At 43.4% G+C, this 103,079-nt stretch overlaps 1 protein-coding gene across 3 annotated transcripts; it reads left to right on the forward strand.

Annotated features, from left to right (window-relative positions):
- Window positions 1-707: 707 nt before the first annotated feature.
- LOC125467419 (transmembrane protein 150A) lies at window positions 708-94,354 on the forward strand. Of its 3 annotated transcripts, none has more exons than XM_048563221.2 (8): window positions 708-803; window positions 1,465-1,588; window positions 15,521-15,568; window positions 45,538-45,621; window positions 53,038-53,105; window positions 71,553-71,680; window positions 90,190-90,367; window positions 90,486-94,354. In XM_048563221.2, the coding sequence occupies exons 2-8, from the start codon at window positions 1,524-1,526 to the stop codon at window positions 90,731-90,733; spliced, it is 819 nt and encodes a 272-aa protein (XP_048419178.1). In that variant the 5' UTR covers window positions 708-803; window positions 1,465-1,523; the 3' UTR covers window positions 90,734-94,354. The 3 variants fall into 3 exon arrangements, with proteins under 3 accessions (XP_048419178.1, XP_048419177.1, XP_048419179.1); XM_048563220.2 differs by lacking the exon at window positions 708-803 and adding an exon at window positions 1,021-1,127; XM_048563222.2 differs by lacking the exons at window positions 708-803; window positions 15,521-15,568 and adding an exon at window positions 1,021-1,127.
- Window positions 94,355-103,079: the final 8,725 nt, after the last annotated feature.

Genomic DNA, 103,079 nt, shown 5'->3' on the forward strand with positions numbered 1-103,079 from the left:
ATCTCAGTTAGTTTATATCTCTCCCCCTGCCTGTCTCTCCCAGTGAGTCTATCTCAGTTAGTTTATATCTCTCCCCCTGCTCGTGTCTCTCCCAGTGAGTCTATCTCAGTTAGTTTATATCTCTCCCCCGCCTGTGTCTATCCCAGTGAGTCTATCTCAGTTAGTTTATATCTCTCCCCCTGCCTGTGTCTCTCCCAGTGAGTCTATCTCAGTTAGTTTATATCTCTCCCCCACCTGTGTCTCTCCCAGTGAGTCTATCTCAGTTAGTTTATATCTCTCCCGCGCCTGTGTCTCTCCCAGTGAGTCTATCTCAGTTAGTTTATATCTCTCCCCCTGCCTGTGTCTCTCCCAGTGAGTCTATCTCAGTTAGTTTATATCTCTCCCCCTGCCTGTGTCTCTCCCAGTGAGTCTATCTCAGTTAGTTTATATCTCTCCCCCTGCTCGTGTCTCTCCCAGTGAGTCTATCTCAGTTAGTTTATATCTCTCCCCCGCCTGTGTCTATCCCAGTGAGTCTATCTCAGTTAGTTTATATCTCTCCCCCTGCCTGTGTCTCTCCCAGTGAGTCTATCTCAGTTAGTTTATATCTCTCCCCCTGCCTGTGTCTCTCCCAGTGAGTCTATCTCAGTTAGTTTATATCTCTCCCGCGCCTGTGTCTCTCCCAGTGAGTCTATCTCAGTTAGTTTATATCTCTCCCCCTGCCTGTGTCTCTCCCAGTGAGTCTATCTCAGTTAGTTTATATCTCTCCCCCGCTCGTGTCTCTCCCAGCGAGTATATCTCAAACAGTTTATATCTCTCTCCCGCCGGTGAGTATTTCTCAGTTAATTTACATCTCACCCCTGCCCGTGTCTCTCCCAGTGATTTCTCGGTCTAGTTTCTATCTCTCCCCCTGCCCGTGTCTCTCGCAGTCACCGTGCCTCAGTTTCTCTCCCTCCCCCCGGCCCACAGTGATTGTATCTCTGTCTCAGGGGAGCCCTCTAGCGCTGCGCTGATCGCGGCGGATTGCAGTTGGAGCGCTCGGAAGGCAGCGGTGAGTCAGTCGCTGGACTTGCAGTTGCTGCCGGAGCTCTGAGACATCCCGCGGGCTGGGAGCATCCGCGGGTCCCCGGGGCCGTGCGAGGGCGACATCAGTAAGTGATGGAGGGGAGAGACGGGGCCGGAGGTTGTTTGCGGGGGTGGGGGCTGAGGTTGTAACTCTGCGGGATTTGGAGGACCCGGCGCTGCTCACTCCCAGACCCTGACCTCTGCTTGCAGAGTTAAATGGAGCGACCCCCACCTCAGTGTAAACAACAGGCTCAGCTTCAAAATGTGGAGTTTAGGAATATTTCAGGACTATTTTCAAGACAGGCAGAAGTATAAATGTGACTTTTTTTGAAGGAGGGGACGAGTCGGTGGGCTGTTACCGTTCCTGCATTGCCCTGGCTCCGGTGGTATTTTCTGATTCCCGCTCCCTGGTTGTGTTTGCAGTGACAGGATAAGCTCGTCCTCATGTCTCGGACCGTGCCAGACACCGCCTGCCTCCTGGAATGACAGCCTGGGTCATCCTGCCCGTTAGCCTGTCCGTCTCCACCATCACAGCGCTCTGGGTCGTGTGAGTATCCTGCACCGTCAGACACTCAGGCAGAGAGAGAGAGAGAGAGAAAGAAATATGCAAAAGAACAGGCATTCACACAGGTACACGCACAGACACAAACAGAAACACACACAGATATATTCACAGTCCCACACACATAGTGACACTCACTCAGCCAGATTTACCCAGATACATGTACATGTAGATACAGAAACATAGAAGGACACACACTTGCAGGCATGTGCACACACAGACGTAAGTGTGTCAGTGTGTATACATGCAGACACATACACAGACTGATACACAGAAGCATACATCTGCACACATATACAGACACTCAGACACATGTACAGGAGATACACATAGACAGCTGCGTGCAACTTCACACAGACACACACATGGTCACATTCTCACAATCACACACACATGCACACACAGACACACACACACCCTACTGCCTCCTAATAAACAGTACACTCTCTCCACCTCACTCCTGTCTCGATATTTTGCAGCTATCACCAGTCACTGTTGCAGCTTCTAGTTGCAGCCCTCAGCACTCTATAAATATCTACTTGCTCTCTTCATTGCCAGTGCTTATCTTGTTGAATGTATTGTTGACTCTCAATACTATCTGTACTGTTGTTTGTTCTCAGGACTGACTGTACTGCCATCTCCTCTTGATGCTGTTCAGTCACAAATTACAGCCTATGTGGCTGTAACCTCAGTAGACTATCCCTGCTTAATCTTTCGGGGCCTGGCTGCATCCTTTGATCTGGTTGCATTATCCTTCTCCAAAACCTCTGCCTGTCATCCAGCCTGATCCATTGAGTGCTGGCTGGAGAATCATTTACAATGGCTTCTCTACCTCCTCCTGCGTGGTCTCCTCTAGTGTTTCCTCCAAGGTTCACCCTCCCATTTTTCATCCACACTCAGCTCCTTTTGCAGATCTCTGAAAACCCGCCATCAGCTTCCACATTAAAAGAAACGCAAAAACCCACAGAGGCGGAAAGCTGAAATAAAACAGAAAGTGCTGAAGGACCTCAGCCGATCTGGCAGTGTCTTTGGGGAGATAAATAGAGTTCACATTGCAAGTCCAATGTGATGTTTCATCGGAACTGAAGAGAGGTGGGAAAGTGATGGTCTTGTGCTGTTGATAAAGGTAGCAGGGAGCGAGTGAAACAGAAGGGAAGGTCAGGAAAAGGTTGTAGGACAGGGGCAAATAGAGTTCACAGATGTCACAAAACAAATGGCAAAGGGAGTGGTAATTGTTACAGAGAAGAGGAAAAGTACAGTTGCAAAGTGGGTGTTAATAGCACGGTGGCTTAGTGATTAGCACTGCTGTCTCACAGCGCCAGGGACCTAGGTTTGATTCCAGCCTCGGGCGACTGTCTGTGTGGAGTTTGCACATTCTCCCTGTGTCTGTGTGGGTTTCCACCAGGTGCTCCAATTTCGTCCCAAAGTCCAAAGATGTGCAAGTCAAGTGGATTGGCCATGCTAAATTGCCTGTAGTTTTCAGGGATGTGTAGATACATTAGGCATAGAAGTACAAGGATAGAGTAGAGTCTTGGGTGGAATGCTGTTTGGAGGGTTGGTGTGGACTTGTTGGGCTGAATGGACTGCTTCCATACTGTGGGGATCCTATTTTTAAAAAAAAACTGGTCATCTCTGCTGCAAGTAAACCGTGCAAATGAGACACAGGATTTAGCAAGGGAGGAGTATTACCAAAATGAAGGAGGGTTTGTGTCTGAAGCACAGCCTGGGTGTACAATTTGAGGCTTCCCTCTCTTCAGTCTGCAAACGTGCCCATCACATCTTAGGGGTACTGTGTTATTTTAATATACACCATCTTGCTCTCGTGCTAACATTTCTGCCCTAGGCATGTTACATTGTTCCAGGGAAGTCCAGTGCAAGTTGCAGAATGACATCTTACTTCTGCTTAAACAGTTTACAGCCTTTGACCTGTAACCTTCCCTTCTATTCCACTTGTTCCTCTCCACCATTTTTTACTCTGATACAAAACCCATCAGTTCTGAAGAAGAGTCATGTAGGAATTGAAATGCTCACTCTGTTTCTCCCTCCGTAGATGCTGCCAGACCTGCTGAGTTTATCCAACACTTTCTGTTTTAATACCAGCTTCCACACATCTACAGATATCCCCATCGACTGTCTCAACCTTTCCACCATCCCTGATTGCCTGATAGCAGCTTTGGCTGACCTGAAGTTTCCACTAATCAAAATATTGGGAAGATTGGAGTCTTGTCTCTATTTCTGCCACGCATTCTGTTCTCTTGTTGCTAACTTTATCCCTCTCACTGGTAATAGTCTGAGCTGAACCAGATTGTTTGTAACTTTGGTGTTGGACTTGACCCTGAGAATGAGCTTCTGACCACCGACTCATGCTGCCTCTAAGATCCTTTATTTCCACCTCTATGACATTGTCTGACTTCACTTCAGTATCACCTTCTGAAACCCTCATTCATGCTCACTCTCAACTCAACTGTCCCCTGCAATCCTGGCACAGCCACCGACCTTGAAATCTAAATAAAGTGCAGCTTGTGCTAAGCTCAGCATCCCATATCCTGACTTACACTCTGTCCTATTACTCCTATCAACTTCTGTGCTCACTGACATGCATTGGTTTCTGGTCCTGTGACAGTTTAATTCTCAAATTCTCATCCTTGATTTCAAATCCTTCCATAGCCTCATCCTGCCTCATCACTGTAATCTGCTCCATCCTCACAAGCCCCTGAGGTATCGGTCACCTTCCAAACCTGGAGGATTGTGCATCCATAATTTTCCCTGCCATGCCATCTGTGTTTGGTGAAATAGGCCCCAAGTTCTGAAATTCCTCCTCAAAGCTTATACACTCCTCTACTTTTCTTTCTCATCCTTTAACACGCTTCTTAAAATCTAACTGTTTTGGCCAACCTTCTGGATGTCTGTCTGAATATCTCCTCATGTGGCTCAATTTATTTCTCAATTTCTTTATACTGTGTAAAGGTGCTATTTAAATGTAACTCATTCTTTGCGAAACAGGGAGTTTGGATGGTCATCTATTAATATAGTTTGTGTGGTAGTGGAGATCAGACCAACGAGAGGTGACTGGGGAGACTAGGTGACAATGCAGACAAGTGAGAGGAGCTCGCAGTACAGATTTCCTCAAGAGTTGGTGACGGCACAGATTGAGTTGAAACCCAGTGACTCTATAGACTGAATCTACAATATGTGACAGATAAGACCACAGTCTACAAATAACATGCACGTTGATTATAATGATGTGGAGTGGGACCCCACTAAAACAGGGACATTGACAGATCATAGCAATCTGTCATTCACTGTCGGTTTTATTTGTACTGCCACTTACTCCTGATGCTCATCACTGTCACCTTCTCTCATTACAAGCTTCACTGCGTCCTGTTGTCATTACTATATGTACTGTTATTGTGGCTTGACACAGGCCATGCTGTTACCAATGTTTGATACAATCTGTATTGGCGTGTCATGTAAACCTTCCCTTTCTGTGTCTTAAGTTAAAGCATTCCCCATTTGGGCAAATGTCCTCTCATTTAAGAAACAGACAAGGAAATTTCAAATGGACGTCTCCAAAGACACAAGTCAGGAATGTGATAGAATACTTCCCACTTGCCTGGAAAAGTCCAGATCCAGCAATGTTCAAGATGCTCGACTCCATCCAGGACAAAACAACTGACCTAAATGACACCATATGTATCATTTTCAGCATTCACTCCCTTCACTACCAGTGTACGTTAACAGCAGTGTATTTGGAGTGATGTGAAGATCGAGGGAGGAGAGCGATGTGGTTTAAGAGGGTGGGACAGTCATGTGATATCACCTCCAGGAATAGGTGCAACTGGAGATGGTCACCTTAACTGAGATTCCCAGATGGGGTAGCATTGCAACATTTTGGTTTGGCATCATGTCAAGTGTAACTCCCATTGGGGATTCAGACCTGGCTTGCAAATTGCTCATTTGGGGCTCCAAAACCCTTCCCAGCCACTGCCCAACACTTCTCAAATTTCCTGTTCTTAATTAAAATACTTACTGAGACCTGAAATAATTTCAGCAGAAAATTTAGACTCACGCAAATGATGTTGAATAGAGGGAGTTGTTAAGGCAAGAAATGGACCTGTCCCATGAGACAGACATTTGAATCAGCGTGGTCGTGCCTGCAACTCAAGGCAACCAACAAGAGTTGACTGGATACTCAACTGTAAACCTTGCCTTCAAGCAGATCAAATGATTCACTGAATTAAAATCTGTAGTTAGAAACACACCATAAAAGGTCCCCAAAATTCTTTCAGGTCAGCTGACTTTACTGGAACAGGTATGATCTTAAAGGGAGGTAGTAGGAACTGCCGATGCTGGAGAATCTGAAATAACACGGTGTGAAGCTGGATGAACACAGCAGGCCAACCAGCATCAGAGGAGCAGAAAAGCTTGATGTTTTGGGTCGGGACTGAAGGAGGGCCCCGACCCAAAACATCAAGCTTTCCTGCTCCTTTGATGTTGCTTGGCCTGCCGTGTTCATCCAACATCACACCGTGTTATCTCACGATCTTGAAGGGTCTGGACAGGGTCAATAGCTGGAAGATGGGTCCTCATGTGGGGAAGACTAAAATGAGGGAAGGTGATTAATAAGTAAGAGGTCTCCTTTTTAATATGGAAATTAGAATTATTTTCTCTCAGATGGTCATTTAAGTGTGGAATCCTCTTCCCCAGGGCACTATGGCATTTGAGTCTTTAAATTTATTCAAGGCTGAGCTAGATGGATTTTTGATGGACAAAGGAATCAAGGATTGAGTTTTTACAGGAAGTTACCAAAAGGGTTGGTGAGGGCAGAGCTGTCGATGTTGTTTACTTGGACTTTAATAAAGCCTTTGACAAGGCTCTGCATGATAGTAAAGTTAGATCACGTGGGATTCAAGGTGAGCTTGCCAGTTGGAGACAGGAGACAGAGAATGATGGTGGAGGGTTGCTGTTTGGACTGAAGGCCTGTCACCAGCAGTGTTCTGAGGGAGCTAGCTCTTCTTTTATTTGTCATTTATGTAAATGATTTTGATGAGAGTATAGAAAGCAAGGTTAGTAGGTTTGCAGACAACACCAAAATTGCTGGCATAGTAGACAGTGAAGAAGGTTTTCTAAGATTACAAAGGGATTGTGACCAAGTGAGTCAATGGACTGAAAAATGGCAGATCACATTCAATTTAGATAAACATGAGGTATTGAATTTTGGTATAACAAATAGGCAATGGACTTATACAATTAACGGTGGGACCTTGGGTTGTGTTGAAGAACAGAGGGGCCAAGGGGTTCAGGCACATAATTCTTTGAAGTTTGCATCATATATGCTTAAAAAGGCATTTGGCACACGTCTTTATTGCTCAGTCCTTTGAGTATAGAAGTTGGGAAGTCATGTTGAGGTTGTGCAGGATATTGATGAGGCCTCTTCTGGAATACTGTGTCCAGTTCTGGTCACTCTGTTACAGGAAGGATATTATTAAGCTGGAGAGTGTTCAGAGGGGATTTACCAGGATGTTGCTGGGGATGGAAGATTTGATTTATAAAACAAAAGGCTCGATAGGCTGAGACGTTTTTCACTGGAGTGTAGGAGGCTGAGAGGTGATCTTATAGAAGTTTATAAAATCTTGGGGGATATAGATAAGGTTAATGGTATGTGTCTTTTCCCTAGGATGGAGGTTTCAAGACTAGGGGGCATTTTTTTTAAGGTGAGAGGAGAGAGATTTAAAGAAAAAACATGACAGGGCAATTTTTTTTACACAGGGTGGTTTGCGTGTGGAATGAACTTCCTGAAGAAGTGTTGGATGCGGGCACCATAATGTCTAAAAGACATTTTGGTAAGAAGGTGAATGGAAAAGTTTAGGAGGGATATGGACCAGGAGCAGGCAGGTTGGGCTAGTTTAGTTTGGGATTATTTTTGGCATGGATCTGTAGAACCGAAGGGTCTGTTTCTGTGTTGTGTGACTCTATGAGGCTATGATTACAAAGGCCTGTCAGGAAAATGTGAGCTAAGAGCACAATCAGATCAACCTTGATCTTACTGAGTGTTGCAGCAGGCTTAAGGGGCTGGAAAGTATTCCCTGTTCCTAAGTCCTATGTTTAAATAGTTTTGAAGTGCAGTGATGAACTTTAATTTGCTGAACCCATATTGTTGGGAGTGGGTGGAGAAGAGGTATGTTCACGTGTACCAGTCTCTCTCGAGATAGAGAGAGGAGGGTTGCCGATTAGCCCACATTAATCACTCAACACAGTTACTTCAACACAGTTTTGTGCTTGGTGTTGGGTTGATATGTTTCCCAATCAGCTGATGCTGTTTAAAGGCAAACATTGACCGGACATTGGGAGGGAGGAATTCCCCTGTTTTTCTTTGAAGTGCTGGGAATGTGAACAGATAGGCGATAACATTTAGACTGGAGCTTGAGAACTGCATAATTTGTTTTGTGGTTGGTTTGATACAACCTTTTATTTCGACTGATCACTTACAGCTTGGACTGCTCAGGAGAGCTATCATTTACCTTAATTTTAGAGCTGGGTTGAATTAAATCAGTGGCTCCAGGTGCCCTTTATGCTACTCAACTCCAGATTTCGAGGTATACTCAAAGTAACATATGGAAAAAAAATTTAATGGAATTAGGTAGAATTACTAAAGATCTCCAAATCCCTTAATGATCATTTGCAATTATAACCACTTTTGCTGGTTTTAAATGTTTACAGACATTCCTGCCATGTTGTATTTGAGCATAGGCTGTTTGTGCAAAGTTGTTGTTTTAATGTTTGTTCATGGGATGTGCGTGTTACTGGTTGGTCAGCATTTATTGCTCTTGAGAACAGGTTCGAGGTTCCGATCAGGTGGGCTGCTTCATTCTGGATGGTGCTGAGCTTCTTGAGTGTTGTTGCATCCACGCTCCTCTAAACAATGAAGGAGTGTTCCAATCACCTGTGCCTTGTAGATGGTGGACAGTCTTTGGGAAGTCAGGAGGCGATTTACTCACTGCAGAATTCTGAGCCTTGGACTTGCTCTTGTGTGTTAGTATGTATATGGCTGGTCAAGTTCAGTTTCTGATGCATGCTAACCCCAGGATGTTGATAGTGGGGAAATTGAGTGACAGAAATGCCATTGAATGTCAAGGGGTGATGGTTAACTTCTCTCTGCTTAGAGCTGGTCATTGCCTGGGTCCTGTATGACCTGAATGTTACTTCCCATTTAGCAGCTTAAGCCTGGATATTGTCCAGAACTTGTTTCATTTGACTGCTTCTGTTTGTGAGGAGTTGCAAATGGTGCTGAACATTGTGCAGGCATCAGCCAACACCCCCACTTCTGACCTTATGATGACAGGAAGGTCATTGATGAAGCAGTTGAAAATGAAAGGGCCTGGGACACAACCCTGCAAGTTTAGGAGCTCTTGTGGCGCAGTGATGTTGCCCCTAACCCTGAGCACATCCGGGTTCGAGCCCCACCTGCTCCAGAGATGTACCATAACTTATCTGAACAGGCTGATCAACATCTGAAAACAAAGAAATGCTGACGCTGGAGTTCTGAAATGACCAAAATCAGCAATTGCTGGAGAGGCTGAGCAGGTCTGGCAGTGGGAAATCTCTGGGGTGAGAAGACGGTGTCAACATTTCTAGTCCAGTGATCCTTCTTCTGAACTGGTAGCAGATAGGAAAAGGCAGCATTTATGCTGATGATGGTGTGTGTGTGTGTGTGTGAGGGGGGGGGAAGCGGGGAGAGGTGGTTGCTGGGGGTGTGGTGGGGTACAAGTGAGCATATAGGTAGAGAGGAAGCTCAGTGAGAGAGAGAGAGAGAGAGAAAGAGAGAGAAGGATAGGTAGACAAAGGGATTGTTGATGGTAAGCTAGGGAAGAAGAGAAGCCACATAGGTGATAATGGAGACTATGAATAGTCAAAAATAGATCGGCTGTACTGAAAGCAGACCATATAGGATCTGGGTGTGGGCAGGTAATAGACCTAGAAGCAGGTGTTCGGGCTCGACATTGATTAAACTCTACAATGAGTCCTGAAGGTTGTGGGGTCCCCAAGCAGAAAAGGAGATGCTGTTCTCTCAGCTTGCGCTGAGCCTCACTGGAGCACTACTGCAAGCCCAAGATACAAATGTTGGCCAGCGAATATGGTGGCTGTTGAAGTGGCAGAGAAAAGGAAGTTCAGGGTCATCTTTATGGACAGAACATCAGTGCTCTGTAATGCGGTCACTCAGTCTGTGTTTCCTGCCCTTAACAATATCTACCCTTAAGGTTTATTGTGAGGAAGAGTAAAGGGAGACAATGTAAACTAAATAGTACAGTTTTAAAAAGGAGCTGGTGACTAACGTTTCAATGCAAATGAGTCTTTCTAGAGTAGTTGAAGTAAGCCTTCAGAATTATTCACAGATGCGAGGGAAGAATACCCATTTCAGCTGGTGCCTGAAGACCATTATTTGACGATGAGCATCATTATAAACAGCTTATTGACAGCTCGTAACGAATATATGTTAGCAGGCCATTGAGGTTTAGGATGCCACCTGGTGTGTGAAACTGCTGAGCATACAACCTGAAATCCCACTCAGATCAATAAATTCACTACTTGCTGGAAAGTGCACCATCAATGTCGATAAAAACCTGAGAAATAGGTAGAGGAGTAGGTCACATTGTGCGTCATTCGCTATCATGGAAAAACATGTACATGAACTCAAATTTCCTGCCCTGCTCCCATATCGCCTTACTGCTCAAAACTGAATGTTAATGTGCGGTGGTTCATGTGCAAGGACATTTAGGTTCCTCTGCATTCAAAATGAAGAAATGAAATTGGGATTTTTGTTTTGGTTTAATTTTTTGCGGATGGACATAGTAAAGGAATCTCTCTCTGCTGATACTTAATGTCTGTTGAAACTCAGTATTCTTCAGATGTATCTGAATTGATGTGGACGTTGAGAGTTACCGTAATCATGATTTGTAGGATAGGTGCAATCTTAAACTCTGATACTGTCCTAATGTAGTTCTTTAGGTGAAATTTAAAGTTCATTCTCAAAGGAAACTGTTCAAAATGATTATAAACCCAGTAAGTTCCTGTCCATCTCTCCATGGCAGCTAGAGAAGGGAAACAAACTTCTTTTTGTTGAAAATGAGAGCTGCTGGAGTGAAATCTCTTGCAGGTCTAGAGGAGAATCCTACTGCTCTCTGACTGTCTCATTGAAAAAGCTAGCTTACTCACTTACACCATTGCCTTGGCTTTTCCTCATAGGCCATGCAAATGTTTACTTTCCCCTTTAGCAAGATTCAGGACCAGCTTAGAAAGTTTGAACCTGGAATTCTATTGTTAGATGTCGAGTACCTTCTTCAGTTGATCTTTGTCCAACTCCCAATGGATCAGACCTCATCAACCTCAAGGAAACACAGCTTACCCAAAGGTAGACGCCTGCTTTCAAGTCCCCTCATTAAATTGTAGGCCTGTACCGAGAGATATAATTTCCTATGTACTAATACACACAGCGTGAGATTCAGTGTATCTGACACTCCTGATAGTGTCTGTTTTGAAGAAGTTTAAGATTTAGCCTGAAATGCTTTTCCTCAAAGCCTGATAAAGTAATCAAGGCTTGGGAATCTTGGAGTGAGGTTTGTGTCTCAAATAGAAATTGTTTAGAGCAAAAGAATTTCCTGTTGGATTACAAACTGCAGCACTTTGTTGAATTGTTTGAGGAAGCTGCAATAGCCAGTTGTTAGGCTGTGGGTTAAGTTTTCATCTTCAGGGAAAGATACCTAACCTGCTGTCAAGAAGCAGGTCAGTCAATCAAATATTTTGATTAGTCTGCATGCTTCAACGTTTAATAGATTTTTTGGTTTGTCGCCTGCTGGCTGGTTTTCCAGGACAGTGGGAATGCAGCAACTGTACCAAGGCGAGGCAAGTCTGTTCCAGTGGCTGAAGAATTTTCCAGCTCTCCTTGTGGGCCAGGAGGAGAGAAGTGTTCTCTAACTCAGCCTCTCTCACAAATCTCCCTGCTGCTCCATGATTGGCCTCCCTGTTGAACATGATAACATGATAAATTCAACTCCCCTCCTCCCCCTAGGTATCAATTCCAGGTGACTCTCCAACACCACGACACTCCCTCCACTCTCCCTCTCTGCTCAGAGCTGTGTCCTCCCCCTAGGTATCAATTCCAGGTGACTCTCCAACACCATGACACTCCCTCCACTCTCCCTCTCTGCTCAGAGCTGTGTCCTTCCAGAATCAGCCTGTTTGCCTGTCAATACATTTCTGCTTTGCCTTTTCTGGCTTTGTTTGCTGCTTTGCAGAGCTCACACCTCCTCAGCTATCTCACTAAATAGAGGGTTGGAAATATCCCTTAAATCAGTCAGCTCTGGATACAAGACCAGAGCTTTGAAACGTCTCCTGAGCGCCATCTGGAAATCATACACCCCAGCCTTGTGTCACACTTTCTCCCTTCCACTTTCTTTATTCAGTTATGGGTTGTGGATGTTGCTAAATAGGCCCTGGAATGAGTGGTGGTGATCTGCCTTCTTGAAACCACCAGGGAGTCCACATTTTGTAGATACTCCAGTGGCAGCAAAGGAACAGGGATAGATTTCCAAGTCAGGATAACGTGTGACATTGAGGGGAACTTGCAGACAGTGTTCTTTTGCGTTTTCTGCCCTTGCCCTTCGAGGTGGTAGAGATGGCAGGCTTGGAAGGTGCTGTTGAAGGAACCAGGACAAGCTGTTGCAGTGTATTTTCTAGACGGTATGCACTGCAACCTTTGTGCATCAGAGGGGCACGGAGTAAATGTTTAAAGTGGTGCATGGGGAACTGAACAAATAGGCTGCTTTGCTATGAATGTTGACAAGCTTTCTGAGTATTGTTGTCACATAGCCAAGTATTTCATCACACTCCTAACTTGTGCCTTGTAGGTGGTGGTTGTTCTCAAATAATGTCTGGATCTATGTCTGTATTTAAAATCTGCCACACTGCCTTTAATGTGGAACTGGTTAAACATTTGTAGACTGCAGTGAAAAGATGTTTAAGTTGAAAACTGAGTCATTATCACTGGGAGCCAACTCCAAGATAAATAGTCATTATTGCTCCCAAGCCTAAGGGGAACTGAAAGCACAAACTTGAGGGTTTCTCACAGGTTCCAGAAGTTGGTGTTACTTTCAGTAATTTGCAAAGACGTCTTAGAATAAATCAAGCTTGCATTTTCATCCAAAAAGCAAACTTCATTTTCTTTGGCGTCACCTGCTTCCTAAAGATTATCTTGATTGAAAAACAATTTTGTAATAATGTATCTTTACACTCGTTACTCTCTTTGGAGAAGGATATGGAACATTAGAAGAAATTTTCACTCTAATTAAGAATTTACTTTGAGCTGTGTGAATGCTTCTCTGTGGCCAACTCGACCCAGAATCAGTTTTGAACCCAGGGTCATCCAGCTCCCAGGCAGTAGTGCAACCAAGCGAGGTACTTGGACTCTGCCAGACCAGCAACTGAAGGGTTCTCTCTTACTAACCAGCCAGGAATCTTTTGACTACCCAGTTGGCAAGAACAGGATAAAACATAGTATTTACATTAACACTTTTCACCCATTGGAAATTCAAAAGTGCTTCAAAATCAAGTACTTTTGAAGTGCGGTTGATTATATTGAAGTCAAAGATGGCAGACATTTGCCATCAAAGTCTCACCAACTACAATGAGCTAAATGACCGAGTTCTCAGTTTTGCTTTCAGGTATTTTATAAATACACTGTTCAAAAGTATTGTTGCATGCCTCTGGTGTAGGTGGGACTTTGAGCTGGGAGGCCCAGGTTCGGAGGTTGGGACAGTACCACAGCACCACAAGAGCTCTCTGTTTTGCCTCTAGTCGTTACATACAAATTATAAGCAGAAGTCAACCATTCAGCCCATCGAACCTGTTCTGCCTGTTAATAGAATCACAGCTGATTTGATAATGGCTTCAACTCCACTTTCCTATCCACCTATACTGTTTGACTCTCTTGTTGGTCAAGAATCTAACTCAGCCTTAAAAAAATAATCAAAAGACTTGCCTCCACGGGTGTCGGGGGAAGTAAATCCTTTTGATTCATGACTATCTGAGAGAAAAGAAACTTCTCGTTTCCATGATAAATCGGAGGTCTCTTATTCCTAAAGAGTATCCTCTACTTCTTGTCTCTCCCATAAAGGGCAACATTCTTTCAACATCCATCCTGTCAACTCTGTTCAGGATTTTATATATTAATAAAGGTCTGCTATAGTTACACTAAATTCCACTGGAACCTTTAAGATCAGACATCATAAGATCATAATGATATAAGAATATAATATTATAAGATCATAACATCAAGCTTTTCCTTATGAAATAACTGCTTCATTCCAGGAATAAGTCATGTGATAGAAATTAAATCAGTTCCTCTGAACTACTTCTAATGCCTTTTGATCCTTTTTCAAGTAAAGAGACAAAACTCTACACAGTACTTGAGATGACAAAGTGTGGAGCTGGATGAACACAGCAGGCCAAGCAGCATCTTAGGAGCACAAAAGCTGACGTTTCGGTCCTAGACCCTTCATCAGACCCTAAGATGCTGCTTGGCCTGCTGTGTTCATCCAGCTCCACACTTTGTTATCTTGGATTCTCCAGCATCTTCAGTTCCCATTATCTCTGATCGCAGTACTTGAGATGTTGTCTAACCAACAGCATGCACAATTTTAGCAAAACCTTCCTGATTTACTGTCATCTGCCTTGCAAGAAAAGACAACAGGTGGTTGTGAACCTGTGGAATCATTTACCACAGAGGATCTTAGAGGCTAGCTTATTAATTATATTCCAGGCTGAGATAGACAGATTTTTAATCAGTAAGGGAACTAAGAGTTAATGGGAAAAGTGGAGTTGAGGATTAATGATTAGCCACGATCTCATTGAAAGTTGGAGCAAGCTCGGGTGGGTTGAATAGTCTCTAATTGACTTGTATGTCTTATTCCATTTGCCTTCCTAATCACTTTCTGCCCCCACATACTCACTTTTTGCCACACAGGTACTATGGTAAGTTGCTTTTCCTCATGTAATGTCATTCAATCTTTTACATCCTTTTGCCAGGTTGTGTACGATTTGGGTTCAACATTTGTACTGTTTGCATCTTTAATAATGCAGAGCTCCTTCAGTCTGTGCTAAAGTGTCAGCCTTGATTACAGGCCCCCCATCCGACAACAGAAGCTGAACCTATGGCCTAATGACATTGAGCTAAGCTGATATGATGGTATCTGTTGGATGCGAGGCTCTTTCCAGGACAGAACATTTTGTACATGAATTATTCTGATATAGCAGAAAATTGAAGTTATACAATATAGACACTGATTAGCTTTTGTTATTTGAGTGAATTCCCATCAACTCTCACTATACAGTGGGTTATCGTTACCACTTTGTTTAAAACTGCACAGGCACACTGGTGCCTGCGTCACTGTTCAGTTATCGTCAAATGTAAATTAAATGTGAAAGGTGCAAATTGTACACAGGAAAACCTTGGCCTGTGCTGGCAGGGTTCAGGATAATGGGACACAGCTTTAAAATTAGACCATCAGCAGTCAGGTTAATGTCAGTGGGGGAGCAGAAATTTCGAACTGTTGTCTCTCCATGCTGCCCAAATGCTGCAGAGTGGTCAAACTGAGATAGATACAGTTCTGTTAAGCTAAGGCATCAAGTGTTCAGGAAGCAAAGTGGGCAGGCAGAGTTAAGAAGCAGATCAGAAACTGAAAGCTGGATTGGGCTTGAAACGCTGAATGGCCTTCTCGGGTCTATGTGAGTTAACTTGAGATTTCTGTTTGCACCCTCCACTAGCCGTCGCTGGGACGTGCCGAGTTGCTGGTGGTGCTGAGGAAAGAAATGGAGGAATGGAATGACCAATTGACTGACTGCCTTCTGATTTGTTTTGAACAGGTATGCGGTGGCAGTACGGAATCACCATGTTTGCCCTGTGGATAACTGGTATGGTACCCTGGCATTTATCTCTTTGTTGTAGAGGGATGGGGAAAACAGCTGTTTTGGGCTTCCCAGCTGTGTGTGTGAGATTGCAAACTGGGTTGGGGGTTGAGGGGTTGTTAGTCTAGGGCCAGGATACACAAGAGTAAAGAGTACGCTATTTAGGGTGGAGCTGAGGATTAATGTTTTTCACTCAGAGGGAAGTGAATCTTTGGGACTCTGTACCCCAGAAGATTTGGGGAGCTTGGTCATTGAGTATTTTCAGGACAGAGATTGATAGACATTAATGGATATGAGGAAAGTACAGGAAAGTGACCTTGAGGTGGAAGATGAGCTATGATCCATTGAATGTTGGAGCAGATTTGATGAACCAAATGTGCTAGCCCTGTTCCCATTTCCTGTGTTTTTATATCTATCCTGTGGAGTTGCCCACATCAAACTGACAATATCTGCTCAGTCCCCATGTGCCTTCTGATAGATTATGTTGATATTGATAGATGTTGATTGGGACTGACTTTCGCCTGTTCTAATGTTGGTCACTTGGCTAGAAAACGGCAGCACAAGCTGTTCATCACAGGATCAGTCCACCTGTGTTTTACTATTGGAGAAGGAAATAGAAGCTGGGGAACTTGGGAAAATACATAGGCATGACTTGAAAAGAGTTCATATTACAGAAGAGGAGGTGATGGAGATCTTAAAATGCATAAAGGTAGATAAATCCCCAGGACCTTGAGGTGTTTCCCAGAACTCCGTGGTAAGCTAGGGAGGGGATTTGCGAGGCTCGTTACTGAGATATTTGTATCATTGACATCTATGGGTGAGGTGCTAGTAGGGCCCTGGCGACTGTTACTGAACAAAGAGACCTAGGGGTGCAGCTGCATTGTTCCTTGAAAGTGGAGTCACAGACAGAAAAGGTGGTGAAGAAGGCATTTGGCATGCTTGCCATCATTGACCAGAACATTGAGTATAGGAGTTGGAATGTCATGTTACTGCTACAGAGGACATTTGGTGAGACTACTTTTAGAATACTGCGTACAATTCTGGTCATCTTTCTATAGGAACAATGTTTAGATTTTAGATTCCCTACAGTGTGGAAACAGGCCCTTCAGCCCAACAAGTCCATACCGACCCTCGGAGCACCAGACCCATCCACTATAACCCACCTAAACTACACATCACTGAACACGATGGGCAGTTTAGCATGCCCAATCTATCTTTGGACTGTGGGAAGAAACTGGAGCACCAGAGGAAACCCACGCGGACATAGGGGGAATGTGCAAACTCCACACAGTCACTTAAGGCTGGAATCGAACCTGGGCCCCTGGTGCTGAGGCAGCAGTGCTAATCACCGAGCGAGCTTGTCTTTAGGCATGAAAATAGGAGTTTCTGACATATCTTACTGCCACTAGAACAGTAACCTGGTGGCTTGGACTAATGTTTTGAAGCATGAGTTCAAATCTCACCATCACTGCTGTGGAATTTGAATTAAATTAATAAATCTACAATGAGAACAACTAATCTCACTAATGGTGATCATGAAACTGTCATTGATTGTCAGAAAAACCCTGTAGCTCACATTAGAGAAGGAAACCTGCCATTCTTACCCAGTCTGGCCTACAAGTGACCCAAGGACCCACAGCACTGTGTTTGATTCTTAACTGCCCTCTGAAATGGCCCAGCAAGACACTCAGCTCAAGAATAATTAGGAATGGTGAACAAATACTGGCTTTATCATTGAACCAACATCCCCATGAAAGAATACATAAAAAATAAGATAAAGGAAATTCCTGATTGAGATTGTGCCCTTCCCTCATGATGCATGTGTCTAGTTCTTCAATTCTGTTTCCAATCTTTTGTGTGGTCACTTAAATCTTGATTGTACCTTCTTAAATACCTCCTTTTTCACTTGTCCTTTCTTCTGATCTGGTTTTTAATCATTTCCTGCATGTTTCATTTTTCTCTGTTGTACTTTTGCCTCTCCAACCTTACTCATTTTAGTTTTTGCTTCTTCCTCGTTGCTATCTCAGTCTAATCTGCCGCGATTGTTTCCTTTGTGAGGACTTTGAAGATTCCTCATTCAGGCACAAGCTGTACCTGTCTTAGTCCTGGAATCTGGTACCTTCCCTCCGATGTTATCCCTGCAGCCAGACAATTATTCCAGTCGTGTTGCTATTCTTATACTGATGAGCATGTGTGAGAAGGTCTTTATTGCTGCCTTTGAGATGCTGCTATTTCATCCATCTCCTAGTTTCTACCTCTCAGACCTATCTGATCCTCAGGGGAAGGTCAGTTAGCTCAGTTGGCTGGATAGCTGGTTTATAATGCAGAGTGACGTCAACAGCATGGGTTTAATTCCTACACCAGCTGAAGTTACCATGAACGACTTTCCTACTGAACCTCTTCCCTCACCTAATACATGGCGACCCTCAGATTAAACTATCACCAGTCATCTCTTTCTCTGATGAGGGAACAGCCCATTGCTCTGGTATTACGGTAATGAGTTTGCTTTTACTAATGCTTGGTTTTTGGCTCCAACATGAACCAAGACTTTGGACTTCTCATCATACTCCATAATTCTCAGCGTCAGTTTTGTTGTACCTGGCACATAGGAAGAAGGGCATCACCTTGACTCTCAGTCGGGGCTATGAAACCAGCTATTAGTCCTCTGACATTGGAATCCTGTGCTACCCCTGTCCATGTTTCTATTTCAGAGTGCTCCTTGTCAGTCTCCCACCTTCTAACTTCGGTCAACTTGAGGTCTTAAACTTGCAGCAAGTCCAAATACACTATTGCTGCTTGTGCTTGCTAATTCATTTCCAATCAGGAAACATCTTGATTTTAAAATTCTCAATCTTGTTTTCAAATCCACACATGACCTTCCCCTTTCTGTAAGAGAAGAGGTAGTGACGTAGTTATAACATCACTGGCATAGTAATCCAGAAACCCAGGTTAATGTTCTGGGGATGTGAGTTTGAATCTCATCATGGCAGACAATGAAAATTGACTTCAATTTAATAAAAGAAATCTGGAATATAAAGCTAGCTTACTGACAGTTGCTATAATACGTATTCATTGTCCATGTTTACTCGGCGTGAGCATCGTGTGATTTCAGACTGACAGCAATATGGCTGACTCTCAACTGACTGTCTGTCTGAAATGTCCTGGCAAGCTGGTTCCAGTCCAGATAATAATGGAAAAAAACAAAATTCTAGTCCAGCCAGCGACATCTACATCCTGTGAATGAATAAATAAAAATATCCTATTATCCCACTACTCTCTGAGATATCTGCTCCCTTCTAACTTTGGCCTCGTGCTTTCCCAATTATAATTGCTGTCCTTTTGGTGATGGATACTCAGTTTCCTCGGCATTCATCTTTGGAATTCGCTGCCTGTAGATCGCTGTCTCTCCACTTTCCCTGAACTTGCCTGTTTCATCTCCTGACTCTCCAAAGCCTGTCCACCATCTCCAAGGCACAAGTCAGGAGTGTGATAGAACACTCCCCACTTGCCTGGATGGTTGCAGCTCCAGCAACACTCAAACAGCTTGACATCATCCAGAACAAAGCAGCCTGATTGATTGGTACCATGTCTATAAGCATCCAGTCCCTCCTCCACTGACTGTCAGTAGCAGCAGTGTGTGCTGTCTACAAGGTGCACTGCAGGAATTCACACAAGATCCTTAGACATCACCTTCCAAACCCACAAACACTTCGATTTAGAAGGACAAGGGCAGCAGATACTGGGAACACCACCACTTGCAAGTTCCTCTCCAAGCCACTCACCATCCTGACTTGGAAATATATGGCTATTCATTTAGTGTTACTGGGTCAATATCCTGGAATTCACTCCCTAAGGGCATTATAGGTCAACCTACAGTACATGGACTGCACCAGTTTGAGAAGGCAGTTCACCACCACCTTGTCAAAGGGCAGCTAGGAACAGGCAATAAATACTGGCCCAATCCACATCACTGAGTGAATAAAAAGAATTGGTCAACTATCCTAATTTTTTTTGGCACAGTATCATATTTGGTTTTATGGTACTCCTGTGAAGTGCCTTGGAATGTTTTATTACATTGAAAATGCATGCACATATAAGCTTTTCTTATCTCCTTCTCTTTTTCTTTCCCTCCCTCCACCTCGTTCTTATCCAGTCCATGTTAAAACAGAACAGTGGCCACACTGCATTCCTGGCAGCTAATCGGTTGCTGGTAAATGTCTCCCATTGAATGACAGACCCCATAAATCCAAGCAGCTGCACAATTCTGATACACTAGGCTGGATGCTAATCTGAACTCTGGTTAGCTTCCATGTGCTTCGAAAGACATAACTGTCTTTGACCTGCAGCTTGTTTGAGGGCTCGTATTCATTGAACTGAATGGAAAAGCTTGGGTGGTTTCAGCCTCTACAGTAGAGTGTACAGCCAACGCCACACTAATGAGATTCTTCCTGAACTCTGATGTTTTCTTAATGGCTCAGGAATGTAGCAGAGAGGTCAAGCGTGCCTTAAAAATTAAACTTAAAACTATTTACCCCAGACTTGAGTTTGTTTGAAAACCAATAATTCTCTATAGGACCTGATTCAATCTGAAGGTGATTATTTTACTTGTTCATGTTGTTGTATTATGGCATAGATTCCAGACTTGACAGGCCTGTATCTTTAAGACAGTTCCATGGTATCAGAACATGTGACGCTCCAGTAATAAAGGTAACTGCCTCACCTTCAGCCCCTCTCTCTGTGTAATGAAACTAGTGTAGTCAATTGATTGGTTGTGTGTGAAATATATAGTCACACTAATAAGCATTGAACCCAGACTATGTATGTAAGCTTGTGATATTACAGACTTCTGACTAGTAGTGTAAATAAGTTTCAAGATATCTGACTCAACGTCTGTGGTATAGGTTGTGTGTGGCTAATAAATGGTAAGAAATGAACATCATCATGATGGCAGCAAGGGAACACTAAATTCTTATTGTGATTTAAAGATTTCAAGGGGATTTGTAGATTGGGATGTTACTTAGCAAGGTGACAAAACTTTTGCAACCAAACCGACTGGCTCGGCAAGCAAGCCTACAACCTCCTATTGTGACTGATAGTTAGTAGCAGTAAGTGAATGCTGAAGACTGAACAGGTGACAACAATGTTACAGTTGAGAAAAGTCTCTTTCCTAAAAATTACCGACCGATTTGCCCAAATTTAGAGCTGAAGTTCCAATACAATTAATACAGATGTGCAGCAGCCTTGATTTGATTTGATTTAAGCTTTATTGTCATGTAGTCAAGCACAGTTGTATAAGAATACAATGATTGGTACACAATGTTACTGCAACTGGATTTTCTACACATTCTAGACCAATGTCATCCAACAGAACATAACTGTTATTTGTCATGAAATGGTGGACACTGTCTTGGCTGGTGAGAGAAGTCACATCTCACATAATGTTCCACTCAGCCTGTTCATGGCTGGAATATTTATTCTAGAGTCAAGCAGTTCCAGATGTCATTGGCCTGGCACAATTTCTTCAAACTTCCATCGTTCTTGAAAGGTACCTGGGTACAAAACTTAGGTAAAAGTCGTCATATAGAGAAACAAAGTTAAAAGTGAAGCATTACCGTTATTCTTAGAATAAGTAGAAAAATAAATAAAGTTAAAAGTTAACATTACAGTCCTTTCTAGTTTCTAGTAGACCTTATTTTCAGGATCTATGATTGTAAGTAGCTGACCTTTGCTGAAGGTCATGCTTCTGCACTATCTTTGGTGGCCTAACCCTGCAAAATTCCTCTGGACCCCTCTGGATTTCCAGGACTCCTAAGATAGTGCAGAGAGACTCTTCTTCATCAGGGCATTTGAGGCACAGTTATAGTTGAATAAAAAGGCTGCTCTTCTGGTTGTCTGCTTCCTCTGCACGGATGTCCGTCCATTTCACAACATTGTTAAAAAGGAAATCTGCATGAAAACTCCAAAAGAGTTACATGTGACATTGCTGGGATCTCCATTTTGGTGTCACTGCCATTGGAAGACTTCAGTCTGTTACTTTTGAAGAGTAAAATGAGGGAAAAATTGAAAAGAAAAAGAGACAGAAAAGGTTAAAAAAGAGAAGAGAAGGACAAAGCTGGCAAAAGAAATAATCAAACACTGCACTCTACTTCTTAAAAAAATGAACAGACTGCAAAGAGAAATGGAAGGCAAGTACTTAACTGTGGATTGGCACACCTTTGACATTCTGTCAAAATTTCAGTTATTTGAAAAAAGTATTAATCTTTATGGATCATCAGGTAGCTGACAAAGAATGACTGGCGATTAAACTTCTTCTCATTTTGCGCACTAAAGGGAAAAGAAAAGTAAAATCCTCCAGTTTTTCAGATGATGACCACAAAACTCCTGACAAGTTTCCAGATCTTAAAACACCAACTCAGTTCAAATCACTTTCAGAATACATTGGCTTGAGTTCATGTTGTACCTCCAACGCTCAGGTGAAACCATTGAGCAATTTGTAGGTAGGGGTATTTACCCGAACATGTGGACAATGATTACATCAAAGTCGATTCTATGACTCTGTGACTGAGCCAAAAGGCTTATCAATCTGATCATTGCCCCCACATTGATCAAACTTTTCTGAAAGGCACAAACCCAAAGTAAATCCCATTGACACTGTGCTAGAAGAACAATGGAAGGTTGAAGTAATTGTGCCAGGCCAATGACATCTGGAACTGCTTGACTCTGGAATAAATATTCCAGCCATGAACAGGCTGATTGGAACGTTATGTGAGATGTGACTTCTCTCACCAGCCAAGAGAGTGCCCAGCATTTCGTGACAGGTGACAGTTACGTTCTGTTGGATGACATTGGGCTAGAATGTGTAGAAAGTCGAGTTGCTTCACAAAAATGAAAGCACAGTCTAATGCTCCACAGCAACATGTGAAGAAGGGCCAACCGAGGAATGATGCCAAAGAGCTTCCCTAGTTCTGTCTATGGCACCCATCATTTCCACAAAGTCCAAGTGCTAACCACAACATTACCACTTAGAGACCGTTACATTGTACACATGGTAAACCTGACCTACTGCATGGACACCTTTAGAAAAGCTGACACCTTTACCTTTGTCCATGTGATATATCCCAAAGGAGTGGAGAACGTGCCGGTTATGTCAGTTTGACACTGGTGCCAATGCAAATATTATCCCTTTACACATCTCACACTCAGGGAACTGGCACAATCAGTACAGTCCACATAAGTTAACTGCTTACAATGGATCCAACACCCCATGCACCCACACTGTCTATTTTAAACACTATTACAAATCCTTGAGACAAACACCTAGAAAGTTTTGACAGCTATGAGGCCCTTTTAAAATAATAAAATGTGAGGCTGGATGAACACAGCAGGCCAAGCAGCATCTCAGGAGCACAAAAGCTGACATTTCGGGCCTAGACCCTTCATCAGAGAGCTCCTGAGTTGTGCTCCTGAGATGCTGCTTGGCCTGCTGTGTTCATCCAGCCTCGCATTTTATTATCTTGGAATTCTCCAGCATCTGCAGTTCCCGTTATCTCTGAGGCCCTTTTAAAGTAGTTTTTCATCCCCTCAGTGGCCGTGATTTAGTCCCCAGTTCCCTGAGGCCTGATTGCTGTATTAATAATCACTGTTTGTGAAAATGGTTTTCTGCAGTTTTAAACACCCTTCCCACTTTCCCCTCCACCACACCCCATGTTAAAGGCTGGACAGTAAATGCCAGTTAGTCAGAATCTAGATAGATATATTTAGCTCCACTAACCACAAAATTCTGCTATCCTTCTGATAGGCTCTTTACATGCATATTTATACAATTATCTAGTAAATTCTTAGGAATTGTGTGCCTTATTATTTAATTCCTTTGTATTCAATATCCTCTTAACAAAATTTGATATTAACAGATTCCTTTTTTAGCTCCCTAATAAAAGAAGCTATTCATACACAATGATACAATGTACAATGTATTGTCATTTTGTACTATTATACAAACAAACTTTGTCAGTCTCTATATTCTAACCTCCTCTTAAAACAAAATGGTTTAATATGGCTTGAACAAATCTTTGTTCTCACCATTCATGATAGAAAAAAGGCACCTCTCTTTGAGGACATCCAACAAGTTTTTTTAACAAGTACTTGTTGTAAAGCAATACGCAAGCTGGTGACTTTTGTAGACCCATTTTATTTCAAAATCTCCTTTCTTTCCATCATCTTGTTCACACTCATTAGATCTATGCTGAATCTCTTTTCCATGACATTTCCAGTTGAGTGGGCATTGTCCCAAAGCAAACAGTCATCAATAAAACATTCTATAGGCACATTTTTGTTCCAAATACTCTTTGTAAAGGAGTCCCTCCCGAGTACTTGATAAATGCAGAGCCATATTTGTTGTCTCAACCAGTGTAAGTATCTCTGCAGCTGACGCACTTTTAATTGTTCTCTTTTACTTTTCAGCTCCTACACTAAGGGACAAAACTTGTTTCTCCCCCTTAAAAATACAATGAATCCTGCTGTACCTGAATAACCATCAGGAAGATTTACATGTGATGCTTCACTAAAACTGACTATTCTCATGCCTGTTGGGTCATCCAGGACCTTCAATGCCTTAATTGCCTTTAGTACTCTTATAGCTGTAGCATATTTCAACATGTTGTTTAATTCCAATACACATGCTATCCCCCTGATTGGTTAACTCTGCTGGCTACAGTGTGGTGCCAATAACACAGGTTCAATCCCCATGGTCACCAAGCTTGCTAGCTTCCTAATAAGAGATTAATGATCCGTACTTTAGGGTTCTTGTGCTGCAGTGGTAATGTTCGTACTCGTGGATCGAAAGAGACAGATTCAAATCCTACCTGCTGCAGAGGTTTGTTATAGTACCTCTGAATAGATCGACTAGAAAAGTAGGTAGAAAGATAAAATTTGAATTCCCATATATCACAACACTAATCCGGCTGGGTTTGAGTGCATATCTAGTGTAATTGCCCAATTAAACTTCTCCACTGATTCGCTGCCTCCTTAGCACACTTCTTATATTGAGTGTGGCACAATTTGATCAGGATCCCGTTAAGATTTTCTAGGTAAGATTCAGGGTTAGTCTCTATTTTGTCTGATATGTGCTCATGTATAGTTAAAAGCTGTGTAGAGTTTTGTCCCTTTACTTGAAGAAGGATGTACAGTGATTGGAATGATGTGAGCTTGGGGATTGCATAGAATATGAGTTCCCTGATTGGGGCTGTTAACCAGGTCCAATCAGGGAGCCCTGGCTGACACACATAAGGAGGGTCAGAGGTTCTGCTCAGCTTAGGACCTGGCTCTGAGCTAACTGGGTCAGTGTCTTGTACTATGCCCATTTAAAAAACGGGTGACTTGGTGACAGGACACTGGCTTTTATGGAGTTATTTCAGGATGTAATTGCATTGGAGGCAATTCAGAGAAGATTTACTAGACTGACTGCAGAGATGAGAAGTTTGTGTTATGAGGACAGATTGAGCAATTTAGACCAATATTCTCTAGAGTTTAGAGGAAATCTAATTGAGGTACATAACATACTAAGGGGGATTGACCAAGTGGATGTTTCACTTTGTGGGGCAATCTAGAAAGTCAGGTCATTGTTTTAGTCTGAGATGTGGCAGATTTAAAAACCGCGATGAGGAGGAATTACTTCTCAAAAAGGAATATCCCCAGGGTGGACACTAGGACACTGAATAAATTTAAGGAAGAAATAGTGTTTTAATGAGTATTGGGTCAAAAGGTTATGGAGAGTCAGCAGGAAAGGCTGAGATTAGATCAGCCAGGATCTTATTGGATTGTGGACTGGGCTTGAGGGGCAGAATGGCCTACTCCTGCTCCCAGTTCTTATGTTCGCGAAGTCTGATTTCCAGTTTTGAATTCTTTTAACATTTTACCCCTCACTAATTTTTCAAATGCCTCAGGTCCCCACCTCAGGAAATCATTGACATGCATTATGAAAATAAATTCTAATTTTTCTTCACTGTCCCAGTAAACCATTGCTGGATCTGCTTTCAGTTGAACATATTTTTTAGTAGGCCAAACCCACCAAAAAACCTAGCCCTGCATATATTATGTAACCCGTAGATACATTTATTCAACCTCTGTAATTTCCCTTCTGTATCTCCAGCATCTTTTGGAAGCTTTGAAAATATTTCTGTTTAAAGTCATTCCCTGTGCAAACGAATGTTGCTTTGATATCAATGGGTGTGTTGCTAAAATCCTTAAATTTGTTTTTTCTGCTGTCAGGGTGTCTACTCTCACTTCCTGCTCACCCAGTCATTTGTCGAATCCTTCAGCACCAATCTGGCCTTAGCTTTTTATGTATAATCAAAACAACTTCTTCCTGTCCATATCCATCTATGGGACGATGCTGATATTCTTTTAGCTGATACCCACATGTACACCCCAGATTTCCTCCAGCCATGTAATCTTGTTTCTTGGCACCTTCTATTGACTTCAAACTGGTTTCTTGTGACTAAGTCTTACTGATCGCAATGGCCTCCACTCCTGGTGGTTTCATTGGTTTGTACTCAGGCTCTGTAACAGAGATGGGTACCCATTCAGATTCTGTAACTGGGATGTGTACACATTCAGGTTCTGTAACAGAGATGGGTACTTATTCAGGCTCTGTAACTGGGATGTGTATACAATGTATTGGAGCTCTGTAACTGGGATGTGTAAAGAGTGAAAAGTGCAGTGCATGTATTGGAGGTCTGTCATTGGGACATGTACACAGTGTGTCAGAGCTCTGTACCTGGGACATGTACACTGTGTGTCAGAGCTCTGTAGCTGGATGTGTACGCAGTGTGTTGGAGCTCTGTAATTGAGACATGTACACAGTGTGTTGGAGCTCTGTAATTGAGACATGTACACAGTGTGTTGGAGCTCTGTAACTAGATGTGTATCCTCTGTTGGAGCTCTGTAACTGGGATGTTTGTCCTGTGTTGGAGGTCTGTAACTGGGATGTGTACACAGCATGTTGGAGCTCTGTAACTGGGATGTTTGTCCTGTGTTGGAGCTCTGTAACTGGGATGTGTACACAGCATGTTGGAGCTCTGTAACTGGGATGTGTACACAGCATGTTGGAGCTCTGTAACTGGAATGTTTGTCCTGTGTTGGAGCTCTGTAACTGGGATGTGTATACTGTGTTGGAGCTCTGTAACTGGGATGTGTATACTGTGTTGGAGCTCTGTAACTGGGATGTGTATCCTGTGTTGGAGCTCTGTAACTGGGATGTGTATACTGTGTTGGAGATCTGTAACTGGGATGTGTACACAGTGTGTTGGAGATCTGTAACTGGGATGTGTATCCTGTGTTGGAGCTCTGTAACTGGGATGTGTATCCTGTGTTGGAGATCTGTAACTGGGTTGTGTGTACTGTATTGGAGGTCTGTGACTGTGATGTGTATCCTGTGTTGGAGCTCTGTAACTGGGTTGTGTGTACTGTATTGGAGCTCTGTAACTGCGTTGTGTGTACTGTATTGGAGCTCTATAACTGGGTTGTGTGTACTGTATTGGAGGTCTGTGTGCCCAGATTAAATTAGTTGAGAAGCTTAGGCAATATGTTTACCATTTGTTGTCTGTCATGGGAATGAAATCATTGGGTTCCTACTGCAGCTCTTTTGAAAATGTAATGGCCTCAAACAGCTGGTGTTAGCTCTTGCTGCAGTGTTAAACTTTTCTCTGTTTACTGTAGCTCTAAAGGAAAAACAATGAGATTTTGATGTAAACCATTCCCAAATGTTTATCCTGAGAAACATATTATCAAAATTAGAACATAGAACATAGAACATAGAACAGTACAGCACAGAACAGGCCCTTCAGCCCACAATGTTGTGCCGACCATTGATCCTCATGGATGCACCCTCAAATTTCTGTGACCATATGCATGTCCAGCAGTCTCTTAAATGACCCCAATGACCTTGCTTCCACAACTGCTGCTGGCAACGCATTCCATGCTCTCACAACTCTCTGCGTAAAGAACCTGCCTCTGACATCCCCTCTATACTTTCCACCAACCAGCTTAAAACTATGACCCCTCGTGCTAGCCATTTCTGCCCTGGGAAATAGTCTCTGGCTATCGACTCTATCTATGCCTCTCATTATCTTGTATACCTCAATTAGGTCCCCTCTCCTCCTCCTTTTCTCCAATGAAAAGAGACCGAGCTCAGTCAACCTCTCTTCATAAGATAAGCCCTCCAGTCCAGGCAGCATCCTGGTAAACCTCCTCTGAACCCTCTCCAAAGCATCCACATCTTTCCTATAATAGGGCGCCCAGAACTGGACGCAGTATTCCAAGTGCGGTCTAACCAAAGTTTTATAGAGCTGCAACAAGATCTCACGACTCTTAAACTCAATCCCCCTGTTAATGAAAGCCAAAACACCATATGCTTTCTTAACAACCCTGTCCACTTGGGTGGCCATTTTAAGGGATCTATGTATCTGCACACCAAGATCCCTCTGTTCCTCCACGCTGCCAAGAATCCTATCCTTAATCCTGTACTCAGCTTTCAAATTCGACCTTCCAAAATGCATCACCTCGCATTTATCCAGGTTGAACTCCATCTGCCACCTCTCAGCCCATCTCTGCATCCTGTCAATGTCCCGCTGCAGCCTACAACAGCCCTCTACACTGTCAACGACACCTCCGACCTTTGTGTCGTCTGCAAACTTGCTGACCCATCCTTCAATTCCCTCGTCCAAGTCATTAATAAAAATTACAAACAGTAGAGGCCCAAGGACAGAGCCCTGTGGAACCCCACTCACCACTGACTTCCAGGCAGAATATTTTCCTTCTACTACCACTCGCTGTCTTCTGTTGGCCAGCCAATTCTGTATCCAAGCAGCTAAGTTCCCCTGTATCCCATTCCTCCTGACCTTCTGAATGAGCCTTCCATGGGGAACCTTATCAAATGCCTTACTGAAGTCCATATACACCACATCCACAGCTTGACCCTCATCAACCTTACTAGTCACATCCTCAAAAAACTCGATAAGGTTTGTAAGGCATGACCTACCCCTCACAAAGCCGTGTTGACTGTATTTGATCAAGCCATGCTCTTCCAGATGGTCATAAATCTTATCCCTCAGAATCCTTTCTAACACCTTGCAGACGACAGACGTGAGACTTACCGGTCTATAATTGCCGGGGATTTCCCTATTTCCTTTCTTGAAGAGAGGAATTACATTTGCCTCTCTCCAGTCCTCAGGTACGACTCCAGTGGAGAGCGAGGATGCAAAGATCTTCGCAAGTGGCGAAGCAATTGCATTTCTCGCTTCCCAAAGCAGCCGAGGACAAATCTGATCCGGGCCTGGCGACTTGTCAATCTTAATGTTTGACAAAATTTTCAGTACATCAGCTTCCTCTATCTCTATCCATTCCAGCATGCACACCTGCTCTTCAAAGGTTTCATTCACTACACAGGTCGTTTCTTTCGTAAAGACAGAAGCAAAAAACTCATTTAGGGCTTCCCCTACCTCCTCAGGCTCCACACACAAGTTCCCTATGCTATCCCTGATCGGCCCTACTCTTTCTTTGACCATTCTCTTATTCCTCACGTAAGTGTAAAATGCCTTTGTGTTTTCCCGGATTCCTTCTGCCAAGCCTTTCTCGTGCCCCCTCCTGGCTCTCCTCAGACCATTTTTGAGCTCCTTCCTTGCCTGCATGTAATCCTCTCTAGCTGAACTTGACCCTAGCTTCCTCCACCTTATGTAAGCTACCTTCTTACTTTGCACTAGAAGCTCCACCGCTCTCGTCATCCAAGGTTCCTTTATCTTACCCCGTCTTGCCTGTCTCAGAGGGACATATTTACTCATCACTCCCAACAACTGTTCCTTAAACCATCTCCACATGTCTATAGTTCCCTTACCATGGAACAACTGCTCCCAGTCCATGCTTCCTAACTCGTGTCTAATCGCATCATAGTTTCCTCTTCCCCAATTAAATATCCTCCCATTCTGCCTAATCCTCTCCTTCTCCATAGCTATGTAGAATGAGAGTGTGTTATGGTCACTATCACCAAAATGCTCTCCCACCACAAGATCTGATACCTGCCCCGGCTCGTTTCCGAGCACCAAGTCTAGAATGGCCTCTCCCCTCGTCGGCCTGTCAACGTACTGCGTTAGGAAACCCTCCTGAACACACCTTACAAAAACAGCTCCATTCAAATCTTCTGCTCGAAGGAGGTTCCAATCAATATTAGGAAAGTTAAAGTCACCCATTACAACAACCCTACTGCGTCCACACTTTTCCAAAATCTGTCGACCTATGCTTTCTACAATCTCCCTGCTGCTATTGGGGGGCCTGTAGTAAACCCCTAACGAGGTGACTACTCCCTTGCTGCTCCTAATTTCCACCCATACTGACTCAGTAGGCAGATCTTCCTCGACAATGGAAGCTTCTGTAGCTGTGATACCCTCTCTGATTAGTAGTGCTACACCCCCTCCTCTTTTTCCCCCCTCCCTATTCTTTTTAAATGTTCTAAACCCTGGAATATCCAGCAACCATTCCAGCCCATGAGAAACCCATGTCTCTGTTATGGCCACAACATCATAGCACCAGGTACTGATCCATGCTCTAAGTTCATCACTTTTATTCCTGATACTCCTTGCATTAAAGCAAACACACTTTAACCGATCCCTTGGTTCCTTCCCAGGAAAATCCTTCCCACTAGCTGGTCTACCTCTTGCTACTGCCTCACCTGCATCAACGCTCACCTCTGGTATACAGCTCAGGTTCCCACCCCCCTGCCATACTAGTTTAAACCCTCTCGAACTACTCGAGCAAACCTTCCACCCAGGACATTGGTCCCCTTCCAGTTCAGATGCAACCCGTCCTTCTTGTACAGGTCCCACCTTCCCCAGAAGGCATCCCAATTATCAACATATCTGAAACCCTCCCTCCTACACCAGCTGCGTAGCCACGTGTTCAGCTGCGCCCGCTCCCTGTTCCTCACCTCGCTATCTCGTGGCACCGGTAGTAAACCAGAGAACACTACTCTGTTCGTCCTGCTCTGCAGCTTCCATCCTAACTCCCTGAAATCACTTTTTATATCCTCAAACCTATTTCTGGCTATATCATTTGTGCCAATATGTAACACGATTTCTGGCTGTTCACCCTCCCCTTTCAGAACTTTATACACCCGATCGGAGACGTCCCGGACCCTGGCACCAGGGAGGCAACATACCTTCCGGGAATCCCGATCTTGCCCACAAAATCTCCTGTCGATTCCCCTAACTATCGAGTCCCCTACCACGAGTACTTTTCTATTCTGCCCCCTTCCCTTCTTTGCCACAGTGTCAGGCTCAGTGCCAGAGAACTGACTACTATGGCTTTCCTCTGGTAGGTCAACTCAAGTAAGTTGTACCCTGAAAAGATACTCAGGCTTACGATTCTTTTCTTCCTGGGTATTGGAATTTTCTTCCTGCTTAGGACAAACATATCCTTTGTAGCTCCTTTGCAGGAGAATATAGTATTTCTTCCTAGGGACCATACTATGCCTGTATTTCTCTTCGTTGTTTTTCCCAACTCATCATCAGTGTCTTAGATTTTCTCGAATTCTGGCAATCTTCCCCAATACTTGCAATTCCAAAGGTCTCCCTTTTCTTGTCAAAAGAGGTAAATGCTTTGGAGGCAGGAGAAATGGTGTTCCTGAGGAAAAATTCCACATGGAGCTCTGAAACATAAAGGGAGAAGCTGTCCTCATCATCTCTGAGGTGAAAATACCCTTCAGTAGACGATGTACTTTTCAAAAGATTAACATTTTTTGCAATCTGAAAGTCTGAGGTGATTAGGAATGGGATTGACGTAATGCAATTTTATAGGCGCGACCAGCTTTCTTGTGAACACTTTGCTGTTAAAGTCTGGAAATTTGGTGCCATTGCTCCCATTTTTCAGCGGGAGCAAAATGGCTGCCTAAGCTTCCAAAATGGTTGTGATCTGCCATTCTGTGTTGAATGTACACCACGCACCAGAAAAATACGTGCCATGGGCTAGTGCCTCAGAGTAAACTCTTTGGACATACAAACAAGGGGCCTTTTTCAAATTCACTTGTGGGATGTGGGCATCATTGGCTAGGCCAACAATTGTTGCCTGTCCCTAGTTGCCCTGGAGAAGGTGTTTGTGAGCCGCCATCTTGAACCATTGAAAACCGTGTGGTGTAGGTAGACCCATAATTCTGAGGATTTTGACTCAGCAACGGTGAATTCTGTTTGAGGGCTCTTTGTGAACCTGGTTTAGCCTGAAGGCAACAGCTAGAGAAAAGGTTCTTGGGAAAACAATGGGCCTAAAGTCCCCTATTTTTACTGAAGAAGGGTTCTGACCCGAAATGTCAGCTTTCCTGCTCCTCTGATGCTGCCTGGCTTGCTGTGTTCCTCCAGCCCTGCACCTTGTTATCTCAGACACTAGCATCAGCAGTTTCCTACTATCTCTGATCCCCTAAAATCAATGTGTTGCATCCTGGAATTTTATAAGAAGTATCTACAGAGATAGTGGTTGCACTGGTAATATTTTTCCAAGAATCCTTAGATTTTGGACAGTCCCAGAAGACTGGAAAACTACCAATGTTACAATATTATTCAAAAAGCGAAGGAGAGAAATCAGGTAACTCTAGCTTGTGTAACATCTTCATTAGGAAAATGATAGAGTATTCTAAAAGATGCAATAGCAGACCATTTAGAAATACATCATAAGATCAAACAGATTGAACATGTCTTCATGAAGGCAAAATCCTCCCTGGCAAATTATTACAATTCTTTAAAGAGGTTACATGGGGTGCGGGGGCGGGGGTGGTGGTGGGTGGTGGTTGGCAGAAGATGTCATATATTGGGATTTCAGAAAGTCATTGCATAAGGCTACTTAATAAGATAAGAGCCCATGGTGCTGGGGGTAGTAATTTAAAATAAAGCCACTAAGTCACAGAGGACCACTTTCTCATTAAAGAAAGATGGCTGTTTAACTTGAGGATTGCCACAGCTGAGGCAAGGGGTGAGATTGAGAAGGTGGGACATTCTTGATAACGTCAGCTGGTACAGGAGTTAAATCCACACTGTTGGCATCACTCTGCATCGCAAATGAGCTGTCTAGCCAATTGAGCTAACTCAATATTGGGCTAGTATATTAGGGTGGATAGAGGATTGGTTACTCAATAGTAGAAAGCGAGTTGGCATAATGGGGGGGCATTTTCAGGATAGTAACCTGCAGTAAAGTTAGTGTTCGAGGAATGCCCCAGGAATCAGTACAGGAGTTACAATTATTTGTACAAAATATGTTAATAACTTGGATGATGAAAGTGAATTCTTGTCAATGAGTTCGTAGATGACACCGAGTTAGGTGGCAAGGCAAGTGCTGAGAATGATGCCGAATCTGCAGACGGGTATAGAAGGCTATGAGTCAGTAAAAGCTTGGCAGAAAGAATATAATGTGAGGGAAATGTAAGGTTATACACTTTGGCAGGAAGAATAGAGGAGTTGAATATTATTGACCTGGGGAAAGGCTGCAGGATGCCGTGGCAGAGGGATTTTGTAGTTGTTGGTTTTTATTTCACAGGGAATGGAAGTAGGGAGGTTTTGCTAAAATGATACAAGGCACCAGTCAAACTGTGAACAGTTTTGTCCCTTGTCTAAGGAAAATATGTACTAGACTGGGGCAGTTGAGAGAATGTTCCATAGGATAATCCCAGGTATGAAGGAATCTATCTTATGAGGAGAGTTTGAGTGGGTTGGGTCTGTACTTGTTGGAATTAGGACCAGATGGTACAGTCTCAAAGTAAGGGGTCATCCATTTCATGGAATCATCAAATCGCTACAGTGTGGAAGCAGGCGATTCAACCCACCAAACCCATACTGATCTCTGAAGAGCATCCCATCCAGACCCACTCCGCCTGCTCTATCCCTGTAACTCTGTATTTCCCATTGCTAATCTACCTAACCTGCATATCTTTGGACTGTGGAAGGAAACCAGAGCACCCAGAGGAAACCCACGCAGACACAGGGAGAATGTGCAAATTCAACAAGGAATTGAACCTGGGTCCCTGGCACTGTGAGGCAGAATTTCTTCTCTTGGAAAGGAGTGAATCTATGGAATTCTTTATCACATTCAGTATATTCAAGGCTGAGATAGACAGATTTTCAATTAGGAAGAGAATCGAGGGTTATTGGGGAAAGGCAGGCAAGTGGATTTGAGGATTGTCAGACCGTGAGGTTGATGGGCTGAAAGGCCTCCCTCTGCACCTATGGTCTTCTGACTGGTCCTCTTGCTGACACACAGTCTTGAAGACCATTAACCAGCTCCGATGCAGCTCACTGTCCATGCCCCACCACCTGACCATTCCTCCCATCTCCTGACCCTCAGTATTGCTGCTGAGCAGAATTTTAAACTTTAAAAGAAATAAAACAAAACTTACACTTCCTTGGGAAGAATATCATTCAGCATTGCTGTAATACAGAAATTTAAAACTTACAAATAGTTCACGGTTGCTACAACACAAAATTTAATATACAAAACTTAAAATACAAATTTAAAAGTCTGAATAAATCTTAAGACAACAATTTAAATAATGTGTCGAGCTGGATGAACGCAGCAGGCCGGGCAGCGTCAGAGGAGCAGGAAAGCTGACATTTCGGGCCTGGACCCGTAACATCAGCTTTCCTGCTCCTCTGATGCTGCTTGGCCTGCTGTGTTCATTCAGCTCTACACCTTGTTATCTCAGACTCCAGCATCAGCAGTTTCTACTATCTCAGAATTTAAACAATGTTGTAAGCTTGGAGTTGGATTATAAAAAGCATTGAGCTTCTACACGTATAAAACAGCTTTACAGTAATAAGAGTAAATAAACATACACAGGATAAATCTAATACTTGAACAATTCACTGTCAAAGATGGCTTAATCAGATAGAGGATTGGAGATGAGAGAAAGTAATTCTTGTGAAACAGAATTGTCTCAAAATGAAACACTAAGCCTGAAGCTGAAAAAATTAATACACTATTGTATTCAGTGGTCGTATAATTGATAAGAGTAAATTGCTAAAGTATTAAAGGATTTGCAGATTATTTTGATAAAATTGGCAAAACTTTTGACCATAAAGTGTGGGGCTAGAGGATCACAACAGGCCAGGCAGCATCAGAGGAGCAGGAAAGCTGACGTTTCAGGTTGGGACGTCCCTCCTGTTCCCCTGGTGCTGCCTGGTTGCTGTGTTCCTCCAGCTCTACACTGTGTTATCTCAGCATCGGCAGTTCTTGCTGTCTCAAAGCTTTCGACAATCACTTTAATCTGTGAACAAATAAAACTCCTCAACAAGCAAGATTGAACCAAAGAGTTACACTTCCAGGAAATTCATGGATCATTTCATTAATAATCTCTGTAGATTAGTGGAGGACTGTGACTGTGGAGCTTTGAAATTAAATTCATAAGAGACAGAATTAAAGTTGGAATTATTGATGAGGCTTGTTAGATTTCTAGCAATCGAAGGAAGATTTAACTTTGGAGAAAGCTGGTCAAATTGATCTGAATGCAGAGACCAGAAAAACTCTCAGACAGATTGAAGCATCATCTGTTTTCAGATTAATACTCTCTAGTTTGTGGTTTATGGCTTCAGAACTTCTGCACTTTTCAAAATCTTTATCGAAAGTAAGTCTTTCCTCTCTTAGCAGATGTCTGCTCATGGTGTGATTTCTTGTTCCAAGATGATAGATCAGATTATTGTCTAGTGATCAATATTATACTGATCAATACTATCCCCCTCTGCTGAGCTCTGATGCTTGACCTCATACTGTTTATAAGGAATATTAGTGGAGGGTTCAACATGGATTTTCGTGCCCGCAGAATTTCTCCAATTTGGCTTTTCTACTCTTCAGTGAGCTTTGGGTTACAATACATGAGTGGCACTTTTCCCTTCGCACTGAAATTGGAGCTACTGCCTTTATTTGTTGTGGTTTCTTACTTAAGTTTGTAGTTATTTCATAGTTTTGTCACAGAGACTGGAAGAAATTCCAAGTCTGTCCCATATCACCTTTCATTTCCACAGCACTACAAGCTGAACAATTCACAGCCATCCTGACACAGTCGTTATTTCAAAATTGTAAACTGCTATTGTCATTCTTCCTTGCTGCTTCTTACGGTAGCTAGCTCTCTTACAATGCTGAAAACCCACAATCCAAATATTCTTACACTATGTTTCACAGAACATGTTTTAGTGGCTACTGTTTCTAAACTCATTATAGAAGAGGCAATGGTGAACAACAATTCTGCAATATCCAATGTGTTTCTCCAACAATCGTGGTGTCAGTCAACAATGGAATGCTGCATTGATACCAAGTGTCATCTTGGAGCTCAGTGCTTACCCTCAAAAAGCTAAATATATGTTCAGCAGCATCAAGGGTCCCACCATTGCTATTTAAAGTGGTCATCTACAACTGATAGGTTAGAGGCTGATTTCTGACGGCTATTGTGGTGAAATGTTTGCTTGTTTGTAGAAAACTTCAGGGTTGCTGAAATCTACAGGGATTTGCATTGCGCACACTGAAGGACTTTGTTCTGACTTCCAGGATTTTGCACAAGCCATTTGCTCCCAGGCATGAGTACAGCATGGTGTAAAATTCCCCTTGGAAATTCTCATGCTCAGTGTAAGGCAAACTGCACCATGTTCCCCAATTTTATGATTCAGTAGGTAGATTGACATCAACTTTATCGTCAGTAAATTTTTTGTTAAGTAGCCATAATTATTTCAAAACTTTCCAAGATCTTGATTTGCAGTGTCAGGGAGTGTGGGAGGTTAGGCTGTAGCTGGCATAAACTTCTATGTTTTTCCAAATATTTTGTTTCCTGCAATAGGCCTAATGCCAGTAGGAGGCCTGAGGAAGGAGCACACAGCATTAGGCAGCATATCCAAAATCCTCAAACCTATCCACAAACATGACAACTGAACGAAATGTTCTCATGTAAATTCCTCACATACGTAAAGTGTGCCTCTAAAACCTCCACTCTGACTTCATGGGTACTTGTGGCCCCACTGAAATTTTCTCCAGACTCCTTGTGATTGTGCTGTGAGGATTAAATTTCATCGGCTGCTTGCCTGCTCATTCCACCAACCTGTCTGTGCCCCTTTCAAGATTAAAATGATCATGTACAATACCTCAAACTTTCATATAGCCCACGGATTTTCAAACTGTGCCATGCATGCCCCAGTCTAGGTCATTGATGTAGGTCAAGGGAGGCTTGATCCTCGCACTGACTTTGGGCAATGCTATTGCATACCAAGACATAGTAAGAACTGCAGATGCTGGAGTCAGAGGTAACACAGTATTTTCTGAAGAAGTGTCCCGACCTGAAACATCAACTTTCCTGCACCTCTGATGCTGCCTGGCTGCTGTGTTCCTCCTGCTCTACACTGCGTTATATCTGCTACTGTATATCAATCTGGAGAAGAGGGAAGCCATGAAGGGGTTTAAAGAGCCAGTGTGAGAATTTTAGATTGACTCATGGCCTCATCTCCTATATCATCACTGTACTTTAGTGCCCATAGGTGATTTGGGTGCAAGGGACTTGATGCTAATTTCTTGTGTGTACTTCCCGAACGTTGTGAGAATTTCCCAAAAATTCATACCTTTCTGCCAGAAAGAATGCTGCCTTCTCAGATTTTCATTCTGATTCCTTTGTGAATGGCAGTTTTTTGACTTAAACATTGTAAAACATATTTTACACACAACATCAACCCAAGTATCTTTGATGCTGTGCAGCCTCCCTGCCTGCGTTCTGTATTATTAGTGAGTGTGTCATGAAAGCGCTCAAAATCCTCCCAGGTTTAACCTAGTGATACTGAACATGCCACAACTTGTTGTTTTTAAACCTGTGCCAATTTCTGAAACAGAAATCAAACCACCACTGCAAGAAATGGAAAGTAGACACAGAAAGTGTTGAAAACACACTGAAAACTGGTTACTGTGGAAGGAGCAAAGGATTTTGTAATCCACAGAAAAGCCCTGATCAGAACTGAAACGAAATAAGCGCAGTTAATAAGGAACATTGGAGGAAAGCACATACAGGCGCGGACTCAAAACAGAAACAAACAGGCAAGTACAGGCACACACAAACATAACTTACAAACAACCAGACATGTACACACACACACTCTCAAACCAATACACACACACAGGGATATGCACACATGCACAAACACGTGGGGCTGTGAATACACTCAGAAACACACAAGTACACTTGTTGGTGCACTAACGGACAGACACACACACACACACACACACACACACACACACACACACACTCAAGCAATTATTGACTTACACAAAAGTACTCTCAATCAAAGAGATGCACACAGACACAAATGTACTGCCTGACGATCAGATGCTTACAAGTAGTCAGAAACACGGGGCTGGGTTTTTCCTTCTTCACTGTTTCCAAGCCCTGAGTCTGTTTCCAGGGCAACCCGTCAGCCTCTGGGATGTTTATGCAGGTGAAGCACACCTTGAATGCCTCAGTTGAACCTGTCTCCACTACATTTCCAGGCAGTGCATTCCAGACCTTACCCACTCACTGTGTAAAGGAATTTTTTTCTCATGTCAGTCTTGCTTATTTTGCAATATTCCATTTACCATTTAATTACTTTTTGTGATTGTCCATTAGTTGTATGGGTGTACCCAAATCTCATTGTTCTTCAATACTCACATGTTTCTCACTGTTATGAAAGTATTCTTGTTTATCTTTCTTTGTTCCAATCTCACATCTTACCCACAATGAATTTCATTTTGTTACTGCTTTTGCTTATTCAATTAGACCTGTCCCTGTTATTTTGTAACTTCCTGCTGCTATCCACACAACTTCCTGTGCTACTTAACCAAGTGTAATTCAGAAGCTTCACATTATAACTCTCTAACCTTCTACCCAAACCATTATTATGTGTTGGAAAGCTGTGACCCCATAACAGATTCTTGGGGAGAATGCCTTATTGTATCTCACCAACCACTCCCATTGTCCTGCCTCGCAGTTTGTCCAACCAAAATCAAAGGGTTGCCGCTAATTTTGTGTGTTTGAAGTTTTGCTAACTCTGAGATGTTGGTACTATTTTCATTGAGCAGAGAAGGTTAAGAAGAGATTTAACTAAGCATTTTAAAAGTATGAATGGTTAGGATATAGGGTCTAGGAAGATCTATATCCTCTAGCTGGACAGTCTTTGATGGGAGAAATCATCAATTTGTCATTTGATGCTTTTCTTACTGAGAGAGTTGGTAGAACATGAATTGCTTAAGCACAGGGAATTGGTGAAGCAGAGATAATTTAATCTTTGGAGAGAAAATAGACAACTATTTGGAACCAAGGAAGACAGAGGCTTACAGAGTAATAGCCAGGCAATAGGATTAGTTTGGGTTAATTCTTTATAGGGACATCTCATGCTTCATTGATGTGCGCATCTTTGTTCTGTTGTGTAAAGCTAAGCCTATTGGCTTCACTGATCTTTCTTTCACATCTTCCTTAGCCATTGTAGACTTACTGCTGCTGTACAAAACCCATTTTAGCAACAGGAGGTGGCTAGTTAGCCCTGTTGAGTTGGTTATGCCACTCATCAAGATCGTGGCTGATCTAACATCTGACTCTATTTATCCGCTTCCGCCCCATATCAATTTGTAATGGACCTCTAACAGCAGATGGTGGTGTTGAGGGAGGGCAGTAAGCTGGGCACAGTACCTCCAGGAGGAAAAAGGAAGAGATAGAGAAAGTATTTCCTCAATAAGATACGAACAACAAGGCTTAACTTATGTATAACATTGTGTTCTTATATTAATCTTAACTTTATGTTTGTAAAGACCTGACACCTGTAAAAAAAAGAATCCGAAGGGTCTTGACCTGAAATGTCAGCTTTCCTGCTCCTCTGATGCTGCTTGGCCTGCTGTGTTCACCCAGCTGTACACCTTGTTATCTCATGATCTGTGTGCTTGCATCTCATACTTTTAGCTCATAAAGATGTACCAATCACACTTTTAAATTAACAATTTATTGAACTTCAGTTGTCACTTACAGAGGAGAGTTCCAAATGCGACTTTTGTTGTGTGGTGGGTGGCGTCCGCGCCTCTGGGCCATATACTCTGGGTTCAATTCACATCTCAGGACTAGATGATCATTGAAGTTGCATTGAAATGTTGCCACGCAGGTTGAATATCAATCTGGAAATCCTTCCAGTGTGTTGAGGGCACGTGGTAAGAGAAGAAGGGTTTGCTGTTGAACCAGAACAATGGAGTAGTTGCTCAAGCCTCCCCTCATTCAAAGACTCCACACACACTTTTAGCAAGCATTACCCGCATTCTGATGGGACTATGACACCCTTTTGCTGTTGATGGTTTATTTTAGACACGTTTAGGTCTAAGAGTTGAACTGGAGAATGATTGGAAACACAGCTTGATTGATAAAACGGGGGTTAAAAGTAGGAGAATTTTAAAAGAGGGTTGGATGGGGTACAAGCTAGGCACATACCCATGAGAAATAAATATGGGGCATCCAAAGCTAGATGACTAATGATATTGATGAGAAAATAAGGAAGAAAAAGGAGGCATACAATGCATACCAAACTAACAATACCAATAGAAATCAGGAAAAGTATCTCAAATGCAGAAGAGAGGCTCATAAGGAAGGCTAAGAAGCATAATGAAAGGATGGCAGGCTGTGCTAAAACAAACAGTAAAAATTTCTCCAGACATATTATTAGTAACATATTAGTGAAGGATAAAGTGGGGCCCATAAGGAACAAGCAGGGTAAGCTGCTCGCTGAAGCAAAGGATATGGCAGAGCTGCTGAATGAATATTTTGCTTTTGTCATTCCCAAATTGTGATGGTGACAGTCACCCCATTGAATTGTGGGGGCTCAGCAGTTGAACAGTATAGAGATAGATATAGAAGATTGCTTAAAAAAAAGGCTGGCACCGCTCCAGGTAGAGAAGTCACGAGGATTAGACGGGATGCATCACAGATTGTTGAGAGGTGGAAGGGAGAAAATTGCAGAATCATTGACAGAAACTTCCCAGGCCTCTCTGAACACAGGATTTACTCCTATGGGGCTGGAGGATTGCAAATATGACATTGTTGTTTATGAAAGGGGCAAGAGATAACCCAGGGAACTACATACCTGTCAGCTTGATATCAATAGTGAGGGAATCGATTGAGGCTATACTATGGGATAAGGTAAATTTACACTTAGAGAAACATAAGTTAATGTTAGACAGTCTACATTACTTTGTCAAGGGCAGGTCACATTTGACAAATTGAGTTCTTTGACAAGGTGATACAGGCAGTGGATGAGGGTAACACTGTGAATGTTGCATATTAGGCTTCTCAGAAAGTATTTGATATGGTGCCACATGGCAGGTCGGTTAGCAAATTAGAAATGTTTGGTATTGATTGATTCTTGGCTAAAGTTGGCTAAAAGGTAGGAAACAGAAGATAGGTATATTTTTCAGATTGGAGACGAGTTAAAATTGGTGTTCCCCATGGTGTTGGGACCGTTGCTTTTTCAGACTTACATAAACAATTTGGAGAACGGTGCTGAGCGCAAAATCTCTAACTTTGCAGATAATACTAAACTAGGGAGAATATTGAGTGATGAGGATGATGTTGAGAGACTTCAGAGGGATGTCGACAAGTTGGCCAGATAGGCAGACACGTGGCAGATGAATTTCAATTCAGAGAAATGTGAGGATAATGTATTTTGGTAGGAGAAACACAGAAATAATACTGGTTGCATGAAACAACTTTGGGGGGAGTACAGGAGTAGAGAGGCCTCAAGGTCCACATGCATGATCCTCTGAAGGTGGCCAGGTGAGTTGAAATTGTTGTGAAGAAGGCTTATAGGATCCTTGCGTTTACAAATAGGGGTGTAGAGTGTAAAAGTAAGGAAGTAATGTTGCACCTCTGTAAATCATTGGTCAGCCCATTTCTGGAGTATTGTGTGCAGTTCTGGTCATCTTATTTAAGGAGGGTGTTACCAAGACCTGGAGAGAGTGCAAAGGAAATTTATTAGAATGGTACCAGAATTGAGGGATTTTAGATGCAAGGAAAAATTACAGGAATTGGGCTCATTCTTTCTGGAGCAGAGAAGAATAAGAGGTGAGGGTTCATGGAGGGGTTCAAAATTATGACCAATTTTGACAGGGTAAAGAAGGATATTCTGTTTCCACAAGTTGGTATGTCAGTAACTAGGGGCCACAACTTCAAGATTGTCAGCAAGAGAGCTAGGAATGAGATGAGGAGAAACTTCTTTACTCAGAGAGTTGTTAAAATTTGGAATGTGCTGCCTGTGAAAATGGTAGAGGGGTTTCTACTGGACATTTCGAGAGACGGCTTGATATATGTTCATAAATGATGAATTTACAGGGCTGTGGAAATAGGGCTAGAGAGTGGGACTAGCCAGGTGTCTCTTTCAGGAGCAAATATAGACATGATGGATCAAATAACCTACGTCTGTACTGTAAAATTGTATAATTATATGTGTTTCCCAATTTCAAACCTGAGAGGCCTGGCTCTACATTTGAGACTCAGCTCCATAGTCTTAAACTTCTTGCTCAATGGAACTATTGCAGTTTATCCAAATTAGAACAGTTCCTACAAGCTACCTTCCCTGTCATTTTTGGTGCTACTCCAAAGCCCATCTACAGCGGTGACTTTGTAAGTTGAAGTCAGTGGGTTCATCTGCTAAAAAATTAGCAGGGAGCCTCTGTGTGGGAGAGGCACACTCAGCCTACAGTCCTACGTTATGGAAGGAAACTCACCTAAACATCCAGTGGGGACATTGATCACACACAACCTGCAAGCCCCCAAAACGACGATCCATCCTGATGAAGGAATCCATTTGGCCCATTGTGACCATGTCAGCCTTTTAAAAGAATTATCCAGTTAGCTGCATTGTTGATCACTTTCCCATGTCCCTGCAAGATTTTCAGCATATTCCTTTCTAATAGTTTCTATCAAATCTGTTACCACCTTTTTACAGGGTGTGCATTTTAAATCAAAACAACATACTATGTTAAAATAAAAAAACTCTTCATCTCCATTCTGGTACTTTTGGCAATTATCTTAAGGCTGTGCATGACGGAGCCAAAGCTGCAGGCCAAAATTGAGCTGATTGGCTGATTCCCCTGGTCTGGACCAAACAATATGCCAATTCACCTCTGCCAGTGAGGATAATAACCCAAACGCTTTGGCAGCCTTCCCCATTTCAATGCTCTTGCATTTAACTCCCACAACAAGATTTGTCTTAACTTGTCAGGCAATCTTTCTCAATTGTAGCAATAACTTAAGGAGTGATTGTGGTCTGTTTTAGAAAAAAACCTCACACACTATTTCTTTATTTTAAGCATTGCGTTGGCTTAAGCTGTGGTTTACCTGAAGCAAAAAAAACAAAAAGAAGGCAAATGAAGCAATGATTAATCCATCCATGTTTTAGATTGGATCCTGAGCCCTTTACTCTTCAGATTTTAGGATAATTAGAAACAGGTATAGGCCATTCAGTCCTTTGTACCATTTTATTAAATTGTATTTTATCTGTACCTCAACTCCATTCACCGTTGCATTGCCAACACTCCAGGACTGGCCTGGAGTCTCAGGAACTGAGGATTAAACTGCAGGGCACTGCGTTGATTTGATTTGATTTATTATTATCACATGTACTGAGAGACAGTGAAAAGTATTATTTTGCTTGCTATCCAGGCAAATCATTACCTTACATCAATACACTAAGATAATAGTACAGAATGCAGATTATAGTGTTACAGCTTCAGACAAGGTGTAGAGAAAGATCTACTTTAATGTATCAGAGGTCTATCCAAAAGTCATGTCCGTGCTGATTAGTAGAGATTTGACTGCACTTATTTCCATTTCCCTGCTCTTAGCCCTTTTCTCTGGGGCTATGGTAAAGCAAATTAATATCTAAATGCTGCTTAAATATTCAAAGTTTCTTATTCAAACACCGTACCAGGCAGTGAGTTCCAGATTCGTGTCACCACCTGAGTGAAAACATTTCTCCTCAACTTCCCTCTTAGCCTTCTACCTGTTATCTTAAATCTATGCCCCCTTGTTAATATCCATATAATGAAGGAAAAGGTGCCTTCCTATTCACCTTAACTGTGCTCATTATGACCTTATATACCTCTATCAGGTTCCTTTCAACCTTTGCTGCTCCAAGGAAAACAACCCCAGCCTATCCAATCGTTCCTTCTAGCTTAGACCCTCCAGCCCAGGCAGCATCCTAGTGAATCTCCTCTGCACACTCTCTGGTGCAGTCACATCCTTCCTATGATGTGGTGACCAGAACTGCACGCAGTATGCCAGTTGTGTGGCCCAGTCAACAGGTTATACTGTTCCAACATAACCTCCCTGCTCTTGTATTTTGATCCTTAGCTAATAAAGATTAGTATGTCATATGCCTTCTTAGCCACCTTATCTACCTGCCCTGCTGCCATCTGGGATTTGTGGATATGCACATCAAGATCCCTCTGATTTTCAGTAGTCCACAGCACCCTACCATTCATAGTGCACTCCTTTGTCTTCTTGATCCTAGGCATATTACCTCGTACTTTTCTGGGTTGAATTTCTTGTTACTTTTCTCCAGTTCGCAACTATCCTCCTCACTATTTACCACTCGACCAATTTTCATGTAATCAATTAAACACTTGGTTATATACCCTACACTTAAGTGAAAATCATTAATGTACACCACAAGCAGCAAGGGCCCCAGCACCAGGCCTTGCGGGATCCCATTGGAAACAGACTTCCAGGCACAGATACATCCCATTCCCCTCAACCTCTGCGTCCTGGCTCTTAGCCAATCTTGTATCCAGCGTACCACTTTGCCTTGGATCCCATGGCCTCTTAACTTCTTGATCAGTTTGTGATGAGGGACCTTATCAAAAGCCCTGCAGAAGTCCAAGTAGACCACATCACATGCATGACCCTCATCAACATGCCTGGTTACCTCCTGAAAAAAATGATCAAATTTGTAAAATATGACAAATCCATGCAGACTTTCCCTGATTAATCCGTCACTCTCAAAAATTACCCACATTACTTCTGTGGTCCCTAAGGGGCCCTACACTATCCATAGTTATTTTCTTGCTCTTTATGTATTTATAAAGACCCTCTTGGCCTGACAGAAGAAGCCACTGTAGCCCAGGTGACTTTTGAACTGCTGCCCAGACCGAGGTGACTATGAGTAAAAATTCTGTTCTCCTCCCTTGCCTGGCCCCACCAATGTCTGTATCACAGGAGAAAAGCCTGTTATGTTTCGCATGTCATCTAAGTTTTGGATCATGGGTGTAAAATTAACTGGCTATATTTGTTCTGGCCCTTGAAGACTAAAGTTCAACAGCTGCCTATAGAGAGATAGTCTAAGTAGGACATGGGGTTAATTAGCACTGAATTAATGTAGACATTTGTCTGCTCTAGCAACAACTATACTAAACCACCTATTAACTCCAAAGCAGAAAAAAATATAAGCTTTCCCTATTGTATTGTGTGTGTTTTTATTTATATTATTTAAGATAGGTTAGTAATGTTTTGTTGGGTTTTATTCAAAGCATGAAGCTGTTATATACATGCCATTAACGTTGTAAGTTGCCAGACATTTTTCTGGTCAATATTTAACCTGGGATTTCAGCAGCGACTGCAAGAGTAGAACGTGTTTTATCATTTTTGTAGTGTTTTGTATAACTTTTTTAATGTTTTCTAAAGAAGGGTCTAGTACCAAACCATCAGCTTTCCTGCTTCTTTGATGCTGCTTGGGCTGCTGTGTTCACCCAGCTGAGACCTTGCTGTCTCGTGTTTTATAATGTTGCATTCTGCACTTGTGAGAAAAGCTGATTGTTTGTTTGCTCTGGAAGAGAAAGTGAATTTCCTTTCTGATTCTGGTATCAGTGCAAATGATGAAGCAAATTGGCTCACAAACACGTTGCTCTTGTCTTTGCAGGATTTACAACGAATCATGTGGCCTGGTCTCTGTGCAGGGAGGACCCAAAGTATGTTGCACCTTAGATGATATCCCATTGGTCAGGTAAGAGACTGCTCCTCACCAGTGCCAGTGTTTTGTTGAATTGTACAGTACGGAAGGAAACCATTCTGCCCATTGTGTGTGTGCTGACTCACTTATCCAATTAGACCGTTTCCACTGCTGTTTTTCCACTGCCATGCAAATTTCTTCTTCTGACATGTTCTCTCAGGGCCACATTTAGGTAACTGGTCTGTCTTGGATTATAATGTAATTTGATTGCACACACTGCCAGATGCCAACTCTCAATGATTCTAAGGGTGCAGAAAAGATTTGCCAAGATGTTACCAAGTCTGAAGGTTGGAGTCATAAGAAGAGGCTGGAATAGGCTGGGACTTTTCAGTCCAAAACTAGAGGTTTAAGGTGAGAGGGGAATGATTTAAAAGGAAGCTGAGAGGCAGCTTTCTCATGCAGAGGGTGGTGTGTACATGGAGCAAGCTGCCATAAGAGTCATTGAGGCGAGTATAGTTACAACATTTAAAAGACATTTGGACAGGTGCATAAACAGAAAAGATTTGAGACGTATGGGTCAAACACAGGAAAATGGGACTATTTCAGTTTAGGAACCTTGGTCTGTTTGGATGAGTCGGAGCGAAGGGTCTGTTTCTGTGCTGCAAGACTCTATGACTGCATGTTCTTGGAACAGTTCCCATTAAAGATTTCATGACTTAAGGTCAATGTTATCCAGGTCTAACTGATCAGCATCTTGCAACAGCCTGATTGATTAATATGTAGTCAAGCACTGCATTTGTCTAGCTTTCATCTGCAATGTTACAAGACAATATCGGGTATTTGTCCAATCATTTTCAGTCATTTTCTTCTACTTGTGCTTTAGTGTGTCCCGTGTCGTTCCCTGGGAATTATTAATCAATACCCACTACTTGTCCAGTAGATCTCTGTAATTTTTCACCAATAACCGGTACTTGGCTAGTAGATCACTGTAATTATTGCCTAAATACTTAGTACTTATCAGTAGATCACTGCAATTATGATTCAACTCCCAGTATTTGTCTGGTAGATCACTGTAATTATTGCATAAATAGCCAGGACATGTTCAAGAGATCACTGCTAATTAATACCACGTACTTTTCCAGTCTGCCACTGATAATTGTTTAATCAATAACTAGCACTTGTCCAGCAGATCACTGGTTTTTATTTTGTCAATACTCAGTACTTGTCCAGTAGATCGCTAATTACCCAGTGCATATTCGGCAGTTCATTGGCAAAGACCATTAGATGTAGGAGCAGAAGTACACCATTCAGCCCATTGAGTCTGCTCCACCGTGTAATGAGATCAAGGCCGTTGTGGTAATCCTCGACTCCACTTTCCTGCCTTTTCCTCATAACGCCTTTGTTTAAAACTTGGTTGATCTCAGCCTTGCTATCAATGCGGCACACTAATTGTGGGGTAAAAGCACTGTAATAAGTGCAGATTGTTTAGAAACACGCTCTTCCAATTCCAGGGACTGAGCATAAACCAAGACAGCCGGGAGGAACGGCTGCAATCTCAGGTAGACTTTGGGCAGTCTCCAACCATGCTCCATGTGCACACTGGATTTAATTTGACCCCTGAGGCTGCAGGCATTTGGAAATCTGTGGGCTAATCTGACTGACACACTGGTGGGGTAGGGGGCACTGAGGGTGCTGAAGTAGATCAGGGTCAGGTATAGGTGGCTGGGTCAAACTGATTCTCTGCACACAGACCAACTCTATGTGCATATGTATTTATTTGGAATGCCATGATTAAATTTTGTGGGCCATTGTATATGAATAGGGATTTTATTTTAAATAACACCCTCATCTGACTGGAGACTAACTCTTGAAGCAGCTCACACGGATGTGTTTACTGTCAGTGATTCAAGATTTACACTGATTAATGGACACACATAGCTCCCAACACGATGGGGCACAGTCCTGAGGTTCATTATAGATCAGACAGCATCAGGCGCTCTCTCTATGCTGCCCCAGAGATCAATGCCAGCAAGGTATACATGTCATGGGGTTGGCAACAGTCTGTGCCAGCAACCTGCTTCAACTTTAACCTTGGGAAAGCATCTGCGCCACAGCCTGTGTGAGCAAACTGTCACTTTATACCAGCTTTAGATTTCTGCTGCACTCTCCAACCCGCTATTTTGTCAAAACCACGGCCTCAGTTTTGGGTAGGAGTTGACAGTGATTATAGGAAACATTTATTATCGATCATCCGATATTCCGTCTCCCTGTAAATTTGATCCAGTAAATGGAACACAGTTTGCCCCTTTAACAGTATTAAATTCGATTAATATATTTGCATAAATGTAGGAGACACCATCATTCCGTGCAAGGATATTGCGTACACAATATCTATTATTACAGGGTTATAGTAACTGGTAATCTGTTATACAGAACACAGTGCAGGATACTGTTTACAGGTACTGTATACACGATCCCAGACTACTGTACAGCGTATCCTATTACAGCACTACATGTACATATTTTACAGGCAATATGCAATCTTTTGTAAATTTTTCAGGAAAACTGATCTAGGACTGGGAATGCTGCACCACTATTGAGAACCTGACACACGAAATTCGAGCAGATGCCAAATTGGTCAGTCAAGAACTTGACCAAGTTGATGATTCAGGCATGGGCCATTCCTGCGTGGAAACTGTACAGTACTTTTCCGAATTGACAGAAGCTGACTGACCACTGGGACAGTCCTCTCCAGATTGAAAACATCCATAGATTTCTTGATGCGCTCATTGCAGACTTGCGACATACTGAGCATATAAAACAGTAGGTCAAATAGTGGTCTCATAGAGGGGGCTTGTTTAGAGAGAACTGTTCGGTAGGAGGGTCCACATGTACCCTGCTGATAACCACACAGGATGTCAAGTTAATATAGCCTTAGCCTTTTTAGAAATGGGTTTAGCACCTACTTTTAGAAACCTAGCTGTGGGCCAATCAGACAAAGAGCTGCACTCATAGAATGCTGAGCCCAGTTTAGAGAAACGTGCGCTTGGTTGGGGTACCCATGTGACAACTCTGCCACTAAGCCTCACAAGCACCTTAATATCATGTTCGTGGAGGACAACCTGCAGTCAAGTAGCACCTTTTACAGGCAGCATAACATCCCAAGGTACTGTGTACAAAGGGATGTGGGGAACAGACAGGAAGGAACATTCCCCTTTCGCAGAGGGATTAACAGCCAGGGGGCATAGATTTAAAGTAAAGAATAGATGGTTTAGAGAGGATTTAAGGAAAAATATTTTCACCCAGAGGGTGGTGTGTATCTGGAACTCACTGTCTGAAATTGTAGTAGAGGTGGGAACAATTAATGCTATCGTCCTTGTTCAGTAGGTCACTGGTAATTGTGTAGGCAATGTTCAGTTCTGAGGAGGGGTCACCGGACCCGAAACATTAACTCTGTTTTCTCCTTCACAGATGCTGCCAGACCCACTGAGCTTTTCCAGCAACTTTGTTTTTACCCAGTCCTTGTTCAGTAGTTTATTGGTAATTGTCTAGGTAATGGCCAGCTATTCCTCAGTAGATCACTGAAAATTATTTTGTCAATGTCCAGTTGTTCAGTGGATTACTGATAATGACTTCATCAATGGCAAGATTTTTTCCTCTGAGTTCACTGGTAAATGTTTTGTCAATGTACAGTACTTGACCGGTACATCTCTATGAAGTTTAGTCAGTACCTGATACCAGGGTTCCTGATGCCTTGCTGAAGTCACATAGAATTCCAGCTGATGTCTGTGTTGTGTTTGGTTAAGGTCAAGTTGCTATTGAATTGATACTTAGTCATTGCCTGGGTTCTAGTTTCCATTCCACATCTGACCAATGGCTGACATCAAACCCCACTGATTAAGTTGTAAGGAAATTAATTGCCATCTGTGAGAAGCAGCATGTGCTTTAAATACCCAGAATGGAAAAATTAACTATTTTATTTGTTTTGCTGGTTTTTTGTGGTTTGTAGACGGGGACTTCCAAATCACTTTGTTTCTAGCTTTCTGCAGTCTTTCTCTATTTACATTTTCCCACATTGTATCTGCCAAGTTTTTTTTGCTCACTTGCTTAACGTGCCTGAATCCCTGTGATGGTGACTATATAGCTAGCTGATAAATGTTACTTGCTTAACACATAGCTGAAATATTTCTGCTCATATCTGTAATGTGTGTACATTTAGGTAGTTTGATGATTAATTTCTATAAGGGTGACATGTTGGGACAATAGATGTGCTGATGTTTGTATAACAGTGTATAGTCTTTGGTCTACATGCTGTTGAGATGTGCACACACCCAACCCATAATTGTTATAGATTTGGTTAACAGTTGGCACATAGATACTTGAGGAATTTCAATATGAGCAGGGTTCATTTGTGTGTTTTCATGCTGACTGGTGCCGTCAAGTTTCTCATCTGATATGTGAATTCAAAATAGCCGCTTGGTAGGACAGAATTTGAATATTGACGTAAAAAAGCGCAACTTGTCAAAATTGGTCACCCTGAAGTCATCAGGAGAATCCACAAGAAATAGCAGAAAGTTTTTATACCATATAGAGTTCAGATTGCTTGACTCTGCTAAGTAGTGGTGTTGCTGTGAAGAATGCACCAACTAATGAGAAACACCTAAACACAGGCAGCATCCTACCCCTTATCTTTTCCAGTGTGTAGATGATATAATTGAATTTACAACTGCAAGTAAGAGTGTTTGAATACACAGTTCTGAGGAAGCATTACTGGACCCAAAATGTTCGCTCTGATTTTCTTTTTCTTCACAGATGCTGCTAGACCTGCTGAGCTTTTGCAGCGACTTCTGTTTTTGTGAGGGATGATGGCTATCCTGATCAGATCAGTTCTTGTTTTGTATCATACAGACTCATGAACAGGCATGAGACTGTCAGTGTTTGGTCCTAAAATGTGCCCAGCATACCTCAGATAACATGCATGATCAAAAAAAAATTAAAAAGGCTCAACAGTTAACTGTTGAGCGTCATGAACTGGTGCATTCTCCATTGCAATATCACTATCACTTCAGGCATTGATCTCTCATGCGGCGTGTATGTTGTGTTCACTTTATATTGGTATTCTTGAAACTGTCCTGATGATTGGAAGATGAAAAACTTTGACAAAATATTTCTTTTCTCAGTAATACTCAAGTCTTCCTAAATTTTAGTTTGTGTCTTGTCAAGATTTTGCTGGTGTCACTCAGGTACAAGTCTGGGTTAAATAGGGCACATGTCTGGACTGTCTTGCACGTATCTGATAGCGTTAACCTGAAAATCAAAATATTTCCCCAAGTATTATTTTCTTTTAAGTGAACAGAGCAGAAGCTAAGGTGTTACCAGATTAGCATAAGTTTTCTAGTCTTGCTGTTGGTGAGAGCTGGATAGGCTTTCCATTTCATTCACACACAAGCATTACCAGTGCACTGACTGAAAGGTTTGTAGAATGAGATTCAGTTGTAACTTGCAAAATGTCAGTGGATAAAGGGCCTTGATGAGGCCATATCTAGCGTATCATAGAATCCTTATAGCGTGGAAGCCGACCAGTTCAGCTCATTGCATCCATACTGACCTTCCCAAGAGCTGTCCATCCAGAGCCATCCCCTTAACCCTATAAACCTGCATTTCCTATGGCTAACCTACCTAGCCTGCACATCCCTGGGCCTGGACACTATGGGCAATTTAGCATCCATCCTAACCTGCACATAATTGTGGACTGTGGGAGGAATCTGGAGCACCTAGAGGAAACCCACACAGACACAGGGAGAATGTGCACACTCCATTTAGACAGGCACCTAGGTCTGGAATCAAATTGGGTCCCTGGCACTGTGAGGCAGCAGTGCACATCATTGAGCCACAGTGCTACCGATAACTTGTACCTTTTGCTGCTTTATTTCTGAAAGGACATGATTGAATTCAAAGACTGATTGTGGGAATGAAGGGTTACGAGAAAATAATGGCCTATATTTGTTCCTCTGTAAATAGATGGAGAACAAACATAGGCAGAGTTATGGGGAAAGAAGGAGGAAGCGGCATGAACTAGCTATCTCTTTAAAAGAGACAGGCAGGTTTGACTGAATGACCTCCCTCCGTACAATATGATTCTGTGAAAACTGGGACTGATTTTCTTCAAACTTGCGAGTTGCGAGCCTCTGAACTCTGAAACTGGCTGCGTGGAATAAAGGGTTAATATTAAATACGTAAACAGTGGCCAAGTCAGTGATGGTACATGGTAGAGAGACTCTTAGGAGAGTTGATAGCATGTGAATAAACAGTTGCTTTGATTCCAAGAAGCTCTGTCAAGCCATGTAGACTGCCCGAACTCCTCCACAGTTTCAGAGGGTGCATTTTTCCTCTTTTCTAGGGCTAGAGTAACCTTCCCAACCTAGAGATAGTGCTGCAGCTGCAAGCATTTCTCAATTCATCTTAAACCAAAAGTCTCCCTGCCCTAAGCCCTCAGCTGCCCAGCCACTATTTTCCAAGGAGCCAGTGCCCAGCAAATGAAAACAGAAACTGCTGGAAAAAGTCAGCAGGTCTGGCAGCATTTGCAGAGTGAAAGCAGAGTTAGCGTTTTAGGCCTAGTGATCCTCCCTTCTGAGGAAGAGTCACTGGCTCTAAACGTTAACTCTGACTTCTCAGCGCCCACACGCTGCCAGACCTGCTGAGTGTTTTCAGCAATTTCTGTTTTTGTTTCTGATTTCCAATATCTGCAGTTCTTTCAGTTTTAGTTTTGTTAAATGAAACAAGAAGCTCTGTCAGGATTGTGTGATAGACAGTCTCATTACATGGTCACAGGAGTGAAAATCTGTTGAAAGCCTTTCAGTTCAATTCAGCAATCAAAATCTTGTAATGATTTAGTGAGGAGAAAGCAGGTGATATTGTAAATCCTCTTTCGGATTTCCTATCCAACTTTAATTGGATCATTAGCTATTTGTGTTATACATATATAGTGAAATGAAGACAATTCTGAATGTCTCTGTTCCAACATTCTCTGACCTTCTGGTGGTTTTATGATCTGCTTGATTTGATTTATTATTGCCACATGTACCAAGATGCTGTGGAAAGTTTTGTTTTACGTGCTATCCAGGCAAACCGTACCTGGCCTAAGTAAGCTAGAGGGACCTTTAAAAAGTTTTTAATCTCTCTGTATCTAGCTCTCACTGTCACTCTCTCTCTCATGCCCACTCAGTCATTTGCTTCCTTTGTGCTCCTCAATTTTATTTTCTCATTTTATCTCTGTCTCGGGCTGGAAATATATTGACCCAAGGGCTTTGGTTCCTCCAGAGATTGAAATTCCTAAAATGCCCTTCAAAGAACCCTGAGCAGAATGAGAATTAGGTGAAAGTTCATGCAGCTGCTGGTTTTGTTTGCACAAGAAACGTCTGTGATGCTCAGTACCATTTTCTCTCTCTCTCTCTCTCCTTCCCCCTACAGTAAGTGTGGTACCTTCCCTCCCGAAAGCTGCCTCTTCAGTCTGATCTGTAGCGTCGGGTCCTTCATGGGTAAGTCTTGCCCCTAGGCACAGCTGGAGCTGGGTGAGTGACCGTATCGCTCGCTCGACACTTTTCATGGTGTGAAAGCAATGTCATATTATCTTTTTGTTTTGGTGGTGAGTTTCCATGAGCTGTAGCTGTATTGGCAGTTTCTGTACACACGTTTGTCCTCCATATCAGGCCATCCGCAGGATGTCTACCAAGGTTTTACAGTAAACAGATAAGATCATCTTTTTCCCGATTGTTTTCCCACAGCCCAGACCAACTCGACTGCCAAGTTCGTCCTGACCATGAGTAAACAGGGAACTGAAACACAGGCTGGGATTTTGGCCCACTTAAAATCCACCCCCTAGCAGAGTTAATATCAAGTGCACTATGCCCAGGGGATGGTTGAATCACAGAGATTTACAGCATGGACAGAGACTATTTAGCCTATCGTGTTTGCACTGGGTGAACCAGCCTCATCCTACTTGCTCTGTATCACATCAAGCACATTTCTAGGTCATTTTTAAGTGTTATGAGGGCCTCTGGGCCCTTTCAGGCAATAAGATCCGGATTCCCACTGCCCATCTGGCTGAAAGGAATTTCCCTCAAACTCTCTCTGAACTCTCTCTCTCCCTAAATCCAAGCAACTGCTAATGGACCTTCCAACCAAGGCTGTGAATTGGCAATGTACGTCAGCAGAAATAAGAGAAGGTTAGGGGAAAACATAACACATGTATCAGATATTTATAGTTAAATCTGTGTATAACAAAGGTCAGAGCAAGTGATATCACCAGTGGGATAAATTTTTTTGTTATTCATTCATGGGATAGGGCATCGTTGGCTAGGCAGCATTTATTGCCCATCCCCAATTGCCCCGAGGGCAGTTAAGAGTCAACCACATTGCTGTGGATCTGGAGTCACATGTAGGCCAGACCTAAGGACAACAAATTTCCATCCCTAAAGTTAGTGTGCCACACGGTCATCATTAGATCCTTATTTCCATTTCTGCTGTGGTGGGCTTTGAACCGAGGTTCACAGATCTTTATTACAGTCACCAGATTGACAACCTAACGATCATACTGTTAGGCCAACATCTCCCCTGAATATACAACAATAAAGATTAGGAGGGGTGCATGAATTTTGTTTTAAGTTGCTGGTGGCAAACTTTGAGAGCAAGTTTCTTTTCCTGCTACATTACGGTGTCAGTGTTAGATGAACAGGCAGTTCTCTGTGAGAGATTATCGCATCCTGACTGGGCTGTGGTATGTCAATTATCTTCATCAGATTTTAGGCGGAGAACTGCTTGTGCACTGCACTGGTGCAGCAGCAAAACACAAACAGCATTTATGTTGCAATTTTGCATTGTGTCGAATTTGAGCTGATCAGACACACCGTACAGTTAAAACATGCAAAAAGATTAGTCGTCCGGAGAGTGGAAGCCCTTCAAGCCAGTTTGGAATCGTTTCACTTCGAAAATTGACCACACCTTGACACAGAATCACCATTACTGTGGAGGAATTATTTCACTTTTGGCTTCAAGGAAAACCCAAAGCAAAGCTTGCGAAATGTATTGCTTCTGCATGAATGTTTTATCCATCCATGGGATGTGGCACTATGGCAAGACCAGTGTTAATTGCTTTTCCCTAATTACTCTGAAGATATTGGTGGTGAACCATCTTCTTTCATTGGCTGACTGACTGGTAGAGTTTACAAGTTGACCACATTGCTGGAGTCACTTGTAGGCCACACCAGGTAAGGATGGCAGATTTCCATTTCTAAAAGGCATCAATGAACCAGATAGGGACAATTGGTACAGGTTTCATGGCTTTCATTCTGAGACTTTTTTTAATATTCTAGATTTTAATTGAATTTATTTTGGAATTCCTCATCTGCTCCAGTGGGATTTGAACTTGTGCCTCTGGGTCATTAGTTGGGTCAAAGAAGCACTGTGTTGCGGTACCCATTGCCCACATATCACCATAATTCCTGAGACTGGACTCCGATCTGACCAAAAGAGTCTCACTTTGTTGGCTGTAACTGATTATCTATTGGGAGAGCCAAAGGCACCATTGGTGCCTGCCACAGACTCTGTCCCCCAGCCATTGATTCCATCCCCTCTGTTGGTCCCTGCCTCAATCTGAACAAATTTCTGCACAACCCCAGTGTCATAGAGTCATTGAGTTGTACAGTATGGAAATGGACCCTTTGGTCCGACTCCTCCATGCTGACCGGATATCCGAAATTAATCTGGCCCCATTTGCCATAATTTGGCCCACATCCTCAAACCCCCACCCCACCGCTACTCAAAGACCCATCCAGATGCACACCCATGCCCCAAATGCTGCAACTGCACCAGCCTGCACCACCCGCCCTGGCAGTTCACCCTACACAAGCACCACCTTGTGCATGAAAAAACTGTCCCTTAAGACCCCGCCAAACCCCTCTCCTCCCACCCAAAACCCACACCCCCTAGACCCGGACTCCCCCTCCTTGAGGAAAAGACCACGGCCACTCACCCCATCTGTGCTCCCCACAATTCTATAAACCTCTGCAAGGTCACCCTGCAGCCTCCAATGCTCGAGGGAAACCAGCCCCAGACAACTCAGCAACCCAGACACCATCCCCCCAATATCCCAAAGCACAGCCCAAACCCTGGAGCCCAGGCAATATACCTGCAAATCCCCTGCGAACCGCCTCAAGTTCCACAACACTCCTCCAACAGCAGGGAGACCAGAACTGAACACAACACTTATTTGATCCCTGCCTGTCCCTCCAAACACACATCTCTTCCATCTCTAAGACCTCTTCCATGGTATCACCTGGCTCTGTCCCTGTCTCTGCAGCCTTCAATTTTGTTAACATTGGGCTTCACTATTCCGCCATCCTTCTTGCCAGCCTCCTGCTGTCCAGGAAACCCAGGCTCATCACCTGCAGCAAGTTAACTCTCAGCCTGTTACCCAATTGCCTGTCGACTGTCTAAAAGGTGAAAGCCAGGAGTGTGATGGAATATTCTCCACTTAACCTAATGAGTGCAATTCCAACAACACTTAAGAAGCTCAACACCATCCAGGACAAAGATGCCCATTTGATGGGCACTTGCACCACCTTCTCTACTCATTTCCTGCATCACTGGCATTCAGTGGCAGCAGTGTGTCCCACCAACAAGGCAAACTGCAACAGTACACTAAAGATTCTTTGACATCACCTTCCAAACCCGTAACTTCTATCACCTGGAAGGACAAGGGCTGTAGATACATGGAAACGACATCACTTACGAGTTCCTCTCCCAGGCATCTCTCATCCTGACTTGGAAATATCAGGGTGACACGGTGGCACAGTGATTAGCACTGCTGCCCCACAGCGCCAGGGACACGGGTTCGATTCCAGCCTCAGGCGACTGTAGGTGTGGAGTTTGCACATTCTCCCCGTGTCTGCGTGGGTTTCCTCTGGGTGCTCTGGTTTCCTCCCACAGTCCAAAGATGTGCAGGTTAGGTGGATTGGCCATGCTAAATTGCCTGTAGCATTCAGGGATGTGTAGATTAGATGGGTTATAGGGAAATGGTTTTGGGTAGGTACTCTGAGGGTCAGTGTGGACTTGTTGGGCTGAAGGACCTGCTTCCACACTGTAGGGATTCTATGACATAGCGCCGTTGCTTCAGTGTCACTGGGTCCAAATCTTGGAACTCCTTCCCTCAGGGCATTGTGAGTCAACCTGCAGCAATTCAAGAAGTCAGCTTGTCTCCACGTTCTCAAGAGCGACTAGGGACAGCAATAAATACTGGCCCAGCCAGCAACACCCACATCACTGATTAGAATCATAGAATTCCTACAGTATGGAAGTAGGCCATTTGGCCCATTGAGTCCATACCAACCCTCTATAATCCTGTGTTTACCATAGCTGATCCACCCAACCTGCAGATCTTTGGACTATGGGAGGAAATTGGAGCACCCAGAGGAAACCCACAGACAGTCGTCCAAAGCTGGAATCAAATCCAGGTCCCGGGCACTGTGATGCAGCAGTACTAACCACTGAGCCATTGTGCTGTCCTCTAAGAGGAAATTCTGAAAATCCAGAGCTTTGCTGTGCAGATCATAACTTGTGCCCATTCCTATTCACGCATAATGCTGTGTCTAAACTGTGCAGCAATGTGAGCTTACAGCAAACCAGAGCTTTCATGCTAGCTGCACTCAAATTAGCAACACTCATATAAGGAAGGAATTAAACAAAATGTCACATGAGGTAAATTGTTCATTACGAAGCATTTGCCTTGAGAAATGTAATATTAGCAATTGGCCCTGGGTCTCTGCATGTGGAAACTTGTCCACTTTTTCTGGTAAGTGCTGTGGTCTTTGATGTTAAAAGCTGGAATGTTACTGAGGCTGAGAATGAGGGAGACTAGATTTGTTAAACAGAGTTGTGGTTCTCTTGTGGCTGGAGTTCAAAATACTCAGGGCACTTGACTGAGTGTGGCATTAACGTACTCTATTAAAATCAAAGTCAATGGGAATCAGAGCGCTCTTCCATTATTTGGGGTCGGTCCTAGCACAACTAATACCTCGCCCCTGGGCATTGCCACTGGAGTTCCTCTGTCCAAGGCCAGACCACCTTCGGCTGCTTCAGTGGTGACTTTTCCTCTACCATAAAATGGATTAGCCAAGCTAAACTGACTGGTAGTCTCCAGGGATGTGTAGACTAGATGGGTTAGCCATGGTAAATACGGGGTTAAGGTGGGGGAGTGGGTCTAGTTGGGATACTGTTTGGAGGATCCATGCAGACTTAATAAGCCAAACAGCATCTATCTGCACTGTAGGGATTCTATGATTACCGTGTGTTCAAGCCCATGTATGGCCTCTCAGATAATGGTGTATAACAAGCCCTTCCAGTTCAAAATGCTGAGTGTTTGCAACAAAAAGAAAGAAGAAAGCATTTTCTGAGGAAGCATCGGTCATCCTGCTCCTCTGATGCTGTCTGGCCTGCTGTGTTCATCCAGCTCTACATCTTATTATCTCAGACTCCGGCATCTGCAGTTCCTACTATCCCAAAGTTTGTCCTATGCAACTGTCCTGAACTCTGATGAGCTGGTCTTTGCTACAGGGCTGGAGATGGGGGAAGACATTAATGAGACAATAGGTGAAATATTGTGACTGCAGAGAGACATCAGATTGTCTAGTCAGGCTTGTTGCCGTACAGCCTCCAGAGGAGGGGATGGCCTGCTGGTATTATCACTAGACTCTGAGTCCAGAGACTGTGGGAACCTGGGTTCAAATCCCACCATAGCAGATGGTCCAATATGAATTAAATAACAATCTGGAATTAAGAGTCTAATGATGACCATGAAACCATTGTCAATTGTGAGGAAAACTGAATACGATTCTCTAATATCTTTTCGGGAAGGAAACTGCCATCCCCAACTGGCCTGGCCTAAATGTGGCTTGAGACCCACAGCGCTCTTACCCTTGACTGTCCTTGGGGCAATTAGAAATGGGCAATAAATGCTGGCCTAACCAGCAATGCCCTTATCCAATGAATGAATTTTTAAAAAAGGTGCTGAATAGTATTAACAGCACCAACGCAGACTATTCAGTCCAAAAAAATCCATCCTGGTCACACAATACACCATTGGGAAGTGTTGAATGTGTTTTCTTGGGGTGTTGGACTCACTAGCAGGGTCAGCATTTGTTGCCCATCCCTGATCATCCTTAGACTGATGGGCATGCTTACCCATTTCAGAGGGCAGCTGAGAGTCAACCACGCTGCCAAGGGTCTGGACTGACATGTAGGGACAGACTGGGTAAGAAACAAAAGATTTTGTTCCCTAAAAGTCGTTAGTGAATCAGATGGGGTTTGCTTGGTAAGTTCATGGTCACAGAGACTAGCTTTATATTCCAGATTTATGAATTGAATTTGAATTCTGCCAACTGCTTTGTGACTTTGAAGGGATTTGAACCCATGTCTCCAATAACCTGGGTTACTAATCACTACACCATCATGTACCACTACCTGGGTGATGGCTAGACTGCTGTTTAAAGAGGGGTTTGTTCCTGTTTGTGTACACCTGCACGGCAATAAAAATACCTGTTAGATCAGCTACCTGCCACATTTTCCCAGCAACAATGCCCACAAGCAACAAAAAAATCCTTGGCAAGTGTTTGGAAAAGTTTGATTTCTTTGCCAGGCCTAAGGTTGCCTCCTTAAAAAAACCTCCCTGCGTTTTTCCCTGTTTGGTGTGATCTGTAATTGATGATGCTCTGATAATTCCCCAAACTGTTACTCTCTGTGACACAATGCAAACTCAAGTCATATTACAGGCAATCCTGTGACTCGAGTAATATTATCAATATTTTATTGGGCTGCTTACTTGTAAAAACCGAAAGAACTGCAGATGCTGTAAATCAGAGACAAAAATAGAAATTGCTGGAAAAGCTCAGCAGTTTTGGCAGTGTCTGTGGAGAGAAATCAGAGTTGACAAGACAACAGATTGGAATGGAAATCCTGTCAGAAAGAGGAGCAGAACTTTCAAGGTGTGCATGCCTGGAAGAGAAGTGACCGTGAATTAATTACTAAATTACAGTTCCAAAGAACTCGACCTGAAACATGAACTCTAATTTCTGACCACAGATGCTGCCAGACCCGCTGAGCTTGTTCAGCAATTTCTATTTTTGTGGCTGCTTACTAATGTTGTTTTTGCAATTAGTTCATGGTTTACTCTGAACTACTGTGAGTATGTGTGATGGTAATCTACCAAGATCAAGAAATTGAGGTTAGGGTGACATCTGGTATTATTGTCATGCTTTGAGGGTTCCTTGTCTGCCCTGAGTTTTATTATCCCAGACATTGGGCAATGATAACCTTGGCCGTGGAGGCAAACATTTGCAGACAAAATGAATTTTGGACTTTTGAAAGTATCCTGAGATTTGACAGCAGAGAGCCAATTTTATGAGAGTGGGATTCCAAATTATTGAGAGAATGGGACTGTAGAATTGTGCTTTTGTGCTGAACTCTTTAACTGTCTCCCCACAGACAGTAAGTAAATCTGACACAGGCCTGTTCTGATGCATCGTACCAGCTCTGATTTATGAATAACCTGTTATTATTCTCAGGTTAATATCAAACTTTGTACACTTTTTGGTTGCTGTTCCAATAATATAATGTAGTGCAAATAAAACTCAGAAACAAAGCTGAAGAAGTATATCATTGCACATTGTTAACTGTTTAGTGTGATACTGCGTTAATTATGTATCATTATCCCCTATTGTAGCATCATTTGTTGCGTATTTAGCCCTCCCTGTTGTGCAGTCATTATCGGGAGTTAGTAATATTTGGGATGACCTTTTGTCGTCTCAGATGAGTGACACCTCTTTGAATGAGAGTAAGGGAGCTCTATTTATTCATTTTCCAGCACCTACAGGACCATTTTTTTTAAGAAGAAGGGTCTCGACCTGAAATGTCAAACTTTCCTGCTCCTCTGATGCTACTTGGCCTGCTGTGTTCATCCAGCTTCACACTGTGTTACCTACAGGGCCTGTTTTATTTTAATATCTCATTGCTGTTTATGGGAGGGAAATGTGGACAAATTGGTTGCTGTATTTCCTACTCTGCAGCAATCTTCATTGTCCCTTAATTTGAGGTTGTTGTGAGTTTCTGCTGAATGTCTTCATGAGACTGAACAGAGCGATTCTTGAGTCTCCGATCACACCAAACAGTGAAGCACACTGGAGAGTTACATGATATGGCAAAATTTGGCCGAGCAAAGAAGTCAAGAAGATCATGGACCGGAATGTTCCAGCAGGCACTGGAATCTGCAGTGTAGGAATCGGTTCTTTTTTTTTAAACTTCCCTGCTGTGATTCTGCCTCATTGTTAAGATTTTTGAACTTAAGACATTGATGCAAGTTGATGCACAAGTTGTCGCCGTGTTGAACGATAGTTAGCAAGTTCCTTCTACTCGTTAATGTCAATGCAGCTATGCTTCAAGGTGAGATTCAGAGAGGTTTTTTTTTGCAGTTTCTCTGTCCTCTGGAAAGTTGGCCTTTTGAGAATTAAGAAATCAGGTTCTGGGGACTGGGGTTGGAGCAAGATGCAGGTTCTAATCTGTTGGAATTGATCTTGCATGTGTTCTTCCTTACTGCTTGTGAAACTGGCCTAGTGTTTGATCGATGATCCTCCCACTGAATTTGGAGGATCTGATGGGTTGTTGGGGGGGTGGGGGGAGCAGTGGTGTGGTTGCGGGTGGCGGTCTTGTTGATGGAATGGCTCTGGTTCTTTTATGTGTCACTGATATACACTTCAGGTCTCGCTTCAGTTCAGGAGTGTCATGACAGCAACTGCTTCCTGGTACAGAGTGGGCAATGCCTTTGTCGCTACATGCGCACTGTACATTGTATATGTCTCTGGTGGTCAGTTTTGGTTCTGGCGTGGAGCTGACTGAGGTTCAAGAATTTTCTCCTTGGTGGTCTCTAATGCTGACACCAGAGGGCAGTTGATCTTTGATGAGGTGAAGAGCCATTGTCAGGTAAATATGCCCCATGCTACAGTATGTGCAATCCTACAGACTTGCTTGATCTGGATTTTGAAGATGTCTCTATCAAATTCCCACGCAAGACGGTTCCACGCATATTGTCATGAAGCAGTTGCAGCACTCTGATGAGCCTTTTTTCAACATTCAGACCTTTAGAGCACAATTGACAAACCTTGTGGTTTACTGAGTTAAATTTTGGTCCAGTTGATAAGTGCACTGGAGCGTCCCTTGTGGCACCCTTGACATTTTCCACGAATTTCTCTGGCAACAAAGACAATGTCGGAGGTTATTCTGGAAGATGTAAAGCCAAATTTTCTCTCTGGGGGGCATTTTCTCAGCGGCTGGAAGTAGGCAATTCAGGAGGATGCATGTCAGGAGTTTTCCTGCTGTGGATTAGAGGGGAAGACATCAATAGTTTCCACAACAATGTGTCATAGATTCATACAGTATGGAAACAGACCCTTGGATCCAAATCATTGCTGCTGGCCAAGTTTTCCAAACTAAACTAGCTCCACTTATCTGCGCTTGGCCCATATCCTCCTGTTTCTTTCCTGTCCGTGTACCTGTCCAAAAGTCTTTGCAATGTTGTAACTTAAAGGAATAAACAGAGAAGTAATTAAGGTTAGCCAGGAGACAGGTTACGGCTGTTAATTAACTGACATCTACATGTATATGAAGGGAACAGCTGTGATTGTGAATACAGCTGCCAGACTTAGATAGCCAATAAATTCTCCGCACAAGGAAGTCAATGTCTCTTAGTTTTTATTTGAACAACCCAAAAGTGGCATGGCAACTCAGTCATTAGCACCGTTCCCTCACAGCGCCAGGGACCCAGGTTTGATTCCACCCTTGGGTAACTCTGTGTGGAGTTTGTACATTCTCTCCATGCCTTTTTTTTTATTCATAATGTGGGATGTGGGCATCACTGGCTGACCAGCATTTATTGCCTGGCCCCTAATTACCCTTGAGAAGGTGGTGGAGAGCTGCTTTCTTGCTTTGACACCTTGTGGTGATCGGTACAACTGAATGGTTTCGCTAAGCCATTTCAGAGGGTAATTGAGAATCAACCACATTGCTGTGGGCCTGGAGTCACATCTAGGCCAGACTAGGTAAGGATGGCAGATTTCCTTCCCTGAAGGATATTAGTGAGCCAGATGGGTTTTTCCTGCCAATCAACAATGGTTTCATGATCACCAGTAGATTCTAATCCCTGGTTTTTTTATATTGGATTCAAATTCCACCATCTGCCCATGGGGGGAGTTGAACTTGGGTCCCCAGAACATTACCTGAGTCGCTGGATTAATAGTCTATCAATAATACCACTAAGCCATCACTTTTCCTGCGTTTCCTCTGGGTGTTCTAGTTTCTCCCCACAGCTCAAAGGTGTGCAGGTTAGGTGGATTAGCCATGGGGAATGCAGGGTTACAGAGATGGGGTAAGGGGTCAGTTTGGGTGGTATGCATTTTGGAGAGTCGGTGTGGACTCGATGGGCTGAATGGTCTGCTTACACATTATAGGGATGCTATCATTCTAGCCCTGGTTTGAATCCACTGACAGATATCACCCATTAGTTTGTGATTTGTGAGAGCCTGAGCCTGAGAAGGACTCTGTCCTAGTCGGAGTGCAGATTGGAGAAGGAAGTAGCAGGACACCCAGGTCATAGCGCATCCAGTCTTTCAGCTCCCCAGTTTATTTTTTTTCTCTTCATTTGTGGGATGTGGGTGTTGCTGCCTGGCCAGCATTTCTTGTCCATCCCTAGTTGACTTTGAGAAGGTGATGATGAGCTGCCTTCTTGAATTTCTGCAGTCCTCCTGCTGTAGGTTAATCCACAATGTCATTAGGGAGGGAATTCCAGGATTTTGAACCAGCAACAGTGAAGGAATGGCGATATATTTCTCAGTCAGGATGGTGACTGGCTTGGAGGAGAACTTGGAGGTGGCGTTCCCTTATGTCTGTTGCCTTTGTCCTTCTAGGTGGAAGTGGTCATGGGTTTGAAAGGTGCTGTCTGAGGATCTTTGGTGAATTTCTGAACTGCATCTTGTAGATAGTACGCACTGCTGCGACTGAGCATTAGTGGTGGAGGGAGTGGATGCTTGTGGATGTAATGCCAATCGAGGGGGCTGCTTTGTCCTGGATGGTGTCAAACTTCTTCAGTGTGATTAGGCTGCACTCATCCAGGCAAGTGGGAAGTACCCGTCACACTCCTACCTTGTGCCTTAAAGGTGGTCAGGAGCTGGATTACTCACTGCAGTGTTCCTAGCTTCTAGCCTGCTGTTGTAGCCACTGTGATTATGTGGTAAATCCAGTTGAATTTCTGGTCAACGTTGATAGCGGGGGATTTAGTGATGGTAACACCATTGAATGTCAAGGGGTGGTGATTAGATTGTCTCTTGTTGGTGATGGTCACAGCTTGGCATTTATGTGGCTCGAATGTCACTTGCCACTTGTAAGCCCAAGCCTGGATATTGTCCAGATCTTGTTGCATTTGAACATGAACTGCTTCAGTCTCTGAGGAATCATGTATGGTATTGAACCTTGAGCAATCATCAGTGAACATCCAACTTCTGACCTTATGACGGAGGGAAGGTCATTGATGAAACAGCTGAAGATGGTGAGCCTTGGACACTACCCTGAGGAACTCCTGCAGAGATACCCTGGGGCTGAGATGATTGACCTCCAACAACCACAACCATCTTCCTATGTGCCAGGAATGACTCCAACCACCGGAGGGTTTGCCCCCGATACCCACTTATACCAGTTTTGCTCAGTCAGGATGGTGAGTGGCTTGGAAGAGAACTTGGAGGTGGCGTTCCCTTATGTCTGTTGCCTTTGTCCTTCTAGGTGGAAGTGGTCATGGGTTTGAAAGGTGCTGTCTGAGGATCTTTGGTGAATTTCTGAACTGCATCTTGTAGATAGTATGCACTGCTGCGACTGAGCATTAGTGGTGGAGGGAGTGGATGCTTGTGGATGTAATGCCAATCAAGGGGGCCACACTCGGTTGTGTACAGCCTTGACATCAAGAGCTGTCACTCTCACCTCATCTGTGGAATTCAGCTCTTTTGACCATCTTTGAACCAAGGCTGTAGTGAGGTCAGGAGCGGAGTGGCTCTGGCAGAACCCAAACTGGGCGTCACTGAGCAGGTTATTGCTGAGCAGGTGCTGCTTGATAGCTCTGTCACTGACACCTTCCATCACTTTACTAATGATCGAGAGGAGACTGATGGGGTGGTAATTGGCCAGCAATTTTCCACATTATCAGGTAGATACCCGTGCTGTAACCGTACTGGAACAGCTTGGCTAAGGGAGCAGCAAGTTCTGGAGCACAAGTCTTCAGTACTATTGCTGGATTGTTGTCAGGGCCCATAACCTTTGCAGTGCCCAGCATCTCTAGCTGTTATGTGATGTCACATGGAGTGACTGAAGACCGGTATCTGTAATGTCTGGGACCACTGGAGGAGGGTGAGTTGGATCATCCACTCAGCACTTCTGGCTGAAGATTGCAGCGAATGCTTCAGCCTTATCTTTTTTCACTAATGTACTGGGCTCTTCCATCATTGAGGATGGGGATATTTGTGGAGCCTCCTCCTCCAATGAGTTGTTTAATTGTCCACCACTATTCATGACTGGATGTGGCAGGACTGCAGAGCTTAGATCTCATCCATTGGTTGTGCGAATGCTTAGCTCTATCACTTGCTGCTTTTGCTGTTTGGCGTGCAGGTAACCCTGTTGGTAGCTTCCTCAGGTTGATACCTCATCTTCAGCTATGCCTGGTGCTGCTCCTGGCATGCCATCCTGAACTCTCCTTTGAACCAGGGTTGATCCCCTGGCTTGATGGTAATGGTTGACTGGGGGATAAGTCGGCCGTGAGGTTACAGATTGTTTTGGAGTACAATTCTGCTGCTGTTGATGGCCCACAGCACCTCGTGGATGCCCAGCCTTGAATTGCTAGATCTGTGCGAAGTCTGTCCCATATAGCACGGTGATAGTGCCACACAACATGATGGAGGTTATTCTCAACGTGAAGGTGGGACTTGGTCTCCACAAGGACTGTGCGATGGTCACTCTTACCGATACTGTCATGGACAGATGCAACTGCAGCTGGCAGATTGGTGAGGATGAGATCAAGTATATTTTTCCCTCTTGTTGGCTCCCTCACCACCTGCCGCAGACCCAGTCTAGCAGCTATGTCCTTTAGGACCCGGCCAGCTCGATCAGTAATACTGCTGCTGAGCACTCTTGGTGGTGGACATTGAAATCCCCCCCCCCCCCCCCCCCCACAGAGTATACCTTGTGCCCTTCCCATCCTCAGTGTTTCCTCTAAGTGTTGTTCAACATTGAGGAGAGACTGATTCATCAGCTGAGGGAGGACAGTACGTGGTAATCAGCAGGAGGTTTCCTTGCCCATGTTTAACTTGAAGCTATGAGACTTCACAAAGTCCAGAATCAATGTTAAGGACTCATAGTGAAACACCCTCCCGACTGTGTACCACTGTGCTGTCCCTTCTGCTAGGTCAGTTCTGTGGGTAGGACAGGACATATCCGGAGGTGGTGATGATGGTGTCTTGGGCATTGTCTATAAGGTATGATTCTGTGAGTATGTCTGTGACAGGAAGTTGCTTGACCAGTCTGTGTGACAGCTCTCCCAATTTTGGCACTAACCCCCAGCTATCATAAAGAGGACTTTGCAGAGTCGACTGGGCTATTTCTGCTGTTACCTTTTCCAGTGCCTAGGTCAATGCTAGGTGATCTGTCCGGTTTCATTTCTTTGAGACTTTGTTGCGATTGGTACAACCGAATGACTTGCTTGGCCATTTCAAAGGACAGTTGAGAGTCAACCACATTGCTGTGGGCCTGGAGTCACATGTTCGCCAAACCAGATTTCCTTCCCTGAAGGACATCAGTGAACCAGGTGGCTCTTTCTGACAATTGGCAATGATTTCTTGGTGATTAGTAGATTCTTCATTCCACAAGTTTTTTCTAATTATTGAATTCAAATTCTGCCATCTGCCACCCCACCGGGTGCTCCAGTTTTCTCCCACAGTCCAAAGATGTGCAGACTAGGTGGATTGGCCGATCCCAGGTCCTTAGAACATTAGCTGAGTTTCTGGATTAATAGTCTAGCAAAAACAGCACTAGGCATTTGCCCGCCCCTAATTTTATTTCTTGAAAGGTTATGAGTTGCAAAACCCCAAGGCATTGAACTTGAGGCCCAATCTAGTGAACTCTTCCCTTTCTGTGGAGTAAGGTCTTGTGGACAAGAATGGAGTCTCCAGAAACTCTTTTCAGTATCTTGGGACAGATCCTAAGAAAAATGCTGCCAAAAGATGTCAGTTGCAATCACACAGAGCAACAGTCATCAGAAGTCAGGAGGTCTGAGCAGACTTCACAGATCATGCACCCCTGTTGGTTTTCCCCCACCAAATTTTGTCTCACTTCCAAAACCCCATCAACACATTTATCCAGCAGCACATGGGGTGTGGCACTGGAGGAACCAAAAAAGAGAGAAGCATATTTTCAGAAAAAAAACTCAGAGAAATATAGGAAACAGGAACAATAAGCCATTTGGCCCATCAGACCTGTGTCATCCACCTAGATATTGTCTGATTTTCTGCCTCAATACCATTTTCCTGTACTATTCTAATATCCTGTGATATCTTTCATATATGGAAATCTAATGCTATGTACCTATCTCATGATTAATATCAGAAGCAGTGACAATACCCAGTCAGGCTATTTGAACAAGGACAGTGAGACAATTGTTTGATGGGAGGTCTTTTTCCAGACTCCTTCCTCTCATCGAGGTTTGAATGGAATATTACACCAACCACTTGCACTGCCCTCACTGCCTCCTGTTTGCCCATTCCTTGATGTTGCTTGTCCAGCAAACTCTGTCTACCTCACCTCTTCGTCCCATTGACTCTGCCTTCAAGCAGTGCATTTTATTGCATCTTTTCAGACAAAATAGTTCCAGTTTCAGTTCTTGATGCTAAACATTCAGTCTATCCATGTTTCAAAGGCTTTGAGACTTTGGATAATTGGGTTGCCCTTGTCCAGGTATTATAATATTTGGGAAATGGTGATCAGATAAAGCTTTTTGAGCAAAAATTTTCTTGTATTCAGGGTTGCGGGAGTTTAATGAAGTCAGAAAGGGCAGCACGGTGGCTCAGCGGTTAGCACTGCTGCCTCACAGCGCCAGGAACCTGGGTTTGATTCCACCCTCGGGCGACTGTCTGTGTGGAGTTTGCACATTCTGTCTGTGTCTGTGTGGGTTTCCTCCGGGTGCTGCAGTTTCCTCCCACAGTCCAAAGATGTGCAGACTAGGTGGATTGGCCGTGCTAAATTGCCCATTGTATTGGGGTGTGCTGGTTATATGGGAAATGTAAGGTTGCCAGGGGATGGGGTGTGTCTGGGCAGGATGCACTTCGGAGAGTCGGTGTGAACTGAATGGGCTGAGTGGCCTGCTTCCACACTGTAGGGAATCTAAACGTATGTGTCATGCATTTAGGAATGTGGAATTTCAGAGGAAGCGCAAGATAAATGGAACAATATTGATTTAGACAATCAAGAAAGAGATCTTCGCAGTTGTAGTGGATACACCTCACAAAATGTCAAGTCATTGTCTACTTTCACAAAACAAAGAGGCTGTAGAGACAGAGGAATAGAGTGAAATTCAGTAGAAGTAATCTTTTCATTATATAATCATGGCCAGGTTCCCGCTTGAGGACTATGTGCGGTTTCTTGACTAAAAAGACTACTGGATTGTCATAAAAACCCATCTGGTACACTTAGTTTTCTTTAGGGGAGGAAATTTGCTGTCTTTATCTGGTCTGACCTACATGTAGTGGACTCCTAAATGACTTCTGAAATGGCCTAGCAAGCCACTCAGTTGTATTCAAGAAAGTGGCTCATTACCACCTTCTTACGTAGAGATTGACAAAAGTTATTGGCTTTATTAGGGAAGCCCATAGTCCATGAATTAATTCAAGAGAAAATGTTATTGCTTTAGAATATTACAGAGAACAGGAAATGAAAAAAGAACAAGCAATTATATAGTTCTGCTCATAATCTCTACAGCTAATGATGTTCTTTCTGAAAGGAAAATCACTTATGTGAATATTATCATGGAAGTGATGAAGAGGAAATGAATAAAATGGAGTGGAGATAGGCTGGAACTCAGAGAGAAGAGAGAACCCAGGAGGAATATAGGCAAGAGTGGAGAGGTGGACTGAAGGCACATTTTAGCCCTAAGCTACTAGGTAGTGGGCCAGAGCTATCTTTAATCTCTTACGTTCCCCGTACATTTTGCTGTACATGTTTGTCATTCCCCCAACAGGATCTCCGTGTCTGACAGAACCGGGAAGGTTTTGTCAAATGTTGGTAATCCACTTGCAGTAAGTACAGAGTTTGTTAATTGGATGATCTATGAGTCATCGATGCAGCTCCATTTTAGAAGACGCCATTAAGAGAATAGAGGCCATTTAGGAGCAGTCAGCACAATTTCTGAAACAATGGGTCATAGCTCACAAACCAGCTAGAGGGAATAATGGAATTGGCTTTTGCTGTACAAATTGCTGATGTGTAAGTTTTTGCTGGTATTAGGATTCCAAGGGTGAATGACGTTAATTGTCTAGATAGGTGTATGTCTCTCATGACCATTGCTATGCCTCAGTAATGACTGCACTTAAGACAGAGCTGATATGTCTGTGAGATACTTTGAGCAATCCTGAGGCTGTAACAGGTGCTCTACAAATTCTAGATTCTGATTTAACAAAGTATTTGGTTAATCTGCCTTATCTCCTGTTTAGTACTGTGACATTTTTAAAAATTCACTCACGGGATGAGAGTGCCGCTGACAAGGCAGCATTTATTGCCCATTCCTAATTACCCTGAGGGCAGTTAAGAGGCAACCACATTGCTGTGGGTCTGGAGTCACGTGTAGGCCAGACCAGGTAAGGACAACAGGTCTCGTTTCCGAAAGGGCATTGGTGAATTGATGGATTTTTCTGCCTGTTCACAATGGTTTCATGGTCATTGTTGGAATCTTAAATCCAGAATGTTACTGATTTCTCATTCCACCATCTACCATGGCACAACAAAAATCTGGGCCCCCAGAACGCTACCACTGTCTCTGGATTAAGAGTCAAGTGATAATCCCACTACACCATTGTCTCCTTCACCTTTCATTTCCTTCAGTGAATAGCCATGGAACATTGCCCAACATTTTCGAGCCTCTATAAAGGAGCCAACTGTGACTTAATTTAGTGGTGAGAATGTACCTGTTCTTGCCCCTTGGTGTAGCGAACTTTTGAAAATTTAAACAGAGGGCATTATATTGTTGAGAAAACCCAGCCGTCTGTCCATCCATTTAAACTGATCACATTGCTTTCATTGTGCTTTCCTCCAGTTCCAACTGCTCCCCAACTCCTACAGTGCTCCCACTGCACCCCACCCACAAGAGCCACCGCATTTGCTGCATATGGTCCGGAAAACCCATCGCAGTAACTTCCTGTTCCAATGCCACAATGGATATCTGTCGAACAATAAATAATGAATGTAGAAACTCAAAGCTTTCCAGTTTCTTACAGCACCTTCCTCAATCACTGGAGGTCCCTGAAAGCTCTTTAACGTCAATGTAATACATTTGAAGTATAGTCTCTTCTGCAGTGTAGGAAACACAGCAGCCATGTGCTCACAGCACGCTTGCACAGACAGCAATGTTTGCGGAGAACCCCACCTCTGTTTGAAAGAGTGCCTTTGATTCCCTTTGTCCTCCTGAAAGTGCAGGTTTAATCCAATCTGAAAATGAAAACGCCTCCAACAGCGCAGAACTCCCTCACCTGCATCAGTTTTGATTTCTGTGCCCAAGTTCTGGTTTGGGATTTGAGCCCCTTAACATCTTGAATCAGGTGAGAGTGCTCCTTACTGACTTGCAGAGTCGAAAGGCAAGGAATCTCAAGGAGACTTCAGGACTTGTTGCTGACAGAAGGAGTGACCGTGAGATGGTTCAACAAACTGAAATTCGTCTCTCAAATAAAAACAAAATACTGTGGATGCTGGAAATCTGAAATAAAAACAGAAAATGCTCAAGTAACTCAGCAGATTTGGTAACATCAGTAGAGAGAGAGAGAAAGAGGGTTAATGCATTGAGTTTGATATGACTCTTCTTTTGAACTAGTTCTCCATTTCTGAAGCAGAGTCGTACCAGACTTGAAACATTATGTTTTTTTCCTGGAGCTTAGGAAGGTACAAGGATCTAAGCAAGTAGCAGGGTCCTCAACCCTTCAAGCCTATTCTGTCATTCAATACGATCGTGGCTGATCTGATTTTAACTTTATCTCTACATTCCCGATAAGTCTTTCATCTTTCTTGGTAATCAAGAATCTATCTCCATCGGCCTTAAAAAAATTTTAATGATTCTGCATCTGCTGCCATTTGAGAAAGGAAATTCCAAAGATTCTCAATGCCTGTCTTAAGTGAGTGACCTCTTATTTTTAAACTTTAGTTCCAGATACTCCCACAAGAGGAAACTTCCTTTCCACATCTACCCAGTCAAGTCCACTCAGGATCTTCCCCAGAGAACAGCTGGAGTTTGAGATACTGAACACTTTTAAGGCTGAGTTAATAAATTCTTGGTTGATGAGGAGTCAAAGAGTATAGGGGCAGCCAGAATAGTGGAGCTGAGGCCCTCATTGAAACATCTGTGAGCTTATAGAATGGCTGCTCCTAATTTAGATGTTTGGAGGAATTCTTGAGGGAAGCTACACAATGTTTGTTTAACTTCATGGTGAACAACTGTCAGTTGAGTAAGTGGTGGGTGGTACAAACAAGGAACATTGGGTGGATGGATCCCTCCGTGATCCACGTTGACAGAAAAGAGGTTTCCGTCATCATCATGTGAGATGTTCCAGATAAACGATGGGGCAGCTGAAGTGACGCGTGTCTTTCTGTTTCAGTGATGTTGGTGGGTTTGCTACGTTATGCTCAGGTGATGGAGAGACACCAGAACTCCTTGCTGAACACAGCAGCGCTGGTCACTTGCTGGATCTGTGCTGCAGGCCTCATCATCGTGGGAAACTTCCAGGTAAAATTGAAAACAAAACTTCTACGCTTAGAAATAAGTCTTGCCAATCCCTTTGTTACTGCTTGCCCATCCATTATTCTAAATAGGTGCTAACCTATTCACATCAAATAACTGTGTGACAGCACTGACTACACTTTGGGAGGCAACAGTAAGGAAGAAATGGCATTTACGTAGCACCTTTTACATTCCCATGATATCCCCAAATGCTTTCGGGTTGATGGGTTAGTTTTCGTAGTGTAGTCTTTTGTTGGGATGTAAGAAACATGACAGCTCATTTGCGCACAGCAGGATCCCACACAAAGCAAAGTGGCAAGTGACGGCACAATTATGTAGGCGAATCATAGAAAGCGTGCAGTACTGAAAGAGGCCGTTTAGCTCATCATGTCTGCTTTGGCTGAGCTGCCTGATCCCAGTCCCTGGTGCTTAGTGTTTAAGCCCAGCAGTTTACAGTATTTGAGGTGCAGGTACAGACATCTTTTAAACAGGATGAGGGTTTCTGCCTCAAGTATTTTCTTAGGAGGTGAGCTCCAGGCCCCTGTCAAGCCCTGGGTGGGAAAGCTTTTTCTCATCTTCTCTTTAATCTTCCTATCAATTATTTTAAATCTACCTTCCCTTAATCACAGACCTCTCTCTTGATGGAGACAAAAAAGTGTAGAGCTGGATAAACATAGCAGGCCGAGCAGGAAAGCTGACATTTTGGGCCTAGACCCTTGTTCAGGCCTGAAACATCAGCTTTCCTGCTCCTCTGATGCTGCTGGGCCTGCTGTGTTCATCCAGCTCTACACCTTGTTATCTCAGATTCTCCAGCATCCGCAGTTCCTACTATCTCTCGTAATGGAATAAGTTAAGGTCTCATCTGGAAAACAGCATCCCTGACAGTTCAGGACTCCCTCAGTATGACACCTGTGTCACACACTAGACAATGCGGACTTTGAGAGACGGATGACCTTTTCAGACAGGCTGCAGTGCCCAGGGCGGTGACAGCCTCTCGACAATGAATAGCTTTTTCTTCATTAAGTCCACCGAGGAAAGGCGATTGAAATTTAATGCCGATGAGTAAAAAAGACTGCACAACAAAGAGACAAAATAAAGAACATATTCCACAAGTAGTGTCACAATAGGGTAAAGGACCAAAATGCTGAACAGATTTAGCACAAAAGCTGTTCCTCAAACATGATAACCAGCAAAGCCTGATGAGCTACAGATGGGCGTAGGAAGTAGATAATGATTAAACTGTACAGTGCTCTGGTTAGGCAGCACCTTCAAAATTTCACCCAGTTCCAATTAGTGAGACATAAGGGAGATAGACATTCAACCATGAGGCTGATTCTTTTTGTTGAAAGGTTGTTAGTAGGAAGATAGGTCATTGGCATGGGCAATGAGATGAGCTGGGAGAGATTAATCACAATTCCTGAGGGTTATTGTCCCAGAGAAACAGTAGCTCCTCTCTCAGCTTTATTGCTGGCGAACCTTTTCTGTTCCATTGCCAAATGGCTCCACTGTTCTGCCTCCAACTAGTTTCTGCCTTAAAATGGCAGTCAGGGTCCACTTCCATGCCGAAAGGGAATCCATTTCAAATGGCACCAGTCGCAGTCTCTATTGGTAAAGGATTGGGAAGGTCACTGCCCTATCCTGAAGTTATTACCATCCATTTTGGGTAAGGGAGTCAAATTGGAACATAGGAACTGACCAATGTGCAGAGCAACTTCCAGTCTGAGTAATGGAGACAGGACACCTGCAATTGTTCAAAGAACACAATTGTGAGCTGCAGTCATCATAGAGGGATGAACTCAGATAGCTCAGATGGACCCTGTGGATGTAGAAGGACATTGATCCTTAATGAGTAAATGGACTTGAGATCAGCTGTAATCTAGTTGAATGGTGCAGTGGGCTCAAGGGACAGAATGGCCCACTGCAGTTCCTGTATCGCTGTGAATGGCTTCCGTCTTCCATTGAGATGGTATGATTTTGTAAGATGAGTTAAACCTTTTGACAGGGAAACAGATGAAGAAATACTGTCTGAAAGCATTCAGTGTTTACACCCGCTTTCTGGGCCAGAACATTAGTCAGATGGGCAGAGGGTCAGTTGTAAATTGATCATTGCTTTCAGCAGAACAACAGCCAATTACTGTACACTTCAGTTACAGTGTCTTTACTTACTCACCAGCAATAAGCACAATGAGTGTAGAGTTGGGGGTATGGTTTTCCAATATCGTGCTGCCAGCAGTGTTAAATGGCCCTCCTTGAACCTGGTTTCATTTGCCAACTAACAGACAGGTGGTGCAAGGCCAGGGGGCACTGTACACCCAGCTGTAACCTCATGTTGCTCAGGGGTATTTGTAACTGAAACAACAAGATATGTTTGAACTTCCACCATGGGCCTCAAAGGAAACTTCTGTGAACAAACGTGTGTCTCTGTGTAGGTAACAGCAGCCAAAGAGCTATGGAAATAGGAAAAGGGTCATTCATTCCCTCCGAACCGTACGATCCATAGACTGCACTCCAAATCAATGACACTTACCTGCCCAGCCTGGTTGACTCCCTGACTATAGATCCTCTCCCTGCTAATTCTGAGTGCTTAAATGCACGTTGTCCAAATGTTAGCTCAGCTCCCAAAGTTGAGTACAAGAGAGGTTTCAGTGTCAGCCAGCTGTTTCTTTTTACCATTTTGCAGTGACAAGGACAGTATTGACAAAATGGAAAGAAGATTGCACAAAGATTGCAGAGTTGCAGAGCCGTCACATAAGGCCACTCAGCCTGTTAAAGTGGAGTGGGATTGTTAGCCCTATGGCTTTTGGCAAGGAGCTATATAATCATCTGTCTGTTTCATACACAATGCCTTACTACCATTCTCTTTCCCAGAACTGGCGTCAGATGATGTGTTGCATTTTGCAATCATTTCCTCCAACCTCCTCATTTAACTGCTGTGAGCCCAAATGAGAGAAACTAGTTTTGGAGAAATGAGATTACAAGCAGTGTCTCCACAGATGTTGAAATGTGGAGCTGTTATTAATTGAACTGCAATGTTAGAGACTTAGAAAGGTTTTTCCCTCATTAAGGAAATCTCTGTTCGCTTCAGTTTAACAGCTCGCCTAGTGGTTTAAGTACAAGAACATTGATTATCTTTCACAGCTATGGCCTCAAGACACGTACTTAACTTCAGATGTGAAGTTTGTCTGGCTGTTGGTGTTACTTTAATGTTTAATGTTTTGTATATAACACAAAGTTTACGAATCAGAAAGATATTTTACTGTGAATAAGATTCCTGTCAATTTGATTCTAGATAGATTTTATCACTATCCTTTGAGAAATTGGCTCAACTTAATGTTTTACCAGCTGTGCCCTTTTTTACTGTCTGTATGGTTAGTTCTCACTGAGATTGTCAGATTAATTTCAAAATTGACTCTGTGCCTAGATTGCTTCCTTGACATTAAATCTTCTCCTTAAATGCACCTCACAGTTTTCCATGAACATCTGGCCTTCAAATAGAACAAACCTGGCTTAGGAACTTAAGTTGCTTCCTATTTAAAGCAACTGTTTCAAACCAGTGCCTTTTTAAAAAATAATTCAACATATTAATTCTCTCACTGTATTGACAGCACAGAAATGGGTCATTTGGCTCAAAAGGTCCCTGCTAGTAGTCATGCTTTAACTTAAGCCTTTGCTACCTCACTCCATCAAGGTCAGAAATCACACCACTCCAGGCTATCATCCAACAGGTTTATTTGAAAACCCAAGCTTTTGGAACCTTTGCTTCTTCAGGTGTTAGCGAGAGAGGTTGTATCAGATATAGAAATTATAAGTAAAAGATCAAAGCGTCACATCACTGATGAGGATGTATTAAGATGGTGTTAAATCCTTAATCATTTAGAAGGTTTTAATTGATTAGTACCTCTATGTAAATCCCTGAATTTCTTTCAAGTCACTGCCCTGAGTGAACTAAAGGTTTAATCAGTGTAAAGGAGAGGTGACATTTTAGGTCAGACAATGCATGTTCGGTGTGAGGCCTTGTTTAGAATCTGTTTGTGTTTTGTTTTGGAGCCAGATTGGTTTTATTTCTCAAGTAGGAATTTATAAATTGCCACTTTGACTTTCTGTAAATTGTGTGCTTTTTGAATAAAACAACAAGTATCTTCAAATATAAAAAAACATACACATTTAAATCTATGGGGTGAATTCTTGTGACTTGCTACTGTTTGGCTTTGAGAAGCCAATTCATTCTCAAAAATTCCATTGTTGGATGTCATAGTTTGCTCGTGGAGGGTTGCTTTGCTCAATTGGCTGGATGGCTGCTTTGCAATGCAGAGTGATCCCAACAGTATGGTTCAGTTCCAGTGAGGTAACCACAAAGGACTTTGCTTTTCAACCTCAACCATTGCCTGAGGTGTGGTGACCCTCAAGTGAAACCACCATCAGTTCTCTCTCTCTCACTCTCACTCTAATGACAGCGTGGTCCACTGGCACTGTGGCAGCTGTACCTTCCACTAACATTTTGTGTTTATGTTGACATGGTTAGTCTGACTCATACAGAAGCAAAATTAGAAGAATTCATCAATATCCTCAAAACTTTGTTAAATTTAAAGCCATAGCACTCAAGGAAGGCATTATTTTCCAAGAAACCACAGCACGTAAATTGGCACAAGATAATAGACACAGTTAATAAAAAGAAAATAATAAAATAATAAAAAGAAAACAAAGCGTGAAGCTGGATGAACACAGCATCTCTGATGAAGGATCTAGGCCCGAAACGTCAGCTTTTGTGCTCCTGAGATGCTGCTTGGCCTGTTGTGTTCATCCAGCTTCACACTTTGTCATCTTGGATTCTCCAGCATCTGCAGTTCCCATTATCTCTAATAAAAAGAAAAGGTGTTTTTTCAAAAGAATTGACACACACGTATGCACACGAGTATCTGTTTTACATATTCAGCTTCAGCCAAGACTTATGCAAACTATCAGACTGAAAACCTTAACATTTTTCTTTCCTGAGCCGTGGATGTTTTCCATTAGCTAATAAAATACACAATATCCAAACCTTTTAAACTGAAAGCCTAATGCTCAACTTTTCCAAGAACGATATCTCTCAGACTGTTGTTTTTAAGATAAACCACCATGCCTACGTAAAATTGATATTAGTCATTAAATTCCTTGAAATACACAGACTAAAATCTAGTTTTTAGTTTTTGTTTTAGATTTTGACTTTATTGTTTTGTGGTCCTCAAATACCAAAGCAGAGGTGTACAGTGAAAAGTTTGCAATGTTCCAATACACAGCAGCATCTAAGGTACACATACCTAGGTACAGAAGTTTAAGAACTAGCCACTAGCTCAAACTCAGACTCAAATTAAACAAAACTAAAATATAGATAAATCACACACCTACTTCACAGTAACCAATTTCATATTCTAAACACTAACTGGCTAAAGAAGTTTACTTTGAATTGAATTCCTTACTGTAATTATTGATGGCCATCCTGTATGTATAACATTATTGTGTCAGTTTGGGAGTCTTGAACTTTTTTGTTACTTAGTGCTGCTGATAAGGATGTTCTGACTAAAATAGGACAGTCCAGCAGCAAAAACAATTGCATGACATGTGGCTGTAAAGTGGATTTCTGCCTTAGTTTAAGAGAATCTGGAAAAGAAAAGACAAATGCTCCAACAAGCCAAAATTTACCGCTGGAGACATTTCCTCAATTCTTTTTATTTCCTAAGGGAGATGGTCACCCTACTGACAAAAGTCAGAACAGAGTGAAAGATATGATATTTCTCCTTCACTTGTATAGGAGATTGAAATCTTTGGTCTTCATCTCTGATCACTTGTGCAAGTTTTCACAATGCTACTGGAATCCCTACAGTGTGGAAGCAGTCCATTCAGCCCACTGAGTCAACACCACCCCTCCAAAGAGCACCACCCCCAGACCCAGTCCCCTACCCCTGTAACCCTGCATTTCCCATGGCTTATGGACCTAACCTGCACATTCCTGTACACTATCGGCAATTTAGCATGGCCAATCCACCTCACCTGCACATCTTTGGACTGTGGGAGGAGACCCGCACAGCCATAGGGAGAATGTGCAAACTTGACACAGACAGTTGCTTGAGGGTGAAATCAAACTCATGTCCCCGACGCTGTGAGAGCAGTGCTAACCACTGAGCCACTGTGCCACATTTTCTACATTCCGGATCCTTGCTCGTTAGTACGCTCTCTCTTAAAGTGATATCACATGCCATGAGGTATTCATTCCCTGCTGATTATGACAGCACCAAGAAGCACTGCTCAGAGCATCAAGGGTTGGGCAATGAAGTCAGCCTTGAAGCATCGCACGAACAAACAGATAAAAGCCGAGAGTAGCTGGTGGAATTGACATTTGATTAATAAAATCTTGAATTGCAATCCAGTGTAGAAATGTATAAAGAAGCAGCAGCACCAACTCTACCGCCCTCACCAGCAGAGAATTTGGTTGGAACCAACAAGCCAAGAACAAGGTGCTTCCCTCTAGCTGTAATGTGCTGATTTCTTTCCCTGAAGGACATTAATGAGCTAGATGGCTTCTTGTAGAAACCAACATGGTCACAATTAGAGATGATGGCAACTGTGGGAGTTTGACGAACACAGCAGGCCAAGGAGCATCCTGGGAGCACAAAAGCTGACGTTTCGGGCCTAGACCCAAGGGTCTAGGCCCGAAACGTCAGCTTTTGTGCTCCCAGGATGCTCCTTGGCCTGCCATGGTCACAATTAGAGCAGATTTTCATTAATTCAGATCTCACCATCTGTCATGGTGGGACTTGAGCCCACGTCGCCAGGATATGACTCTGCCTGTCTGGATTATGGGTCACTGACGTTACCACTATGCTTTCACCTCCTCATAACTATTTGTTGTTACCCATTGACATATGGTGGGTGGATCTCAAAATCAATGTATGTTATGGGGTGAGCTCAGGGATGGGTCGGAAGGTAGTGAGCTGGTGACTTAGCGCCATTTATTTGCCTTACCATCGAAAGCGAACCAAGCATGGGACTCCTAACATCGAACCCCCAGTCTCATGGTCATCATTATTGACTTTTGTAGAAACCCCCATCTGGTTCACTGATGACCCTTAGGGAGGGAAATCTGCCATCCCTACTGGGTGTGTGACCTACATGTGACTCTAGACCCACAGCAACGTGGTTGACTCTTAACTGGCCAAAGAAGCCAACCACATTGCTGTAGGTCCAGCTCTCCCTTTCGTAGTCATTGCCGCTTTAATGTAGTAGTTTTGCAACAGTAAAGTTATTTCATTCCAGAAATTCTGTAAACATCTGCGGGCCAGGCCTCTGTCCTTTACAAGTCCCAGCAATCTGAATGCACAGGGATTCCTTTCAAGAGTTGGGCTCTAAGACAAGGTGGACACAAGCGTTAAAGGTGATGGCAGTCAGCAGTGAAAGGGCAGCTTGTGATTACAGCTGCAGCCGAGTGTGTTGGTGCATTCAGTCTGGAGACTTTCTAAGCTGTCTGTCTGTGGTGAGTGGGCCCACTGAGCTGTTTGCAAGCACCTCCTGTTTCACAGCACACTGTAACCCCCTATACAGGCAAATAAAGGTTTGGTTATGACTGTTTGATTTGGCACAGTTGCTGCATAGTGGATAATTCTGCCTGTGGTTAGATTAGTGCTCGTAAGCTACATAATGCCCAGCTCGCTCTGACTATAAATAGAACAGTGGTGGAACAACAGGTGTCAACACTGAGCCCATGGACAAAAGGGGCGTTTGCAGCGAATTGGACCAAATTGTAACCTTATCTGCTCTGAGCCAGGAACTGCTTCCAACGTTTCGAGTGATCCAGCCTGACTGAGGCTCAGAGAACAATGCTGGGATTGTGCACTTCTGTATTGCCTGACCACAAAAAAAAATGTTTCTCCTGCTCCATGTTCCATGTTTACAGTGATCTTGTTCCGAGTGGCCAAATTGGCCTGGGCTACTGAGCAACAGCTCCATTCCCTGCTTACCCCAGTGACATCAACCCATACCCCAGATATATCCAAAGCAAAGTCTTACAGCCGCCCCAAACCCAACCAGGGTATAATTTATGCCCTACCTTGTAACTATGGAATAATGAATATCTATCTATTTTATAGATCACATAAACGTTGAATATAGAAGCTGGAGTAGGCCATTTGGCCTTCAGTTCTGTTCTGCCATTCCACGTGATCATGGCAGATTGTCCAACTCAGTCACCTGTTCTTGCTTTCTCCCTATACCCTTTGATCCCTTCAGTCTTATATCTGCTTATGTGTATTTATATCTGCAGCCTTATATCTGCATCTTTCTCGAAAGTCTTCAGTTTTTGGTCTCAACAGTTTCCTGTAGCAAAGAGTTCCACAGGCTCACCACTGTCTGAATGAAGAAATTCCTCCTCATTTCTGTCCTAAAAGGCCTACCCTATGTTCTTATACCCTAGTGCTGGACTCCCTTGTCATTGAGAACATCCTTGCTGTATTTACCCAGTCTAGTCCTGTTAGAATTTAGTAGGTTTTATGAGATCCCTCTTCATTTTTCCAAACTCTAATGAATATAACCCTAAACCATGCACATCATATATCAGTCAAAGATATTGAGCTATTCTCTGCTGCAGATCCTTTTGGATAGAAGTCTGACATTTGCCTCATTTATCCTTTTGATGATTATTTAATAAACATTGCCTGTCTTCCCTGCGGATAGTGAAGAGTTGACTCCATGCGATGAGATATAACTTACACTGGTACTTAATATACTTGAGGTACTTGCTACACACAGATAATGTTCTGGGGACCTGGGTTTAAATCCTGCCACAGTAGATGGTGGAATTTGAACTCAATAAATATCTGGAATTAAGAGTCTAATCCATTGCCAATTATTGGAAAAACCTATCTGGGTCACTGATGTCCTTTAGGGAAGGAAGCTGCCATCCTTACCTGGTCTAGCCTACATGTGACTCCAGACCCCAAGCAAAATGGTTGACTCATAACTGTCCTCTGGGCAATTAGGGATGGGCAATAAATGGTGGCCTAGCCAGTGATGTCCTCATCCTAGAATGAATGAATAAAGAACGCAGGTACTTCCAAAATCTTTCCTACTGTTTAAAGGCTTGACCGTTTTTGCACCCCCTCAGTGAGAACGGGGCGGGGTGGGATTGGGAGGGGGCCGATGGAGGTGGCCCTTACTGCCTTGGAACTTGCTATCCCAAAGTTTTAGCTCATGACCCCACTTGGGGTCCCAAGCTCACTTCAGGTTGTCAAGTTCTATACAAATGCACATAGAGTTTAACCACAGATCACAATGCTAACCAAGTCTGCCATGAACAGACTGGAACATGTAGAACAGAAACAGAAATAGCTGGAGAAACACAGCAGCTCTGGCAGCATCTGTGGAAAGAAAGCAAAGTTAACATTTTGGGTCCAGTGACTATTTCTGAATAGTAGCTAGGAAAAGGTGAGATACATATATATTTATATGTAGCTGCTATCGGTTCTGAAGAAGAGTCACTGGACTTGAAACATTGAGTCTGCTTTCTCTCCACAGTTGCTACCAGAACTATTGACTTTCTCTGGCAATTTCAGTTTTAATTGCAGATTTCCAGCATTTGCAGTTCTTTATTTTGTTTTTGGGAAATGTAGAACTTGATCCTCAGGAATTGTGAAGTAGCCTTTCATGTGAGAGTATCTTGAGTTTCTGGTTCTTGAAGGGATGAAATAGAAGTTTCTATAATAAAGTGCCAGATGATGCCATCATTACAGTATCACTGATAATCATCATGGAGCCTTCCATTGAATAGTAATTGCAGTCAACACTGAAACATGTCAGCACAGGATCTGCTTGTATATTTAAGTCATGTTAGCCAGAATTAAAGCATTATAGTATCCACAGTAAAAGTGGAAATTCCACCTATCCTTATTTTTATCAGACCAAAAATTTCAATCTCTTTCCTGCCTGTTGTTTATTCATTCCTTTACCCTTCACCATCCTCTACTTACTGCCAGGGAGGGTCTGTTTGCTTGGCCTTTCTGAATTGTTCATTGTAGTTCATGCCTTTGAGGTTATATGTATGCTGGAGTGGCCCTCAATGTCTCCAAATTGCCTCAGCTGCAGCTATCTCTCCAAGATGCCTGAGCTGCCAGCCCTGTGATTGGGTTACCAGAATCCAGAGACTCCACCCCCTGCTGTCTTTAACTGGACTGCGAGCATGGGGGGAAGGGACAGAAAATTATGGGGCTTTCTTTGCAAAAACATGGCTGCCATTGTCTGGCTTCTGGTAAGGTGGGTCCCGATGCCATGCATCCCAAATCCCATGAGCCCCTTTGTTTCCACAAAGACCTTCCCTTGGTCTTTAGCTGGAATACAGGATGTCCCCTTCCAAATCATCGATAGAATTTGTTGACAATTTACCCTCCGTCCCACCATCCCCAGGTGGTTGAAAGCTGAGTTTTCTGTCTTCCCACTTGACTCTACCCATTTCTCTGAAACTGGAAAGGGGACTGAACTGTGTAAGCCTAACTTTCTCAGCCACAAATAATACTGACAGGCTTCCTCATTTCCTGTATAAGCTGGAGTCCAACAGACATAAACATGGGTCAAATTTCTGGAACACCCTCCCTCTAACACCGTTGCGGGGGTAGCTACGCTAAGTGGATGGCAGGCGTTCCAGATGACAGCTCACCACCACCTTCACAAGGATAAACTAGGGTCAAGCAATAAATGGTGGCACGGAAAATAGGAAACAAAATTCTTCAAATGCTTCTGAAAGAAAAAGGGAGTTTGGAATGCTAGCCCTTCTTTGGTCCTTTTCTGCCTCCTGGCTACTATCTGAGTATAAATACAGTTATTGAGCTTGCTTCGTCCACTGTACACCCTTTGAAAAGTGGGTTATAATGAGCATTTGAAATTAATTCAAATATTCTATATATAATACTCCACGGAAAGCAGCGTGGAGTAAAGCAAAAGGTGTGTCATTGCTCAGGTGCCCTCAAAAATTATTGAATTCTACCATCAAACTGTTGGCACATTCTGTCAATGATTTGGAGGGTGACATCTTGTACTCCAGAGCTTCTTAATTCTACCACCAACCCACCCTCCCCACCCCGATTATACACACTGTATAATATCCCTATAAAGCAGTCTCACTTTACACCCTCTATATGGTGGAAGTTACTTTGAACATCCCATTAATACTAAAGAATGTGGAGGAATTAAGTACAATCACCAAAGAATCATAGAATCCCTGGTGCAGAAACAGGCCATTCAGCCCATGAAGTCTACACCAGCCCTCCAAAAAGCATCCCACCATGTCCAACCCTCTACCTTATGCTTGTAGTTTCTATGGCTCAGTCCCAAAATGGCCACCCCCTTATCCTGAGAGTTGTTTCGAGATTCCCTGACCACAGTAAGCAATGTCTGTGCTCTCCCAGTTAAACATCCCTAATTTTGAATGTTTCATTGAGATCACCTCTCATTCTTCTGAAACCCAAACAGTATTGATCCAATTTACTCATCCTCCTATCATAAGACAACCACATTCTAGGGGCCAGTCTCATGAACCTGGACTGTACTCATGTATCTTTCCTTAAATTTTGATTGCACCTCAAAGATTGCACCCATTACTCAGGGTGTGGCCTCACAAAAGCCCAGCATAATTGTGGCAATTGAAACATTAGGGGTGGCACAGGGGTTAGCACTGCTGCCTCACAGCGGCAGGGACCTGGGTTCGATTACAGCCTTGGGTGACTGTCTATGTGGAGTTTGCACTTTTTCTCTGTGGGGTTCCTCTGGGTGCTCTGATTTCCTCCCACAGTCCATAGATGTGCAGGTTAGGTGGGTTGGCCATGTTAAATTGCCCTGTGGAGTCCAAGGATGTGCAGGCTAGGTGGATTAGTCATGGGAAATGCTGGGCTACAGTTCTGGGTGAGTTGTTCTTTGAAGGGTCAGTGTGAACCCAAAGGGCCGTATAGCCTCTTATCTGCACTGTAGAGGTACAATGATTCCATCTACAAAGCATAAGTCAGGAGTGTGATGGAATACTCTCCACTTGCCTGGATGAGTGCAGCTCCAACAACAGTCAAGGAGCTTGACACTATCCAGGACAAAGCAACCTGCTTGACTGACATCGATCACCACCTTCAACATTTATTTACTCCATAGTAATGTGTACCAGCTATCGCATATTGTGGTGCCAACTACTGGTGGTTGGGATAGAGTGCTGCCACCAATCCTGCCTTCTTTGCTGTGTCAGAGAACCCTACTAGAGGATGGACCACTATTGAGTCTTAACAAGAAGAGGCACTTGTCTTACAAAACAGTATGTAACTTATTGCACAATAGTAATAGGTCCAAGTTGCATTCACTGATTTGGCATTATTACAGAGATTGTCAGGAGCCAGAGCCTTTGGACCTTGAGCTGCTGCCTCTCCTCCAGCCAAAGGCTGTGTGACACCATCAGATTGAGTGGTGCTAAATTCAGCTCCGGTGTTAGCTCCTTCAGAACCATTAGCTTATACAACACCGTTTGGAAGATCATTACTTCATAGACAGCACCATCCAAATCCATGACCTCTACCTTCCAGAAGGACAAGTGCAGCGGAGGCATGGGGACATCATCTCCTGCAATTTCCTGTCTTAGTCACAGTTCAGCCTGACTTGGAACTATATTACCATTCCTTCATTGTCACTGGGTCAACCCTCAAACAGCCATTCGAACAGGTCCCTACCATCCATGAACCACTATGCTTCAGAATGTAAACTTACAACCAATACCTTAAGGCCGGTTAGGAACTGGCACTAAATGCTGCCTAGTCAGTGACTCTCACACCCTGAGAACAAATAAAGAAAATCCTCAAAAGTGAACTTCAGTCTAAGTGTAAGATGAAAACTAGTAGATGAAACAAAGGGATTAGCGTCTGGACTGATTCACATCTGCTGCCTCAATATTACACAGCAGGCCACCTGAAAAGAAACCTTGGAACTATTTTCTGTCTGGCTTATCTCTGAGATCAAAAAGATCAAGCTGAAAGGCAGAAGTGGCCTTTTTAATGCTCACAGTTTAAAGATTTTGGAACTGACTGCTCCCAGTGTCCTGGCCAAGGCTCATAAGTAGTTACTTATAAATAATTACACTCTGTGAGGTGTTTTTGTCTGAATGAATTGTGAACAGTAAATATTCTCCTCAGCATATGGAAATGTTTTTGCCGGTAACTGTTGTGACTGTTGCACTGACTACACTTGGATTGAGATTTTCAGGATTTTGTATTAACTCATTAAACACCAGTGCAGTGATTGTAATGCAAGAGACTCACACTTGGAGTACAGATCTAAACAAATTCTCAGTCTTAAAACCTGACCACCCACATGCATACACACACATGCATGCACGCACGCACAAACACACACACGCGCAGACGCACAAACACACACACGCACAAACACACGTACACACATGCACAAACACACGCATGCACATGCACTTACACACACACACACACACACACACACACACACACACACACACACACACATACATTTATACTTTGATGTTAATACCCTCGTTGTGTCTTTGAAAAGTTTTATTACTGCCATGAGAGGACTTCAGGACACATTTATTAACTGGCCTTTTGATATCATTCTTAAAGAGATATGCTGATAATTCTAGCCCAAAAACATCATATGAAATGGCTGAACAAATCATTAAGGCTGTGTATGCACAGCACGTCAGTAAGGACAATGACCAAATCTTACAGCACCAAAGAGGAGGCCATTCAGTCTAATGTGTCTGTACTCACCCTTTGGAAGAGCTATCAATTAGTCTTGCCTCTCTGCAATGGAGCTGGAGATAGGGATGTTGTCCCTGTGCCCTCCAAAGCCCATCTGTTCTCTCTGCCACTCTCAGAAAGGCAGCCTCCATCCTTCCATCCTGACCTATCACCTATATCAAATGTTAGGATGCCGTCTCTGATTGGATGCCTCCCTGGAAGTTCCATTGTATAACTTCCTGACACCCAGCACCCAATTCCCACATTCTAGCCATATGTAACATCCTGGAATAGTCACTGCTCAGGAGACCATTCACCCATCCTATCTGAGATGGCTGTTTGAAGGAACTAAGTGCCATTCTTGCTTCTCTGTGCTGCTGGCCCGCTGTCCTCCTCCAGCTCCACACTATGTTATTTCTGACTCCAGTATTGGCAGTTCTTACTATCTCTAAGTGCCACTCTGTTGTCTTTACCCTATGGCCCTGAAAATGCTTCAGTTTCAGAAAAGGATCCAGCTCCTTTTCAAAAGAATTGAGTGGGCCTGCCTCCACCACACTGTAAGGCCATCCGCTCCAGATCTGACCCTCTCGCTGCATTTCTCCTCCAATCTCTGTTTCTTCTTTTGGCACTGACCTGAAACCTGTGCCGTCCCAGTCCCGATCCCTCCCTCAGTGGGAACCATTCCTTCCTCTCTGCACCATTCAGATCCCACATGGTTTGGAACATCTCGGCCACACCAACTCTCGGCCTTGTCTTCTCTAAGCCCCAACTTCTCCAAAACCTTGGGTATGCCAATTGGAAAGGCTGGAAATTCTTCTCTAGTTGATTTCACAATTTTCCGGTGTCCATCAAAATGTTTATAACTAACTTAAACTTTGAAAGAAACCTATTGGAAAGGTATGTTTTAATGCTTCTGTTTGATTTTCCTCGGGATGCCCAAGGCTGTATTCTAATGATTTATTATTAATGTTTAGAGGGTACAGGGCTCTCTCAGAGGTTGATAATCTTATTTCAAATCTCCCTCCACTCTTTCAGGTCTTTGAGCCTCTTGATGTCTCCCAGCTCCTTGCCCTGATCTCCTGTAAACCCTGCCTATTTACTCCAGTCTTCCCTGCCACTCATTTGCAATACCAGGGTCACAAGCTACATACTCCTCATACTGCTCAACCTCTCCATGGATTTCCAGCTAAACCATCCTCCGAGGTTTCTCCTTCAACATTCATCACGGAGGGATGTGCAGTTCCTCTGATGAAGGGTCTAGGCCCGAAACATCAGCTTTTGTGCTATTGAGATGCTGCTTGGCCTGCTGTGTTCATCCAGCTCCACACTTTGTTATCTTGGATTCTCCAGCATCTGCAGTTCCCATTATCTCTGATGTGCAGTTCCTACCTGCTTGAGTACATTTCCAATTAGGCCTCCTATTTTCTCTCACGTACTGTCAAGCACCCACTTCCCCCACTCTGATCTACACCTTGCCAACATCATTTGAAGGTGCATCAAGCATTGGGGTAGCTAACTGGTTAGCACTCCTGCCTCACAGTGCCAGGGACCCTGGTTTGATCCCACCCTTCGGCGACTGTCTGTGTGCAGCTTGTGCATTCTCCCTGTGTCTGCGTGGTTTTCCTCTGGTTGTTCTAGTTTCCACCCAAAAGTGAAGCTACATAGATTGGCCACGCTAAAGTGCAGGATGGGCAGGTTAACTATGGTAAATATGGTCTTACAGGGATATGGTGCGTTGCTCTTTGGTGGACGCTGAATGGCTTCTAACTGTTCTGTAGGGATTCTATGATTAGGAAGGCATTTTATTGCACAAGGATTTACATTCAGAAGTAAGGATTATACAGGGCTTTGGTGAAACCACACCTGAACCTTTTCGGCCTCCCTACCTGAAAAAGGATATGTTTGCCACAGAGGGAGTGCAGTGAAGGTTCACTAGGCTAATACCAGACATACAGAAGTGGCCTGTGAGGAGAGATTAGTTCAGTATTTGGGGCCGTATGGTGACTCAGCGGTTAGCACTGCTGCCTCATTGCGCCAGGGACATCAGTTTGACTCCAGCCTCAGGCGACTGTCTGTGGAGTTTGCACATTCTCCCCATGTCTGTGTGGGTTTCCTCCCACAGTCCAAAGATGTGCAGGTTAGGCAGATTAGCCATGAGAAATGCAGGGTTACAGTATAGGGTGCGGGCGTGGGTCTGGGGGGCGTGCTCTTTGGAGGATCGGTGTGGACTCGATGGGCCAAATGGCCTGCCTCCACAATATGGGGATTCTATCATTTACTGGAGTTTAGAAGTATTTAAAATTCCAACAGGGCTGAAAAGACTGGATGTAGAGAGATTGTTTTCTCTGAACCAGGGGACACAATCTTGGGATATAGGCTAAACAATTTAGGACTGAAGTGATGAAAATTTCTTCACTTAAAAAAGTTGTGAACCTGTGGAATTCTGTACCACAGAAAGCGGTGGAGGGAAAATCACTGAATATATTCAAGAAGAAGATAGATACATCTTTTATACGTTAAAGGCATTGAAAGGTATAGGGAAAAAGTTGATGTGTAGAGACATAGAGACATTGAGGTGGAGAATCAGCCATGATCATATTGAATGGCCTACTCCTGCGCCTAGTTTCAATGTTTCTATCAGCAGATACAGGATTATCTTCCACTTACACAACATCAATAGCTAACTCTACCTGTCTAGTACCACTGGGAGAGGCAATGGCATAGTAGTATTATTACTGGACTGTTAATCCAGAAATCCAGATAATGTCTGGGGGAGCCTGGGTTCGAATCCTGCCACGGTAGATGGTGGAATTTGAATTCAATAAAATATCTGGCATTAAGAATCTAATGATGACCACAAATCAATTGTCAGCAGGGAAAAAAAAATTCCCATCTAGTTCACTTAACATCCACTAGGGAAGGAAATTGCCATCCTTACCTGGTCTTGGCCTACATGTGACTCCAGAACCACAGCAATGTGGTTGAGTCTTAATTGCCCTCTGGGCAATAAATGTTAGCTCAGCCAGTGACACCCTCATCCCAGGAATGAACTATAAAAAAGAACACTTCTGAATGTTTGAGTGCTGCCAACTGCTTGCAGGACATTAGATCTTGCTGTTTGTATGGCTGGTCTACCTGGTAGAGTTTGTGCCTGTTGGCATTCTGGGAACCTCTGAGCTGGAGAACTCTTAGAAACATAGAAAAATAGGAACCAAATTGGAACATTCAGCTCACTGAGTCTGTTCTGCTATTCTATTTCAACACCACACTCCTGCTTTCTACCCATGCTCCCTGACACCTTGAATTTCTAGAAATCTATCTGTTTCTTTCTTAAAAATATTCCATAACTTCATGTCTACAGCTTCCTGTGGTAGAGAGTTCCACAGGGTCAGCAGCCTGTGCGTGAAGATATTTCTCCTCAATTCAAAATGACCCATTGCATCTTGCAATCTTTTTGTAGATTCTAGGTTCTGCTTGTTTTCTTTTTGTATCTGTATCTGGGACACAATTCCTGTGGATACCAGAGCATTGCTGTCATAATCCTTGACCTTGATGATATGCTCTGTAGCTGTTTGTATCACTCAGGCCTGTTGGTGCAGTACGTTGTGTTTACCGCCCTCTGCTGTCTGATAGGTGTTACTGCTCAAGAGCAATTCCGTGAAAGCAAAGCATATTACTTTGGACCTGAAACATGATCTCTGTTTCAGGCAATGGCCTGGTGGTATTATCAGGGGACTGTTAATCCAGAGACCCAGATAACATTCTGGGGACCTGGGTTCGAGTCCTGCCCACAGCAGGTGGTGGGGTTTGAATTCAATAAATATCTGGATTTAAGAGTCTAATGATGGTCGTGACTCCATTGCTGATTGTTTGGGGGGAAAACCCATCTGGTTCACTACTGTCCTTTAGGGAGGGAAGCTGCCATCCTTACCTGGTCTGGCCTACATGTGACTCCTGAACCGTAGCAATGTGGTTGACCCTTAACTGCCCTCTGGGCAATTAGGGATGGGTACTAAATGTTGCCTAGCCAGCAACACCCTCACCCTGTGAATGAATAATGAAAGAAAATTGATGTTGGTTCACATCACCAGGGATCACAGATTTGATGTAATTGGTAGAAGGATTAGAGGGGACAAGAGGAAAGATGTTTTAGCCAGAAAGTGGCAGGGATCTAGAGCTCGCTGCCTGGAAATGTGGGTGAGTGGAATTCGCTGCCCAGTTTGTTGGCTGAGGCAGAAATCTTATGGAAAAGGAACCTGCATCTGGCTGTAGTCTGACAGACTGTGGATTGGTTGCTGGACAGTGGGCTAGGGTGCAGACACGATGGACTGAAGGGACACTTTCCATGCTGTAACATTTCGTCTGTACTTGCCCCGTGGGATACCGCTCTGTTAGATCAGTACATTGGAGACATTTTCCTAATCAACCTGTTCAGAGATGTTATTGCAAGCAGATAGGACTTGAAACTTGGCCCTTTGCTCAGTGGAACTGCACTGTAGGAGTCTGTATCAACATGTTGCACTCTAGGATTTTGGCTTATTGATAATTTGACAAAAAAAAGCAGAACATAATAGTCCGTAAGCCAATCAGTTTGCATAGCCTGATCATTTGATTTTAGGAAAGATTGTGGCTTTGGACTGGGCTTCATTCACTGGGCTTTAGACTCTTGTGACATATCATTTGAAAGCTCAGCGTGTGAAAGCGACGGGAAGAGGGTGATGTTTGTCTAACAGCTGAACTGTCTTGTTCCCACAGGTTGACAATGCCAAAGTGCTGCACTATGTTGGCGCTGGAGTAGGGTTCCCCAGCAGTATGCTATTCATCTGTTTCCAATCGGTGCTCACTTACAGGATAGCAAAGAACTCCCTGGACTACCAAATAGGCCACTGCCGAGCATTCCTCACCATTGTGGCCTTCGTCAATCTTGTTATGAGTATCCTTTCTGCAGTGCACCTCTTTCAGGAGTATCACCTCCATTATCCCCAAATCCTATCCCAAATACAATCGAGAAAATCATCACCAGTTTATAAATTCCTTAACCATCTTTCCAGGTGGGGTCTTCTTCATTCAGGAGAGCTCCCAGCTCCAGCACGCGGCAGCTATCTGCGAGTGGGTTTTCACCATCATCATCCTCATTTTCTACGGGACTTTTGCCATGGAATTCAGCTCCATCACTCAAAACACCTTCCTTGAAATGCTGGCAAAGAGACACCAGAAGACAAACTGTAAAGCAGAGACCAACATGGTGGCCCCCAGCTCAGGCATCAACCGCACCCAAGAGGCCATCACCGTGATCTAAGCTTCGAAATCTCCACAGACAGGTCGAGCTATTAACTCTGCTGTAAAACATTGGTGGACCCCGAGTAGGGATGTGGGCTGGGGGTATCTGTGGAGCATTACTGCCTGTTACAATGGAGGGGGAAATAAATCATGAAATACCTCAGATCCTTGAGCAAACCAGGGATACTGTCACACGAAAGCCATCGCAAAAGGACCAAACCTCTCCTTTTCTCCAATGGTATTTTTGCAACATTTTTATGAAATGTAATTTTTTTTATAAAAATTTGATTTTTATAACAGAAATGAATTATATATTTTATGGCAGCAAGTGATTCAACCATTCAGAGTATCGTGAAAGGCATTCGATGCCTGTAAGTTGCTTGTAACACAGACCGTTGTAAATGGGACAGGTCAACATTCAAATTGAAATGATAAAGTTCACTTTTTAAAGTGTCATTTCCATTTATTGGTAGCTGATTTCTGTGTGTTTTCCTGTTACCTTTCACTTCCAGTCTGAACATGGGTGACCACGGTTTCTAACATATTAACATTCCCACTTGCTGGAGAGTTGTCGGTAGCTAGAGCAGGTTAACCAGTGCAGAAACCTCACCCTGGATCTGTGTGCTCCCACCTTCCCTGCCCTGGCCCCGCATCTACCTCCTTCCCTCATTCCCTGTGTCGTTTTTAACTGATTGACCCTCTGGCTCCGTTGCTCTTCTCCCTCTCTGAGAGGATGTGCCCGGCCCACATTCTGTCAGAAGCCTTTGGTATTGACCCATGAATCCATTGAACTTCGCTGTCCACATTTTTCCCTGGGTCCTTTGTCCTCGTTCAATCCTAAAACCTTCCAATATCTCGGCACTCCTCCAATCCCAGTCTCTTGTGTGGAGATAGTAAGAACTGCTGATGCTGGAGTCATAGACAACATGGTGTGTAGCTGAAGGAACACAGCAGGCCAGGCAACATCAGAGGGGCAGGAAAGCTGACCTTTTGGGTCGGGACCCTTCTTCAGACTTGCCTGCTCCTCTGATGTTCCTCCAGCTCCACACTGTGTTATCTCGGTCTCTTGCATGCTTCTTTTCATTTCTCCCCCATTTTTGTGTGCCTCCAGCCAACTAGTCCCTAAGTTCTGGAAACCCTTCACCAAACCTCTCTGTCTCTGCCTTTATCTATCTCTCTTCCTCTTCTCTTCCTGATGCACCTTAAAACTTCTGACAAAACTTATCGTTCCCTGTCTTAGTATTTCATCACAGTGCCAATTTTGTTGGTAGCTTTCCTTTGGGACATTTTTGCTATGTTAAAGGTGCTAGGTTGTTGTACAAGCATACAAAGTGCCCAGGCACACTGTACAGTGACAGCAATTTCTGATATTCCCACGGTGCTATCTGCTGGCACATGGTTCTTCATAAGGCCTAAGTCTCTTTTGTGTGTGACAAACAATTAGACCGTATAAGTTGTCGAATATTTTTTAACGCGCCATGTACACATTTTAAAGAAACAATTGTACGATCAGAAATGTACGATCATTTGCTCTTGTAAATAAACTACATCTGTAGCCACCTTATCATCATTTAAAAATCTGAGATAGAAATATATACCAAGTGACAGTCTCCATGTGGAGGGGTTGTATTCTGCCTACAGTCCAGGTACGAGAGGTGAGGACAGAGTGTCAGAGTTTGACTGAGTGTGGCATCCAGGAGCCTGAGCAAAACTGGAATCATTGGGAATCTGGGGGGCACTCTGAATTGATTAATGCTTAGTACAAGGGAAAATGGTTATTGGCAGTCATCTCAGCAAGGACATCATTGCAGACTAGATACTTTCCAAACAAACTATTCAGGGATGTTATGACCCATCTCTGGGGGACGTGGGGCTCGAACATGGGCCTTCTGTCTAAGAGGTAGGGACATTACCACTGCACCACAAGAGTTGTTCTAGACCCAACCATCTTCAGCTGATCATCGGTGATCTTCCCTCCATCATAAGTTCAGAAATGGGGATGTTTGCTGATTGCATTATGTTGAGCCCTTTCCCCACCTGGGTTTGGTCTCTACTCCATGTACACAATGGCACAAACAGGTAGGTCAGGTAATCAATCAAACCCCTTTACTGAGAATATGTCCTCTACAAGTATCCTCACACAACTGGCATTTGGCATTACCACATACATGAGACTGTCCTCGGGTGGTTGATCTCTCCAAGACTTGACTAGTTGTCCAGTCCATTACTCCATGATGATCGAACTGTTCTCAAGTTCCTCATGTTTATAATCATAGAATCCCAACTGTGTGGAAATGGGGCTTTCATCCTATTAAACCCTCACCGACTGTCCTTCCCTATCCCTGTAACCCAGCATTTCCCATGGCTAGTCCACCTGGTCTGCTTATCCCTGGATGGATGCTATAGACAATGTCCAATCCACCCTAACCTGCACGCCTTTGGACTGTGGGAGGAAACCCACGCAGAATGTGCAAACTCCACCCAGACAGTTGCCTGAGGGTGGAATCGAACCCAGGTCCCTGGCGCTGTGAGGCAGCAGTGCCAACCACCAAGCATTTTGCCACCCTCATAATATGTAGTATGTTACTATAGCTGATTCTTACACCCTCTTCAGAATATCACACAAAAGTGACATGTATGATAACAAAGTGTGAGGCTGGATGAACACAGCAGGCCAAGCAGCATCTCAGGAGCACAAAAGCTGACGTTTCGGGCCTAGACTCTTCCAATTCTTTGTCGTTTGTGGCTGGATATATTTGCATTCGCTGTTGCCTGTCTTCCTCCCTGAGGCTTTCTTGCACGTTGTTCCAGTTTTCTCAAGGTTTCTAAAAGTTCAACCTTTGACAAAGCAAAGGAAAAAACAACTTTCCTGCTTTCCAAGGCCTTCTCAAAGGTAAACAGTCTCAATTCTTATCTTTTCAGGCAGACATTGAGTTCCTTTATCCACAACTGCAGGTGGGAGGCCTTGTCTTTAAGCAAAATGCTGAGAAATGCATTTGTTTTTAACCCTTGCCCAGCTGATCCTTCAGTTGTTGTTGCCTTCCTCTCCTTTGCCACCCATTTTATCCATCTCTGCACACAGAGCTGTTCGGTGTCACCGACAGTGGAATATATAAATACAAAAGATCAATACATAACACTACACACACACACATTATTATGACCAATGTTTATAGCACTGAATCTGAGGCTAAGGACAGGAATATAGAAACAAGACTTAAGTTGAGCTGAAGCCCAGCAGCACCATTCGCAACTCCACAGATATTGAAGCAGTTCATGTCCATATACAGCAAGATCTGTACCAAATTGTGACTTGGATTGTTAAGCGGCAAGTAACATTAGTGCCACAAGTGCCAGGCAATGATCTTCTCCAACATGAGAGAATCCAACGGTCTCCCATTGACATTATTACTGAATTCCCTACTGTCAACATGCCCACACAGGGGGTTACTGTTAACTAATAATTGAACTGAAACAACAAGTCATATAAACACAGGGGATACAAGAGCAGGTCAGAGGCTAGGAATACTGTAGGGAGTAACTCACCTCCTGACACCCCAAAACATGCCCACCATCTACAAGTCAGGAGTGAGACGGAATACTTACCGTTTGCCTTGATGAGTGCAGCTCGAACAACACTCAAGAAGCTCAATATTTGCCAGGAACATGAACAAAGTTGCTGGAAAAACTCAGCAGGCCTGGCAGCATCTGTGAAGGAGAAAACAGAGTTAACGTTTCGGGTTCAGTGACCCTCAGAACTGTTCTGAGGAAGGGTCACCGGACCTGAAACGTTAACTCTGTTTTCTCCTACTCAGGTGCTACCAGACCAGCTGAGCTTTTCCAGCAACTTTGTTCATGTTCCTGATTTACAGCATCTGCAGTTCTTTTGGTTTTTGTTCAGTATTAGCCAGGACAAAGCTTCCCACTGTATTTGGCACCACCTTAAATTTTCAGCCTGTTGTATGAGTATGCAATGCCAACAGAGGTTGGGTGGCTGGCTGCTACAATTTCCTCTTCTACAGACTCCACTTGGTCTAAAGTGTTAGAGAAAAACCACTTGACAGTCAAATGAGGAGAGGCTCTGCCTTGAACAACATGTAGTCTTTGCAAGATAGCAGTCAAGTAAAAGTTACATAAGTAAGATCAAAGTATCATGAGACCAAGGACAAGGGATCTGCTCCTTTGAGGTCCCAAAATGCTCTGCCTCTTCCCAAACAAACCCTTTAGCATCATCAGAATGGGTGGAGCTTAAAGTAATCTTTGGCATTAACCCTTTCAAGCCCACTGCGTTATACAACCCACTCTCTCCACCATTCACAGCAGTGGCAGTATGCTGTAACAACTCGCCCAGGTTCCTTCGAAAGCCCCTTCCAAATCCACTAACTCTATCGCCTGGAAGGACACCAGTAGACCTGATCTGTACATTATACACTTCCTGGCCAGGAGATATTTCAGTAATGACAGGCATGGGAAGTAAAACAGCATGTGGTGAAGGGATTTATGCCTAGTATCTTGATTGTTCATTCAGTGCATCATCCACCAAAACAGGTGCCTATCGAACACAGTAGCTTCCAGCTGACAGTCACAAGATATTCTTCTGCAACTTGGCCTGAAAAACAATAATGTTTGTAAATTTTACACATTTGTATATAATAGTTTAATAATATTTGATAAATCCTGTTAAATCGTAGATGTGTACGATTTTGTCAGACTGTACAACAACTGTGTCTAAATGCTCCATAAACCATAAATAAATGCAGCAGATTCACACGGGGAAATGGTGAACATTGTAAAACTGGGAAAAGTCTGTGGTGTGTTTGGAATCATCAGTTGTTTCTGGGGAATGGAGGATTGAATTTGTATTAACAGTTGTTGAAGTGATTTTGCTACATCAAAACAAATGCAAAGTGCAAGTTCATCTGAACTTACTCTACTGATTCAAAGCAGTTATGAGTTAATTGTTGATAATGTCTACTGTGTGATTTTTGCAATATCCAATCACTCTCATGAGCTAAAACACCAACAGAACTGAAGTTAATGAACTGTGTGCTCTCTGCAAATTGGGTTTGGCCTTAGGATAGGTGGAAATGAAAGATTAGAATTTTTATACCATCTTTTCTTGAATTTAGCAAGTAATAATGAATGTTACAGTCAATGAGTCTGTTTGGAAGTATATTCACTGTCGTAATGTGGGAAAGCGAGCAGGAAATTTGTGCACAGCATGATCCCACAGGCAGCCAATGTGAAAATCTTTCTTCCAGTACTGCATCCATGGGTCAGGCCGGGCTGAAAGTCTCAGAATGGGACATGAAGCCCCAATCTGCTGACTCAGCCACATAAATGCTTCAATAAGCTGTGAGGAATTATATAGAGCTAGGCCTCTCATGTAGAGAACAATGTGACCATGGGAAAATGGGGAGGGACAATAGTCATGGTGATATGGTCAAGGTTCACACAGAAGATTGAGAACGATGCTGTGCCTCAAAGAGTGGTAAAAATATCATCGTGTTATGTAATTAAATATAAATTTCACCTCAGCAGTCGGGAGAAACTGGTGACTCTGTTAGAAACTGATCAGGTTGAACAGGCCCGAGTTGAATGGATTCCATTACAGGTAGTTCTCCTATAATGCAATAGTTGCATTCTTGTGTGACCTCGCGCTATAGAAAATTGCCATAGAAAATTGCTGTACCTGTTTAGCAGAAAGTTTGCATTATCCAAACAGCATCCATGATTCATCAAGTGCGTAACAGCCAACTCACTTTAACGAAACGCACTACCTGTATTTCCATTTGACATTGATACATTCACCAAGTACGCTGTCCCTGAAAATACTCAAAGAATACCAAATGTAAGAGGCTGTAACATTAGAAAGGCTGAACAAGCCAGCAACAGATAAGGAGTGAGATGCGATTTAATAAAGATCTTCAATGTGTGGAGAGGCTCTGACAAGGTAAATGTAGAGAAAATATTTTCACTTGTGAGGAGTCCAAAGCCTAGAGGCTGCAGCCATTACAGAGTCACTAATAATTCAAACTTGTGTCCTCTGGTTACCATTCCACCTGCCAGTGCACATTGTTTCTCACTATCTACAGTATTCAAACCTGTCATCATTTTGAAAACCTCAATTGAATGTCCACTCACAAAGGAGCCCTTAGGCACTAATTGAATGGTTCAATCAATATAACTGGTTTAGATACAATAAGTGTGTGTAACGATTCTTACAAGGTCTGCCAGGTGGACCCATACAATATGAATTCCCTGATTGGGTCTTTAATCTGCTCCAATCAGGGAGCCCTGGCAGACAGATATAAATAGGAGTGCCAGTCATCTTGTTCACTCTGAGGGTTGTCACTGAGGGAGCTGGATCAGCGTCAGCGTCAGCGTCAGCGTCAGCGTCAGCGTCAGCGTCAGCGTCAGCGTCAGCGTCAGCGTCAGCGTCAGCGTCAGCTGGATTAACCCCTCTAGTCTGTTCCACAGCTAGGTTGAAATCTTGGCAGATCTGTAACATAGCTCCATTGATTTATCTTGGTTACTTAATCCCATAACGTGCTTCACTAGCAAGCTCATGTGGGGAAAGAATGAGGGAGTGGGGTAAATTTGAGTACATCTTTCCAAAGAGATGGCACAAGTATGATGGGCTGAATGGCATCCTTCTGAGCTGTAATATTCTAAATGCCTATTTTGAAAGAGCTCCTTCACCCAACACATAACACAAAATAATCTCTGAATACAGCTCTCTATACAGGCCAACCGTCCCTAGCTAGCTCTGATTGAGGAATGTCTGTATAAAAATACAAATTGAAAGCTTGATGGGTGGCAAGGTGGCTCAGTGGTTTGCACTGCTGCCTCACAGCACTAGGGACCCAGGTTCAATTCCACCCTCGGCTGACTGTGTGGAGTTTGCACATTCTCCCCGTGCCTGCATGGGTTTCCTCTGGGTGCTCCGGTTTCCTCCCACAATCCAAAGATGTGCAGACCAGGTGGATTGGCCATGCTAAATTGCCTGTAGTATCGAGGAATATTTAGGTTAGGCCAGTTAGACATGGGAAATGTAGGAGTATGGGAATGTGTCTAGGTGGGATACTATTCGAAGGGGCAGTGTGGACTTGTTGGGCTGAATGGCCTGTTTCCATACTGCAGAGACTCTATGACTCTAAAAGTGGGAAAGGGGTGGGTTTTGATGGCGTAGATTGATGTTACAAGAGTATCTGTGGAGGAGAAAGTGCATGGGGGTTTAGAATATTGTCTTCTCAACTCAGGGCTCCACCTCTCTGTGTATAAACTTCAGTCTACAAATTAGTTCATGCCAGAATGAGCAGGCTATGTGGAGCAGACACCCTCCGGGTGTCACTAGAGTGCTCAGCTGTGGAGATAATATCACCTCTAGATTGCAGTGTTCCTCAGGTAGGTTGAGAGAAGGATGTAGAAGCCCCCTTGAGGGAGGGAATGACTTGGACAATGGGGCAGCAATTAGTAGAGAGTGAGGGGAAGCACTCGGGGCAGCGATGGTGACAGTCATGGCAGGGGGACTGACCGGAGGCCAGAAATGGACATAATTTGGCTCATTAGGACAGGCCAGTCTTATAAGTGGGCCCTCAAACAGGTGCCTCGACCTTGATTTTCTCTCTGGCGAGGCCTGTTTTTAGGCCTGAGGCCTGGACACTTTTTACAGGCATTACCAAAAACACTTGTGTCTCTCAATGAATTGACCCCACCCACCATATTGCACGCCTAGCCACCTATCCCAGTGGGAAAAAGCGGTTAAAAAAAGCCAGTAACAACGGGAAAAGCACTTACTGGAGCACTTGCGGAGGGATACAAAACAAGTCGGACCAGTATACCTCATTCGCAGGTTATACTGGTTCTTCCTTTTGGGATACAGTGTGTGAAAACAGATGTGGTGCTGTTCCTTATCTCCAGCCAGATCTGGGATGAATTTGCATAGTCCTAGCCCAGTCATGTTTGGGTTTAGGCCTGCAACAGAGAAGATGGACATTAACTGGGCCTCTATTGGTCATCTGATTGAGGGAGACCATAAAGATGGCAGCAAAATGTTACACCAAGGCAGAATACTCTTCTGTGCCTGATGCACAGTTATTATGGGATGGTTGACCATGGGTGTGGCTAGGATTGATGCTGGCATGTTAGTTTTAAGTTACACTGGGCTGAGTACCAGGTACCCATTCTGACTTTTATGTCGGTAATTCCTGGGTCTATCTGGCAAGTTAGAGTGGAGAATGCGTGTTGACAAGGTGAGATTAAGTAATATTGAGAGTGATAATGATCGTTATGCTCCATTAATTAGCTTCTCACCAACCAGTAACAAGAATCTCGTCTCAACATCTGGAACTCAGTTTGAAAATGCAACTCTTCGCCCCGATATTGAGAAAGGCTTCACTCAATTTCTCACACATATCTCCCAGATTTCCCATCAAAGCCTATGCCATTCCGTGCCTGGGGAGATAACGCCTGTAGAGTTGATATTTCCTTTTCCAATCAGAGCTGATGTAGGGAGGAATGTGTGTTTCTGTCAACTCTACATCAGTCAAACTATGAAATGCTGCCTTTCCCCAGATCACACAATAGAATTTCCCCGCCTGCCTTATAGTGTTCACAAAAGCTTAACGGCCTGAAAAACAGCTAGTTTCTGGGTTACTAGGGGAGGGGATGCAGCTGGAGGCAGAAACTGGAGGGAATGGCAGTTGTACATGGCCACATGCCAACATGAAAAGGAGGTCAAAATGGCAACTTCCTGCCAGTCACAGCCCAGGTTCAAGGTCGGATGGGAGCTTCATCTGGAGAGATATGGAAGACCAAATGAACAGAAGAGAGCTCAAGCAAACCTGAATCAGAATCAAGAAAATGCTAATAGTTCAAAAACATTACTAAAAGGGCACGTCCTTCTTGTATCATTATTTGCTTTATTGAAGGATGGTCACTGAGTTGATTTTTACTGACTCAGTTACTCGTTACATGACTTTCTGACTGTAAAATGTAGCAACTTGATGATTGAAATAACTCCACAGAGGTCAGTATCCCATCACTATTGACATGTCCTTGACGCTGATCCAGCTCCCTCAGAGCCAGCTCTCAGAGTGAACAGGATGACTGACACTCCTGTTCCAATCTGTCAGCCAGGGATCCCTGATTGGACCAGGTTTACAGCCCCATCAGGGAACTCATTTTCTATGTGGTCCACCTGGCTGACCTCGTTACAATGACTACAATAATCTATGTGATTATGTCTCATTAAACTGATCCATTTGTCTTTCAGAAGAAGCACTGGTGCCAGCGAATGAGGTTCATACTGTCAAATTCACCCAACATGAGGTTTGCAAAGATTCATGCCCATTTCCCCAGAGTTACGATATACAATAAAGATGACAGAATAGGTGAACACAAGGGATACAGTGATGCTTTCACATTGCTTAACCCAGAAAATCCATGGAATGGCCAGACAATTTATAACATTTCCAGGAGTGTTGATGTGGGGAAGACAGATGTAACACTGCGTTTCGCTGCTGGAACTGTCTTGGGATGCTGGCACGAAAATAACATTCTATTTTCAGGCACCGAAACCTTCTTTCATGAATAAATATGAAAAAATAAATCTTTAGAAAACAAGGTAGCATTCAAAAAAGTATCAATGTCACGTATCTTAAAAAATAAATGAGCCATCAGAAAAAATGTGCATTCATACAGCACCTTGCACAGCTTTGGGACATTCTAAAGTGCCTTATAACCAATCTAGGACTTTCAAAGTGTGCTATCACTGTTATAGTACAGGGAACCACGGCAACTAATTTATACAAAGTTTGAGATAAGTAACCAGACTATTGTTAAGTAAAGCTGGTTGAGGGATAAATTATCAATCGGGAAGTCTTCCAATAGTGCCTTAGTATCATTATCGTCCACCTCAGAGAGAAGACAAAGCTCTGGTGTGGCATCTCTTCCAGAAGATGGTGACATGGTGGCTCAGTGGTTAGAACAGTTGCCTCATAGCGCCAGGGGCCTGGGTTTGATTCCACCCTCGGGGGCTGTCTCTGTGGATTTTGCACATTCGCCCCGTGTCTGCGTGGGTTTCCTCCCACTGTCCAAAGATGTGCAGGTTAGGTGGATAGGCCATGCTACAGTGCTCAGGTTAGGTGGGTTAGACATGGGAAATGCAGGGTTAGGGAATGGGTCTGGGTGGGATGCTCTTCAGAGGGACGGTATGGACTTGTTGGACCGAATGGACGGTTTCCATACTGTAGTGATTCTAGGATACTAGGATCCAACAATGCGGCATTCTGTCAGTATTGGACCAGAATATCAGCATGAATTGTGTGCTTAAGTGTTGAGGTAGGCCTGAACCTTCAGATTATATGGCATGAGTTCCAATAGGCAGGACTAATATCCATCCACCTTAGTGATTACAATAGAAGAGAGGGATCTAGGGGTTTAGGTACATAGTTCTTTCAAGTTGCATGCAGATAAGGTGATTAAAAAGGCATTTAGTAGGCTTGCTTTCATTGCTCTGTCCTTTGAGTATGGGAGTTGGGAATCTCAAGTTGAGAGCATATACAACATTGGTGAGATCTCTTCTGGAGTACTGTGTCCAGTTCTAGTCGCCAATGTCACAGGAAGGATATTATTAAGGTAGAGAGGGCTCAGAAGAGATTTACCAGGATACTGCCGGGTACAGAAGGCTTGAGTTATAAAGAAAGGCTGGATAGGCTGGGATTTTTTACACTGGGGCGTAAGAGATTGAAAGGTGACATTGTTGAAGTTTATAAAATCATGATGGGTATAGATAGAGTTAATGGTAGGTGTATTTTCCCTAGGATGGGAGGTTTCAAGACAAGGGAGCATATTTTTAAGCTGAGAGGAGAGAGATTTAAAAAAGATATGAGGCAATTTTTTTATGTAGATGGTGGTTCACGTGTGGAATGAACTTACTGAGGAAGGGGTGATGTGGGTACGGTTACAATGTTTAAAAGACACTTTGATAAGTGCATGAAAAGGGAAGGTTTGGAGGGACATGGGCCTGGAGCAGGAAGGTGGGGCTAAATTCGTTTGGAATTATGTTCGGCATGGATCGGTTGGATCAAAGATAACAATAAGGACTGCAGATGCTGGAAGCTGGAGTCAATAAACTTGGAGCTGGAAAAGCACAACAGGTCAGACAACATTCGAGGAGCAGGAGAATCAACATTTCGGGCTGAAAACCTTCATCAGGATGATGCTGTCTGACGTGCTGTGCTTTTCCAGCCTACATTGATTGGATCAAAGGGTTTTCTTCCATGCTGTATGACTCTGTGACTCTATAACTAGTGAGAGAACAGTTTATCAAAGTTTCCTGCGACTGTGGCTGATTGACTGTGGGACGAAATCTTGTTATGGATGTAAATCAATGAGAACTGTAAGGTTAAGGTTGTCATCCACAGTTTTAATGCAGCAACCAATCTCCTGAAGTAACTGGCTCAAGGATCATTGTCCATTGCTGGTATCTCACTGTGTGAAGCACCTTGATCCACCTTGAGAAGTACATAGACACTCCAGCCCCACCACGTCACTAACGTTAAATTATACTTATCCTGAGTTTTCCTGACCGATGAGCTCAGCTTAACAGAAAACAGTGACCAGCTCTCTGTGCTTAATAAGAAACTGCAAAGACAGCAATTCGAAACCCAAAACTATGAATTGTCAACATGTAACCCTATCAGCTGAAGCTCTAACACTCTTCTTAAACTCTTACGCACGGGTACAGACAGATACAACATTGTTGTTTTACATAGAAGGAAAATGTTGGGGAATATGATGGCAGCACTCCACAGGATTCAATAAGGGAGCCCTTTGCTTACTCTGAGATCTTCTGTTCTCCAGTCTCCTTATTTCTGCATTCTTTCAGTACCCCACTGAAGTCGGGGTGCAGTTGGTACTGCAATTATGAAGTTTGGGGCAACAACTTGGAGCAACTGTTGAGAGAGGACTTCAAGCTGTTTTCCAGGCTTTGGTTACTTCATTGCTGAGAGACAGAGAAAGATTTAGGATAAAATTGTAGAGGGTTCTGAGCAACGTCAGCAATGGTGGGATTTGTGGCACAATTGGACAGCAAGTCTGGAAAGATTTATCTCAACATCAGGACCAACTCGTTCCATCATTCACGCATTTACTGAGCGACGAGGTGCATTTCTCACTCGGCTATGCACATTACCAATTAAGGCGGATTATATATTAATGTCACAACTCCTTATAAATTTTCAACTTCCTGTCTTACTTAATGTATCAAATGTTAACAATTCTCAACATGGTAATCTGAGGGGGTACCTGGTGGCCATAGCTCATCACCTTCTCTGAAAGATCTCCATGCTCGGAACCAA

Source organism: Stegostoma tigrinum, chromosome 37 (assembly GCF_030684315.1).
Source record: "Stegostoma tigrinum isolate sSteTig4 chromosome 37, sSteTig4.hap1, whole genome shotgun sequence".
Taxonomy (NCBI): domain Eukaryota; kingdom Metazoa; phylum Chordata; class Chondrichthyes; order Orectolobiformes; family Stegostomatidae; genus Stegostoma; species Stegostoma tigrinum.

Bases quoted from the DNA above. Each gene is read 5' to 3' on its own strand.
- LOC125467419 (XM_048563221.2), top strand. From the start codon at position 1,524: ATGACAGCCTGGGTCATCCTGCCCGTTAGCCTGTCCGTCTCCACCATC. The intron at 71,681-90,189 runs GTAAAATTGAAA...TTGTTCCCACAG, and splicing joins TCATCGTGGGAAACTTCCAG to GTTGACAATGCCAAAGTGCT. The intron at 90,368-90,485 runs GTATCCTTTCTG...CCATCTTTCCAG, and splicing joins CTTCGTCAATCTTGTTATGA to GTGGGGTCTTCTTCATTCAG.